Source organism: Gastrolobium bilobum, unplaced genomic scaffold (assembly GCF_033153095.1).
Source record: "Gastrolobium bilobum isolate Gb01-03AN ecotype WA unplaced genomic scaffold, APGP_CSIRO_Gbil_v1 utg3862, whole genome shotgun sequence".
NCBI classification, from domain to species: Eukaryota; Viridiplantae; Streptophyta; class Magnoliopsida; order Fabales; family Fabaceae; genus Gastrolobium; species Gastrolobium bilobum.
The window spans coordinates 158,716-300,784 of record NW_026898147.1 but is presented as its reverse complement, the minus strand read 5'-3'; the positions used below and the strand labels follow the sequence as shown (position 1 = coordinate 300,784).

The 142,069-nt window shown below is 34.2% G+C and overlaps 7 protein-coding genes across 10 annotated transcripts; 4 read left to right on the top strand and 3 right to left on the bottom strand.

Moving 5' to 3' along the window:
• The first annotated feature begins 24,676 nt into the window (after positions 1 to 24,676).
• LOC133313226 (translationally-controlled tumor protein homolog) lies at positions 24,677 to 26,949 on the top strand. The gene is made up of 5 exons (XM_061514559.1): positions 24,677 to 24,780; positions 25,891 to 25,964; positions 26,136 to 26,261; positions 26,343 to 26,500; positions 26,707 to 26,949. The coding sequence occupies exons 1-5, from the start codon at positions 24,753 to 24,755 to the stop codon at positions 26,822 to 26,824; spliced, it is 504 nt and encodes a 167-aa protein (XP_061370543.1). The 5' UTR covers positions 24,677 to 24,752; the 3' UTR covers positions 26,825 to 26,949.
• Positions 26,950 to 50,642: 23,693 nt separating this feature from the next.
• LOC133313224 (kinesin-like protein KIN-13A) lies at positions 50,643 to 58,155 on the top strand. Of its 2 annotated transcripts, none has more exons than XM_061514558.1 (13): positions 50,643 to 50,894; positions 51,039 to 51,264; positions 51,768 to 51,986; positions 52,410 to 52,601; positions 53,068 to 53,172; positions 53,313 to 53,390; positions 53,578 to 53,659; positions 54,215 to 54,377; positions 54,822 to 55,151; positions 56,358 to 56,576; positions 56,690 to 57,284; positions 57,379 to 57,444; positions 57,727 to 58,155. In XM_061514558.1, the coding sequence occupies exons 2-13, from the start codon at positions 51,091 to 51,093 to the stop codon at positions 57,907 to 57,909; spliced, it is 2,406 nt and encodes an 801-aa protein (XP_061370542.1). In that variant the 5' UTR covers positions 50,643 to 50,894; positions 51,039 to 51,090; the 3' UTR covers positions 57,910 to 58,155. The 2 variants fall into 2 exon arrangements, with proteins under 2 accessions (XP_061370542.1, XP_061370541.1); XM_061514557.1 differs by having other exon boundaries at positions 50,644 to 50,894; positions 51,026 to 51,264.
• A 905-nt stretch (positions 58,156 to 59,060) lies between these two features.
• Positions 59,061 to 66,538, bottom strand: LOC133313231 (ubiquitin-like-specific protease ESD4). 2 transcript variants are annotated; one of them, XM_061514568.1, is made up of 9 exons: positions 65,552 to 66,538; positions 65,236 to 65,312; positions 65,064 to 65,157; positions 64,831 to 64,929; positions 63,116 to 63,208; positions 62,898 to 63,017; positions 61,256 to 61,359; positions 60,006 to 60,078; positions 59,061 to 59,544 (listed from the first exon to the last, which is right to left on the bottom strand). In XM_061514568.1, exons 1-9 carry the CDS (start codon positions 66,323 to 66,325, stop codon positions 59,482 to 59,484), a joined length of 1,497 nt encoding a protein of 498 aa, XP_061370552.1. In that variant the 5' UTR covers positions 66,326 to 66,538; the 3' UTR covers positions 59,061 to 59,481. The 2 variants fall into 2 exon arrangements, 1 of the variants encoding a protein (XP_061370552.1); XR_009751792.1 differs by lacking the exon at positions 59,061 to 59,544 and adding an exon at positions 61,583 to 61,656 and having other exon boundaries at positions 60,064 to 60,078.
• Positions 66,539 to 79,958: 13,420 nt separating this feature from the next.
• On the bottom strand, positions 79,959 to 89,658 carry LOC133313236 (ABC transporter C family member 14-like). The gene is made up of 11 exons (XM_061514578.1): positions 87,556 to 89,658; positions 84,887 to 85,207; positions 84,636 to 84,722; positions 83,642 to 84,265; positions 83,348 to 83,512; positions 82,634 to 82,928; positions 82,271 to 82,485; positions 81,537 to 81,842; positions 81,347 to 81,410; positions 80,951 to 81,190; positions 79,959 to 80,089 (listed from the first exon to the last, which is right to left on the bottom strand). The coding sequence occupies exons 1-11, from the start codon at positions 89,650 to 89,652 to the stop codon at positions 79,995 to 79,997; spliced, it is 4,509 nt and encodes a 1,502-aa protein (XP_061370562.1). The 5' UTR covers positions 89,653 to 89,658; the 3' UTR covers positions 79,959 to 79,994.
• Positions 89,659 to 104,606: 14,948 nt separating this feature from the next.
• On the top strand, positions 104,607 to 105,980 carry LOC133313255 (uncharacterized). Its single transcript, XM_061514605.1, has 5 exons — positions 104,607 to 104,836; positions 104,948 to 105,054; positions 105,176 to 105,323; positions 105,447 to 105,641; positions 105,746 to 105,980. Exons 1-5 carry the CDS (start codon positions 104,624 to 104,626, stop codon positions 105,974 to 105,976), a joined length of 894 nt encoding a protein of 297 aa, XP_061370589.1. The 5' UTR covers positions 104,607 to 104,623; the 3' UTR covers positions 105,977 to 105,980.
• Positions 105,981 to 108,453: 2,473 nt separating this feature from the next.
• Positions 108,454 to 129,263, top strand: LOC133313230 (isoleucine--tRNA ligase, chloroplastic/mitochondrial-like). Its single transcript, XM_061514567.1, is given in 23 exon segments — positions 108,454 to 108,562; positions 109,307 to 109,502; positions 109,631 to 109,785; positions 109,863 to 109,964; positions 110,116 to 110,185; positions 112,851 to 112,963; positions 113,216 to 113,284; positions 113,579 to 113,686; positions 118,764 to 118,911; positions 119,498 to 119,729; positions 119,980 to 120,266; positions 120,365 to 120,501; positions 120,601 to 120,748; positions 121,044 to 121,175; positions 121,585 to 121,713; positions 124,606 to 124,733; positions 124,849 to 124,976; positions 124,978 to 125,011; positions 125,163 to 125,288; positions 125,674 to 125,747; positions 125,967 to 126,216; positions 127,241 to 127,420; positions 128,801 to 129,263. Coding segments are annotated over 23 exon segments (3,282 nt in total). The 5' UTR covers positions 108,454 to 108,469; the 3' UTR covers positions 129,044 to 129,263.
• Positions 129,264 to 130,587: 1,324 nt separating this feature from the next.
• LOC133313228 (probable histone-arginine methyltransferase 1.4) lies at positions 130,588 to 140,344 on the bottom strand. Of its 2 annotated transcripts, none has more exons than XM_061514566.1 (15): positions 139,848 to 140,344; positions 139,652 to 139,714; positions 139,293 to 139,395; positions 138,458 to 138,601; positions 138,252 to 138,355; positions 137,635 to 137,733; positions 137,471 to 137,540; positions 137,138 to 137,234; positions 136,588 to 136,642; positions 135,894 to 135,977; positions 132,214 to 132,291; positions 131,733 to 131,836; positions 131,453 to 131,625; positions 131,216 to 131,367; positions 130,588 to 130,908 (listed from the first exon to the last, which is right to left on the bottom strand). In XM_061514566.1, exons 1-15 carry the CDS (start codon positions 140,025 to 140,027, stop codon positions 130,804 to 130,806), a joined length of 1,611 nt encoding a protein of 536 aa, XP_061370550.1. In that variant the 5' UTR covers positions 140,028 to 140,344; the 3' UTR covers positions 130,588 to 130,803. The 2 variants fall into 2 exon arrangements, with proteins under 2 accessions (XP_061370550.1, XP_061370549.1); XM_061514565.1 differs by having other exon boundaries at positions 130,589 to 130,908; positions 138,458 to 138,604; positions 139,848 to 140,342.
• Positions 140,345 to 142,069: the final 1,725 nt, after the last annotated feature.

Here is a 142,069-nt window from a genome sequence, read left to right as displayed (position 1 = left end):
AGTGATGTTTTATTCCTTTGTAATACTAATGCAGCGCGAACTACAAAACTAAGAGCTCTTTTGGATTGCATTAAAAAAAATATTTTTTATCCCTTATTTATTTTAGAAGTACTTTTAACAAAAGTTAAAATTATTTAAATTTTAAAATATTTCATTTTTGATAAAAAAATATTTGACTTTTGACTTCTGCTTTTCTTAGCTTCTAAAAAAATAAATTTTTGACTTTTTTTATGACTTCTATTTTTTTTTTTTAAACAAGCATCCAAACAGACTTTCTCTAAGAAGTGCTTTTTTATTCTAAAAAAATTGTTTTTGGAGAAAAAAAAATCCAAATTGACCCTAAATGAAGAACCCAACTTAACCGAGGTAGTCTTTACCCAATATTTATACCACACATAAATTTAGACACATATCACATATTATGAAGACCAAAAAAAAAAGTAAAAAGCTTCACCCACACACACATATATATATATATATAGGTTTTACTTCTCTTATGTCGTAAGAAAAAAATTATCTTATGTTATGAGACAAATAAAGTGGAGTCCATCAATTTTTTTAAATAAAAAGTCACATATTTTTATGTGAGTATAACATGAAAGTATAATTTTCATATATATATATATATATATATATATATATATATATAACCATGTTAATTTATTTATTAGAAGGTTGGTTTCTACTGCCGATTATTTGTTTGTTCATAAAAACAAAGGACATGTTATAGATAGCTATAACAAATCAACCATCCACCTTTAAAGTTCTCACCTTCAATTTTAGAAGGTTGATTTTTACTATCCTGTTATTGGTTTGTTCATAAAAACAAAGGACCCATTACAACTATATCAAGTCCACCATTTACGTTTGATATTCTGACCTATTCAATTTTACTTAGTTAATTGATCTATATGGGGTTAATTCAAGTTGCTTATTCTTAAGTGAGGGTTAAGTAATATTTTCTTTGATTTAAAAATTCACAGGTTCGATAGTTGTATGATAGTGAACTAAAGGAAATTCCAGAGAGACTTCCGAGGAGGAAATTGATCTTCTTAAACAAAGCATTGAGAGAGTTAAGTCTCGGGAGCGTAGCTACAGAAAATTCCACCCGAAATGGAATATCATACAGAGACACACTGTTTTAGCTAAATGGGGGAGGTACGACAACGAGGAATAAGATAGATTATTTTGAGAAGTTGAGAATTGACGAAGAGGAGGAAGATGTGGAAATGGAGTTGAGTGGAGAAGGCGTCCATTCTGATGAGCCTTTCTGCCCAACGTACTAATTTAAAAAGAACCTTCATAAGGAGAGTTGCAAACTGTGGAGGCAAGCAGTGATAGTTAAGCTACTGGGGAAACGGGTTGGGGTGAAATTTCTTCTGAATAAGCTCCTCAAGATGTGGAACCTATCTGGTACCCATAAGTTTATCGATCAAGAGAATGACTATTTCTTGTTTAGGTTCTCAGAGGTCAAAGATTACAACTTTGTCCTTCAAGAATGCCCATGGATAGTGGCTGACCACTACGTTGTGGTGCAGCGCTGGAGGCCACTATGTAATCCTCTAGATGATAACATGGAGAAGTTGTCGATAAGGATACGTATTCCAGGCCTTGCAATAGAATTTTATACGACACACCATCTATGGAATATAGGGAACCTGTTTAGACGAACATTGAAAATTGACAGGAACTCTATTCGCAAAGGTGATTTGGGTGAGGGAGAAGTCATTGATCGGGCTAAATTTGCTCATATATGTATTGAAGTTGATTTGAGCAAAGCTTTCCTTTGAAAGTTCAGAATAGGTAGCCAAATTTTCCTAGTTGGCTACGAGGGGTGTCATCTCATTAGGGGAATAGAGATGAAGCCAGAAGTATAGCATGATAATAAACAAGTGGAACATGTACAAATGCAAATACCACTTGTAGAAGAACAAAATCAAGAATTGGTTAACTCACCTAATTGGGGTCGTCAAGAAATTATTGATCCACCACACTTGAATCATCCCGTAGATGTATAACAACAAGTGTATCAAAGTCGTAGTGGGAGATTAATTCGTAAACCCGTACGATATCTCTTGTTGGATGAATCATATCAGAATGTTACCATTGAAAAAGATGATGATCCCACTAGTTACAACGAGGTACTAGAAGATGTTGATGCTCAGGAGTAGCTTGGGGCTATGAATCGTGAGATGGAATCTATGTATTCCAACTCAATTTGGTCTCTTGTAGAAGCACCTAAAGGGGTAAAAGCCATTGGGTGTAAATAAATCTACAAGAGAAAGAAAGGATCGGACGGGAAGGTTGAAACCTTCAAAGCTAGATTGGTGGTGAAAGGGTACACCCAAATAGAAGGTGTAGACTATGAAGAAACCTTTTCATCGGCTGCCATGCTCAAGTCCGACCGGATTCTCTTAGCTGTTGCAACAAGTCTCAATTATGAAATTTGGCAAATGGATGTCAAAACTGCTTTTCTAAATGGAAATTTGGAAGAGGATATCTATATGCAGCAACCAAAAAAGTTCATAGCCAAAGGGAAGGAACACGTGGTGTGCAAGTTACAAAGGTCTATCTATGGACTCAATGGACTCAAGCAAGTATTTAGGTCATAGAACATTAGGTTTGATTAAGCCATTAAATCTTATGATTTTAGAAAAGCCCTAATGAGCCATGTGTCTATATAAGGATCCAAGGGAAAGCAGTATCCTTTTTGGCGCTTTATGTAGATGATATACTCCTTATCGAAAATGATACAGATGTATTGTTAGAAAAAAGACTTGGCTAAGTAAGCATTTTGATATGAAGGACTGGGGGAAGCCAATTATATTCTTGGTTTTAAACTCTTACGAGACCGTAAAAATAAGTTATTGGCGCTATCCCAGGCCACTTACATTGACAAGATTTTTGCCAGGTTCAGCATGGAGAATTCCAAGAGGGGAAATTTACCCTTCAGGCATGAGATTCATCTATCCAAGGAGCATTCCCCTAAGACTCTTGAGCAAAAAAAATGCATGAAAAGGATACCTTAAGCTTCAGTAGTAGCTAGTCTCGTGTATGTCATGCTATGTCCCAGACCAGATAACTGCTATGCAGTGGGAGTAGTAAGCTTGTACCAATTTGATCTTGGAGAGGAACACTAGATAATAGTTAAGTATATACTCAATTATCTTTGGAGAACGACAAATTATATATTGGTCTATTATAGTTTGAGTCTTGAAAACATTGGTTACATAGACTTAGATTTCCAAGGAGACATTGACTCAAGAAAATCAACTTCAGGCTATGTGTTCAATCTTAATGGCGGGCCATTTGTTGGAGGAGTGTCAAATAATCGTATGTGGCTGACTCTACCACAGAGGCTGAGTATGTGGCTGCATCTGAAGCTGCATGGTTAAAGAAGTTTCTTATGGATCTTCAGGTGACACCAAGTGCTAGTCATCCCATCACACTTTACCGTGACTACAGTGAGGCAAGAGCACAATCCAAGGATATGAGGTGTCACAAAAGACAGAAACACATAGAGAGGAAGTACCACTTGATCCGAGACATCATTGAAAAATGAGACACAATGGTAACCAAGATAGCATTGGAGGAAAACCTTGTTGACCCTTTTACTAGAGGTGGCAATATGGGTTGAACCCGATGGGTCAACCCGCCAATCAGCCAAAACGGGGCGGGTTGGGTTACACCTTTCAACCCACCAACCCGCCCCGTTTAGTTGTGGGTCAAAATGGGTTAGTGGCGGGTTGGCCCGCGGGTCATTCTTTTTTTACTATTTGGTAGTATTTTATTTGTCACTAAACTTTTGTGATATGCATTTTTTTATTTTAGTACTCCCAAAAAAATAAAGAAGAAAATTTTTATTTATGACAAAGATTATCCATATATAGAGGTAAAAATAAGTTCCTAAAAAATATATGATTGAATATTAGCTTATAATTCGGTTTGAGATTGAAAAAAAATTAAGGGCAGTATGAAATAAAAATAATATTATAAAATTAATAAAATATAATTTATTATTATTTTTTAGTTTTTAGGCGAGTTAACCCGTCGACCTACCTCAAAATGGGGTTGGTTGATGTTTCCAACCCACAATCAAACGGCGGGTCAACCCGCCCCGCCTCGCTTTTGGTGGGTTGAAAGCGGGTCGGGGCGAGTTGGCCCATTTTGCCACCTCTACCGTTTACTAAGAGTTTGTCTGAACATGTGTTTGAGAGGCATGTTACATCTATGGATCTTAGGAGGATTCCGATCTTGCTGTAGCTATAGGAGATTGGATTTTTAATTTGTTGATTTTGTGCTCTTTGAGCAAGACATTATGACATTGTAATTTTTTCTGAAAGTTATAAATGAGGTATTATTCATTTATTTTGCACACTATTTATAAACATCACGATTCGGATCAATTGTGTAGTATATGATCATATGGATATGTTAATTGAGGACATGATCATAGGTTTTCATCATTGATGAATAAATTCACAGTTGTTAAATAAAGTTGGGCACTTGATTTAGGCTGTAATATTTTATGAAATAATTTTTTGGAATCATTGTAAAATATTGGTGTGAATTAATATTCACATTGAAAGGATCAATGAGAGATTTGATTAAGGTTGTTTTTCTATCATAATTTATCAAATCTCTGGATAATTATAGTTATATAATTGCTCTTAATCTAGAGTTTATTTTAATTAGGTAATCAAATAATTTTCATTCTTTGTTTTACCAACGGGTGAGGCTCGTTCTATTAACGACCAATAACTCGATATTTTGGGAGTGAGATTAATTAATTATTGGTATTTATGAGATAAACAACAGGGAATTTGTAGGATATGCCCCTTTGATATGTTTTGGTACTTGGACATTGAAGACACTGGCCAGTGCATGTAATCTATTAGAGAAACTATCATAGTCAAGTGAATAAATAATTGATTGAGTAATAAAAAAAACTCATTAATAAATTATTGACATTCTACAGAGGGGCGATGAATATTCATATTATAAATGTGTTATTAATCTTGGAGTTCAAGTTCGAGCTTTTAGTGGAGTAGAATTGAATTAGATAATCATTCGTTGATTATCAGGAGCCTTGATTACTAATAGATGGTAGATCCCCAGACTAGTTTGAGATAAGGGATGAGGTGGTTTTCAGTTAATGATGACTTATGAGTTACATGATCTTAGGTTTTGACTCGAGTTTGTACCTAAAAGAGCAAGTGAGAGATTGTTGTGTTTGTACTATTTTACTAAAGCTCAATTGAGCTAAGAGTATGAGAATAGCCCAAGAAGCCTAGAGCCCATAGAGAGCTTAGGGCTAGGGTTTCTTGGCATTCATATTTATACTACCACTTAAGTCATTAGCCTTCAGGTTATTGAACAGAAGATGTAAGCTCAGATCTGAAAAGTGTCCACACATTTTACCAGAACGCAGAAGAGATCGGCTCGTGAGTTCGTGCTGTGACGCAGAAGAGATCGGCTCGTGAGTTCGTGCTGTGACGCATAAGACATCGATTCGTGGAGCACCATCTACGATTTGCGCTACAAGAGGTAATCAGAAAAACAATAATGATTCATTACATCCCAAACCTCAATGGTCTAAAACGCTTTCGCAGATCCTATTGCACCTACATCATTATACTATAATATACCAAGGGTTCTTCCCTGTACCACTTTGATATTCTACATGCAAACTACTTAAATTTTTAGTTTGACATATGTTTTCTCAACTCACTAAATGATCTTTCTTTTCGTTCCCAACCTACCACAAATAAATTTTTGTTGGACCTTTTCTATTTCAAAATATATTCTTCTAGGAATTTTTTTAATTTTGTATATTGTGTGTAAGAATCGAATCTAACATAAAGTGGACAAGGATTCTTCTTCCTTCTAATATAAGCCATTTCTACTTCTATTCATTCAACTTATTATTAATTTTGTTCATTAAAAATGGTCTCCTCACACCAAAATATAATTAGTTCCATTTGACATTTACCGTGAGCATATTGTAAAATTAATTAGTTCCACCGAAGTGAAGCATCATAATTTACCAACATAAAAGGTATTTCTCTTATATTGAATCTACTTCTTTTTTTTATATGGCTGCGGATGAGTCCTCTCATAAGTAGCGACTACAGATAATCAAATTTTCTAAACTATGACTCAAGTGGGAAGAGATATATATGATCATTATATCTTACTTCAAAGAACATAAACATTTTTGTGACTAAAAGAATATATATAGAGATCAAATCTTATATTCTAAGAGAAACCCATTCTTTGGCAAGTCCGCTGACGTGTCGCTTCCTCCTTCACTTTCACCTTTGTGTTCACACTACAAAATTTTAAAAACCTTTCCTTCTTTGGTAAATCAGTGAATAAAATAAATATAAAACAAAATCAATTTTTCAAGAGCAAATCGATGGACAAGATTTCTTCGTTTACATCAATGGTCAAGATTTGTTATAAATGGTTGGTGGCAGACAGAACATTTAATGTACCTCTACTTTCTACAAATTATGTTAATGTGAATTTCGAAATTTGAGTTTGAATTTTAAATTGAAATTTTAAATTTGATTTTTGAATTCTGAATTGAGCTACTTTCTGCATTGGATTGGTTAAAAAATTTAAAAAATACATCTGCTTCTCTGTATTCTATGCGAACGCGGGACGACATTGTTGCTTCTGATTTTTTTCTTTTTTTGCTGCTGCCAAATATCAGCTGTTTGCGCGTTGCTTCCTCAACCAAATAGCTTCTTCCTTCTCTCTTTTTTCGTCTTACCAAAAAATATGTTTTCCAAATATGATTTTTTGAAGGATGTCAATCCTGCCAAAGAGGATTGGAGGATTAAGGTGAAGGTGGTTCGTGCTTGGAAAGTTCCTAACTTTCAGCGTAGAGATTTTGACGACAATGTTGAAATGGTTTTATTGGATGAACAGGTAGTTGTCTGCATTTTTTAAATCTTCCATCTTTGCGTTTTTTAAATCTTCCATCTTTTGTGAGTTGGCTGCGTTCTTTTGTAGGGTGGTAGGATCCACGCCATTGTCAAAGGTTCTTTGCCGGTGCGGAAGAAAATCCATGAAGGAGAGTGCTATTTTATAAAAAATTTAGAGTTGGATTCAATAACGATGTGTTCAGTCCAACCAAGCATCAGTATCGTTTGTCTTTCAATATGAGGACTAATCTTAAATCAATTGTTGATTCTAATATTTTTTAGAGAGAATTTGATTTTGTTGATTACGACATCATTGAGAAAGAAACGTCTGACTCTCCTTATTTAGTGGGTAATATATTTTTCCTAACTATTTTTTCATTTTTTAATTCTTGCATTTTTTTTACAAACTCTTTGTTGCCCTCTTTTTTTTTGTAGACGTCATTGGTTTAATCTCAGGAATTGGTGAAGTTTGTGAACGTGTGGTGTCTGGTAGGAAGACGAAAATGGTTGTGTTGGAGCTTGACAACCTGAGGTATTTAAAATTGTAGATTTAAAAAAATTAATTTTGTCAAGCTCTGTTAGCTTATATTTTTCGTGTATTACCGTTGTTCTTGCTGCAACTCATATGAAGGGTTCACAAGCTGGAGTGCACTTTGTGGAAGCATTATGTGGATGAGGTCCAATCTTTTTTGGCAAACCGCGGCACTCCTCATAACGTCATGATAGTCCAGCTAGGCAGGATAAATTGTTTTAGGGGTATGATTTTTCCAAACAAAACATTATCAGTATGATGCTTCTGTATTCTGTTTTATTCACGTTATTTTTTTTTTGGCTTTTCGATTTTCATTTGATATACTCAACTTGATAGGTAAGGTTGGGTTAACAAATACAAAATATACAACAAGGATTCTCATGGATTCGAAGATGCCAGAGATCGTTGAGTTCAAAAAACGGCGTGTTTGTTATTCTTGAACTCATTTGACAATTTATTCGGTTAATCATTTATGGTGTTATGAATTTTTTCTTTATAGTCTTTCGGCTGATGGTGTGGAAAGTAGTCTGATGGTATGACGAGAGAAATAAGAAGGATCGTAAACCAAGTACACCACAATTTACTTTGTGCTGCGGCAATGGAAAAGTTAAGCTTCCTTTGTTAAAGGCTGCTCCGGATACGTTGCTTCAATTGCATGTTAATTCAAATGCAAGGAGTCGCCATTTTTTGCGAAATACCAGAGTGTACAACACGATTTTTTCCTTCACATCCTTCGGAGTAAAAGTTGATGGATCAGTAAATCAAGGTTCTGGCCCATACTGTTTTAGAGTTGGGGGCGAGTTCATCATTTAATGGGCAGTCTTCTACCGGCTGATAGTCAGACTCCAAAATTTGCTCAGCTATATATATATATGATACTGAGCACAAAGTGGACAATAGACTGGGTTGTCTAAGGCATATTCCTTTTCTGACCAATTCTCATTGTTCATTTATAGTGTATATTTTGATGTTTATTTCATATTAGTGAATGATTTATTTTGTAATTATATTTGTCGTTCCACCACTACTGAAGATATGCTTGATCCCGAAATTATCCTATCATTGAAGCAGAAGTTGGATAAGCACAATAGTATAGCTCAGTCTTTCCGGTGCGCTAGAGACTATTATAAAGAAGATGACTTTAATGGTGTGAAGTTGAGGCTTATTCGAAAGCGTGATAGTGATGGAAGAGTTTATAATCTTTCGACAGCATCCGAAGTGGCTGCTTTGATTGTTGGAGATATAGACAGTGCTATGTGTGATAGGGATATCATTATTGAGACCCAAGATAGAGTCTTACAGCGCATCGATGTGAAGCATCCATTATATCTTGACTTGCAGTATCCATTGCTATTTTCTTACGGTGAAGACGGTTATCGCGATGATGTCCAGCGTACTGTGGTGTCCAGTGGTATGACAAATGCAAGAGCCGTTATCAGCATGAAGGAATTCTTTTCGTTTCGACTTCAAATGCGGTCAGGAGAGTAAGAAATTCTTCATCGATTGAGGAAACTTTTCCAACAATTCCTGGTTGATGCGTACACTATGATTGAGTTTGAACGGCTTAATTTCATTCGATATAACCAGAGTCATCTCAGGGCTGAGTTGTACAAAAATATAAAACACTCATTCGACAGAGGTGAAGATGCAATCGTAACTACTGGAAAACGTATCATTATACCTACTTCATTCACTGGCGGACCTAGATATATGGCTGAAAATTGAAAAGATGCTTTTGCAATTTGCCATTGGGCTGGGTATCCTCATCTTTTTATAACAATTACCTGCAATCCTAAGTGGCCGGAAATCACACGAGTTGTAAGGGCCAGACAACTGAGCACTGAAGATCGGACTGATATTCTATGCAGAGTATTCAAGTTCAAATTGGACGAATTGCTACATGATTTAAGAAAAGAAAATATTCTTTGCAGAGTTATTGCATGTAAGTATATGCTAAACTTATGTTATTTTTTTTTCATAACTTAAATCGAGTTTTAAGGGAATTTATCATGACATGCAAGAAATCTGTATATGACGTTGTTATTTTCTTATAATTACTTCTGTTGTTTTCTTTCAATGTAACAGATGTTTGTACAATCGAAATCCAAAAGCGCGAACTACCTTATGCTCATATTCTGCTATTGTTGCACCCTTTAAGCAAGCCTGAAAGTGCTCTTGATATTGATAAATTGATTTCAGCAGAGATTCTTGACAAGGATTCGAATCCTTCGTTGTTTCTAGTTGTCACGAGTTACATGATACATTGTCCATGTGGTCTTGAAAAATACAAATCTCCTTGCATGAAGGACGGACGGTGTTCAAAAAATTTTCTGAAAAACTTCTGCTCCCGTACTTTTATTGATGATGATGGATTCCCTCATTATAAGAGAAGAAATGATGGGAGAGTTGTGGAAAAAGTGGTGTTGAAATTGATAATCATTATGTTGTGCCCTATAATGCACACCTTCTTTTAAAGTATCAAGCTCATATCAACGTTGAATATACTTGCCAAAGAAGTGCCATTAAATATCTTTTTAAATACATTCACAAAGGGAATGATAGAGTGACAGCTGCCGTACATCATGCAGAAGATGAAATAAAAATGTTTTATGACTGCAGGTACTCAAACTTATCTCCACTGTGTTTTGCTGTACCACAAAATCAGCATAACTTTTTTGAGGATTTTCAACTTTATTGTTTTAATTTTATCTTTATGATAGGTATGTCTTCGCATGTGAAGCTGCTTGGAGAATTTTTGGATTTGACATTTGTAACACCTCGTATATATCCGGTAATGTTATCATACTATCGTATTAAGTTGCGCTTAATTAAAAATGCGAAATATCTTTTTCTTTTCAATTATGAAGTCATTATCATTACCAACTTGCTTATTAATCAATTAATAAAACATCGCCTGTATATAACTGCAAAAAAACAGCTATCTGAAATACCTCGTTAAATAAATAACATAAGATGGGTCTCTAGTCACGGAACTACAACAAAGTAGACTAGATCATCTAACATTTTATACAACTCCAAATAAAGTACTAACAACATAGTGACATGGACAACATCCCACGGTCACCCGAATAAGGCAACAAAGCCCAACATCAGTCTCAACTCAAAACATAAAGAGCAGAAACATAAACAACATCTAATCCAGTCATGCTAGCATAAAGCAGTAATAACATAATCAGCTAACCTCCGGCCTCCTGCCGCCTGAAGCATCAGCCCCCATACTACCTGGTCCTGAAATAAGCATTCTCCAAACGTGGGGTAAGATCTCTAAACTAGAAATCTCAGTAAGACAGTGAGTCCTCAAGGATCTTCCACCCCAAGCCCACTTACATGTGCAATATAAGTTCAAAAGCAGTTTATCATCATCAGTTCTAAACCAGTGCAATGCAGCAGATAATCATGTCATGTGTGTCAAATACTATTCTACTGGCCAGAGAAATGCAGTATTTATATACGCCAAATACCCACACATAGTGCAAGACTCCATTTGCATCCACCCCGGATCACCGTCTTGTATGACGCCACATACTCGGGCTTACCGTCAAGATGGAACAACACATGCATATTAAAAGCCATTACACATAAAGCTCAACAGCATTTCAAATATTCAAAGCATGTAACACAGCATGCATATAACCATACCCCCATGGGACATGGTGGAACCACAACATGGCTAAACCGAGGACATGAAAGCTTACCTCTCAAGATATCCATCCAAACCAAGAGTCCACACTGGCCCAAGGTCACCAAACAGAACAATCACAGTCTGTTTATAACAGGAATATCATCAATAACCATACTTGATTGCTTAATCATTTTCAATACTGCATTTTCATATCTTTATGAAATATTCTAAGATTTTAATATGTTAAACTAGACATCTCCAGCTTTACAACGACATATTATACGCCTCAATCGGAGTTGTATAACTCCGGTTATGCTTTACGCAAAGTGACTGTTGTAATCGGAATTTCCAGCAACCAAAATGCGACTTCAAAATGGCACTGCGATCAAAACACTTATCCAATGGCTACTAAATTTTACAGAGTTGTATCCCTATGTGTTAGCTTTACATAGGTCCAAACCTCACTCAATTTGGAGCTCTGTAGCTCGATATATCGCAATTTTACTAAACTAGATCGTTGCTGTCACATTTGCACTAGGTAATCGATTACCATACAGGGGTAATCAATTACCCTTCATGGTGATCGATTACCACTCAAAGGTAATCGATTACCACCTGTGCAGAAATGCAAAAATGCAGATTTTTCTGCATAATCCGAGCTCCAATGGCCTCCCAAGGTTTTCAAGTCCGATTTTTCCTCAAAACAGATATTCATTTACACTTATTAGCCTTAGATTAACAACCTTTAACATGATTAAACAAAGTTACCTCTTTTCATGGCATAAACAAGCTATTTTCAAGAAATTTCAAAGGGAATGTTCAAGGTATACCTATGGGGTCCTTGAACTCAGAAAAGAAGAGCCTTTAATGCTCAAAGAAGTGCCCCAAGCCTCTGCCTTAGTGGTGCACGAAAATCACCACACAAAGGTAAGTTCTTTCCCTCCAAAGCTTGGTTCTTTAAGCTTCAATGGAGGTGAAATGCACTCACACTCCCACAACCAAGGAGGCAACTCCTAAAACTCAGAAAAACAGCACCTTGAGCTCACAAGAACACTCTCCCCACTTCCCCAAAGCTTGTCACAAGCTCACCCAATGATGGAGAAAGGCTTTCAAGAAGAAAAGGTGGAGTCTTTGGCTTAAAAATGAAGAAAAGCTCCAACTTTGCAATGGAGAAGAAGGTGGAAGCCAAGGGAAATCAGAAACTCACGTAGGAAGGCTTCAAATTCTGACCTAGAAGTGTGTGCCCCTTGTATTTATAGGCGCGCTTAAGTTAATCGCGCAGTATTAGCGTTAATAGCTACGCTTATCATTTTAATCCTAAACTTTGGAATCTGAAACTAATCATTTTTACAAGAATTATCATATTTTTCTTATATTTTTCGGAGCACCTTTTCGGTACGCGCTTTTCATAGCCAGTACCAGTTTCTGGCACCAGTTGTCATTATTTTAACTTGAAACTCGTTTTACAAGTCCTACATGTTATTCTAGTAATTATCATGCACTTATTATAATTTTCCGGAATATTTTTTCGGTACGCATTTATACCGACTAGCAGAATCGGTATCCGCGCTTTTCGTCAGAAAAGCGACTTTCAACATTAATACCCACTTACTATAATTATTAGAGCCTCATAATAATTATTAGGGTCAATTATGGAATCATTTCCTAATTTCACATAATTAATTAATTCACTTCTTTAATTAACGGTGCGAGTTCTTACATTCACCCCACCTTTTTAAGATTTTGTCCTCAAAATCAGAAAACATACGTGTCCCGAAGCGCGGGATACTGCCAGAGAAACTCGCCATCTTGCTTCCAGAATTACCCTTCAAGAATTCTTCTCGTTCAACGTACTCTGACCATCGAAATGATCTTGCTTCTTAGCTGCTTCTCGCCACGATCGAGAATCTTTAGTGGTCCGACGGGAGTTTTCAAGTTCTCCCGAACCTCCACAACATCCGGTTGCACCACATGCGAAGGATCCACTACAAACCTGCGAAGTTGAGACACGTGAAACGCGTCCTGGGTGCTGTCCAAGTTCGAAGGCAAGGCAAACCGGTAGGAAACATATCCTATTCTACCACGTAATTGGTAGGGCCCAAAGAATCGCGGGCTCAGTTTCCTCACTCCAAGTGCCCGAACAACACCGGTGACAAAGAAAGCTTCACAAACACGTGCTCACCCTTACTGAACTCCAGTGAACGATGCTCAACATCAACGTAGTTCTCCTAACGACTCTGCGACTGCATCAGCTTTCCTCTGATCATCTGACCCGACAGATGGTAAACCAGACAAGGTCCAATCCAAACAACTCTTTTTATCTCCAAACTCAGACTAACAGGTAGGAGTTCTACACCTCCTACCAAACAACGCCTCGTAGGGTACCATGCCCAGGCTAGCAAGGAACACACAAACACAAAACTCTACCAACGACAAGTGCCTATCCCATGCAGGGCCCTGCTCCAAGGTGCACACCCTCGACATGACCTCCAAGATCTGAATGCTTCGCTCAGTCTGTTCTACAGTCTGAGGGTGATAGGTTGTACTTAGTCTCAACTGACTTCCAAAAGCTCTCAGCAGCGCCTCTCTAAACCGAGATATGAACTTCGGGTCCCTAACACAGATGATACTCTCGGGCACCCCGTGTAGACTCACGATCTCGCGAACGACAGTTTGGCCAACTGCTTTGACGAGAAACTCACCTTTATCGGAAGAAAGTGGGCAGACTTAGACAATCTGTCCACAATGACCCAAATAGAGTCAAAAACAGCTGGGTCTTAGGCCAACCCATCACGAAGTTCATGGAAATACTTTCTCACTTCCATTACGGTACCTCAAGATGTTGAAGTTCACCAGACGACTTCTGGTGTTCAATCTTCACATTCTGAAAAATCAAACACTTGGACATATACACAGCTATGTCTTTCTTCATTCCTGGCCACCAGAAATTCCTTTTCAAGTCTTGATACATCTTTGCAGCACCAGGGTAAACAGTAAACTGTCCCTTATGGCCCTCTGCCATAACCTCTTCGGTCAACGGACCTCGAGAATTCACAATCCACTTCTGAAACAACAGAAGTCCATCCTCATTCCAAGACACACCGTCTTGGTTCTTTACGAAATCGAGACACTCTCTCCGCATATGCGCCTCGTGGATCTTCTCCATAAGCTCCTTCCTGACTCTCACAGTCTCCATCTCGAGAAGTGAATCCTCAAACAAAGAGGTCACCGTCAGAACTCGAAGTTCCCCATTGACGTCACGACGTCATCCGATTCTCTGGAATCATCAGTCATTCCCTCAATAGAGGTGACCTACCCCACAATTCTTAACTACACAACACTCGAGTGAGTTGGGTCTTATTCCATGACTCTAACCTCAATAGACTAGCACTTATAATCAATATCCTCAGGATAAATTCATATTCAGTTCAAAGTGTTAAATCATCTTCATGTTTAATTCCACCAATACATGTTAGTTGACCAACTCAATTACATAGTAACGTACCTTAGTTCATGTACACCTGCAAAAATTTCAATTTCAATAACATAATAGCGAAAAACTCTATGTAACAGTATACCTCAATCTCCATGGTATCTGCAAAATCGAGAGTTAGTCAAAGGTGAAATAACATTGATTTATTAGCACAGTTCATGGTACTCATTTCATGCTTAACACTACCCCTGGTGTTAACATGCCAACTATTTACGAAGCATAACAAACTCAACATAAAATCCTAGAGTCATGGAGACCACTCAACTCAAGTGCTACTTGTACATGCACTGCCTCGCATCTACAAGATCACACGTGGCCTTGCCACCAATTCTAAGTGTTACACACTCAGTTTCCCTGAAGAGAATTTCACATCCTCAAACAGAGTACCATCATGCTTAAGTAATGGCGTAATGCCTATTTCCTTACAACAAAAATGACTGGTGCTCCCAAGGAGACACGCTCGGTCAAGAAGTCTTTCGCCAAAAGACCCTCAGAACACTACTTCAACTCAGCCAACTCTGGTGGCGTCAATTGGTATGGAGCTAAAGCAATAGGCCCACACCAGGCAACAACTTACTGGAGAACGTTATCTCCCGCTGTGGCGAACACTCAAGAATCTCCTCAGGAACACCTCGAGGAATTCCTTCACCACAGGAATGCCAGTGATATCCTACTGTGTCCCACTCACCAAACCTCCCAACATGACATATCTGAATGCGCCTGCTCGCAAAGCTCTCCTGGCCTGCAGCAATGAAATATATGGTGAGGAACTAGCTGTGGAATCACACTGAGACATCACCACACGCTTTGCACCACAAACAATCAGTGCACAATTTCTAGACAACTAATTCGTGCCCAGAATAATCTCCAAGTTGGCCATCGGCAATCCTATCAGATCTACCCAGAACTCACGGCCATCCCACTGAAACGCTACATCGCGATGAACAGTGGTAGCATCATAAATTTCTCCGGTGGCGAGAGTCACCCGCAACAGTGGAGAAAGCACAGATATGGGCATCTCAAGCCCCAAAGAAATCGGGGTAGCAACAAACGAATGTGTAGCCCCAGAATCAAAAAAAGCATCAAAAACAAAACCACCAATAGACACAGTACCTCTGACAAGGTTCGGAGCGCTGTCCGACTGCTGTTTATCCAAGGTGTAAACACGCCCAACAGAAGGTGGCACTGCAAGTTCCGAAGTAGATGCCATCAGAACTATCTGCAAAGGAACTGTCTGAACAGCTGCAGCTCTCGCCGTCGATGATGGACAGTCTCTAGAAAAGTGGCCCTCCTTGCCACACTGGAAACAGATCAGCTGACCTGAAGCACAACGACCAGCATGCTCATTTCCGCACCCCGCACACCTCGGAGTGGAAGGAGGCCTAGCAAAACTCTCCTGCTGTGAAGCAGTCCTCTTGAACTGACCAGGCGCCTGCCTAGTCGCCAACTGTTTACCTTTGCCCTTCCCAGCAAACTTCCTGTCCTTCCAAGAAGTAGGAGCAGGAGTGGAACTAACAGTCCCCTTGGTCTCGTCGACCTTGGCCCTCTTGGCCTTGCTCGCTATGCAAACATCCTCAATGTCCTTACACTGCTAAACCAGTGTACCAAAATCCCTCGAAGCAGCTCCAGCAATATGCTCAACAATCACCTCACTAAGTCCTTTGCGGAACTTAGCAGCCAGAAACATCGGAGTAGGAGGAATCATCCGAAAGTGCATAAACTTCACAAGCTCATTAAACTTGGCCAGGTACTCGTCAACAGACATCGAGCCCTGAACCAATCTATCAAATTCCCCCTGCTTCTTCTCCTGCGTATCGTAGGGAAAATACTAGCCCAAAAAGCATTCCTCGAAGAATGGCCACGTCACGACATGACCCTGCATCTCATAAGCACGAGAGGTTTTCGTCCACCACTCATGGGCATCGCCCTCCAGCATGTAAGTCGAGAACATCAGCTTCTGCGGGTCTGTACACTGCATGACCCGGAATATCTTGTTCAGCGCCTGAAGCCATCTCGCTGCAGCAATAGGATCCAAAGACCCATCAAACACAGGTGGCTTATGCTTCCTGAAAGCATTCAGTCGACGATCAATCACGTCATGATCTTCAGCATGCCTTACCAAGGTCTCCTTCGTCTCAGCGACATGAGTAGCACTGCCAATGTGACTCAGGCTCTCATCCTGAACACTAGGTGGAGGCGGTGGCGGCGGTGGTGGCGGTGTAAACTGACCTATAACAGGACCAGCCCTCATCTCCTCCAACATGACTCTCATCATCGTCATATTCGCCATCTTGTTCGCCTCAAGGACATCCTCAGTGGTCCTCCGGTTCGCTTCACGAACCTCTTCTGCGGCTATCCGGTTCGCGTCGCGAACAGCGTCCATCATTGCCGCGTTGGCCAATCTAGTGGCCTCCTGATCGGCTAACCTAGCCGCCTGCATCTCAGCCAATGCAGTCAGGATAGGGTCGGGTGACCCTCAGAAGTCTCACGTGTCCTCCCGGATCTTACCATGACTCTGCACAAGTTACACAAATTGTGAGTTGATCAGGCCCACGCAATGTGATCACATATTCATTTTCATAATTAAACTCGACGGAGTAGACACAAAAGACAGACACAACCAAGCAACCTAACTATTGCAATACATACAGGCTTTTCCCTCAAACCATTGCTCTGATACCATAAATGTAACACCCCGTATATATCCGGTAATGTTATCATACTATCGTATTAAGCTGCGCTTAATTAAAAATGCGGAATATCTTTTTCGGTACGCATTTATACCGACTAGCAGAACCGGTATCCGCACTTTTCGTCAGAAAAGCGACTTTCAACATTAAAAGCCACTTACTATAATTATTAGAGCCTCATAATAATTATTAGGGTCAATTATGGAATCATTTTCTAATTTCACATAATTAATTAATTAACTTCTTTAATTAACGGTGCGGGTTCTTACAACATTCATTCAAGATACACCCTATTCAGAGATTGCCATTTCACCTGCCTAATGAAAAGAACATTATTTTCAGTGATAATGCTTCGCTATCTGATGTAAAGACAAGGGAAGAGTCTAGACTATCAATTGCTTTAGTGTTTATTTTGCTTTTTTTTAACCCGAATTCAGCAAATGTTGCTTAATTATTTATTTGGCTTTTGTTCTTTCCTTTATACCTTTCTCTTTTTTAATTTAATTTTTTTTCTCCTTGTATTTTATGGTTTTTCAGATGCACTTCTTACAGAAGAGTCTATAAAGAACATAACACTCGCTGAAATTGATAAGGTCCTGCAGAGAAATGGTAAATGCCTCTCTGATTACCCGTCAATGCATCGCATCACCAGTGAATCGTTGCTTGATATGCATAATTTATTAGTGCTTGATGAATTAATGTATGACATAATTTCTATGGAAGAAGAGCATAAAAGACTAATGAATTCCCTCACTGATGAGCAGAGAGTTGTTTATGACAAAATCACTTCGACAATTATCCGGTAAAGGATGGTTATTTTTCCTATACGGATTCAGTGGTACAGTAAAAACATTTATCTGTAATACTCTTTCAGCATCTATTAGATCAAAAGTCGAAATAGTACTTAGTGTTGCTTCTAGCGAAATTACTTCCCTCCTGCTTCCTCGAGGACGAACAACACATTCTAGATTTCGTATTCCTGTTCAGATCAATGAAGTTTCAACATGTAATATAAAGCCAAATTCTACTATAGCTGAGTTGCTGTCAAAAACAAAGTTAATCATTTGGGATGAAGCACCAATGGTACATTTGGGATAGAACACTTAGAGATGTTCTTAGATTTTTCTGATACAAGCTGTGTTGATATGCCATTTGGTGGAAAAGTTGTTGTTTTAGGAGGTGACTTTCGGCAAATATTACCTGTCATTCCTCATGGCAGCAGACAAGAGATAGTTCATGCAACCATAAAATCTTCTCATCTATGGTCCCGTTGTCATTTATTAACTTTGACCAAGAATATGTGTCTCCTGTAACACCCTGTATATATCCAGTAATGTTATCATACTATCGTATTAAGCGGCGCTTAATTAAAAATGCAGAATATCTTTTTCTTTTCAATTATGAAGTCATTAACATTACCAACTTGCTTATTAATCAATTAATAAAACATAGCCTGTATGCAATTGCAATAAAACAGCTAACTGAAAAACCTCATTAATTAAAATATCATAATGTATGTCTCTAGTCACGAAACTACAACACGTAGACCAGACCACTAGCAGTTTATACAACTTGACTCAAAAGTACTAACAACATAGTGGCATGGACAACTCCCATGCTCACCCAAATAAGGCAACAAAGCCCAACATAAGTCTCAACTCAAAACATAAAGAGCAGAAAACATAAACAGCATCCAATCCAGTCATGACAGCAATACAACATAAATATCACAATCAGCTAAGCTCTAGCCTCCTGCCGCCAGAGGCATCAATCACCATACTGTCTGAACTTGAAATAAGCATTCCCCAAACGTGGGGTGAGATCTCTAAACAAGAAATCTCAGTAAGGCAAGGGGTCCTCAAGGATCTTCCACCCCAAGCTCACTTACATGTGCAATATAAGTTCAAAAGCAGTTTATCATCATCAGTTCTAAAATAGTGCAATGCAGCAGATAATCATGTCATGTGTGTCAATACTATTCTACTGATCAGAGAAATACAGGAATACGTCTATTACCCACACAATATGCAAGACGCTACTTGCACCCATCCACGGACTCACCATCTTGTATGACACCACATACTCAGGCTTACCGACTAAGTGGAAACAACACATACATATTATAAGCCATTGCACATATCAGCTCAAAAGCATTTCAAAATATCCAAAGCATGTAACACAACATGCATATTACCATACCCCCATGGGACATGGTGGAACCACAACATGGCTAAACCGAGGACACGAAAGCTTACCTTGCAAGCTAACACCCAAAGCCAAGAGTCCACAGCTCAAAGTCCAAACACAGCAGATTCACAATCTGTTATGGACCAATAGTATATTAATAAGCATACTCTACAAGCATACAACATAAAGACAACGCCTTTTCATTACGTTTTACGTCTTAAGGCTTCTCACCAAGCCATAAGCCCTTAATCATATGATTCTGACTCACACTAATTAATTACAGAAGTTCAACTTCCTCAAACTAGGGTGCACAAACCCATAGATCAGTTCTGGATGAACAGTACACTATTGTTCCTCACAAACCCAGAATATCCGGATATTCCTCGGGGGCATATCCGGATATGCAATATCCGGATATCTCTCTGGAAATATCCGAATATCAATATCCGGATATCCAGATCCCCATATCCGGATATCCAATATCCGGATATTTTACGAGCAGATATCCAGATATTTCGCGACAGAAAGCAGTTTCTGCATTTCGCGAAGATATCCTTCCAAGGTTCCATTTTTAACACTTCCAAAAGCTTAAACATGCGTTTTTGTTTGGGGCTTCGCCCCTTAATGTTATCAAAAAAAAAAAAAAAGCTTAAACATGCATCTTAAGGTCCATTTACGTTCATATGACAATTGGTTACTTGTTTAATCCATTAAACATACCAAGACATCACCTTTAACCCATAAAAACCCATGATCAAGGTTGTACAACTCACCAAGGTTCAAAACAAAGGCAAAGGGCTGCTCTTGGAGCTCACAACCAGCTCCCAAGGTTCTGACTTGAACACCAAACGAAAATGCCTTCACAAAGGTTGGTTCTTTCACACCAAAGGTCACCACTTGGACCTCAAAATGCCATGACCATGGCTCAACTACACCAAATCCCAAAGTCAGCACCCAAAGGCCCTCAAGACAGCCCACCAACTCAGAAATGGAGCTCACAACACACCACCCAAGTATTTCCCACTCACCCAAGGTGTTTTGGAGAAGAAACCAAGGAGAAAGGAAGCTCTTTGGCTCACAACAATGGAGGAGAAGGTGGCAAGATGGTGGCTGACTCAAGACTCAGCAAAACTCACGTAGGAGGCAACAATTTATGACCTAGGATCATGTGCACTAAGCTTATATAGTCGCTTAACCAATTAACACATAGTATTAACTTTAATTGCTACGCTTAGCATTTTAATCCCAAACTTTGGATTCTTAACCTACTCAATTTTACAAGAATTATCATATTTTTCTTATAATTTTCGGAGCACCTTTCTGGTACGCGCTTTTCATAGCCAGTACCAGTTTCTAGCACCAGTTCTTATTATTTTGACTTGAAACTCGTTTTACAAGTCCTACATATCATTCTAGTAATTATCATGCACTTATCATAATTTTTTGGGATACTTTTTCGGTACGCATTTATACCGACTAGCAGAATCGGTATCTGCACTTTTCTTCCGAAAAATGACTTTTAGCATTCTTAATCACTTACTATAATTATTAAAGCCTCATAATAATTATTAGGGTCAATTATGGAATTATTTCCTAATTTCACATAATTAATTAATTAACTTCCTTAATTAACGGTGCGAGTTCTTACATCTCCATTCTGGAAGTAGCACTCACAATTTGAAGGAAATAAAAGAATTTTCTCAGTGGCCACTTAAAGTTGGGGATGGTGATCTTGGAGATGATGATGACAGAGAACCTATTATAATAATTTCAGATGAATTGTTGATTAGAGAATCAGAAGATCCGCTTTCGGATATAGTTGATTTTGTTTATCCGAATCTCTTAGATAATATTTTAGATCCTACGTTCTTCAAAGAACGTGCTATTCTAACTCCTAAATTGTCCAATGTTGCTATGTTGAACGAGCACCTAATGTCTATGATTCCTGGTGAAGAAAGGACATTTTTGAGTTCAGATAAAATTCTGAAGCAAGATGTGACTTCCTCCGTTGATGATGAGGAATTCACACCTGAGATCTTAAATACATTATCATGCTCGGGGATTCCGGATCATAAATTAACCTTGAAGATTAAAGTTCCAGTAATGCTATTAAGAAATATTGATCAGTCCAGAGGTTTATGTAATGGCACAAGATTGCTTATTACAAAATTGGGGAATCATGTTGTTGAGGCAATTGTTCTTACAGGAAGCAATATAGGTGAAACTGTGTTAATCGCTAGAATGACAATGAGCCCCTCAAGTCATACATTTCCTATCAATTTTCAAAGAAGACAATCCCCCCTAATTGTTTCGTTTTCCATGACTATCAATAAGAGTCAAGGACAATCTCTTTCTCATCTTGCAATTTATCTCCCTATGCCTGTCTTTACTCATGGGCAATTATATGTGGCACTGTCTAGAGCAAAGAGCAAACATGGATTGAAGATATTGATATTTGATGAAAATGGTTGTGTTACAAATAGTACCCTTAATATAGTTTACAAGTAAGTATTTCAAAGATTACTGTAGTATATTTGGTTCTATCTACAAGGAGATAACATCGCTGTTTCGAACAGGTAAAGACAAAAAAAAAATTGCAAGGGAGTCCTTTTTTACTTATCTTCGTTGCCATTTGGTTTGACGTTCAATTTTTTTAACTGCTAATTTTTTTTTGTCATGTAAGATTCGTATTTCATGCACAATAGGTATACTGTTAACTGCTATTTTTGAACAAATTGTATTTCATGGTCATCAAAACACTGATGTATTATTATAAACCTTTTGATTTGTACTCACATATTCATGTTTTTTTCCTCATACTTTTGTTCACATATTATTAATCATTGATTTCTAAGAGGAGGAAGGATCACAAAGGAAGGTTCAGCATCTTTCTTATTACCTTCATGTCAAGCACAACATTTAAATATATTTTGTTCACATCTTGCGTGATTATGTTTATTATGCTTGACCTTATTGCAAACATGTAATATAGAAACACTGTTATATGTTCTGATCATCTCTGGGAAATATTGAAAGAAGCTGAATGAAACTTTATAATTTTGAATGACCACGTGACAAATATAAAATGCAGCAGTATACTTTTATATGTTGCATTAGTTTTTACAAGACAAACAAACTGATTTTTATTTTTTCTCTGTGCAACGCACGGGTAATACACTAGTATAATAAAAAAAACATAACCCGTATATATTTTAACTTATATGATATGATAGATTAATTTAAAGTTAAGGAGTATATATATATATATATAATTAATTAATATATATATATAATTAATTAGTTAATTAATAAGAGTAATCCAATAAATTGTAACTTTAATTTTATTGAAATCAACAGTTAAGATTTGATGTCAAATTATTTAGCTTGATATCGGTGTCAAAGAATAATGCCCCTATATCGCTTCATATTCTCAATAAATTATAACCGTCAAATTAATGGAAATCAACTATTAAGGTTTGATGTCAAATTAATAAGAATAACCCAATAAATTGTCACTTTAGATTCACGAAAATCAATAGTTAAGATTTGATATCAACAATTTTAGCTTGATATCAGTGTGAAAGTATAATGCCCTTATATCGCTCCATATTCTCAATAAATTATAACTGTCACATTGACGAAAATCAACTATTAAGATTTGATGTCAAATTAACCCCTGTAACTTTAAATTCACAAAAATCAACAGTTAATATTTGATGTCAAATTTTTTAGCTTGATATCGGTGTCAAAGAATAATGCCCCTATATTGCTTCATATTCTCAATATTATAATCGTAAAATTGACAAAAATCAACTATTAAGATTTGATGTCAAATTTTATGATTTGTCACTAATATCAAATAATAACGTCCTTTGGGAGGAGTTTAAAGCCTTAAACCTGGACGCGTCCCGAATCGGATTAGTCGTGAAGCGATGAACCGATTGGAATATTTCTAAAAAAAAATGAAAATAATAATGTCCACACACACATATAGATATATATATATATAAAGTGATGTGAGCAAGGTGTGAGTTTAATTTTTTCTTGAAATTTTTGAATTTTTCTTTTCTAAATATGTTTGACTAACCCCTTGATAGGGGTGTTCATCAACCGATTCAAACCGCGATGACCGAACCGAAAAATCGGTAACCGAATATCGAAAAACTTGGATTGGATCGGTTTTCGAATGGGTTGATGAAAACCGATCTAATCCAAACCGATTCAATATATTAATTATCCTCTACCTACTTGGTCATTCCCTCAATCATAACTAAAAAATTTCTAAACTCAAGATCCATTAACCCATCAACTAAACCAAAAAAAAAAAATGTAGCTACATCTTATCAACAAAATTCCATCTGTGTAGAGCTTCATGTCTCATTGCCCAAAAAAAACTATATTATCGTTTACTGATATTTTTGTATTTAATTTTTTTTACAAAGCCAATATATACAAAAGATGTTATTTGCACAATAATCATGAAACTAATTTTCAAATTTTTAAAAAATCGAAAATCGATCCAATCTAAATAAAAAAATGAATTAGATCGGATCGGATTTGAAAAAAAATCCAAACCGAATGAATAATCACATAATCAAACCGAAGGAATTAGATCAAATGATTTTTACTTTCAAAATCGATCCAATCCAGACCGCAAACATCTCTACCCCTTGAGGCGAATGTATACAAGTTTAATATTATTAAAAAAAAAAAAAATATCTATCCCGACCTAGCTGCTACAGTGAGAAGGGAGAAGATTCTCTGCAAGATTCTACTTGGTCACGTTCACTCGAATTACTCTAATATATAATAACTAAAATACGTTATTCAAATTACGGAATTCCATAATTAACATATTCCATCAAATCTATTAAGATAGTATAATTCGAATTCAAAAATTGATATTATCTTTAAATAAGTAAATAACTACTGATAAGATAATATTGTTAATTTTAAACAACTAAATTAAAGATAAAACACAGCATATGACTATTTATTATGTGAAACGGAACTTGTACATAGACGAAAAAGGATTTATTATGATTGTTATCTTTTTTATTTTATGTTTTTTTTTTTAAAAAAAGATTAGGACAGATTGGGTAGTTTAGTAAAAGAGAAGGGTAGTGCAGGTAATTTGAACTGGGCAGAAACCCTGGCCTATAAATAAGAGTTGCACGCTGCTTTTCAAACCCTCTTCACTCTCTTGTCGCTCCGTAGCTGTGTTCCACCGCACGAACCGTCTTGTAAGGAGCGATCAGAGAGAAACTCTGCAAACATGTTGGTTTACCAGGATATGCTTACAGGTAACTAATCGCGCACCTTCTTCTTCCAATTTCCAAATCCTCTTTTCTTTCATCGTCGCTTCTCCTTATTGATCTACAAACGCTGAATTATTCGTTGTCTTATCGTATTTTAATTCACTCATGTTGTTAGATCTGTTTGAATTGCGCATCCAATTATGATTTTCAACTATTCAATTTTTGTTACCTTTTGGATCTGGCACTTTTCTTTTTGGTTCAGTTGATGACCGCATATCTATGTTGCTTGGATCTGGCGTTATTTTTTACTTGCTCTTTAATTACGATTTTTTTATTGCTCTTATTAATGTAAGAATTCACTTCTCTATTGTGTCGTTTATTGTTTTATCTGTTTTTATTTGATTTGATTCTCTCCGAAGTTAATATATACGTATAAGTACTTCAGTAAATACCATTTTCGGTCCGGCAAATTATTTCACGATTTTCGCTCTAGTCCTTGACAAATAAAAAATAGACTCATTTTAGTCCTTTTGAAGGGAAATTTGTGAAGATCACGAATAACCTTTTTATTTATTAGGATTAAAGCGGGCATAGTAAAATCTGCTGAGGATCAAAAAGAGTATTTACACTGAATACTTTAATTTGTGTGAGATCGGGGAAACCTTTCTAATTATGGGGACGCGTGTCAGTCAAGGATGGTGAATTCAGGGGGCGTTTGGTACAGGAGAAATTTTTATTTGTCCGAGAATCTCAATTTTTAAAAATATGATTTTTACATTCAGTTTACGATAATATCCGGAAATTTAAAATTTAGAAAAATTCAATTTCCCGGGAATCCGGCTAAATGGCGTATACCAAACGTCCCCTCAAAGTTTATATTTGAAAGGTGGTTTTCAAAGATTCGTGATCTAGCTTACAATTTTATATTTGGTATAGCTGCGTTGCTGCAGCTTGGTTATTTTCGTCTGTTTTTTGTTTTTATGTATGATTAATAAAATATAATTTATGAAGGGGTTTTGTATTCTTTGATCCTTTTGTTATATATCTGCTTTTTTTGTGTTTTTATTCTTTATCTTTTTGATATGTTGACATACTTTTTTGTTAGAAGTATGTAATAGTTGAATAGATGGAGTAACATTAACCATGTTTTTGTAGGTGATGAGCTTCTCTCGGACTCCTTTCCGTACAAGGAAGTTGAGAATGGAATGTTATGGGAAGTTGAGGGGAAGGTTAGTTGAATGCTGCCCATTTGTCTGGATTTTCTTGTTTATGTGTTAGATGTTGATTTTGCAATTTGCAAGCAATGTTACTTCATTTTATATTTAGTTGTTTGAACAATTTTTGAAGTAGTTTTGTTACTCTGGCTAACATGCTAAAAACTATATCCTTTTTGTTTGCAGTGGGTTGTTAAAGGAGCACTTGATGTAGACATTGGTGCAAACCCTTCTGCTGAAGGTGGAGAAGACGAGGGTGTTGATGACCAAGCTGTTAAGGTTGTTGACATTGTTGATACATTCAGACTTCAGGTTAGGGCAACTATACACCCCTATTTTTTTAGGCTCAACTTAAGTTCAGATGATAATTATTTTCTTATTTAATTCTTGCAGGAGCAACCTGCTTTTGACAAGAAGCAGTTTCTTGTTTTCATTAAGAGGTATATTAAGTTGTTGACACCCAAACTTGACGAAGAGAAACAAGAGCTGTTTAAAAAGAACATTGAGGGAGCAACCAAATTCCTGCTCTCTAAGCTCAAGGATCTTCAGTTGTAAGTTATTGCGCACACACATGGAGATGGATCCGTTGTTTTCTGGGTTTTTTACATGCTATCCGTTATTATCATTTAATTTTAGTGCCTAGTGAAATCAATGCAAACTATTTTGTTTTCTGGGTTTTTTTATGCTATCTGTTATTATCATTTGATTTTAGTGCTGAGTAAAATCAATGGACACTAATTTGAAGTCTTCTGTACAGTTTTGTTGGGGAGAGCATGCATGATGACGCTAGCTTGGTCTTTGCCTACTACAAGGATGGTGCTGCTGATCCAACATTTCTGTACTTTGCTTATGCTTTGAAGGAGATCAAGTGCTAAGTGACGTACTTAGTACAATGTACTCGGTTATCTACTCCCAATTTATCTAGTTTTCCTTTTGCATTCTGTACTAAGTTATTTGAGACTCGGTATTTTGATTTAATAGAGAGACCGTTTATGCTTCATTATCATTCCCAACAAATTTTATTATCGTTGGATTGGAATTCATAAATGTATGATTCTTTTTGTGCTAGATGGGTTTGTCAGTTGTTTCTTTTGCAGACTTGTGGGGTTTGAATGCTGGAAACATTTTAGTTTGTCCTCATGGCTTTATAGCGAGAACAATTTACCAGGCCTTAAGAATTTAAGACGTGTTAAAAAAAAATTAATTGAGCTGGGATAAATTTTAAATTTTGGAGAAACTTACATTGAGAATTCTAGTTACTCGTGTTTGGTATAATAATTTCTGGGAAAATGAGATTTTTGGAAATTAAAATTATGAATGAGAATTTCATGAAATAATATTACTAGAGGGTGGTATTATTGAATTTTTACATGGTGAATTTTTGTAACATAATTTAAGATATAAATAAAATTCTGTTTTAATATTTTTATAATTAAAATACCTTGTTTTGTTAAAGTCCTTACTCTGCGTCACAAAATTGTGGGTCCTCTCTTCTTTTCCAGATGTCTTTACTCTCTTCTTTTCATGATGTCTTTACTCGTTTCTTTCTATTGACAATTAATCAAATATAAAATCAGAAAACTTGAATCAATATTTCTGTGAATATTTTGACTTATCAAATAAGTTTTTGGTAGTATTTTTGAAAAATTCATTTACTAGAATATTTTCGAGAATTGTGATTTCTAGAAACAATTTTTTTTTCTTTTACCAGATATCTTTTTAGATCATTCCAATTCGATTCAGACTTTCAATTTAGGAAACCCTTTTTTCAAATTTAAAGTGGTTTGACTAGAGCACAGTCATATGGATAGGTTTAAAAAGAAAGCAAAAGTACCTAAGTGCTAATGAATTGAGAAGTGAATCTTAGTTAATATAATTATATCATAGGGGAGAATTATAATTATTTATGAATAAATCAATGGTAATGATTTTGTTATTTTGTTATTTTAATATTTTTTTCTTTTATTTTCATTAATGCTAATTTGTTCATGAATGATTAAGATTTTTTCATATAATATGATAATGTTAATTAATATATGAGATGATTGAAATAGTTCTTCTATGTTATACGGTTGCTAATGTTGTCAGATTTTGGTTATAAAACTTTCAACGCGCTACTGATCCGTAAAGGGCAGTATTACTGTCTTGGTTGAATAAAATTTGAAACATATAGACAGAATATCTAGTGTTGTCCCAAAAATTAAATTAAAAAAATTGACACTCTAATTGACCTGGCGAATATGTAGCGCGTGTGGTATCATGTCTCTTGCTAGAAGAGGGGACTAGGTGGTCTAAAAGAGGATGTAACTTTTATTATCATAATTACTTTTCTATACTTAAATGTGACATAATTATTATTTTAATTATTGTATACATGTATCCGGTAGTAGATCCAGAAAAAAAAAATTATGTTCGCACATTTAGTGGGGGGTTCGGGGGCCGCGTTTCCGAATTTTTTTTTTTGTAAAGAAAGTTTAAATCAACACCTAAACCCGCTCATAATCTAGTTGCTTCCATAACAAACTGCAGACAATAGTTTGACCAATTATTTTCTCTCTTAACAAAAAATTTGAACCCCACTTAGTCCATTATAAAACAAATTAGTCATCTGGTCCCTATGAAATTCAAAGTGGACCCATTTTGATCTTTTTGAGGGACTAATGTAGGTTTTTTTTGACTTTGTGAGGGACTACGATTTTAATTAAATTGATCCACTTTAAATTTTTTAGGGACCTCGAGACTATTTTTTTTTTTTGTAAGAGACTAAAATGAAGACTATATTTTTTGCTAGGGACTTACAAGGATATTTACTCCTAATATATATATATATATATATATATATATATATATATATATATATATATATTGAATCAAGAGACAAATAAGGATCTCCAACCAATAAAAAAAAATTGGAATCCAGAATTTTATGTCCGCAAGCCCGCAAGTGGGTCCGCCACTGTATTTCAAAAGACGGTATTTAGAATAGTTTAAGTAAAAAACAGTGCAGGAGTATATAATGTTCCGGACAAGTATATTCTAGCATCAATTACATTTTCCGGACTTACCTTCCACGATAGTTGAGCCCAAGGAATATCAAACATAATTTTAGGGGGCGTTTGGTTGAGGAGAAATTTTTTGAATACTAGAGAAATGTAATTGATAGGGAAATGGTTGGAAAGTGAGTTTGGTAGGAAAATGTAAAAAAAGTTGTTTGATTGGAAAAAATTTAACTGGGCAAATTAGGTAAGATTTATAAAATCTATGTTTGGTTTGAGGTAAAATATTGATGGGAAAATTGATGTAAATTACAAAAGTGGGCATTTAAATTTTTTAACAAGAAAAAAAATCGGCAAATAGCAATGAATCATATTAAAAAATCATTTTCATTCACAATGAATTTGTGCCTTTCAATACCTGAACTACCATCTACCCCAAAGCCAAAATCAACATTTTGATTCCCCTTTTTCTTGGCCTCTTCTTTTGAAGCATATTTCCCCGTCATGCACACATCTTCGCCGTGTATAAATCATCGTCCCAACAAAGTCTGGAACCTTTTCATCATTATCATGGTCTCCATCTCTGGGAGCACTCCACTGGAATATATGTCTGTGCAATATCTTTCAGGTTACCAACAATGGGTTTGTACGTTAGCCATTAATCAAGCCACTGACAGTAAGATCATCCAGCTCTGCAACCACATCAAGGGTTATTTTCGTCCACAGTTTTGCCTCATTATTTCGTTCCCCAGCTAAACACAAAATACCACCATGTGTGTGGTTTTCTGGAATAGTGATAAACATCAAATTTCACAAAGAAATCAGAAAGGTTGGGGAAACAGTTTGCCTACCTAAATTTTTTTCACTCGAGTACCAAACATGGTCAAACACAAAACCCAGATGAAGTTACCTAGGTATTTATACCAAAACCCTCTACCAAACACCCCCTTAAGAGAAATTCGTAGAATGGTATTTGCTATTGTAAGCAATCAAATTAACATGTCTAAAATGTACTTCCTTATTTAAAATAGGTGTATTTGTACAATTATTTATAACTTTACATGTCTTATTGACCAGTAAGTACTTCCTTCTAAGACATTTTTTATGTGAGCATACATATCATACACCTAATTTGACCAAGAAACGAAGCGAAAATAAATTTCCCAAAAAATGCCAGAGACAGCCCCATGTGCAGGGGCGTTTTGAGCAATCCGTTCTCTCTGGCTTCTATAGGGCAGCATGATGCTCCTTTAGTTCTCAAATTTTGACACAAGGTAGTTGACATCTCAAGCTTTACAATGGCGTATGGAACGTCCCTATTGGACCTTTGTGGAGGGAGACATGCTCTCCCAAAGTTCACCCAAATTCTGCCAATTTCTAGAAATTTCGCCAGAGTCTCCTTTGTTTTTTCAATAAATACCACCTTTAAAGGTGTGTTATCTAACCTCAAATGGTACCTAATAAACATGGGTGGCACTCAAGGACTAGCAATGCTTTGGTGCTCTTACAACCCTTTACAATTTATATCAATGAGTTCAGTTTTCAACTTAACAATTTCAATATCAATTCTTAAACCATTTCAATCACATCAATTCCTTTGCATGCATTTCTTTGACATAAAACATAAATTAAATCCTAGAATAGGCCTATTGCCCTTTCAGCACATAGCATGCTTCAATATTACATAAAGTCTCCATAATACAATTTGCACCATCTCCAATGGACATATTACAATTTACATCATCTGCAATGGACATATTACAATTTACAACTTTAATTACAACACCATAAATCTCAAATGAAACATGATAATTAACAACTAAACTTAGCCAAAAAGTGACATGAACAAAATGACAATATGAATGATCCTAGTTCAACATAATGTTCATGTCCTAAGTCTAGCCTAGGTCATGTGACCCCAAAATGTAAAATCCACAATACGCCCATGAGCATCATCCTACGGGCCTCTTGCCCGTCGCTCCAACAGTACTGGCACTACCTGAAATAAAGTCCCCAAAACGGGGTGAGATATACGAATATATCTCAGTAACCCAGAGGTTCTGGAGAATACTCTGCCCAATGGTTCACTTCAATGCATATCAATAACATAATACAACATTTAAAACGGGATAAAGCAAGGGATTTAGTGAAGTAGGGAAGCATAGGGAAACAAAATACGACGAAGCTAGAATGGTCAATGCCAAAGCCACGCAACGTCCGGCCTACTGGCCTCGGCATATAGCCTACGGGTTCCAATCCAAGGAAGTGTTCCCAGAACATCGACCAAGGAACCCTCCATCCATATACACCCGAGACTTCCTAGTGTGCTCCCCTACGGATGACACACAACGACCCTAGGTCAACTGGAACTCCGTCATGGAGACCTATCCAGTGGAAGTCCGTAACGCCCGAAGGCAATTGTCTATTGGCCAAAAACTAGGTACATCTTATGTACCACTAAACATACAACAATGCATGAACATGTTATACTACATTACTAACATACACCTCCAACCACTACCCTCAATGGGCATGGGGGAGCACACACGAGGATCAAACTCTAGTACCAAGGGATTACCTGAATAATCTCCTTCGCTTGATAGCTCCCAATTACAGTATCACCAAGCTAGGTTCACCAGAAATGCCTACACATAGGCCATTTCCATTTCAATATCAACCAACCAAGATATATACAAGTTCATCAATCATACATGGATAGGTTTAAGACCACTTACCACAATCCCGGACCAAAGGCAACCAACCAAGCTCACGGTTCCGAGTTCAATTCCGCGGGAGGCAACCTACAATGATCACACAAGGATCATCAATACAAGGTGCAATCAACCAAGATTTCAAAGCACCAAAATTCTCCCCTCCCACTAGCTAGGTTCGGCCATTATAGGAAATTTTTACAAATTATTTTTCTTTAGCATCCTAAGGCTATCACAACACCATTTCAAGTCCCATTTTTCATCCTACACCATCATAACACCATTTTTCCAATTATTACGTTCTAGGTTCCAATACACATCACCCACACTCCAAGCATTTTTCCTTTAACTTCCAATGCATCCACTCAACACACAACTCATCCAAATACCATGTAACACTACAACATATCAATTGCATAATTTTTGCATCATCACACCCACACCACCTTACTTGGCCGAATTGTTAGTGCCCTCACACCAAGGGTTATCCAATTCAATTCAACAACTCCACCCATCATACAATCCTACTATTAACTCATACAACCACTCAACAACTTAATTTCACAATCCTACAACCAATCTAATTCACGTGATTTCAAACTTATTCAAATTTCTCGCCTATTCCGCTAAACGTCCATAATTTCATAAACTATTTAGAAACTCTAATTTTTAACATTAACCATTGTCTCTTAATTTCCCTTGATCAGATGAATCCGGAGTTTTCTGATCGTTCGGAGAAATTACAGTTTTAAGTTGTTATGCGCGCCGTGGGCATGCTTCCCCAAACACACTAATTTCCATCAATTTTCACCAGAAATCATATTTCCTAGTCCTATGTACCATTTATAATTTATATCCCAACCTAGAGCTCAAAATTCATTCGGCACGCTTTACGGTGCAACTATGTCGTATTATTTTTACCCGATAAAAACATTATTCACCAAATTTTCAGAAACTTGCCTAACCACTCAATTTTTCGTTCTGAATCAATTTTCAGGGTTAGTTTTCTCATTTGAGACCTCATACTCAATTTTACTTTCCTAGGGTTACGTGTTTGGGTAATTACTGTTTTACCCTTCCTTTGTATTTTGACTATAATTTCAGAATTTTCACTAATCCTACCCTTTAATCCACATTTAATATATTAATATACGTTTTAAAATTGCGAGGTGTTAGAAAAACCGATCCAATCCAGACTGCGAACACCCCTACCATAGAGGCCTGACACTGTTGTAAGTCTCTAATTTATTGTAATTTTTTTTCTTAGTAGTTTGGTTTTGGGCTCATAAATAATTGTTGTTAGGGTATTCTAAATACTATTTATATTCTCTAGTAAATCGAGAGATTTGTAATGAGTGGCAGTAAAGTGAATATAGTACAGACAAGTTGGACATATCTTACATTAGGTGAATCAAGATAAATTAATGTGTCAAATCTTTGCCTACCTATTTTAATACCTTAGATTACAATCTTATCCAATGGTAGAGATTTATGATATAAAATAAACTCTTTTACTCATTTCTCTCTCCTACTGCCCCTCACTCTTTCTCTCTCCTCCCTTTTCTCTCTCTTCAATGGCGCTTCAACATCAAAAAAAGGTGCAAACTTTTTTATCAATTCATCCGACACAGGCATTATTATGAGCGTTTATATAAAAAATTGAAATGAGGTGTCAAAAAGAAACAAACCCAGATGCCCTATGTTATGGAACCAGGTAGGCCTGTTGTTGGGCGTAACATAGAAAGAACAGATCCTTTCTTCACTCGATTTCAAATTTCAATAGAAAAGTAGAAACGTTGCGGTAATCATGTATTTTGAAATATATCAGATTCAAGGATTTAGATTCAAATTTTTGTGGTTTTTGTCGTGTTCAATTATATTAGATTCAAGGAATTTTTGAAAATTATACTCATCCACCAAAACTATCATGCCATTAATCATTGCATGAATTTAGATTCAAATATAAATTAAGGTTGTAAATTACGCAAATCGATAAAGAGAAAGAGTGTGGGACGCAGTGAGGAGAAAGAAAGAGGAAAATGATTTATTTTATTCCGTAAATATCCACCATTGGATGATATTATAATCTAACAGTGTTGAGAGAGGTAGGTAAAGGTATACAAAATAAAAGTAGGAAGAATAACCTATCTATCTATATATATATATATATGGATTTAGTGTGTGTCTTTTTAAAGGATATAAAGCTTATGTCCTTTTACCCCTTATAACTATGTATTCCGTGGAGTACATAATTATAATATGAAAGTTATTTTTTATTTCTCTCTACGTCAGCTGAAAAGTTTCTAAAGAGAGCGAAAAAAACAAATTTAATATTATAATTATATATTTTTCGAAATAGATAGTTATAAGGGGGTGAAAGGAGAAGCTTATATCCTTTAAAAGGACAAATAGTTTTCCCTATATATAATGGGATAGGATATACTTACCACTAAAAATGTTTATCACTTTTGCAACCAACCTAATCACCGTTGATTTCCGTCAATTTAACGGTTATAGTTTAATGGATTTATTGAAAGGGAAATCATCGTCTCATTTTACATGAGATAACTATCTCATGTTGTTCTCACATCAAAAGTTGTGCCACCATTTTTTTTCTTTTTTTAATAGGTGGTGGGCTCCACCATATCATGTGTCTATAGTAGGAGATAACTATCTCCTACAACATGAGAAAATAGAACCCCTTATTGAAAATTAATAATTAATTAAGAAAGGCTACCCAATAATTTCCAATAAATTATAACCGTTAGATTGATGGAAATTAACGGTGATTAGGTTGGTTGTAAAGATGATAAACTTTTATGGTGGTAAGTATATCTTTCCCCATATATAATATGAGTTTAACTTTTCTTTAGGTTTTGTAGAAAAGTTTATTTGTCATTCACAAAAAAATGGGTCCCACAACAAAGGAGTGAGTCCCTTGCAATAGAGTTCGTAACAAAAAATTACACTATGTACTTTGGGAAGTACATAGTATGTGGCAGATAAAAATTTACGCAAAAATATTAGGAATTAACGGTAATCAACGGATATCATTCAGTAGAGCACCTACTTGTTGGATGGAGATTGGAGAAAGACAGTTAATGGGGCCATACTTGGTCCAAGAGACTAAGAGCAGATTGAGATGATCAAAGATAGGTTGTAGGAAGCCTAAAGCTGTCAGAAGAGGGGATACTGACCAAAATGCCATTGTTCACCAACTTTTTTACCTAAATGCCACGCGAACAGTGTTATTTCCCAATCTGCCACGGGGGCAAGTTCGCTTCTGACACAAGCGACCTCGGTTTGCTGACGTGTCACATTTTCAGTGGATAACAAGTATTAAATTTAAAAAAAAATTCAAAAAAAACGAAGTTCGCCTACTATGTAGGCGAACTTGATTAAAATATTGTTCAAACCGAGGTCGCCTGTGTTAGAAGCGAACTCTGACACCACCAGGAAGCTGACACATCAGCAAAACGAGGTCGCTTGTGTCAGAAGCGAACTTGCCCCGTGGCAGATTGGAAAATAACATTGTTCGCGTGGCATTTAGGTAAAAAAGTTGGTGAACAGTGGCACAATGGTCACTGTTCCTCAGAAGAGTTACTATGATGCCAAGCATAGACCCCTTGAGTTCTCTGAAGGGTATGTATTCATCCGAATATCACCCACTACAGGTGTTGGGCGTGCCTTGGGAGTGAGGAAGTTGAGTTCACGGTTCATTAGGCCCTACCAGATAACAAAGAGGGTCGGATCTATGGCGTATCAACTTGCTCTACCTCCCAACTTGGCGAATCTACATGACGCCTTCCATGTGAGTCAGCTTCGCAGATATATATCTGATGATTCACATATTGGACATCTGGATGACATAGAGGTTAAAAAGGATTTAAAGTTCGTTGTTGGACCTTCTAAGGTTCTTGCTTGAGATGAGAAACAATTTCGAAATAAAGTTATTCCCATGATCAAGATTCAATGAGAAGGATTGACACCCGAGGACGCCACATGAGAGCGGGAGGATGATATTCTCCGGCAATATCACAATTTTGATATCAGGTATGATCTAATTTTGAGGACAAAATCTTTTTAAAAGGTGTGTTGAATATAATAACCCTAATTATATGACTTTTAAATTAGAGGGTTATGATGAGGACCTTATGATCATAAATGGAATGAAGATGAAATTCTAAGAATTTTGATACTCATATTGAGGGTATTTTGCACAGGTGAATTTTCATATGTTAATTTTGACTGCCGACGCAGTAACAGTCAGTAGAATAGCTCCAAGTTAGAAAATTATAGTTAGAGAGCTAATCTAATGATATAAACATCATCAATGAGGTTAGCATATGATTTGATGAAGTTTGATACCCATATTGGGATATTTTGGAAAAGTCACTTCTGCCGGGTATTTTGTACTGCTGTAGAAGCAGCCGGTAGAATCCAGGAACGGGAAAAAGATGAGAAAATAGAAATAAAGACCAATATATACCTAACAAATCATAATTAGACCAATAATGTTAAAGTTAAGAAGATTATGAAATTTGGGTACAGTTAAGAACACCAGTAAAAACTAGAGTGCAATCAAACAACTGTTAATGGATCTGTGATCTACTAATCAAATTTTTAAGTTTTGAACATGATAATTAGATAAAATTAATATTAAGTACTTAAAGTTAGAGTCTTGGGGGTTTCCAGATAAAAATTTGACGACGGTTCAGATAAAAATTACACGGGTCTCACTAAAGGGCAAATGCCACTAAAGTGACATGGCACCCCTAATTAGGGCACCCTTCCCCTCATTCTGAATCAGCCCCCCTTCTCACTTCTCTCTGTAAAATTCAAACTTCAAACTTTACTCTCACTTCTCTCTAAGATTCCACCTCCAAAACCTCTCCAAATCACCAAATGTCCTTCACCAAATTTGCTCCCCTCACTCTCCTCTTCACAACCATACCATTTTCATGGTGTGGATCAAATTTTCGAGTTCCTCACACCACCATACAGCCACGGTTTTTGAGAGTTCAAGGACCATGGAGTTGTGTTCTTAAGTTCTCTTGAAGAACAACACTTGTTTGCTTGGTTCCTTTGATTTCTAGTGTAAGTTTTCTTAAACTTTTCTTAAAAAATCTCATCTTTTTCTCTTGTGTTCTTGAGCTCTAACTCTTGAGCATATTTTTCAAGGTGTGTTCTTGTTTAAAAGAGCCTTCTTAGTGGAAAAAGGTGAAGCTTGGAGCTAAAGGTGTGAGCTTGAAGATGTAAGCCTCACTTTGGGAAAATATGACCCAAAAGCCTTCCTTTCTCCTTTTGATGCCACGATTTTTGTCTTGTGGGTGGAAAAATATTGTTGAAATTTGTAAAGTAATGGTTTTGATGATTGTTCTTGAGGGTGTGTGAGTTTTGAACCATGAAATGGGTGGTTTGATGAGTAAAGATGCAACCTTTGGATCCTTGAGTGGATTTCATGGAAAAGAATGAACTTGAACCCTAAAGGAGGCACATGATGGTTCAGCCATCTCATGATGAACAAGGGTTTGATGACTAAAAAATATTAACAAGTGGTTAACTGTGAAAATATTCCAAGAGAAACTATGAAAAACTAATTAAGTTGATTAGCTTTAAGTGAAACCTATTAATTTTGATTAAGGATGGCTAAAAACTCTAATGAACATTACTAATCAAGTCTGCCCTCTTTGATATAATGTGGATTAGTTGTGTTAAAAATAAGAAAAACATGGATTAGTGGATTAATTAAGTGTAGGTACTAATTAACTAAAGAAAGGACTAAGAAATAAGCCTAAAAATCCTAATTTAAACACCTAAGCAATTCGGCCATGTAGGTTTAAATTATGGTCATTATGTTAAAATTAATATTAAGATCTAATTATGGCATTAATCTAGTGGTTAAGTAAGGTGGACTATGCATAATACACTAATTAAATCTTAAACCCTAAAATTGGACTTAATTAGGGTTTAGGAGAACTAATCAAGCAATTAGTGACTAAGTGGGATTTCATAATGTGACATAATAATAGAAAAATCCAAGAATTAAAGTTATTTAGAGTTGCTAACCAAAGGTAATTAAGGTTTGTTAGTTAAACACACTTAAGGTTAAATGACCAGTTTTTAGGCTAACTTGGGGCGAGCATATCTCCCTCCACAGAGGTCTTATAGGGATGTGCCTTATATCATTTTGAAGCTTGAGATGATAGCTATATGATGTCAAAATTTGGTACCATTTTAAGATGTATAGAATTCTGTAGATTCGATTGAATGAAGACTACCCTGGGAGGCCATGTGCAGGGGCGTTACATGGCTGCATCTTCCACGAATTGTTTCTCCCTCATTTCTTACTCAAATTAGGCTCATAATATGTCTAATTAAATCTGAAGATGTCTAGTTTCCCTTATAAAATTTTTAGAGCAATTGGTTTAGTATATTTTACAGAATCGCAAAAATGGTAACGAATGTTTAGGGCTCTGTTCGGAGTTGGAAGACAGTTTTGCTTGTCCAACTTTAAACGGTGATAACCAGAGCTAGAAAACTTCAAATGAGGCATATGATACCTTGTTGGAAATTTAATTGAGTCTAAATTAACATAATAAAAGATAAGAATTTTATAACAACTGGGTTGCGCACAGTGACTATAAAACAGAAGCATGTACAGTTACGGGAAAACCGTAAAAGCGATATTTAGGCTAAGTGAGCTTATGAGAACCCTTAGTAACTTATAACAATTAAATATATGGCTTGGATGAGTTAAAAATAATCTAAGTTATCTTTGTGATCCTAGAGTGTGATTCTAAGATTATGTAAAGTGTTAAAACTACATGGTTGATTGTGTAATAAGTGAACACTTCATAATGCAAAAAATACTAATTATGTAATAATTGGTCTAGACTTGTAATGGACATATTATTGACATGTAAGAATGAAATGTGGAATCATTAAGTAATTGAGTATTAATGATATAAATGATTCCTGCTCTAGGTTTGCTAGAAGATTTGGCACTTGAGGGATTATTGGAGCTTATGTATTTTACTGTTGGAGTTGGGCTTGTGATAAGCTCAGTGAGGTAAGCTCCTGGTTTTGGTTGCTCCTCTCTCTTGTGGCCCCACCATGATGGTGGCCATTATGGTTATATTGTATGAAAGTATGTGGTGTAATGTATATGTGCATTCATTCACATTCATATAGATGTTATATGATTCTTGATGTTATGATGATGCACTATTGACATATGTTATGAGAATCCTGGCCAGTGATTATGGTGTGTAGGCTGTCTATGACTTGACTTTGGGAGCTATTTCATACAGAGGTTGTGTTGACTGTCTATGGCCTGACCCTGGAGTCACACATGTGTAACCGTCTATGGCTTTGACCCTGGGGTTACACAAGGATGATATGATGATGCTATGTTGTATGCCTGTATTATATGCTATATATCTGACATGTCATGCAAGAAGTGGGCTCAGGGGATTAGAGGATCCTCTATGAACCTTGAGCTTACTGAGATGTGTTATCTCATCCTGTTTGGGGACATCATTTCAGGTACCCAGAGTAGTGGTGACGCTTCTAGGGGCAAGGCCCCCGCCTTGGAGTAGTGGACAATGATGCAGATTTATTTATTATGATTAGACTTTATGATGACATGTATAATTATTAACATGCTTAATTATCTTATGTTGAGATTATATGATGTATTTATTTAGGCTCATGACTGAATGATTGGGGCCATGGATTATTTACTGATGCTTAGACGTTTGGAAATTAATATAGACTTGATGTATGTATTCAATTATTTGGGCATGAAGCCATATTGTTTGTATTGACCCATTGAGGGGATTACAGTTCGTGTGGAAAATGCAAGCTATCTGTTTAATTATTGTATCTATCATGTTGTGTATGTGTGGGACCATGTTCCCAGTTATCTGAAATACAGCTGTTATACTGTCTGTGAGACTCCGTCAGGAATGACACTTGATGTCATATCCTGATGGTCAACGGTCACTAGTGAAGACCAATGATTTTATTTAGTATACTTAGATGTTAATTTTACGTAAATGCAATATATCATATGAACACTGTGAAAATGTTTTAGAAAATATTTTGGAAAAAGTTTACTCGTATTTTTATAAGACGCTTTAATATTCTTTTAAAATAAAGTGTTCCGCTATGTATGCTAAATATCGTGTATGTTAACAATCGGAGTACTACGGGATGTTACAATCTCCATCACTCCACTATCGCCACCTCCACTTTCTCCACCACCACATTTTGTCATCACCACTATCATCCTGTCATCTCCACCATCGTCACTATCACCTTGTCATCATGTGTATTATTGCTGCCGCTGTAACTATTGTCATTTCTTATTTGCTTTTGCCTTCGCCGCCACCATTATTTTCATATGTTATATTTAGTAATTTTACATATAATTTTTTTTTAATTTTAAAATCCAAATAATATTTTTAATTAAAAGTGCTTTTTAATACTATATCTAAATATGAAAAAAATCTATCTTTAAAAAAGTCCTTTTAAAATAAATAATGTTATAAACAATTTATTGGCTGTCCAATCCGTTATATAACCGTTAGAGATGTTATGGCTGTTGAAGACGTTATGGCTGTTGGAGACGTTATGACCGTTGGAGAATAATTTCAGTTATTGTAACTTTCAAGTTTCCCGAGCCTATAAATAAGGCATAATTGTAGTATGATAATACAACCAGAATACGTTCTCGTATCTCTATCTATTCCTCTTCTAATTCTTAGTAATTTTACAACAAATAATACATAAAAAATCTTTTCTTCAAAAATCCATCCAAAACTCTCGCTACAAAACATAATAAAATCTTCAAGTTCGACCTAAAACTTTATAAGGAAGACTGGTGGAAAATATTGTTAGCTGGTTAGTGTGTTTGCTTTAGGTCTCTTTACAGTCCAGCACATGGCCTACATATCAATCACTCACATTATCAATAATCACCCCGCAAGATATGGGATAATAATGTCATGTTTGGACACAAGTCCAAAGCAAATTTATAGGACAGATATTAGCTTAGCTTAAATAGTTTAGTATATTCTATAGTTCACTTAGAACATTAGATGATGATCTTAAACTCGAATTATAATAACGACTTTTAATGTATGAAAAAAAGTAGTGAAGCAGTGAACCCATTTTCCAAAAATAATGCATACAAAAATAAGTAACTCGTACAATTGATAAACACGGCCCTTTTATTATTGTCAGATAATAATATAAATAATTAATTTTTTTTTATCCAATACTTTAAAATTTTGAGTTGAATTGATTCTTAACTAGTATCATAACTTCAATGACTATAAGGTTACGAGTTCGATCCTCATCACTCCTCACTCGTGAAATTAAATAAATATAAGGTAAACTAAAAAATAAAATAAAATTGCTCCTATGCAATAGCCACTCTTCAAGCCGAAAAGACTCTTGCGTGAAGGAGTATATTAGATGATAATATAAATCATTAAAAAAGTTTTCACCCAATATATTGAAATTTTGGGTCAAATTAATTCTTAACAATTATCACAAAAATCTTAAATTCACCTTCTGAACAACTCCATATATCATGGCGGATTTACATTCTAGGGTCGTTGAGAACTTGAGATATAATTGCAAAGTTTGGAAATTTAATGATTAGTTATATTTTAGGACAAAATAACATACTTATAATGGATGAAATAATTCTGTGAAGTGTTATTAAACCGGTCCGGGCATCGACCCAGTCGGGGTATTGGGTCATCGGGTCACTGGTTGAATCGGTGGGTCACTGGTCGGACCGATTGATCCGGATATATATAAATATATAAAAATATATATAATTATGAACATATAAATTCAATTATATTCTTCATATCTAAAATGAATTAAACAAGATTCATTAAATAAGCTAAAAGACATGAAGCATAAATAAATAAAAATGCATGCTATTACTATGTCAATTTAAATTGGAACTCAAAATCCTCCTAAACATACCTCTCAATGACATTGAACTCATATTTTTCAAATTCAACTACATTAAAAATGACATATGTCACAATATCTTAATTTATTATTCCACAAATTGCTTCAGTATTGGAAGCTGAAATTTGAGGTCATTGTAGAAGAGTATAATAGCAAATAAGATTACAAAAAAAATAAAATGAGTTCTACATTTTTTTTTGACAAAAACAACTTTGGTTTTTTTTTTTTTTAAAAATGGGTGACCCGACTGGGTTACTGGGTCACCGGGTTTGGCCGATTTTGTCCGAGTTTGACCGGGTCGATGCATGACCGGTCCGATGCTTGACTCGAACCGGTCTGATGACCGCGTCACCGGGTTCCGGGTCGACCCGGCCGGGTCGGGCCGGGTATTACAACACTGATTCTGTGCACTTGATTCCTAACTGCAGAGAATCTAAAAGGGTGTGTTTTATATAGGTTTTTATTTGGGTTTGACGGGGAATTGTGGGTGGCAATTGAATTTGACCACGTTTGGTTTTAGTTTTGGAAAAAAAAAAACCATGCAAATAGGAAGTCTAGGTAACGACTTCATAGTTGTTTTTTTGGATGAAATTAACTATTCTAAAATGTCACTTCAGATGTGGTATTTTAGGATAGGTGGGAAGTGAAAAAAGGGGCGCCAACTTCATGACCGAAATGACCCTGCATGCATGTAAAGTGAGCGACTTAAGTTGTTTTTTACAACGGGGGTGTTTTGGTCAATTCAACTTATTTTTTATCACTATTTTACCTTCAACCGAACATAGACTTTGCAAATTTATATAAATTTTTTCGGTAATATTTTGGTGAGCCAGACATCTTTTTTAAAACTTTTTCATCAAACTCACTTTCCTACCATTTCCTCATTAATTATGTTTTTTCAGTAAAAAAAATATCTCCTCTATCAAACGCCCTTATACAGAGGCGGATTTAGGGGGGCTAGGGTGGGCCACCGCTCCCCCAAAATTTAAATAAACTTTTTTTAATATATATATAAAATAAAATTTTAGTAATATTATTAAATTATTTGTTTTAAAAATTGTATAATATAAAATTATTCTTCATGACACCATAAGATATATCACACTACACTCAATTATGGCCCCATTTGCATCCCCATGGAAAAAAAAAAACCCCTCTCTCTCTCTCTCAATTTTAACAAATCTTCTCACCTCAGTCTCTCACTATCTCTATTTTTTTTATGAAATTAACAATGATGCTATTATTCGATTGTTTTGTTTTGAAATCCATTCATATCATCCCCATGTTTTGTTTCGACTCATTATCTTTCATTGATTAACATTTTTTTATACCAACGTTCGGTGCGTTAATGTTTTTTAATGCTTTAATGTTTCATTAAGGATTACTTTATGACGGAAAGAATAAATTGTGTTGGACAAATAAATTAAAAAAAAATTCAAAACATGGATGAACCAATAAATTAAAAAAAAATCAAAACTCAAGGTGAAATACAATAGAGCATAACAACTAGGGGTGTTAACGGACCGAGCCGAGCCGAGCTTTGATCTTAACGGGTCAAGCATGTATTTAAATGTGTCCGACTGGCTTAACCTGTTACCTGTTACGAATATAATATTGGCCTATGGCCTGGTTTATTTACAAAAAATAAAAGCCTGTGTGAAGCCTGTCTTAGCCTGTTAGTATGTTAAAGAATAAAAATAAGAGAACAGAATTCCACAAAAAATTAATTTCCAGATAGAAACCTTAGCTTCCAATTTGCAGCAATAATTTACAAAGTCTACAATAAATAAATAAAATTGAAGTGAGAGAGGGTAGATAACAGGTTATATTATCTTAGCCCATTATAAAAAAAGTGGCAACAAAAATAAAAATAAAAAAATAAAATAAAAAATAAATTGACACAAACGAGCAGTGCACAGTGGAACGAATGAGTTTTTGTGGGTTTGTTTGTGAGAAGGAGGATAAAGGATAATATAGAACAGCACTAGTAATTCCATAAATATACATAAATTCAATATATATCCAAATAGCATAATATAGAACAAAATCATTCAAAAAGTCTGTTAAACCAATAAAATGGGGTGAAATAAATTGATGAGAGAGAGTTATTACAAGTAATATAAAAAGTATAAATAAATATTTATATACTAGGCTAGCCTGGGAGGCTCTAAGGTCGAGCTTCTGAATTAGAGCCTGATGCCTTTTTATTAAACGAGCTTTTATACAAGTCCAAGCTTGGTTCCAACACGAGCTTTTATTAAACGAGCTCAGGCCTTTACGAGCTGAGTCAAAGGCCCCTGGCTCGTTTACCACCCCTAATAACAACATATTTATTGGGGACTTGTAATATTTCAAATTTTCAAATGCTCCATTTGCTGAAGTGTTAGTGTATTTTTTTAGTCTGTATTTTCTTATTTTGTGGACTATGAGATCTAGAAGTGTTTACTTTTCAATATTGGTTAGTTTGCTGGAGTGTTGTTCTACAATATATCTTGATGATTATATTTAAATAATTTTACTGGATTCAACAGCTTATCCAAGCATCATTTAGGTACAATGCATTTTCACATACATTTTTTTAATTTATTTATTTATCTATAATTTATTAAAACATTTTCTGGATCTGTTTTTATTGTAGATAGGTTTAACAATACGAAAACACGTAGAGTAAGAGTGAAGTGAAGTGATCTTGATTTCTGTAATAGATTTCTTTTAATTTTTTGCATATTAAATTTATATTGTATTTGATGTACTTTTATTTATGAAGAGATATTTTTATTTTTTGCCCTTTTTTAATAAAATTTTTGCGTCCGCCACTGTCCCGTATATACCATGAACTCCTACTTTCCTAGTACCTGCCCCATGTATTTCTCTCCAGCTTCACTTACTGTAGTTCTAGGATCACCTTATATTTCTGTCTTGACGTCCCCTACGTGGGAGAGAAAAGGATTTTACGGATATCGCTCCAAATCTCAATGCCTTTTACGCATAGTTCTTGTCCTTTCAAACATATTCCAAATCACAAAAATTCTCTCGATAAAAATATTATAATATTGTAATTTAAATAAAAAAATACGAAATTATAACATTTTAAAATCAATTTACAAATATATAATAACCAGCAACTGGTCGCGCCACATTTTAAGCACGACAAGAGATCAAATGAGCTCAAATTTCGGCACAACTCACATGAAGATTACACATGACACAAATTGCGTCCAAATTACCACATGTCATCATCATGTGAATTGCGCCCAAATTTGGGCCCAATTGCCTTGCTGTCATGCCTAAAATGGCTGCGCCCAAATTTGGAGCAACTTATACTGTAATGACACGTGACACAAAATTTTGAAAGTTTTACTTAAAATTTTGAAAGGCCATAACTTTTTGCTCGGGTGTCCGAATTGAGTATTTTTTTTACGTCACGTACATAACTTTTCGAGATCTACGCATTGACAAATTCACATAATTGTGTAATCACACAAATTTTTAAAGAAATTACATAAACTATCCCTAATCCATAAATCTTACATATAATGCAGAGATCTTGACAATATACAAAATTTTGGGATACAGATACATAATTTCTGACAAGTTGAATAAGTTTTACATAATCTCTCTTGTCCATTGAAATAATGAGTGAGGATTATTTGTTATTGTTGGATAGTGAGAAATAAGAATAAGAATTAAATACCATCATGCACATAGATAAAATGTGCCAAACATGCACAAAGAAGCATTTTTTTGGAATTTTTTTTACCAATTCCCCTCCGTGAATTTGCTAATGCGTAGATATCGAAAAATTATGTCGATTAAAAAAAAATTACCAGATTCGGACACTCAAACCAAAAGTTATAACCTTCCAAAGTTTTAGGATAAAACTTTCAAAATTTTATACCACGTGTCACCCTCGTGTGATTTGGGCCCAAGTGTCCTCCTATCACTTCTAAAATTATAATATTTTTTGTTTACCAATTTATCTCTTCTAATTATGTTGTAGCTATAAAATCATTTCCCTTCCTCTTAACAGGTATACTACATTTGTCTTGATTGATTAATAAAAAGTTATAACATTTTTTTACAAAAGTTCACCATACCTAATAACATTGCTCAAAAGAATATAAGTCTACTTTTTCATCATAATTAAATATTAGAAGTCCCATCATCTTTACGGTATGCCCCTATGAAAAATTACAAGATTTGCAATTTAAAATATATGATTATAAGCCAGTAGGGTGGACTAATGACAAGTTACATAAAACGATGGAGTTTGTATTTGTCATTTAACATGATACAAATTTTTTTTTTACACACACAACATTTTGTGGAGCCCACACTTTTAGAAGAAAAAAAAACAAAAAAAATTATGGCACGCAAAACGAATCTCTATAACATTACACAATCACTTTTTCTACCACATAACTCTTATAAAATGCCGAGATTATACGTCCCTTTATATTAAAAAAAAGAAGAAGAAGTAGATAACTATTTAAAAGGAGATATTAAGTTCAAATATTAACTTTTGACTGTACCATAAAGATAGCGAAACGTACCTTCAATAGTATTTGTAAATTAGATTAGCAGGAGCAGGAGCTTAAACTTGAGAAGAATGTATCGGTAGAGCATGACAGAGAGAACACATTCATGTGGATGCAGTGTCAAAGGAGGGAAGAAATGGCTCAATACCCACTCCAACTCCCATTAACAAATTCAATACCCTCTCATAAATGCGGAGAAGCTATGCTGCAGCCTTTTATCAATTCCCATTATCAACATTACCAACTTGAACTTCCCTGGTTTCGTCATTCATTACGAAACCAACAATGCTATTTAAGCAACCACTACTTCAGCAACCACTACCTATATATGTTTCTTTATTTCTTTCTGTTGATTAAATGAAGCAAAGTGTTAGGTTCGTCATATGTGGTACACTTTTGGTCCATGGAGGAGTGTTACTTAAGATTTATCTTGTATTTTATTTATTTCTGTTTAGTTTAGTTTTTTTTTTTGCTAGCTAGGCCCTCTTCATGTAAAAAAAATTGATATTAACTATTTTTGACTTAAGCCACTATTTTCTGTTCAAACTCAACCAATCATTAGAGTCCAAATTCATAATCGGTAGCGCATCCAAACATAGAGCAATTATTTCACGGTCCGGGAGCAAGGTGAACCCGGCAAAAAAATAAAAATAAAATAAAGGACGAAATATAGAAAAAAAGGATCTAAGAGTATTTTTTTTTACCCAAAAAAGTAAAGGAGCATGAAAAATTTGATGGACCCGGTGTATAATAAAAATTTCCCTAAACATAGATGCATACAGAGGAAAGAAGGTAAAGATATTTTGTATGTGGTGTCTTGGGTTTGGTATATCTCAATATCATTCACCGAGTATTTTTTTGGTAGATTCATTAACGTGTCACCTAGATGAGGGTAGTCAAAACAATGTGAAACAAGAGTGGATGCGGATCGCCAACATGTTACCAATTTCGATTGGTGTTGGTATCAATGATAGTTGACATATCTAGTTCAACCCTTCTGCCAAATCAAATTGATGGTTCTCTATTTTTGTATTAGAGTGTATCTTCCTTAATTTAAAATTTTCTAAATAAAAAAATTTATTTCTCCTTTTATTGCAAATAAAATTTTTCTGACATATTCACGTAAAGTAAAAGTAAAAGTGATATTATATTTATTATTCAAAAAATTTACAACTTTTATTACTAAATTAATATCATTGATTTCCGTTAATATGACAGTTATAATTTATTGAATATATTTATTAATTAATTATTAATTTTTAATAAATTATAACTGTCAATTTGATAGAAATTAACAATAATTAATTAAATAATAAGAATTATAAAATTTTTATAACCGCCCGCTAAAAGCAAATGTATCACATTATAAAAAAGAAAAAAATATAGTGTGGCAGACTTTTTCTGTAGAAAAAAAAATAGAAACATTGAACTATGGTGTTGGGATGTACAATTAGAAAGGATGGAACAGCTAATTTGCTTTAGAAAATCAAAATTTTGATAGATCTTTAATTCAAATTTGCTTTCCTACTTAATCGTTGGATCTGGAACCTCTCATCTCATGCTTTAAGCAAAAGCAAAGAATTATGTTATTAAAGAAGTGAACTGTAAGGTATGACACCAAGTTAGACATAATTGAAGGCTGAAGAGGATTTTTTTTTATATAAAAAAAGGAAAAAAGTAAAAAAAGAAACGGTTGGCGCCCATTGGAATTCATCTGCGTCATTCCCCTTCATATGGGCCCCAATGTGACCAAAACAAGATACCCTTTTTTTTGTGTTTATTTCTTTCTTTCTTTCTTTTGAGTTAAAATTTGAAAAACCCCACATTTCATGCTAAAAGTGAAGAAACACATGCGTCATTCAAGAAAGCTTTCATGGGTATTTTATATCAATTTCTTAGCTTTCTCATGGACCACCAAATTAACTAAAAAAGAGTATCAAACTAAGGATCTTAATACCACACGAGGACCACCCAACAAAAAAAAAAACCAACATCAATTAAATTTTATTAACAATGTACTGTAGTCATCGTCATTTATGGTATATCTTATTGCTTTGGAAATTATGGTATTTGAAATGCTATATGGGTCCCTTCTCCATCGTACAATTAGTTAAAATGTTTGATTGGGTATTTGTGGCAACACCTACTTCTACTTGTACCATTTGTTCATAAATGCTTGCAATTTGAGATAAAGATGTTAGTTTTGACATTAGGATTACGCAGCCTTGACCTTTATAGCATAATGGCATTCATTGTGTTTAGGACACCTCTCAGTGCATCTAGCACCTAAGTGTTGGATACAGTGACGGACGCAGGTGAGCGCATATGTTAGGAAGTGTGGACATAAAATTTTAAATTTTTTTTGTAGCCATGTAGTTCTTTATTTATCTCTTTGTTCAATATTTATATTAGGAGTAAATATCTTTTTAAGTTCTTAAAAAAAAATGGTCCCAATTTTAGTCCCTTACCAAAAATTAGTCTGGAGGAGGTCTCTAAGAAATTCAAAGTGGATCAATTTAGTTAAAATAATGGTTCCTCACAAATTCAAAAAAGACCTACATTAGTCCCTCAAAAAGACTAAAATGGGTCTCCACTTTAAATTTCATACAGATTAGGTGACTATTTTTTTTATAATGAATTAAAATGGGGATCGAATTTTTTGTTAAGGATAAAAAAGATATTTATTCTTATATTAGTTAGCAACGTAGCAACATACGCAGATGATTAAAATAACATAGCAACGCAAATTGATTAGAGAGAAAATTTATTCTTCTTCCTCTGTCACGTACACATTCCCATGATTTCTTCATCCTTTGTTATGGAAGCAACTAGATTATGAGTGTGTTCATGCGATAATTTAAACTTTTTTTATAAAAAAAATTCGAGAGTACTAGCCCCGAACCTCCACCGCTAAATGTGCGGATATAAAACAATTTTTCTGGATCCATGACTGTTGCATAGTGATGGTGACAGAATTAAAGGGTATGAAGCCTATGAAACACACGAAACTAATTAATAGCTACTAAATGAATTCAATACCCTTTCCACTGAATTCTTGCTCCACATATTTTTGGAACAAAAAAGACCAAATAAAAATTGATCATTTAGTAATATACATCTTTCCATTACAATCAAGTGCATGTATTTTTGACTATATTCCCTCGAATCCAAAAAAGATAAAAATCAATAAAAAGAAAAAACACGAATAAATAATTCAACTAAAATAGGATTGTGTATTTTGTCTTGAGTTTTATTCCTCGCATATAAATCATATGACACATGAGTACTTTTACAGGAGTAACATTTCATAACATATTTGTTGTTTCCGAAAATTGTCAAACGATTCAAATTCTAATAAGACAATTGTCATGACAAGACGAACGACTTTTGTCCAATCAGAGTATGAAATCCCTAAAAAAACCAACAACTTGCATAATCTTGCCTCAATTAAGAGAACTAATTTTAGATTACTACTTAATTATCTATCAGAAAAATAAAAATGAACCAAAGCTTTAATTAAAGGGGTTTGCATCCATCATGCAATAGGAAAAAAAAGAGTTTCCTACACACACAATATTTTATAGGTTTCACATTTTTTGAAGCAAAATAAAAAATCTAAGACACTGAATACGAATTTCTATAACATGACCACTTCACTTTTCACTTTTCCTATAACATAAGTCTTATAAAATCCTTAATTAAAATCAATATTGTGAAAATCAGACGATGTGATTGCCAATAGATCGTATATGCATATCAATTAGTAATCGGCCTCTAACTCAAGATTAATCGGTGGAAACCCAAACCGGTTTAATGTATGAAGTAAAAGACAAAAGTCACTATGCTAATGCTCGGTTAAGATATTTCATTACTATTATTATATACTTTCATATAAATCAAATTAAGCGGTGCAACTAATGATTTATTGATTGAACCATTAATCTAATACCCGAATCGAGTCAATCTCATTTCCAATTTTTATAACATTGGTTAATACACATAGAAACTCAACCGGTTCAACCGGTTTATTCTAAACTCGTTTTATAACCACACACTGAATAACATAAGATAGATTGATCCACCCAAGAATTGTTGGTTTTATGAAGATCCAATTAGATTCCAAAATTTTGACCTATTCAAAGAATAATAGGTTCGATATATGAGAATCACAATTTTCTAAAAAAAAAAAAAAAAAAGGAGTTACAAGTTACAACCCCGAATTCTAAAAAATTATTGATCCATTACGTTGTGATTAAAATATATTCACAAGTCTTGTACCAAAATATATATATATATATATATTCACAAGTGCAGGGGCGTATCCGTCTTTTGGAAGAAGGCCCCCCCGGTTCGTTCGTAGGACATAGCCGTTTGATAGTTTTGAAGACAGTAATGATTATTATTATTATTATTATTATTAATTAAGCACGACGATTTTTATATTTAATCTTTAATTAATGTTCAAAATTTTTCATTCCTCTGTTTCGCAATCGATTCGAATTGAAGGCTTTCAGAGGGTTCCTCTCTCCTATTGTGTTCTCATTCTGCCATAAACGACCAAAGCCACTCTCATTCGAAGAACTCAGCTACGCAATCGTTTTCAGATCTGAATCGCAATTGTTATTTGCAGATCTGGATTGACTGCATTTTCCGTTCAATTGCAGGTTCCGCCTATTTGGATTCCCTCACTTTCATGTTCTTCTCGTGAGTCTCGCTGTTTATTTTCTCATCATCTCATTTCATTTCCTTCGTTGTTTTTTATTTATTTTGTGATTCTTTTTTTTTTTTTGAACAAATTTATTTTGTGATTCTAATTTCGAAGATTTTGTGCGAAGCGTGTGTAAGCAGATCTTGAAAATTGGCGCCACAGAAACGTTCGCATCGCCACGTGGGTGGCCAGATGCAGCAGGGCAATGCCGCCGCCGCCGCGGCAGCTCTCTACGACAATACCGCCACCGATGCCGGCGACGCCGTCATGGCGCGGTGGTTGCAGTCCGCCGGCTTGCAGCATCTGGCATCTCCCCTGGCTTCAACTGGCATCGACCATCGCCTCCTCCCGAACCTTCTCATGCAGGTATTGTCGTTCCTCTTACGATGATAACAACCTCTTTTATGTTGCACTGCTTGAATTTTTCTGTTAGTTGAGGTCAACCCCAATGGACAACACTGCGTTTTTTCATTTCCTTCTCTTATGTAGAAGGTGTTGATTAGCATATCATCTGCTTCTCCGAATTTCCCTTCTGTATGCTTGAGTGATTTATAAACTATATATTATTATGTGAATATTTTATTTGATCTTTGCTAGACAAAGGAAGTTTGGTCGATTATGCGTATCGTAATGTCTTTCATGTTTTGGATGACGTTTAAGTTAAAGATTTTGTAGCACTTGCTTATTTGTTGTATTACTCTCTGAATTTTGAGGGATAAATATATGTACGGTTTTCTTTTGGTTAGAAGCTACCATTGAGGGTAGTATGGGTCAAATTTGCTAAATATATATACATATATATATATATATATATTTTCTTTGTGATGGTACTCTATGAGGAGACTTAGATGATTATGATATTGCCGTAGGGTTATGGAGCACAGTCTGCTGAAGAGAAGCAAAGGCTTTTAAAGTTAATGAGAAACCTCAATTTTAATGGGGAATCTTGTTCAGAGCCATATACACCCACTACCCAAACTTTAGGAGTGACTGCATCCGACGGGTTTTATTCTCCTGAGTTCAGGGGGGATTTTGGAGCCGGGCTTTTGGACCTTCATGCTATGGATGATACAGAGCTGTTGTCTGAGGTATGAATATGATTCGTTATATCATAGTGGCCTGTTCATTCAAGTAAGCCAATAGACTTAGTTTGGCTCATTTACTACAGTTTATCGAGAAAATATGTTCTTAATGTTGTTATCTGTGTCACAGAAGATTAACCCAGTATTACTAGCAGTTTTTCATGAAAAGTTTTGCAACTATTTATACCATCTTATGCAACAACTTGTGTTGGTATTGGTGAAAATCCTAGGTTGTATAGCCAGCAATTTTGACAGTAATATTGGATCTGAATGTCTGAACCTTCAATTATTATTATTATTCTCTTAATTGCACATGTTTATTCTCTATAATCCCTTATATTCCTGCATTTAGCTTAACTTTCTTGCAGCAGTAGTTTATTATCTGTGCTTGCATGTGTTTGTTGGGTCTAATTTTTTTCCTCTTATCAGCATGTTATTTCAGAACCTTTTGAACCATCACCCTTCATGCCTGGAGATGCTATAGTATTTGAAGATGATTTTGATCCAATTAACAGCAGGCTGGAAGGAGGAGAAGCAGATGCTGATGCATCAATTTCTTTACCTTTGAATGAAAAAGAGAATAGTACGAGGGAAAATAATGTTGCTAAGATTAAAGTTGTGGTATGTCAAAATTTTATAGATATAAGTAACCCATATATACATGCATAGCTTCATACTTTATGCATTAAAACATGTAGAAAGATATGATTTTTCATATGCTGCATCAGGAACTTCATATCCATTGAAAGTAGTACTAGGTACATATTGGGAGTTTAATTTCTGTCCTTATGTTTTAGTACTAGAACAATGAACAAAAACCTCAACTACTACTATCACTCTTATAATTGTTTCCCTGACTAGCAGAAGAAATTCACCAAAATCATCATCAGTTGGTATAGAAACTGATGAGGAAAATGCATTTTTTATTAAAATTTCCTGCATTTTAATTCACAGCATTTTGAAATTTGAACCTTTTCATCTTCAATTAAATGTAAGTTTGATTCATTAACATCTGAGGGGAATTTGTTAATTGTTTTTATTTAAATAATTTTCTTTATAAACTTCCTTTTTTTAATGCATGTATTAGGTACGCAAAAGACCTTTAAACAAGAAGGAACTTACTAAGAAGGAGGATGATATTGTAACTGTATCTGACAATGCTTATTTGACAGTCCACGAAACTAAACTAAAGGTTTGTTTAGATATTGGATTGAAGCAACTATATTCAGTTCAAAGGTTGAATGAATGCTGTCTCTATATTGAGTTATCTTTATATTGATGTTCTTTTTATTTACCACTCAAATATCTGACTGTTTGTTCTATCATGAAAAGGTTGATTTGACGGCTTATGTGGAGAAGCATGATTTTTGTTTTGATGCTGTTCTTGATGAGCATGTTACCAATGATGAAGTAAGGCATCTCTTAAAGATTCAATTTTATTTGTTTACCAACATAAATAACTTTCTTCAATTGTTTTGATATCATCTATTGGCTTCTTTGTAATTGCTGGTTTTTGGGGTTTATGGAAGTGAATGCATGTCTCTGTCTTGGTCTTTTGATTTGTTTGATCTAAGGCATGGTTGCTTTATAATAACAGGTATACCGGGCTACAGTAGAACCAATTATTCCTACAATTTTTGAGCAAACCAAAGCTACCTGTTTTGCTTATGGTCAGACAGGTGAGAATTTTTTTGTTTGCTATTGATATCATACTTGTACCAAATTATCAGTATCGTCCAATTTTACATTTCAAACCTTATAGTTTTTCAATATTATCTGCTTGTGTGCTATTTTTGGTTTAACTTACTAATTTGTTTATACTTTAGCATTTGTTGCTGGTTCTTGATAGTGTTAGTGTTTGAACATATTGAACAAGGATAGGGATTCTTTTGTCTTTTTCTGTTTTCTTTTTGGGTGTGTGATGTTGTTCCTTGTTGGCATGTGAGATATAGGCCAATATAGTTAACATCTCAAAACATCAACATCAATAACACCTTTATCCCAAACTAGTTGGGGTCGGTGGTAGATGAACCCAAATGGAAGGTACAGAGAGATTGGAGAAAAGATAAAAATACAATTTAAGTGTGTATATATATATAGAAAGCAGCAAACAATTAAAAGGGAAAGTATATTAAAATAAACTAAAGATATATAGATATATAAGTTTGTTCATTCATGCTGACTTTATATCACTTTCATTCATTACTGTGATGCTAATAATACTTTACTTTCAGGAAGTGGCAAAACATACACAATGCAACCATTACCACTCAGAGCTGCAGAAGACCTTGTTCGACAGTTGCATCAGCCAGTTTACCAGAATCAAAGATTTAAATTGTGGCTTAGCTACTTTGAGATATACGGTGGAAAACTTTTTGATCTTCTTGGTGATAGAAAGTGGGTATTTCTTTCGGATTATATATTTTTTAAATTTTGATCCTTCATATTAACACACTGGGTGTATTGTATAAATGCATTTGATGATGGTGTTGCAGTACAGTTTGTCCTTAAATAATTAGGTTTGCCTCTGGTATAAGTGCTTTGTATGTGGATCTGGGCCTTAATTAGGAGATGGCATTTTTAATGTTTGTGTGGAGGAATCAACTGCTTTATTAATATTCTAATATCAAGCATCACTCCTTAACTTGATCTGACATCAATGATTCATTTTTATTTATTTTTGGCTGTATAGGAATGTAAGTATCTATCTTTCTCAGTTAATATGCATCTACAGATGTCATCTTGCTTACTCAGGGCATCAACCTACACGTTTTATTTGCTCTTTGGTGCAAGCTGTGTTAATCGATTTTTGGATGACTGTGTTTGTTACTCTATGAATAGGAAACTTTGCATGAGGGAAGATGGACGGCAGCAAGTTTGCATTGTAGGACTGCAAGAATTTGAAGTTTCTGATGTACAGATTGTCAAAGAATTCATTGAAAAGGGAAGTTCTGCAAGAAGTACAGGATCCACTGGTGCTAATGAGGAGTCCTCCAGGTCACATGCTATATTACAACTGGCTGTAAAGAAGCACAGTGAGGTGAAAGAGAGCAAGCGGAACAAGGATGGAAATGAGGCAAGAAGTGGGAAGGTTGTGGGAAAGATTTCTTTTATTGATCTTGCTGGAAGTGAAAGAGGTGCTGACACTACTGACAATGATCGTCAGACACGGTACTTCTACATTTTAATTATTTGCATATGTTCCAGACTCCTCCAAAATCAACTGCTTGACAGTGCTTTCTAGAATGTTCTATGCATGAAGATTTAGGGATGAAACCAAACTTCTTAAGGGGGCGTTTGGTACAGGTGAAATTTTTTTTTACTAGGAAAATGTAATTACCCGGGATTTGGGAAAGTGAATTAGGTAGGAAAGTTAAAAAAAAGTTGTTTGGTTGGGTAAAATATTACCAGGTAAATTGATTAAAGTTTTTGAAGTCTGTTTGGTTGAGGATAGAATATTGATGGGTAAATGGTATAAAATTACAAAAGTAACCCTTTATTATTTTTTTAATATCAATACAAATATTTTTGGAAAACCAATGAACTGCACTATGGTATAACTGAATTTTTACACAAAATCCAGAGACTAAGCTTTTGATTCTGCAGTTAGAAATTTAGAATTTCTAATATCCAAAAAAAAATATAAAAAAATTAGAATTTCTAACGCCCATAATTGAAGTTGCAGAGAGTTTCTAAATAGCACGCCCATAATAGAAGGGTAGTTCAGTCAAATCCTTCATTCTATGTATTCCATTTGCCTAGTTATCATACAATACCATTTTCAAAGTGGCATTGTTGGTCTGTGTTTATTGTTACTTTTTGCAAAGAATTGTGGAAGCATAGCCAAATCAGTTGGCTGGGGATTTTTAAAAAACGTTGAACCAAACGTTGTATTCATAAAATGCCAATATGTATTATGTAATGCCTGGGGTTTTTATAAGAAAACCCAAACCATCCCTAAAAGCTTTTCTTAGTAGCTGCTGAATTTATATATACTGAAGATATAATAAAAATGAAAACTTCAAAGTAAATTAAATTTGTATTTTGCAGTTATCAGTCTTCGTAGAATTAAGTTATTGCTTTGATGTTTTTCAAACTACAAACTAGATTCAGTATAACAAACTGAGGACTACCTCGTTGCACAAATTATTATAAAATGTGGGATTACTGTGTAAAATAGAAGTCAAATGTACAAATGTCTTGCCTGTTTATTTATCTTCTACATTTTAGTATGTTGTTTTCCAGTAACTACTGAAAACAAGATTTGGGGGCTTTCTCCATCCCTGCCTTACGGAAATTTTACTTGTTCAGATCAAGCACTTTTTCTCATATTAACAAATTACTTCACTTTGCAATTTTTATGTATCTTTGCCCTAGGATTGAAGGAGCAGAGATCAATAAGAGCCTTTTGGCTTTGAAGGAGTGCATTCGTGCTCTAGACAATGACCAGATTCATATTCCATTTCGTGGAAGCAAACTTACAGAAGTGCTTCGTGACTCCTTTGTTGGCAATTCAAAGACTGTTATGATCTCTTGTATATCTCCAGGTGCCGGGTCTTGTGAACACACACTTAACACCTTGAGATATGCAGATCGGTACGTGTTTCCCTATTATGTGCTCTAACATTATGTTTCATAACAGGGAGCCTCCTTTCTTTCCTGGACATTTATGTTTGCATATGTTAACTGCTTCATCATAATGTTAACAGGGTCAAAAGTCTATCCAAAAGTGGAAATCCTAGAAAAGACCAGGCCCCAAATCCAGTACCACAAATTAATAAGGAGGTTTCATCCACATCATCCCTTCCATCTAGTGCTGGTGCAGAGGATTTTAATGATCAATGTCAAGAGAAAACTATGGAGATAGGCAGGAAATTTGTTGAAAAGGAAAATTCTTTGTACAGCTCTGCTGCTGCTGATGTTGACAAACAGCCATCAAATTTTTCTTTAAGTTACCCATTAAATGGACGAGAGGAAAAAGGGTTGGCTTCTACTTCAATGGACAGGAACAGGTTTGAAGCGAAGAACTCATACAGTGATTCAACCAGTCAAAAGATGAACTCTTATTCACAAAACGATACAGAAGAGAAAGTGCAAAAGGTGTCTCCCCCACGCAGAAAGGTGTCTAAGGATGAAAAGTCCGAAAGGCCTGCAAACTGGATGAAAAGGGATGCCAATGGTTCTGATCTCTTCACCGCAAGCTCCAAGCAGCAGAGCACAGGGAATAATAGCACTGTTGCCACTGGATCCAAGCTTTATGAAGCAGAATCCTCTCCTGACGGGAATATCAGTGCAGTACTTGAGGTTTGTCAACTATGTGGACTTGTTCTTTATCAGTTTTTAGTTGAATACATACTTGTTTATGATATCTGTTTAATTTTTTATTGTATTTTTGCAGGAGGAAGAAGCACTAATTGCTGCTCATAGGAAAGAAATTGAGGACACAATGGAGATTGTTCGTGAAGTGAGTTATTACATATTTTTCTTTAGGTTACATTTAATTTTGATTTTCAATTTCTAGTTGCTTTCGTCGGGTCACTTGAGAGTACTTTAGTTTTGGTGTTGCGGCTTATGTTACTCGTGTATGTTTTTTTCTTGTGCTATAGTAGAAACTAGCGTTCTTTTCAAATTGTTTTATTTTAAAAATTTATGAATAGAAAAAGAAATTAGTGGAGTAATTGAATTTCAGATAACCTGTAGACGATTTATTTTTTTGTGCTCATCATGTATTGCTTTTGGTTTTCAGGAAATGAAACTCTTGGCAGAAGTGGACCAACCAGGGAGCCATATTGACAACTATGTAAACCAATTGAGCTTTGTCCTTTCTCGCAAGGCAGCTAGTCTCGTGGGTCTTCAAGCTCGCCTTGCTAGATTCCAACATCGACTAAAAGAAGAGGAGATTCTAAATAGAAAGAGAGTTCCCCGTTAATAAGAGACTCAGTTTCTCTTATTCAATGTCATTTATGATCTGTTAGCAATATAGTTGAAAGGTTTTGTTTGATATAAACGGTTCTTTTGTTGGATGTATTCTAATCAAATTTACTTACATGTACATGTCCTTATGTGATATTTTGGCCACCTCGTGCCTTGCATATTTGGTGTAATTGTGTAGGTTGAGTTATCTGCCCCAAAATTTTGAGAGGGCAAAGTGAAAAAATAAAATAGAATTTGATTCGGCAACAAAAATAAAAATCCACTGTTTCAACTTATGCTTTATTTTTTTTTTCTTTTCTACCATCCTCTATTGAAAATTCCAAATATATTTATCTTGATTGCAAGACATAAAATGCAGTTAAAATATGGACTTTTATGTTGCTCGAGAAAGTGCACTACAGCATAATGTATCCGATATAAGAATGTATTTCTTATTGTACATTACAGCATTTGCGGATTTGATAAAATGTATTAGATTAAAAAGCGACAGATGGAGAACTTAATAAAATATTGCATTATTTCTCTTACCTTTAATTAAAATGTTAATTTATTATCAATTTTGTATTGTTATTTTAAAAGAATAATTTGCATACAAGAGTTCGAATCCAGGAAAGTCATGAGTTCGAATTGAGGAAACAACCTCTTTGTAATTATGCAACGGTAAGACTCCGTATAAAGATTACCTCCACTCCACACTCTCTAGTCGGATTTAACGGGAAGTTGAAAATTTGCACACAAGAGAATACATAGAATTAAGCAAGATATTTCACCTAGACTCCAGGGTCCAAAAATCCCAATAATGCCATGTAAAGCTTCTTTGAAATTCTTTATTTGTGAATCTATCATTTTTTTCTCATTGTTTCTACCAAGTCAATTCTTGTTATATATAACTAACAATTTATGTATTTAACAGACCAACGCTACTACCCCCTCCAAAAATAATAATAATAATAATAATAAATAGAAATTGAGAAACAACTATGATATTTTCTTAGATAAGATACTGGAAAAATATCCCATTATATTGGGTTATATTTTTAGATGTACAAGTGGAAAAATACGGGTAAGTCTAGAATGCTATGCTGCAGAGTCATATCATATAAACGCAGTTCCTGTCATAATCAAAACCAATAAAATTATCACTCTTTTCATTCTTCTTAATTCCCTAGACATCAGGAACAAGCAATATCGTTGAGCAAACCAGAGTGCAAACTGAAAAGAAAGAGAATGGGGGAGGAACTAATATTACCATTAGTCCATTACATAATCAAACACCTCAACCTCAAAACAATGCCTCATCTAATCTGCACTCTTGTATAGCTCTTTTACAGCATATACAACCTATTGCATTCCACTCTACTGCCTGGACCATATGTATAGCCCAGTTCACTATCCAAGCTAACAAATCCTCTAACTCTAAATGGCTATCCTTAAGACATTGTCCAAGGGGAAGGATCCTTATCAACAGGTGCAGTCAATTAGACATCAATGAACTTTTGAATCTCTTGTCCAAAATCGAAGGTCAAAGGCAAAGAACTGGAATACTGATGAATGCTCACTCCTTTGCTTAGTCAGCTTTCAATCTTAATATCTCCTTAGCTGTCCTAAGCCGGAAGTAAGGCATGTGTTCCTACAAATGGAAAGAGAAATTCTATTCTGAAACGATATAAAAAAATAGTATTCTAACAGAAAAAAGGTTTCCTCTGCCAATCTTAAGAGACTCAAAATATGCATCCATTGGATCTTTTTAAAAGGTTCCGGCAAGGAAACATTTGTATTAGATTAATTTTTGTCATGCCATGCATAATGTACAAAGACCAATTGAAAGAATTTGAGAGATTTAATGCAATTAATGACACTTGAATCATTTTGCCTAGAAATATTCTTTGCAGTAACGCTACAGAACATGGGGAAATGGCAACTCAGTTATTGATTTTTTGGGAGATTTCAAGCAATTAAATTTCATTCCTTATTGAACACGGGAATGACTATTGGGTTATGGACATGAGAAAAGGGAAAATATTCAACATAAAATATATAGAAAACAAAAGCATAATTTTCCTGCTACAAATGGAACACTCCAATGCCTACCTGGTTAAAACACAGCCCCAGGCCTCTGCTATAAAAATCAGCGTATTTGATCATAAACACCCCACAATCAAACCTGTTGAGATATAAAATTTATGTTCAGAAAACAATTCACTAAAAACTGCTGCTAACTTAATCTGTTAAGGGTAGCAACAAATCCTGAAAACTTCGGGCATGCATGAGCAGATAGAAAATGTAACAAATGAAAATTGAGAAGGTATTTGAAAATTATTGACGTCAAAATATTTCATTTTCATTCTTTCCATTTTCAATCCCCCACCAAGCTCAAATTAGAGAAGCTCTTCCAAGAAAGTGCAGATAAAAAGAGTTAAAATATCTTTCTTAGACTAATTAAATGCAGAAAGCTTTAATCCAATGAAACCATTCTATGATCAAGTTTCAGTTTCCTTAATTAATCAATTACTCCATAAAACTCCTTAGAGCATTGCCATACTATCAAGTGTTGGTGACCAAGAACTGCATTAATACCAGTAACTATTGCCAATGACTAACTTAGTATTAACCTGGAGGAACAGCAATATTCAAACTTCCATGAACTAAGGTTTCACAAATAATGTTACTCCAAAAAATATCCCAATGACAAATAATCAAGAATTTAATTGACAGAGTCAAGCAGAGCTTGATGTAAGTTCAAAATAAGGTCAATGCATAAAAAATATATTTATCTTAACAATTTTCTTATAGGCATTGAATAAAACAACTTTTCTACCTCTTATTAATCTAATTATTCCTATTTTTTAATTATATATCTACACAACAGAATTTTAGTTCCAATCCAATTTTAAAATTGTAAGAAAGGTGTAACTTTCTTCAGAAAAATCTATTAGCTTCTTTTCTCTATGAAACAAGACATGCTTATGGGTTTTTTGGTTTTAAAAAAGGGTTCGTTTTTTCTAAAGTTACTTTAGACAACTTTATCTAATGTTCGCCGAAACGACGTCGTTTTGGGGCGAAAATCATGGTGTATTTGTAATTTTAATATATTTCAGGGTTATAATAGTCTTTATCATTCTAATTTTTTAATTTTTAAACTTTAAAACGACGTCGTTTCGGTGAACATTAGATAAAATTATCTAAAGTAACATTAGATACTTTTTTCCCTTTAAAAAATGTTGGAAACCTACAGCTCATTTTTCATTGCAGATATCTCTTATTTTTAAAAAGTGGGACAAACAAACACTTAACTAAATGATGATCTAATAAAGTGATATGCAGAAGATCAGAATACAAACCCATTTTCCTGCTCAGGAAGGTCTTCAACAAATTCTTTTTCCCACGTACTTACATCAATATCTTTTCCAGTCTTGTCCTTGACTTCATCCACAAAATATCTAGCCTGGGAGACATCAATGATAAACATTAGATAAACCTTACAATAGCCAAATGTAAATACATGTATATCTTTCCTCAGTTTCTTATTTAATAAATTCCTGCAAAAAATGTGTTAATACTCAGGTGGTCAGGCCCTTAGTGAAACATTGAGTAACTAGAAATATAAAATTTAAAACATTCAAAACTTTTTGTTACTATAAGTTAATCAAAGAAGAGATGACACTTGCCAGAGTGGCTACCCCTGGTATTTTAAGAAAAGCAATGCACACTTTGGCACCAAAGGCAAGACAAAGGCCTGCACCTGACCAAAGCAAATTTTGCTTATTTGGTTTGCTAAAGATTTAAAAACCAACAAGATCAATTGAACAACCGGTAAAGCAACGCACAACTTTCATGTAACATATAATTAAACTGTTACTTAAAAATGTAGTTAGAATTGAAGGTGATTCTAATTTAAAATCAGCAGGAAAAATATTCTTAGGAAACAGATTTATATTAACAATATATAAAATTATAAATCAATTATCAAAAAATTAAATGTTTAAATTCATATACCACAGACAAACTTCCAACACACAGAAGTTTAAGCAATTATCATAGTTTATTTGCCAATTACGTAGTTTTATTATTTTATTTATTTCTGGATTTATCTTTTAATTTAATTTTGATTTCTATTAAGTTTACTTCATGCAAAACCACTACCGCAATGGGCTTTCTGATTCACAAATTTTCTATTTCTTTACATTTCTTGGTTGTTCACTTAAATATACTTAGAATGTTCTACCATTTTTCATCTGTTTAAGTGTTTACCAAATGCAATTGTTTACTCTCCTTCCTAATCCACTTGATTTTATTGTTAATTATTGGACCAAGGCATTGCAGACACATGTTTCATCTTTGTCTATATAAGCTGTCAACAGCTGGCACATCAAATGGACAAACAAGATTTTAAATCCACCAAACTGATGAATCTTCTGCATAATACTTATTTTGATTCAACAACCACCTTGACAATGCAGCTAAGTTTGACTTGTTTCGAAATTCTATAGTTCTTTAACCCATGAGATAAAAATCATTTGCCCTTAGCTTAATCTTAGGCGACCTGTTGGCTACATTTACTAAAGTAAAATGGCACAAGATTCCCAATGATTGAAAAGAAAATTAGAAGGCAGGGTCCAAATTAAAGCAAGACTGGAATTTCAGTTTTCATGTAATTTAAACATTTCTTCATTCTGGAATCTTGATTGAAAAATATACCACCAGTTTATCACACACTGTATTTGATATACTACATGTGACATTACAAAAAAGGAGCCAATCAAATCACTCTGACCTAAAAGCACCCCACATTGCATAAAATAATAATAAAAAGACAAATAAAAGAAACAAAATAAACTACAAGTTCATGTTGACACCAAAACTATTAAAGTATAAAACTAAAGGGAATGTTCTGAATTTGATTGCTTACAATATTCTTTTATTAGCAATATGCAGCTTGGATTATGAAATTTACAGTTAAATTACATAGACCAAAAACTTTACCAGAACTTTTAACGCATGGTTATCCTTTCCTTTCAATGAGTCAAGATACTGGAATTTCTCATCTTTCTTATTGATAACAGCCAAGCACCAATGGATCTCCTTATGAATCGGAACAAATATCTGGTAACGACAATAAATCGGGTAAAATATCAGCACGAAAACCAACTTAATTGACTATAAGAAAAATAAAAATGAAAAATTGGTTCCAACATAATTACTTTGTCACATTCAAGTAAACCATATCCCAACTTCCTTTGGCTGGTCCATCTTCTCACAGATTTGAAATCATAACCATTTCTGCCACTGATTAACTGGCAATTAACATTCAAAATAAAAAGCATCAATATCTGCCCAATATGATTAAATTGAAAATTACAAATTTAGATAAAAAACATATCACATGTATGACATTTCTGTTTTTCACATTAAAGACCAGGATGGGCTGTCTCCATAACATTAATGAGTGCCAAACATCAATCAGAAGCACTAGGATAACCAATAAATATTGGACAATTATAGATTAGAGTTGTGAAGCACTAGCCCAATGCACACCTCTGCTTCCATACCTCACTAATGAAAATATAATTGTTACAAAAAAGGGGAAAAGATTAAGCTAACAATAATAAATAGAAATGATCATCCAAGCAATTAAGAGTCCATGATATTGAGGTTCCATTTATTTCGAGGAATATATAAAAGTTAGGATTCGTTGACACCAACATAAGAACGGCACTTACATTCGGTGGACGAACTAAGAAATAAAGTTTGAGTGGACAAAATAAAAACTTTAAAGGGTTAGCTCTATAATTTTTATAAAAAAATTGGGATCTGGGATTGCCAACTCAGAGTGGATATGACATTGTTACACCGCTGGTTAAAACCATCTAATAACTACTTATAGAACAGGATTTAATAAATTCAATTATTTAATTATGCATAATTTCCATATCAATCATGCACGCTAAGGTTAATAAAATTTAAATTACAAGTACATGATCAAACGGTGTGTAGTGTCAATTTTGATAAAAGTACATTATAACTCAATTTCAGGATATGCTTATGATGTACAAAACAGTTTGAATTAAAGTGAAGTCTTATAAGCATGATATATCTAAAATATGATACATTGAATTTAAAAATCCAAAAAAGAATTAAGTGTACCATCTTGGGATAAGCTGGGATAAAAATATTAATTCAGAACTTTTGAAAAAAAATTTACTAAGTTATTATGACTCAATGATGTTGAAGAATACTTAATAAGGCAATTTCCAGAATTTTTATTAATGACAGGTCTGCTCTAGTGCTATTGAATGGGAAGCCCTCTGTTAAGCTCAGTCTTAGGTGCAAAGTGTCAAAGAAAAATACCCTAACATCAGAAAAATTAAAAATAAATTGCATGAATGAAGAAACCATTTGTTATTCTGCGGGGAAAGGTTGACATTGAATATGCATGTTTAGATCATAGAAAAAAGAAGTCAAAGATGAAGTCTATTTTCAGGGATTTGATAATGAAAAAGTTTAAGTTTTTCATTAAAGAGGAGTTTACAAGAGAGAGAGAAAATTATTGGAAAACAAATACAAGTTAACTGAAAATTGACTAAAATAATTATCATTATTGGGTCAGAAACCATACGAAAGCGTTACACAAAGATTTATGGGTTAGTATTCCCCACATCTATGTGCGCGCCAGCACGCGCACGGAACACACACACACGCATATATATATATATGGTTTTGGAGCAGCAATCAATTAACATATGAACACAACAATTTCCTGTTTGAAACGAGTCAAATGACAATAAATTCTTGGTCTACGAAAACAAAAGCTTCAAGAGTAGAAAAACGGTTCCTTCTTCTTAACAATGGTAGTTGTCTGAATGCAGAGTAGTTTATTTAAGCCAACATTAAATAAGCCTGTGAAGAGGTATTCTACCTTTTTGAAGAAAAATGTATTGAAAAAATGACATTTCAGAAATTTCTGCGGTTCTCTTTGCTCCCTCTCTTTCAGCAACTCAAGGTACAAATTTATCACCTGCACAATTGATGTAAAATCCATCACTGAATTTCAGGGTGCAAAATGTTAAATCAGATATAATTAGGTACCAAAATTTTCACTTCTTTAGTAAATCAATAAAGGATAAACAAATAACAAGTAAGCAAGATCACCTCATCATTTAACCATGCACCCGGCATCAGGCACTGAAACTTTTCCCCAGTGATCTCAATGTTAGAATTCTCATGGGTAACCAAAGTCCTATTCCTGCAGAGTCAATCCCTCAATGAGCTACAACACAGAATAAACTCTTCAATAACATCCAGCCTAATCATCAAAGCATACCGGTTGGCAGAAAAGGCACGTGCGACCTCATTTTTTTCCTCGCTTGTAAGAGAGACAAAAGGTTCGCGTGGAACTTCCTGAAAACCATAATAGCACTTGGGTAAATTGCACTATCACTTAGCCTGTTTTTCATTCCTTAATCAACTAGGCAGTCATAACTATTGATCCGGGCAGAATCCAGCCAGCCCTTGTAGCTAAGCATTAATAATAAAAACTGGATATAACTAATTAAACAACAAAGCACTACTCAGTAAGACTATGAAATAAGGCCTAAAAAACTAAACACACGAAGATGGATAAGCTAATAAGTAATCACCTCTACTAATTCCTTCTTTGGACGCAACAAATTAAATGTATCTAAGCGCTTCTCATTCAGCTTAATTTCAAAGTTCAGCCTCTGAATAGTGTCGTCTCGCCTGCCAACAGCCTCAATCAACTTTTTATACACATGAACACTTGAAAGATCATGCATCTCAGAATCCCACATCTTCCCAACATCATTCACCACCTTCAAGTTACCATTGGTCAACTCAGAATCCAAATATGACGTTGACTGCTGCTGAATGCCACCGTGCACCACCTTTGCATAAGAAGAATCACCACGTGTCTCAACCACCACAACACGACCTTCTTCAAACCTCGAATCTTCCGAAACCTCGTAAACTCCGTCACTCTCAGCGTCCACGTCTATCACCTCCTTCCCCTTTTGCTGCTGCAACGAGTATCTGCATTTCTCCAACGCTGAAAGTTTGGCCCTCTGGTATTTCGCAAAAAGAGAATTAAGAGCATTGCCCATGTCGTCACTAGCACTAGCACTAGCCCTAGCCCTGAACCTCGATTCTACTCTCGAAAGATCGAACTTCCTGGGTCTGCACGGCGCGTGAACCTCCCTAACCAACGGTGTCTTCGCTTCCGGGTACCGGAAAATTCTTGAAACCGTGCTGCTCGATGATGATACGGGTCGGGTTAGCGTGGATGAGAATCTGGGTCTTTTTCTGTGGGAATCTGAAGATGAAGAACAATTGGTGTGAGTGTAATTCACGTTCATGCATTCTTCGGTTCGCTTGCGGTTGCTAGTCATCCCACCCATTTATCGAAACACATGAGCATTCAAGAACAAGCATGTCCAGCACGCGGATTTGGGAAATTAGGGTTTTTCTTTTCTTTTCTTTTTTGGGAAATTAGGGTCGAAGAGCTGGAAAAAGAAAACCCTAGACAAAACGCAAATTTGATTTGATTCTGTTGCTTTGAAATTTGAATGCACAGAAATTGGTGGTGTATGTGTGCACTGCACGGTGCTGATCTGTTCATTAACCTCAAAATTTTGAAGCGATGAGAATGTTGTGTTTTTTTTTTGGCTTCTGCTTTCGCGGCACATAGGAAAAATTTTATTTTATTAAAAATAAAATAAAATGTTATTCTAAAAAACAATTAAGGATATGTAATGTAACGATCAAAATTCAAATTTTGGTTTTTTGTTGTTACAAACACGAGGTAAGTCACACCCAAAAATGGATTTAAGTTTTTCCCAAAGTCGTAAATTTTTTATAGGTTATACTTATGTCATTTTATATGAGATAAACTAAATTTTTATATATACATAATAAATATGGGTTTTACTTTTATTTTATTTTTTTCTCTAATTATACGTAGATCTCATTTATAATTTTATTTCAATAATATAAAATAACTCATTTTTAGTAAGAGAATCACTTGAGATAATTTTATTTCTGGTCATTCCAAAATTACATTATTTTATGTGTTAGCAAAATTAATGAAGATGTTTCGGTATTTTTGTTGTTGTTTATTTATTATATGAATTTCATCAAAATATCTTTCATTAATTCTCCAAACACCTAAAATTACGATCGAAAATAAAATTATATTAAGTGATTTGAGATAAGATAAACCCAAAAAAAACTTCCATTTTTTACTTTGGAATTCAAAATATTAATATTGAGATGCCTTTATGATTACTGACTGGTCGCAGACTCGCAGTAATGATTAAAAATAAGAATTATGGGAGTAGATCCTCTCATGTGCTAATTAACATGATCATGTTATGTGGGGCAATCATAACCATACATAGGTGAGTCAATGGTGATAAGAGAGGAGAGAGAAAATAATATAAGAATAAGTAGTTATACAATCATCACCGTTGATTTAATTATTAATGGTTAAGATCCTTTCACATGATCATGTTATGTCATGTGAGATAAGATAAACCCAAAAAAAACTTCCATTTTTTACTTTGGAATTCAAAATATTAATATTGAGATGCCTTTATGATTACTGACTGGTCGCAGACTCGCAGTAATGATTAAAAATAATAATTATGGGAGTAGATCCTCTCATGTGCTAATTAACATGATCATGTTATGTGGGACAATCATAACCATACATAGGTGAGTCAATGGTGATAAGAGAGGAGAGAGAAAATAATATAAGGATAAGTAGTTATACAATCATCACCGTTGATTTAATTATTAATGGTTAAGATCATTTCACATGACATGATCATGTTAAATTACACATGAGAAGATCCATTTCCAAGAATTATTCTTTAACGTGCCTTAGTTATGTTCGCTTCACAAAAACTTCAAAAAATAATAATTGTTAAAGCAATTAATCATTCACGTGGTTTGATTGTAGTGAAATTATTTTTTCTAAAAAAATTTATATTCAAAAAGAATTGATTTATTAAAGAGATAGGTTATTATTATTATTATTTTCATTCATATTTTGTCTATTAATCTCTAATATCATTATATTATAATTTCAAGAGTATAGAGAAATGATAAAGATTAATTGAGATTGTGATCTAATAACATTATAAAATGATAGACAAATAAACATGTAAACAAATAAGTTGAATAACATATTTCAATTTTAAAATAATAATTGACATCTTACTTTGTTTTAAAATGTGGCTCAGAGCAGATGGTGCATTGGCCTATTGCGAGTGGAAAGGATCTCGCGGCGAAGGTGAGTTTGGGAAAGAGAAAGTGACAAGTCCTCCTCAGACACTGTTTTTTAAATTCTCATTTGACTTTTCAGAAACACAAATGAGGGACAAGTGCAGGAAATATTGGATTCGGCCGAAGCTCGTAGCATCTAAGTACCTTAGAAAAGCTAATGAATCATTATTATTGTTGCATAATCAAAGGACATACCTTTTTGAAAGCGTAGGTACACACGATAGGTCTCCTTGTTCTGTGTAACTTCGTTTGGAAGAGTAAATGCATACGAAACTTCATGTCTCTTTTTTTTATAAGCTGCGGCAATGTTACTTTCAAAATGTGTATTGGGAAAGAATTTGGTAACTCGGATTTCTATCTTCTTCGGACAATGTCTTGTGAATAGAAAAATATACGAGAAGCTATGTAAAAACCCTAATCTATATTTAGATTTATCTTACCCATTTAAGCCCAGAAAGGGCTATCTTAAGCGGCCCTTTGCTACGAGGTTTTTTTTAGGATTTCCGGAAAATTAATTTTTTTTAAATTTTAAATTTTTGGATATTATCGTAAACTGAATATAAAAATCATATTTTTGAAAATTACGATTCTCGGACAAAAAAAAAATTTCTCCTCTACCAAACGCTCCTTTAAAGAGTATAAGTCTAACAATCTCTCGTTTGTTCTTGAACATATACTTAAGCCCAAATCCTAAGATCTTGTAACTCGAAGTCATGTCATCATATGCATAAGCTAGTCACATTTTTATAATGATTGTGGGCTTCAATCAATTGTAGCTTTTTTTGTTTTAATAAAAAAATGGACTAAATCATGATCCATATAGTGATGCAGTATAAAGCTCAGTTAATTAGTGATCTTTTTGATTTGGGCTTGAATATCTGTAAACTGATTAGTGTGGGTAACAGTATAGGCCTAATTCATAGACCCATGATGGGAAGGGGACTAGGATTAACAAGTTTGGCTAGGTCCCCTCTGCATTCACAGTGTGTTGAAAAACTGTCACTTCACAACTCGCCCCATCGACGGTTGTGGTCAAGGAGTGGTGTGAATTGCAGAGGAAGATCCTGATCTTTCCATTGCAGGAGCATCAAATTAAACAAGAAGCCTTCAAGAAATCAAGAATCGTGTCTTCAACAAGTAAGCCTGAATCTTTTGGTGTTCTAAATTCATAGAATCCTATTTTAAAATTTCTTACATTTGGTATCAGAGCCTAGTTTATATGATTTAAAACCCAAACATTTTATTATTGGACATGATTGAATGTTTTAGAAATTGAAATTGTCGTCTTCTTTAATTCTTAGACAAGTAAATTATAAATCGATGATTGGCACATAAAGTTATGTACTACAAATAAAGAATTTCAAAAAACACGATTTGTAAGGTAATTACTATTTGCATAAATTTAAAGAATATATTTATTGGCATCACAGATCTTGGATTTGTATAAATACCTGCACATTGGGTGATGGCAAAATGACAACCACGTCTTGATTTTGCAATCGTTTATCTTGGTGTTTTAGAACGGATGACTAATATTTATTTGGTTAAGCTATTGATTTTTCAAATGTTAACGATGTGAAGCTTTTATATTTTTCTTAATCGATTGAATTATGAATTTAATATAAAATATCCAAGATATTGTATATTCTGTTGAGTGACCCAATTTATTATTGTGTTTATCGTTTATATATATATATATTCAAATAATTTCTGATTTTATTATTATTATTTGATTTGAGATCCTATTTGGATTTGATTGAAAGCTTTCAAGATATATCTTTATGTTAGTGATTGTGGGTCAATGAAAATATTTAGATAGAAGTAAATACATTATCATTATTGTTTTTGTATTTAATTTGAAAATATTTGGAATGAATAGTTCAAAATAAAAGTTATTTGGTAATCTCGTGGGTTACATCATATTTAACATGAATAAAAAAAAACATGAATCCCTGGTTTTCGGAAAAAAAAAAATATAGAGTAGGTGTGGCTGCAATTCTAGAGCCAAGAGTTAGTGGAAAGAAAGCCATCAGCATAATTCGTAGTTTAGGATTCTCCAACTACATAATTGTTGATGTAAAAGGATTTACTAGGGGAATATGGATTGTGTGGAACTCCATTGATGTTCAGATTTCTCTTCATTTTCTTCATGATCAATTCATTCACTGTTGGGTGGAATTTCCTGAAAAGAAAGGTTTCTTTTGGACTGCTGTTTATGCCAATCCTAAGGAGGAGAACCGAAGGGTGTTATGGGAAGAGCTGAAGCAAATTGGAAGAACCATGAATGATCCCTGGTTACTTTCTGGTAATTTTAATGAAATTGTTTCAGCTTCAGAAAAAAGATGAGGGGGGCCAGTTGACTACAACAGATGCAACCGTTTTAGCACTATGCTGGATGCTTGTGGTGTTATGGATCTGGGGGGTGGGGGAAATAGGTTCACTTGGAAAGGACCTAAATTTCTCCATCTTGATAGAGTATATAAAAGATTATATAGAGCAGTATCTAATGAGGCTTGGAGAGCAAACTTTGAAGAAGCTGATGTTTTGGTGCTGCCCAGGCTTTTTTCAGATCACAGCCCTATCCTAATCAGAATGGAGTATGAGGAGTCCAGATGGAGAGAGAGGCCCTTTCGTTTTTTGGCTGCTTGGCAAAAAGACCATAGATTTAGTTCTTTCCTCAAAGAAAACTGGAATCATTCTGCTTGTTTATTGGAGAGTGTGAATTCCTTTATTCCTTTGCTTAAGGAGTGGAATATGAATGTGTTTGGCTTCACTTATCACAGAAAGAATATAGTGATAGCTCGTATGGAGGGTATCCAAAGGCAACTCACTTCCTTGAACAGTGTTCAGTTAGAAGAATTGGAGGCTAAGTTAAAGAGAGAGCTTTCTAAAATCCTGGACCAGGAGGAGTTAATTTGGTATCAGAAATCCAGGGGAGATTGGATTAGAGATGAGGATAGAAATACAAGGTATTATCACACTAGCACTCTTATTCGCAGAAAAAAGAATAAAATCCTAAAACTCCAGGATGACAAAGGTTGTTTGGTGACTGGAGATGAGGGATTAATTTCCTTGGCAAGGAATTTTTTCTTGAATCTGTTCCTGGAAAACTGTATTGACCCTGTTTGGAGTATTACAAAAAACAGCTGGCTTATTCTGAGTGATGATCATCTTGCTAGGCTGTCTGTAAATATCACTCTTGAGGATGTCCAGCTTGCTTTCTTTCAAATGCCCCCTCTTAAGGCTCCTGGACCTGATGGACTTCCAGCAATGTTCTATCAAAAGAATTGGGATTTTCTAAAAGGCCAGATTTTCAAGAGTATTCAGCACTATCTCCTTCATATGGACCAAATTAGAGAAATTAATCACACCCTTATAGCTCTTATTCCCAAAGTTGAAAGGCCATCCTTGATGAGGCAATTTAGGCCTATTGCTTTGTGCAATTCGGTATACAAGGGGCTTAGCAAGATTCTGGTAAACAAAATCAAGCCTTTCTTGGGGAATATTATATCTCCAAACCAGACTAGTTTTGTCCCTAAGAGACACATACAGGACAACATTATTATTGCCCAGGAACTTATACACACAATGCACAGGATGCAAGGAAAGAAAAGTTTTTTCTCTATTAAAATTGATTTAGAGAAAGCCTATGATAAACTCAATTGGAGTTTCATAAGAGCTGTGTTAGAAGACTTGAAGTTCCCATAAGTTATGATAGGAGCTATCATGGGGTGTGTTACTAGCCCATATATGGAGGTCCTTTGGGATGGGTCTAGAACTCATGGTTTTCAACCACAAAGGGGAATAAGACAAGGGGATCCTTTATCCCCTTATCTTTTTGTCCTATGTATGGAAAAACTCACTCACTTGATCTTGGATGAAGTGGAAAAGAAGAAGTGGAGTCCAATTAAGGCTGGCAAATCTGGACCGGTCATATCTCACCTTCTGTTTGCAGATGATATCATCTTATTTGTTGAAGCCTCCATGAGTCAAATGAACAGCATCTTAAGTTGTTTAAAGACTTTCTCTAGCATGTCAGGACAATGTGTGAGTATAGTGAAATCCTGTATTTTTTTCTCTAAGAACACTCCCCAGGAGGCTGTGTTTGATATCTCCAATGCTTGTGGCTTCAAAAAGGTGAACAACATTGGTAGGTACTTAGGAGTTTTGATGAAAATGGAAGAACAAGGAAGGACCATTATGCTGATGTGGTGTTTAGAGTTCAAAACAGACTTCAAGGTTGGAAAAGCAAATGCTTAGCTTTGGCTGGCAAATAACCTTAGCCAAAAGTGTAATTTCTGCCATCCCTTGCTATCAAATGCAGAATAATACCTTGCCTGCTCATGTATGCCAGGACATTGAAAAATTGCAATGCAACTTCATTTGGGGTGATACAGAATCCAAGAGGAAAGCCCAACTATGTTGCTTGGGAGCAACTATCCAATCCTATAGAAGCTCAACTGTGGGTATGTTGCAAGGCCTTAAGCTGGCAGCTGACAGAAAGTATTCAAAAGTTTGGCTTGGAAGTGATAGCCAAGTAGCTTTTTCCTGTGTAGAGGATCATTCTGCTGAAGGTGGCTTTGGTTCTCTCAGCAACAGAATAAGGAGTGCAGCAAGCAGTTTTGATAAAGTCCTTTGGAAGTTTATTCCTAGGGAATTTAATGATTGTGCTGATAGTTTAGCCAAGTTAGGTTTTAACCACAAGGGTGAAGAACTAGTGTATTATTTTTCTCCCCTTGTCGGCATCCTTTCTTTTTGGAATTCCTTTTGTACAAACTTACTGTTTGAGCATGCTTCTTTGAACATGCAACAACTTTCAATATAGTTTCTCTGGGCTAGGCCCTCCATTTTTATCAAAAAAAAAAAAAACATGAATCTATGATAGATTTGATGAATACTATTTTAGAGTTAGGGGTTATTTATGAATAAAACTTATTTCCCTAATGGTTGATTTTTTTGGTGGGGAAGAAGACCCATTTGTATTTTTTTTAGTGAAGCTCATCCATAGGCTATGGTGCATAAAGCACTTATGAGCCCAATAGTGACTTAATTTTCACCAAATATTACTTGTGTAGTGTTATAATTAAATATGTTTTTATGATATATTTAAAATAAATAAATAAATTGTTGTAATAAATATCCTTTTTTGGGAAAGTGATAAACCTTATATGTTTGCTCTAATATTTTTCTGTTTATTAAGATGTATGCTTCCGCTTGAATTATTTGAGTGTAAAATTTTGTTAGAAATGTTATTATCTTTGATTCATTATCAGTAGAGATATTGCACTTTCTTGTGGACCGAGTTGTGATTTTGGGCAAGAGAAGATTAATTTCGGTGCAAGATTTGTGAAAATTTCTTTGCAAAATTTGAGAAGTAATTTTGGTTATTTCATGCAATTTATTGCTCAAAGGGGGTAATTGTATGTTATAACTGTGAACTTGTTTACGACAAAGTTAATGAAGGTGCATTGATCTAAGTGATCTGTCTGCCCAAAGGGGACAAATCTCTGAAGTCATTGTATGCTCACCGAGTAACTTTTCGTTGAAGTTGTAGATGAAGTTATTTGAGACTCATTGGTCTAGGGATCTGTCTGCCCAAAGGAGATGGATTTTCGAACCCAATGTTGGGCTCATTGATTAACTCATTTGAGATTTTGACATTAGTTTAGACCTTGGTTTGTGCATTCTGTCCAAAAGGAGATGTACTATTATGTTGGCCTTGTTATGACAATCTGTTGTACTAAATGATTAACTCATCCTGATCTAGGAATCTATCTGCCCAAAGGGGATAGATTTTCAAATCCAGTGTTGTACTCATTGATTAACTCATCTGAGGTTTTGGCCTTGGTTTAGACCTTGGTTTGTGCATTCTGCCCAAAGGAGAATGTACTATTATGTTGGCCTCATTATAATATCTTGATTTAATTAAAGATGTATATTTTCCTATAATTTATTCTGATGCATTCTTATTTTGCCTTAAGATTATACCTTTCTATTAATTTTTCCTTGAATCAATTTGTAAGTGTGTTTAGATAATTTCTTGTTCAATATTCTTGAAATACTTATTTTAGTTTTTGATGCATATCATATTTATGTTCCTCTTTTTATTAAAAAAAATTGTAATCAATAAAAAATATATATTATATATTATGGTGATTATAATGTCAATACTACTAATTTAGCATATATTTTATGTACTATCTCAATTAAGTTTCATTATTAAGCCAAGGTGTCTAATTGTTCATGTTGGACATGAGAATTTGTGGTATAATTTTCAATGTTATTAAACCCGACCCGGTTATTGACCCGGTCGAGGTACTGGGTTACTGGGTCACTGGTTCAACCGCATGACACGGTAAGTATATGTAAATTTATAATTTATATTAAAAAACTATAAATATACTTAAATACTTGTAAAAAAATATACGAATTTCAAATATTTTAATATGAAAATAATAAATTACACATCATTGTCCAATAAAAGATCAATCAAACATATAATATTTGTGATACTAGTGTTTCAGGTTCTGTAAACGACATCTCTAACTATAAATCAAATCAAAATTCTCTGCATATTGCATAATCAAGATAATATTAGTATTGTAGGTACATAATTTATGTAAGTTAATAAACCACAAGTCACTCAAATATTTCAAAAGAAAAAAAATTATTTGTGTTTGAGAGTAAAAAAAAAAAGACATTAATTTATGAAAATAAATCAGTTTTTTTTTATAGACCAGGCCAGGTCACCGGTTAAACCGACCGGGTCACTGATTTTTACGAAAACCGGTCGGGTCGCGCCAGGTCACGCCGCTTCTGTAACATGACTGGTCCAATATGAAAATCGGACCGGTTCACCGGTTTCCGCGTCGACCCGGCCGGGTCGGTTCGGTTTTTATAACATTGTAATTTGTAGTTTAGAGAATGCATTATAAATTTTGAAAATGATGTTATAAATTTATTCATATTATTTCAGAATGTTATTTGTAATGTTATTTAAAATTTTTGAGAGTTTTTAATAATAAAATTATTATATGCAATTACTTGCACAAAAGGGTTGTTGTATGAATTTTTTTTGAAACTTATATGAAGATTAAATAATGCGAAATAATTGTGTATTGTATACTCCGCCCAAAAATGAGTTTATACTATACTAATTACTTTGTTGAAATTATTTAATTGTCAATAATTAATATAATTGCATCGATGTAATAAATATACTTTTGATATGAACGATAACAATGCCATAATAGAATTATTGATTGGATTGAATTATGATTAGTGGAGAAGAGATCTAGATATTTTTTTTATTTTATGAATTTTGATCTTGATAGGGCATTGCGTGTTAGCCTATAATTAATGTAGAGAACATACTTGACGTGTTTTTTAGTGGAAGAAATATGATTGATTTTATGTGATCTTGAAGTTATTGTGGAGTCAGTGATAGATAATTGCTTAGTTTTTAATGTCATGATATGAGTGTATTTTGAAATGAATTTTCTATAAGGCCTCTTTGAAAAGGATTTTGAATTCTATATCCTTTTTTTTAATATACATGGATTTTATTTTACATTAATGGTGATTTGATGAGGTAGTGACTTTCTTGAGCTATGACGAAAATAATTTATGTTAGTATACTATATTTACCACAAGGTCAATGGGAGAAAATTTCATTTTCTTGTATTGTATGTGAATAACTTAGTTGTTGAGAATATTGACTGACTCTCTAACCAAAGGATTTAGGCCCATGATAAATAGATGTGAAGAATATGGGCATTGTAAATTCCTTTGATTTAGTTGATTAGTGTAACGCCTGGCAACCTGCAAGAATCAACGACTATCCCCACACACTAACACGAGACTTTTCAGCATGCTTTGTCCTCACTCGCACACTTCCTGGGGAAACTTCCCAGGAGGTCACCCATCCCTGAATTGCTCCAAGTCAAGCACGCTTAACTGTGGAGTTCTTCCGATCCGGGCTACCGAAAAGTAGATGCATCTTGTTAGTATAGGTAGTACCAATTAATTCTTATAAGCCATTCCCAACTGTACCGTCCCATACCAGCACAGTCTCTGGAATCCTTCTCTTTCGGGTGTTGATTCGATTCATTCATGTACCCCCGTCCCTAGAAGCCTGCCAGGAGCCGCTCCTTGTCCGTGCCCTTACGCACCGGCGATCACTCCCCGCCCTCGTCAGCGCCCGGGATGTTACATGCCCACCAGCTTCCGCCTGGTTCGTCCTCGAACCACACCGTACTGGATGAGAGGCCCTGCTCTGATACCACTTGTAACGCCTGGCAACCTGCAAGAATCAATGACTATCCCCACACACTAACACGAGACTTTTCAGCATGCTTTGTCCTCACTCGCACACTTCCCGGGAAAACTTCCCAGGAGGTCACCCATCCCTGAATTGCTCCAAGTCAAGCACGCTTAACTGTGGAGTTCTTCCGATCCGGGCTACCGAAAAGTAGATGCATCTTGTTAGTATAGGTAGTACCAATTAATTCTTATAAGTCATTCTCAACTGTACCGTCCTATACCAGCACAGTCTCTGGAATCCTTCTCTTTCGGGTGTTGATTCGATTCATTCATGTACCCCCGTCCCTAGAAGCCTGCCAGGAGCCGCTCCTTGTTCGTGCCCTTACGCACCGGCGATCACTCCCCGCCCTCGTCAGCGCCCGGGATGTTACAATTAGTGGAAGTTTGAATCATTTATTATTTTCTTGTCGTTGAACCATTTATTTTGGATATAATTGATGTTTATTTAGCAGAGAAATTTTATTTTGAACAACTGATAAGGATTTGAGTTTTATTATTGTATATATTGAGTACGTGTATTTATGTTTATCAATTATGAGATATTTTGGAACTCAGTTTCGTTGGGACCACCATGCCTGTGGTTGACACCATATTGGAGTTTGAGGCATGATTTTGGAACTCAGTGTCGTTGAGATCACTATGCATGTGGTTGACACTATATTGGAGTTTGAGGCATGCTTTTGAAACTCAGTGTCGTTGGGACCACCATGCCTGTGGTTGACACTATATTGGAGTTTGAGGCATGATTTTGGTACTCAGTGTCGTTGGAATCATCATGTCTGTGGTTGACACTATATGGGAGTTTGAGACATAATGATATTGTTAGGACTACATGGCTCGTAGTTGACACCATATTTAATTATATGATGGTTTTTTTATAAACCATGGAATTTCTTTGGCTTTAAGGCATTTGAGAGAAATTTGAGAACTGACAGAGAAAATAATAGTTTGGCTGTTGTTGGATCACATTGGCATACTATTTTCTTGCTACACTCCACACTAATGTCTAGTCGACGGAGTCAAGTAACATTTGTGACCATGGAATGTCTTATATCAGTAAGGGTATAATCACCGCCTGATTCAATGTTATTTGATTTTAGTTGGATGGAGTCATATTCAGATATCACACCTTGAATCATGTGTTTTCTTAAAATGTGGTCACATTATATGAATTAGTCCTTAGACCGAGAGTTGTTTTCAAATAACTTGTTTTCCTTTTCTCTTTTAAATTAAATTTTACAATTGATTTTGTCCAAGTGGGAGAATGTTAGAAATTTTTATAATAATTGTGGGCTTCAATCAATTGTAGCTTTTCTTGTTTTAATAAAAAACGGGCTAAGTCATGATCCATATAGGGGTGCAATATAAAGCCCAGTTAATTAGTGATCCTTTTGATTTGGGCTTGGATATCTGTAAACTGAATAGTGTGGGTAATAGTGTAGGCCTAACTCATAGGCCCATGATGGGAAGGGGATTAGGATTAATAAGTTTGGCTAGGTCCCCTCTGCATTCACAGTGTGTTGGAAAACCGTCACTCTACAACTCGCCCCATCAATGGTTGTGATCAGGGAGTGATGTGAATTGCAGAGGAAGATCCTAGTCTTTCCATTGCATGAGCATTAGAGTAAACAAGAAGCCTTCAAGAAATCAAGAATCATATATTTAACAAGTAAGCCTGAATCTTTTGGTGTTCTAATTTCATAGAATCCTATTTTAAAATTTCTTACATAAGATATATTTCATCATTTATCTCAGGTTGGCATGGGGTCCACCGACTATTATTAATCAGGCTCTTAATAATCAATCAAATAATTTTTTAATTCGGTGCTATTCCATTTATAATCTGAAATTAAACTCTAAGATTAATAATACTTATAATATGAATATGCATTACTCCTCTATAAAATATCAATAACAGATTGATAAGTTTTTTTTCACTCAATCAATCATTTATTCTGTTGACTATAATAGTTTTTCAATAGATCATATGCACTGGCTAGTAACATTAATATCAAAGTATCAAAACATTTCATGAGGATATTTCATAAAAATTTCATTTTGTTTATTGCATAAACACTATTAATCAAATAATCTCAATCTCAAAATTTGTAAATTGATCGAATCTCACTTGTAAGTGAACTAAGAAATGAAAACTATTTAATTACTTATTTTATAATAAACTCAGGGTTGAGAACAATAACATAATTATTGTTAATTGGAGAATTTGATATCTTATGACAGAAATTTAACCTTATTCAAATCTCATTGATCTTTTCAATGTGAATATTAATTTATACCAATATTTTATAATGATCTAGATAAAGACTTGTCATGCGTCCTCACACACTGCCCCTTTGAATTACAGGGATAGTTTGTGCTTGGATGTTTTTAAAAATTTTATAAGTGTGTAATATTTTTTTTTTAGTATATGCAATATTAATTATTTAATTTACAATATTTAACACAAAATCTATAATTTTATATAAAAACTGCGATACTTTTTGATAAAATGCCAAAATAGATTTAACTATGTAATTAAACGCACGAATGGAAAATTGAAGTAGAGTTTGATAATTAAAGTATTAAATATATATTTGATTTTGGGAAAAGTTCACCAATGCCCCTGTGGTTTACTTCAGAATCTCTTATGTCCCCGTGATTTTTTCTTATCACATATGCCCCTGTGGTTTGTAAAAGGGTATGTTTTTTATCACATATACCCATGTGGTTTCTTTTTTTTTACAAAGCACAGGGGCATATGTGATAGGAAAAAATCACGGGTATAAATGATTCTGAAACAAACCAAGAGGCATTGATGAACTTTTTCCTTTAATTTTTATGTAATATTACTGTAGCTTATTTGTATGTACTTTTTATTTTTATCTGATTTTAATTTTTTTTTTAAATTAATCCAAAAACGTATCATGACAAACTTCGTGCATAATAAACATTTTCACTAATTTCGAAAAGAACTTATCGAAGGACAATATTATCGTTCTTGGAATGTTCCAAGTAGTTTCTCGTAGCAATAACAAGCTAGCCAGGAAACTACAAACATTAAAACAGAATCAATAAATTCAGCCTAACTTCGATTTCTAGAACTAAAAAACTAAAAAAATTTCTCCTACATATTATCCTTGTCAAATTATTGAACTACAAAAATTAATAGATAAATGCTACTAATCCATTCTTTTAAACATCCTTGCTAACATATTTTTTTATCATTGGATCACGTTTTACATTTATTCAATAATTATAAAAAAAAGTTTCTAATGTAAGACGCGATTCAATAATAATGAATATGTTAGAAAAACTGTTCAAAAGAGTGTGTGTCGTAACATTTCTCAAATGCTAGAACATCAAAATCTTCATAAAGTTTGTCTTAGGGACCGCATGTTGGAAATTAACTACGTCAATGGCGTTCTCGGTTAGAATCAAAGCCAGTAGCAATGAGCCAAGTTAAGCAGATCTATTGGAATACTCCTTAACCAATGCACCAAATAGCGAATGCCTTTCAAGCAAACGTGATGGCTTGTCAAATTCCTTTGCAAAACCTGTCAAAAAATATCAAAAACCCCACAACTTGTTATTCTAGCAATATTATTCTATATATTTCTTTCATGCAATAATTGAAGAAGTAAAATATTTAGGGCCCGTTTGGTAAGCAGTATTCTTCAGAATTCTTGGGAAATTAAATTTTTTTAAATTTTAAATTTTCAAATATTATAAAAAACTTAATGTAAAAATCATACTTTTGAAGATTGAGATTCCGGATAATTTTTTTTTTTTTTCCTCTACTAAACGCCCAATGCTGAGATGACTGAAGGGTATGTAGAGCGAGCCTTCAGCAGTGGTAAAATCGCTTCTTCTTATCGGAAGGTAACGGGTTTGAGCATGAGAAATAACTTCTTTACAAAAATACAAAGGGAAGATTTCGTACCATCGATTCTCATCTCTATCCTTGCAAATCAGTGAGCTTTCTGCACCGGGATTTTATTTCTTTGGTTTTTGGGAAAATATTGGTAATGGTAGAAGGCTAGAAGCTGCACATTATATGGCTTTTGCTTTTTTTTTTTTCAAAAGCTGTTTTTTTAAGAAAAAAAAGCACTTTTCACTCACTCTAAGTTTGTTTGGATGTCTATTTTTTTTTTTAAAAAAAAAGAAGTCACAAAAAAAGTCAAAAGTCTAATTTCTTTTAAAAGCTAAAAATTTTAACTTCTAAAAAAAGCAAAAGTCAAAAGCCAAAAGCCAAATAATTTTTTTCAAAAACTAAATAATTTTATAAAAATATAAATAGCTTTAACTTTTATAAAAAACACTTTTAAAATAAAGAAGAAATAAAAGTTAATTTTTTTTGTACTGCGAAACAAACAGGCTAAAACTCATGAACATAAATAACATGCTTATCATCATACCTGCATCTATGACCAAAACTTTGTCACAATCCATGACTGTTGGTATTCTGTGAGCAATACTGATAATTGTGCGATCTGCAAAGTCCTCTCTGATGATCTTTTGTATCACAGCATCAGTTTGCGAATCAACAGATGCTGTTGCCTCATCCATGAATAGTATTTTGGTGCTTTTTAGCATGATCCTTCCCAAGCAGAGTAGCTGCCTTTGTCCCACACTCCAATTGTCTCCACCATCAACCACTAAGAAATTGTATAGTAAACTGATGTCAGCTCACATTGTCACCAACAAAAGAATGTAAAAACATTTTATAGCAATATCAATATCTTAGGCAATTAATGCTTTTTAACCACATTGGATTAAACTACTAAAAGCAGGTTTATAAGAGGAGTTGAGACCTGAAGCCTCAAGTTTCTCAGGCTTTGCAGCCACCACTTCTTTCAGTTGGCAGCGTTCAAGGCTCTGCAGCAACAAAATTTAATAGTAAGTTATTAGTTGTGGCCTATGGGAAGCTCAAATTTAGAATCCAAGGATGCAATGCAGTATAAAAACATAGAACAAAAAACAAGCATGTAATGCAGTATATACCTTCCAGATTTCATCTTCTGAATACAATCCAAGGGGGTCAATGTTGCTTCTTACTGTTCCTTGAAAGAGGACAGGTTCTTGTGGAATAATTCCAAATCGAGACCTCAAATCATGAAGGCCCACAGTGCAAATGTTGATCCCATCAATGATTATTTTCCCAGCTGAAGGCTCAATCAACCTAAATAGAACCTGGATGAGGGTTGATTTCCCACTCCCTGTACGGCCAACAACACCAATCTTTTCTCCTCCTTTAATGTTGAGAGATATTCCCTTAAGAACTAGAGGAGTATTTGGCCTATACCGAACCTGCTCACCACCATTTCATAACAACAGATTATATATATATGTAGAAGTTACTGAATGCATGTTACCCATGATGCATTCATCAGTATTACCATCACTTATGTATGAAGTATTGATAAAAGTTCCCTTCAATTCAAATGTTTTTCTTTTGTATGCAAACTCCATGTACCATCTGTACGTCATATCTTACTTTCAACCTTTCATGCAGTCTAGTATCCTCAGATTTGAAATAACTATATTGCCCAAAAAAGTAGTTAAAAAAAGAGAGCAGATAGTGACCATCTACTTGGTGTTTGTTTAACTTGTTGAAAATTCTATCAAGTGAAGTCTCCTTTTTGAATGGTATACTATAATTTTGGTTAAATTATGCAGGTTCTCACCCCAGATTATTAATTTGTCTTGCAACTTAGCAGTTTGTGACTACTATATACCTGCAAATTATTTAACTCGATATTGCCTTGGTTGGGCCAATTCTGAGGAGGAGACTTATCAGCAATTTTCCATGGAGCTTCTGATGGAAGGTTGGTAAACTGCTTTATTCTCTCAACTGAAACCATTTTGTTCTCAACAGAACAAGTCATGGTTATGGTAAATGACAAGAGACCACTGAGAGCCAGACCATAGGACAGAGACAAACCAACATATTCTGCAACAGCAAAATTATATCAAGTGGAATAATTCTTGGTCAGTAAGATAACTTTTCTATTGAACTGGTCTTGCACCTATATTTATCTAAGTATTATACATGAATGACCATGATGTTTGGTAGAGAAGTTTCATGAAGGAAGTTATACCTGGCCTAACAATAGCACTTGGCAAAAAGATCATAAAAACAGTGGCAACGCAAAGGAAAACCACTCCGATAAAGTCCAGGCGAAAACCAAGCCATTCATTGGCTCCATTATTGTGGAAATCCATTCTAAGACTTGCATTGACCCTGTCAATATTCTCCTGACAAAATGCACCCTGCTTTCTGAAGCCACGGATTGTCATAACACCAGAAATAGTCTCTGAAAAGTGATGAATCACAGGAGCTTTTGTGATAGAATCAAGGCGAGTCAATTCCCTAGAAGATGCAAGGTAATATTTCTGCAAACCACAACAAAGAAAGTGAGTGTTCCAAAGGCCTCTGCAATAAGTGTGCACAAATATCATATGATTCACATTTACGAAAATGCAAATGCAAATCATTAGTTGAATTAATTGAATATTCTTCAATATCTGAGATTACTTGAAAAAAAATAAAAAAATCCCCATTGTGAGGGTAGTCTTTATTCCTTGTACAAAACCTTATTTTTGCATATTTACAAGGAGGCCGTTTCTTAAATTCGAACCGTGACTTTTCAATCACAAAAGAACAGCTTTAGCACTGTTCGAGGCTCGCCCTCTTTTTTGGATAATAACATTGTAAAGAGACCCCAAAAAAAAAATTCAGCAAAAGCCACCAAGAGTTTTTGGATAATAACATTGTAGAGACTAAAATTTAAGGAAGAGTAGACATATCATACCCGATACCAATTATTCAGCCAAAACAGTGGAATTAATAGGAAGACCGTTTCCCAAGCATTTTGGCATGTGACAATAAGGATGCTGGCTAGTGAGAAGTATGCAACCATGACGAAACTTACTAACATTGGAATTGATATATCAACCCAAAGTAAATCAGTAGATACCTAAACAATTCATAAGAAGAAGAAGAAGAAAAAAGATAGTAAGTCCCAAGCACTAATATTTAAAGAATATGCTATAGTTTATGTTGTTTCCTAGCAGAAATCAACATTAAAAGGAATGTTAAAACTCACACGACTCAATATTCTGCCAGAAGGAGTGGTGTCAAAGAATGACATTGGTGCACGCAAGATGCTATGAAGCATTCCAGTGAAGAAGCTTTGGGATGTCTTTAGACCCCAATATGTAAATAAGATTGCTCGGACCATCACCACAACACATGCAATAGCTGCTATGATAGCATAGACAATAATGAACGTGAAAGAAGGAATTGCAGAATCTTCTGAAGTTGCAATTGCTAGCCAGTAGTCACCAGCCAAAAAAGATATAATCCATGCTAGAGACATTGCCAGCATGAGTGCTATTCCCCACCACCCAAATGCTTCAGTGAAATAATGTTTATATACTTTGAGGTTCACACGGCCAGTTTCTCTTTCCTCATCTTCAATGAGCTTTGATGAAGCCTTATCAGATTTAGATTGATCTTGAGGCTGCTTTTCGCCTATGTTTTCCTTTTCCTTTGAAGGGAAACGAGCCAATTTTGGAGACTGGCCAGAATCATCACCAACACCTTTGTCACTCGTTTCTGCAATCTCCATAGATGATTCATGAGCAGCCACAAGTGCACCAAAATCAAGGCCAGCATTGAGAAGTTCATCATACTTTCCACTTTGCACGATTCTCCCATCTCGCATCACCTTAACGTTGGTATCAAAACAAGCAAAGGTGCTCAGTTGAAATAACTTGACTTTTTAAGGTTATTTATTGCAGAACATGTAATACGAGTTTTGAGATGGCAAATTATGCTTAATCCAAGAAAAGAAATCTTATACTAACAGGGTATGAGAAGGAAGTCAAGAATGTATAATGCATTTTCTTGAATAAATCTTATAAATTATGATAGAATACATATAAATTATGATAGAATACATATAATAACTCTTTTGAATAAGACCTACAACATCATGAGTACTATCACTATCAATAAGATAACTTAGGTGAAACTGAAATGAACCATCATTAGCAGAAAAACACATACGTTTAAGATACTTGTGAGCATACACGTACCATTATAGAGTCAACATTATGCAAGAAGTCAACTTGGTGAGTTACAAGTAAAATGGTCTTATCTTTGAGAGCTCCCATGATACATTCCTGCAACAAAATAGAGAAATTAGGAACTTCACTGTTTGTGACTACCGGTACAAATTGCGAAAGCAATGTATATATCTAAAAAGATCTAACAATTCAGCAATGTTTGTATTAGAAATGTTTTAGGAACTAGAGCTATTCAGCAATGTTTGTAACTCTGTATCTACCTTAAATATAAATGATCCTGTTTGGGCATCAACAGCACTGAATACATCATCAAGGAGATAGATGTCACAGTCTTGGTATACAGCTCTAGCTAGTTGTACACGTTGCTTCTGGCCACCACTGAGGTTAATACCCCGTTCCCCAATCTCAGTTTGGTCTCCATATTCCATCATTTCAAGATCCTTTTCCAGGCAGCATACTCTTATTACTTCCCTGTACTTCTCCCTGTTCATTGGTAAACCAAACAATATGTTTTCTTGAATGGTTGCATTTTGAATCCATGATGTCTGTGCTACATAGGCGATTGTCCCACAAACTCTGACCTATAGGATGTTTGGAAAAAAAGAAGAAAAGAATGGGAAATAATGATGACAACTGCGAACAATACAAGTAAAATCACACATAGTTGAACATTTACAAATCAATAAAACTCCTTTGAGACATCTGAAAAACACAATCACAAAGTTCTTGTACATATTGTTGAGATATATAAAACCATTAATGTAGCCTCACCCAATAGCTTAAGCTGTTGGGTTGAATTGGTTCTTTACACATATATTGAAGAGCCTCTACATCCAATTTCACCATTTAAAAGAGAAATTCAGGTATGTATTGACAGCCAATAAAGCTTCTGCTAGTTCTCATGAATACTTAAAATACCAAATTACGGTCATATAAAATGTATGAAATGTAACTTGCTAATTGATTTAGAGTCCTTATAGGCTTGGAATATTCAGGTTTAATTGGAAGAGTTTAAGAGAAGACCTATAGCTGTTTTTTTTTTTTTTTTCTTCTTCTAAATTTCTCCACCTACATACCTAAATCCATTAAAAATCCTTTGAAATCTCAATCCAATGCACTCCCCTAAGACTCGAACTAAAGACTATTAATTAACCTATAAAAACTCCATTTGAATAATGTGTTTTTTTAATTTTTTCATCTGCATAGGTAGGACTCGAACTCAAGATTATTAATTAACCTAGAACAACTCTTATGTCAGTTGTTACACGTGCTTGGTGATGAAAAAACCAATAGCTAAGAGCCTAAGACATACCCGTGTCTTGGTGACAAATCACATTTATCTTGGAGAGACGGGCATGTGTCCGAATGATACGAGGATGTGTATTAATATTAGAAAGCAACATAAAGTCTCTTTTATCCATGTTTGCATTATAAATGGTTGGGCCTTTTTAGGGCTAAAGGGAGATGATAAAGGCAGCAAATTTTGATAACAAAGAAAGGTTAAAAGGCTCTCTAGGATTAAGCGGGTTTCACCTACTTGAAAAAGGGGTTTCAATTCTGTCTATCTCTCTATTCATTGTTCTCTATGGATGTAACTACTGATGTTTACTTTAGATTTTGGTTTGTTTTTCTTATGGATGGCTATATACTAGGGTTATGGTGGATCTTGTATTTAATTTAATTCCTAATTTAAATATAGGATGTGATTTTTTTGAGATGAATGCATGGTACGATTTAATCACCCTTGACCTGAATTAGTTAATTGATTGACTAGTGACCATCTATAATTGAGCAATGAAACAATCTTGGATAGAACATATGCATGATTAAACTTTGGTTCTTATCCATCAATTGAATTAATCAATGAGGTTAATTCGTCCATTTTTGAAGTTCATGCTCCTTAAAGTATCAAATAAAGAATTTGATTGAGGAATACACAATTAATAGCACATGACCACTGATTGTGACCTATAAATTTAACCATAAACTGTAAAGAAATAGGAACTAAGTAATTGAATGCAATACCAAATGATGGTAGTTCAGTTGGTGCATGAGTGCTGAATAAATGGTGAAAGGACCTCAGTTCAATCCCCACCAATACCATCTTTGAGAGGGACATAAAATCTTAATCTCGGACTCGTCTCGCACTTGGGATTAGTCCCATAACAGGTTCAAAGAACCAAAACTTGTGGGGATACCAAGGGAGTCTACTCGGCTCAAAGAGGTAATTATGGTTGATATCCAAAAAAATAATTGAATGCAATTGAAGCTAAGCCCTAGATACTTTCGCTAGCGAATTCCCCTTGATTTGTTTAGATTCTTTCTTTAATTCGTTTCTCCATTTTTAATTTTATTTTCAATTATTGTCACTGAGCCTCTCAATTTCGGTTATCAAAATAGCATTAGAGTTTTGAGGATTTGGTACTTGCTAGTAAGTCTTCGTGGAATAATATTTGGGACTCAATTCCTGTATTACTTTTGAGTGAAAGGGTGCACTTGTCCTAGGTGTAGTTTATATGTATCAAGTCTAAACCTTCAATTAATATTGTGCATAAGCATTAGTCTATTCCCACTGAGAGCTTAGGAACATATAGGGTGCAGTGCACTATCGGTTCCTAGTAAATCCCGGTACACAAGGTTTCTCAACTTGTTGGGGTAGGGATGAGGGTCAATTGAATATAATCTTCCACTTACATTTTTGCTAAAAGACTGTTTTCCAAACTCGATTCCATGACCTTCTGATCACAAGTAATAACCTTACAGCTGCTCCAAGGCTCACCCTCCCTCCCTATTACGAGCATTTGGTGATGGATGATTTAACAATGCACAATTATGTTAACATGGAGCAAAAACAGTAATCTTCTATGCAACAAGAAGCAAGTAACATGAAGTGCACAAAGCAATGAAAATGAGTCCAAAGCAAGCATACCTTTCCTGAGATCTTGAACATTTCCCCTAACACAGAAGCCAATAAAGAAGACTTGCCTGACCCAACAGTGCCTACAACTGCAGCATGGTCCCCTTTCTTAATTTCCAACTCTTCAACTTTCAGAGCCTCATTCCCATCCTCATCATCCCAAGAGAATTTCCCATCTTTTATCTCCACAGCTATGGCACTGTCACGGTTGTCCTCTCTAGTCACTGCATTCTCATCCATTTCCTTACTAGTCATGAACTCATCCAACCTCCCCAGGGAGATCATTGCTTGAGAAATCAATATAAGAGCTTGTGGGAAGGTCCTCACTGGCTCTTGCAATATCTTGATCACTGAAGTTATTGTGAACACAGTGCCAGCATTCAGAGGAATGCCAAGAAAAGTTGCAGTTCCAAAGGTGAGAACAGTTACCATGAGTGGAGCAGTGGACAGAACTCCCATGTTAATAGCAAAATAGTACAAGAATTTCCCAATCCAACCATGCTCAGCTTCTCTAAACTGTCGAATTTTGTTACCAAAATACTCCTCCCATGCTTGGAACTTAATGACACGCATGTTGTTAAGCAACTCATTGGTTGCTTTCATCCTCAAATCACGGTTCATCATTATCCTGAACTGGAAACTGTTGCTACTCTTGGTGCGAAACAAAGTGAAGATAAACACTATGGTAGTTCCAAGCAGTGCTGCAAGCACAGACCAACCAACATAGTAATAGATGAGTGCCAATGCAGCAGCAACTTGTAATGGCATCAACCATATAGGGTGAAGCTGCAACATCAAATCTGAGAGTTGTTGAGCATCAACAGCCATGTGATTCACAACCTGGCCTGTCCCATGAGCTTGTCTAGAAGAACTTGACAATTTCAAGCCCTTCTTGTACACAGAAGTGATGATGCTGGAACGAATCAGCATGCCTAGTTTCTGAGAGTGGAAATTGAATTGGTGAACACTGAGGACTTCAACTGATTTTGCTGCAAGCAGGATCAGTATCAAAACAAGACCTTCAGAGGGAGTGCTATCCTTTCTTGAGGTGAAGTCAACAAAACTCTGGATGAGCATTGGACCAATATACATAACCGCAAGTCGAATAACTGCAAGGAAGCCAGTGAAAGCTATGTGTTTCCAGAAGCACCTAAACAAGGTAACTCCAACTGGGTGCTTGCTGTTTTCCTCTGGCTTTGGCCAATTGCTCTGGAAGAGCTCTGACATCTTTTCTGCTCGGAATTCAAGAGGAAGTGATGGAACATCTTCAAGTTTGAGGGGTGTTTTGTACCCTTTATTGAGAAGAGGATTCATCCAAAGCCACACTGTTTTGGATAACAAGGAAGCATAAGCATAAGGACTCAAAGTCCTATCCATGGAAAGCCTTTGATATGTTCTTGAGCTCTCAACTGTATCACATATTCTGATTACACGAATCCCTGATGACCCTTTGATGGCTATTATGAAAAGGAACATAGATAATGGAAGATTAACCAACGAGAATATGTCATCAATTCTCAAATTAAGATCCAACCTATGTTCATCAACAGTTACCAATCGAACAATGGCTGAAGTAGCAAACAAGCAAGCAATCACCAAGTTTGCTATCCAGTATATTCTAAGCGACAAAGGGTGCTTAGAAGCTTTGAACTTCTTCTCATGCAGCATTAGTATCACAATCACTACGTTGACTATTGCATGAGAAAAGCGAAACAGTGCCTCTATCCGTTTCCATGATGCAAGGTTACTTTGAGTGAAAGCCAAGACACTTAGAACCGTGTAAGCTATAGCCAACAGAATCGTTACCGACAAGGGTAGTTTGAACCACAAGGTAACTTTGTAGTCAGAGTCCTTCTCTTGCAAAAGGGGTTTAGAGATGGAGGAACCAGAGTTAGCATTGGAACTGAATCGAGAATATAGATTGTAAGCTGCAAAGGCTAGAAGGGAGAGCAAGAAGAAGATATCAACAGCAGAAAGAAGAACTCTCTGAGGACATGGAGATAGGAAGATAAACCTTAACCACTGAACTAAGAGTTGTGAAGAAGGTGAAGATGAATCTATAATCAAAGGGGAACATGATGGGGTAGTTAGCCACGAAGGAAAAGACATGTTGTTCAAAAGATGAAAATCATGAAATGTTATGGTGTAACCTCCTAATAAGATTTCATCCATGAAGATGGTGATGATGGAGGAAGATAATAGATGATACTCCCATGATTGAACAAAAGAGTGTTATTGGTATCTATGTTTGAAGGAGAAGCGGTGTGAACAAAGATGGAATGTGTAAATGGGAGTGTAAGGTCTGAATACATAGTGCGTGTGAAAAGAATTGTTTTTCAATTCGGCTTGCTTGTAGAGTGGTAACTTAATCTCAATAAAATAAGATCCATGTGCACCACGCTTCAAGGAACAAGAAATAGTGTGTGTGTGTGTGACTGTGACATATTGGACACGGTTAAAATAAATTATGGGCGGCACGTAACTGTGGTTGGCTGCAAAAGTTGTTTTTAACGTAGTATTTGTAACATTTAGAATCAAATCTTTGCTTTTTCAATGAGTGCTTGAAAAAAGAAAAGGGTTTACCTTTTAATTGAGTAACCCATGTTAATTTTTCAAAAGTATATAACAATAATTGGCATTTACACAGCCGCAAAAGAAATTATCTTTATATAGGAATAGATGCTCCCTGTTTGTTATTTAAAATAGGGAAATATAAGAATCATTCCTCCAACAAGGATCCGGCGTCGTATCCTGATTTTGGTTTGATTTTTTTTTAAGCGTGGGACCCACGCTTAATTTGTGTATGCAGAAAAATAGTCTTGTCATGTAACATGACAAAAAGCAAACTCTTTAAAATAAGGGTTCAATGAGTATAATATTGTATGATGTAAGAAAATTTTACTACACTCACAATAAAGAGGAGAGAGAAAGTGAAATAAGGAAAGAGAAAAAAAAACATGTGGACCCCACCTCTTAATTGTGTGTGTAGAAAAGTTTTCTTGGGTCAAGTAATATTATACTCATAAAACCCTTAAAATAAATATGGGTATTAGTGGGGTCCACACTAACTTTGTTTATGGAGACAAAATATCTTCCATTGTAGGACCAGGGTGTATTAAAAAAATAAAATAAATAAATATAGATATTAATTTTCTCATGCAAGGAGAGATATTTTGTCTCCAAAGACAAAGTTATTATGAATCTCACTACAATTAAAAAATGAGAAAAATATTTCTGCAGTTATTGTAGATAAATTATCTGCATTTAATTTCAAAATGACATCGTTTTGGAATTGAAAGATTAAAAAATTATAATTATAAACACTATAGTAACTCTGAAATAAATTAAAATTATAGAATACTATAATTTTCGTCCCAAAATGACGTCGTATTGGGCTTACTAGTACAAATAACTTATCTGCAGGAACTACAAAAAAACAAACCCTTAAAAAATATACAAGGCACATATTTTTATTAATTCGCAGGAGAAAAAATGTCTCTCTATTCTCTAACGACAGAAGAGACATTTTCCCTCGATAAATACATTTTGTGAGTGATTTTTTTTTTTTGGTACATATTTGTGAGTGAATTTTACTATGGGAAAAACATTTTTCATGTTGCATGAGAATTATTTTTTCATGTTGTGACTCTTCGATTTGTGTGTAAAATTTTCTTTTTCTTTTGCTTTTTTTAATAAGTGTGTGACCCACAACAAGTTGAGTCACAATATGATAATTCAATTCTCATGTAACATGAGAAAATCAAAGCCTTTTTACTATTTATAGATAGATCAATTGTTATTTTTTCTTCTTATTCTTTTTATTAATATTTTTTTCTCTCTCATCTCTCATCGTTATTATTGTCTATAAATGGTTAAAATTGTCTCGTATAATATGATTATGTTAAGTTATATATAAAAAGATGGGAAAAGTTATATTTATAAATTTTTTATTTATAAACTTGTACTATGAGAGTAGACTTGATTAGGAATATACTCTCGGGAGTATATAATATAATTTGTAATGGTTATAAATAAAAAATTTATAAATATAATTTATGCCTAAAAAGATTCGTTCGCACAAGACTGAAAAAAATTATGAGTTATTAACTATTTGAATTTATTGTCTAACGATCAAATGCATAAATGTCACATTTATAAAGTTCTTCAAATTATGAGTTTGCCCTTAAATTACATATATTTGCAGCTATGGATCTAGTCCTGTAAAACTGAAAGTGTTAGCATATTTGTTTATGGGTTTGAAGTTTTTTAAAGATCTCTATTTAGTAAAAAGCTGAACTGTTTTTGTTAATAAATATCATTATATAATGGAAAATTTGTTTATGCTTTTGTTACGGGAAATTTTTTTCAGCTACACATATAAAACTGGATGAGTTCTATTGTAAAGGAAAAAGAGAAAAGATTAGTGGGACCTTTTACTTTTATATGAGTGTGACAGATAAAATTTTTTTTACAGTAAAAACCAAAACATTAAACCCTTATATAATTTATGGGATTTATGCTTCTTATGTCACATAAGATGAGAATTTCTGCAACACACACATACTTAGGTGGACCCCATTGGAAAAAAGTAAATAAAAAAATTGGCACGTAAAACGATGTGAGTGTGGCATTCTTATGTTACATAAGAAGTATAAATCCCATAATTTATATATAGTGTAAAGCTTTGTTGACAGTTTAGATTAAAATTAACTTTTTTTTATATTACTTATTTATATTGAATAAAAGGTAAATCCATGTAAATTGTTACGTCGACAAAATTATTGTCACGAGAATGGTTTTTATGTTAATATTCAAACAAATCAAATTAAAATTTCGAATTAAACGAGTAATTTGGTTGAATTGAACTAATTAATTACCACGGTTTAGTTTAAACCGTGTATTACATTGGTTGGTTTGATTATGTTGTTTCTTTTTTATTTTATTAAATAAGGATATCTCCCAAAGGATTGTCATAAAAATATAACTTCAAATACTATTATAACTAAGAGATTCAATATAGAATTATTTGAATTTGGAATTCTATTAATTGGTATAATTTATTTTATAAAATAAATTAAATGATAATATGACCAATTTTTACTTGTAAGCTCATGTAGTAATTAAGTTATTTATTTTTAGGTTGTGGGACCACTGATTCTGTATTGAATTTGGACCTAATTAACAAGTGTATTGAGTAATATTATAGCGTCGTTTGACAAGTTTAAAGTCCATGATAAATGGATGACACTTTTTTTTACTTGACTTATATGCTCAGAGTCTTCATTTCTCCATGAAATAACTTTATAACCTTTGGCACCATAGGTCATCGTATATTTAAAAATATAGCAGAGATGTTTGCCGCAGGTACCCATGCATGCGGCCATGCGTAATTATATAAAATAATATTGTAATTGTAAATTAAATGCATGTTTAATGTTATAAATAAGTGCAACGATGGACACATTTACAAAGCGTGCAAGCACTGGAGCTTCTTATAATATCATTGTTTATGGTTGTAAGTGTATCTTAATATTATAATATCATTGTGTTATAATTTTAGAATGAATTGCTTATGGTGCGTGGCGTGGCTACTTTCTAATTATTTTCCCTCGTCAATGTGTACTATTCATATGTATAGAAAAATAAATTTGAATGAGAATTTTTTTGGACAATTGCTTATTTTTGTTTTAGATTCTTTTACTTGAATAATTAAGTACTACCGCGTTGAGTTATTTACATAATTAACAGAGTTAGGTGTTAAAATTAAAATTATTAAGATGTTGTTGCGAGACTTAGTAAAATTTATATAAAATCAAAACTTTTCTAGATAAATAGTAATGGTCTAAGAGATGTAAAATAATAAGGGACTCCAATTATATATTTATTGAGCTATTTCTCAAATAGGATGAACAGTTGTAAAAGAATTTGTAAAGAAGATATTCGAAATATGAAAATTAAGCTCCAAAATTTATCCAAAAAAATTAAGCTCCAAAATAATGGTTTATTCAAGAAGTCAATTGGTGGCTTTTTGAAGAACTCAACTTTTTGGTTATAAGAGAAGTCAAGAAATTAACATGACATTATCTTAGTTTTACGATGATACGGGAATATCTTTTTCAGATTAAATTTTTTTTGTTATGTTAGTGATCCGAATAAAATATAGGCCCAACCAGGGTCCAAAAACACATAAGGAAGCTCAGGCCCATTGAAGACCAGAGCAAAGCGCAAAGAACAAATATAGACGCGATGCCCTCATCGCGACACACAAACAAGACGCGATGCCTTCATCACGTCACACAAGACGCGATACCCACATCGCGTATGAAACCTTCTATAGGAAGTGTTGTAAATATTTGTTAGTTATAAATGAGATTAAACATATTGAGGTCGACCGCCATTTCATCAAAGAGAAACATGATAGCGGGTTGATTACCACTCCATACATTCTCATTGGGCGTCAATTAGCTGATCTATTGACAAAGGGACTTCCTTTAGACAGATTTCAAGAACTTACTAGCAAGCTGAGAATGATAAATATCTATTCCTCAACTTGAGGGGGAGTGTTGTAAATATTTTTATTTTATTATTATTAGTATTTGTTGTATTGGGCCAAGCCCATTAGGTCAAGTATTAGGGTTTTCATTCTCTATAAATAGAGACCTATTTGTACATATTATTTACTCAATTCAATAATATTTCAAATACCATTTTCTTTCAAGTGGAAGTAAACTTAAGGCCCAAGGCAACTCCACCGCGCCTTAACTCCAGTAAACAACGGACAACTCCAACTTGCCACAACTCTACTACTAGACACTATGGAAGATAAGGCTACTCAGGTCCCCTGACTGACCTGCAGCCCAAGGCTGGCCACTCAGAAGCCAAGCCGCCTTAACTAAGGCGGCATCTTAACTACTATATAAGCAAACGATATACCACCAAGGTACGATCATCTTTACTTAATCAACACAAAAACACCTGCCTGTATACTGACTTAAGCATCAGAGTGTCTTCGCAGGTACCCCTCATTTGGTGCAACACGCCAACGAGAAGGACAAAGCTCAAGCACGCTCCAACAGCAATATCAGGCCCAGGCCACTAACAACATAAGACCATTCAACCGTGTGTGATTGGGCTCGATACATATAGGTCAGTCCATACTGTATTTGGTCTGATCAGTTAGCATATAAAAAAAAATCTAGGAATAATAATAATAATAATAATAAGGGAAAGCTTCGAAAAATCTCTATAGGTTTCTTCAGAATCACTTATCTCTTCAACCAAATTCTGAATCATTTACACCTCTAACTTAAAAAATTATCACTTACCCTCCTAAGTTAGGGGAGTAATGATAAAGAAATTTTAAATTAGAGGGGTAACTGATAAAAAAACTTTAAGTAAGGGTGTAAATGATTCAAAATTTTGGGAAAAGGTAAGTGATTCTAGAAAAAAATTTACAGGAGAGTTTTTAAAGATGATGATGATGATGATGATGATGATGATGATGATGATGATGGTGATGGTGATGGTGATGGTGATGATGGTGATGATGATGATGGTGATGGTGATGATGATGATGGTGATGATGATGGTGATGGTGATGATGATGATGATGATGATTTCCAAAAATGGCAGCAACATACAATTTTTTCTTTCTCTCAAAGAATTAGATAAATAGAAGGTTGATTCCCTCGTATATGATGATGATGATTTCCAAAAATGGCAGCAACATACAATTTTTTCTTTCTCTCAAAGAATTAGATAAATAGAAGGTTGATTCCCTCGTATACACTTTGGATCGAAATAGTTTTACCAATTCCTCCGAAAAGTAAATTGATTTTTTCTATAAAATTCGTGATACAATCTCGTATTTTTTTATCTTCTTGTAGATTCTCCGAATAATTGATTGGTTGGGCAAACCAAATAGAATCATGATTTGGGGGTGATAGTGGAAAAGTTGACAGATAAGTCACCCTTACTGCCACTCTATAGAACCGTACATGAGATTTTCATCTCATACGGCTCCTCGTTCTAGGCATTGATATATCTATATGTTAACTTTGATATAAAGTGGTGTTATAGAAATAGGCATTGATATATCTATATGTTAATAGTGATTTCCACTAATTGTTACTAGCATGTCATTAATTGATATATTATTGTAACTTTAACTTGTAATTGGTGATAATGTTAATTTGTAATATTCAAAATAATTAGGCAATAATTTTTTTTATTTTTTATTTTGGTAAATAGGCAATAATTATTTTAATTGCCCTTAATGTTAGGAATTTATGGGTTATATTAGCATTTATTTTTGTTATCATTTAATTTATGTAATCGTTAGGATATGAATTAATGATAATTAAAACAATCATGATTATCATCAATAGTTATTTAACCATTTTAATATTACCAGCAATTAATACCTACAAAAAATTTGACTATAAAAGGAAACTTAACCTAACAAATCAAATCATTCTCACATTCTCTCCAATTACCTACATCTCTCCATTTTTTCTTATCCTTTTTCTTTCTTTCTCTCACTTCAGCCACCAATTACGCTTTCCCTCGTGAATCTATCTTCTATTGGGGAAGCCTTCCAATATGGAGTGCAAGTAATCCTAATTCGTAATTTAGTTTTATATGAATACTGACAATGTAATCATAATCTGTAGGTTAGTTTTATATGAATTTTGAAAGTGCAATCATAATTCGTAGGCTAATTTTACATAAATTTTGATAGTGTAATCATAATCTATAAGTTTGTTTTATATGAATTTTGATAGTTTAATAATAATCCATAGGTTAGTTTTTATATAAAATTTGATAATGTAATCTTAATCCGTAGGTTAGTTTTATACGAATTATGATAGTGTAATCTTAATCATTAGAGAATCATAGGTTGGTTATGTGTGAATTTTGTTGGGAATTTGTTGAGTATAATCCTAATCCCTAGAGAAGCATATGTTGGTTATATATGAATTTTGTCGGACATTTTGTTGGGTGTAATATTAATCTCTAGGATCTCATTGGTTAATTATATATGATTTTTCATGAGTATAATCCTAATTCCTTAATGATAGTAGATTAGTATGATAATTTGTTATGTATGTGATATGAATATTACATTTCATAGATGTTGGATGACTTATGTGAAAATTATAAAGATCTTTGAAAAAAATTTCAAGTATGTGATTTTTGACAAGATTGGATCTTCCTAAATTGCGTGTGATAAGATAATAATGAAAAGATAACTTTTGGGATAGTACCTCTTGAAAGTGACGAACATAACCTTATAGTTATATGCCTACGATATTATATGATGTGAAAATGATGTTTATTCATTCTTCCCAATGTGGTACCTGACAACAAGATTTCTTGGGATACTAGTAGAAACTTTGGTGGAGAGGTGTGCACACTAAGGATTGATGTGGTTATGAAGGCCAAATTTTTTTGTTTATATGCGATTGGCAACAGGGTTTCTTAGGTCTACTATGATTATCTTCCCTCTAAATGAAACTAAATAAAATTAATATTGAAAATAAAATATCTTAATTGATGCTTGAGTTGATTATGATAATCGATTAAGTTATGACTATCCTTATTGTGTTTTGGATTGAAATTATCCATTTTTTGTTGACTGTTTGTGTTTGTGTGTTTGTGTACTATAATGATTCTTCAGGGGAGCAGAGACTCTCAGTGAAGTAAGTTTCAAAGGTTGAGGCTAGCAGTGAGTAGTGAGAAAAACATCTTGGTCATTTCAAGCTAGGCCCAAATATTTTAGACATATCTTAAGTTAAAAATTTGAATATGGTTTTACGTGTTTAAATTTTAATAATTATGTTAAATATATTTTTGGTATGAGAGATGGTAATTGTAGCTTTGCACTTGTCCGTGATGGTAACATTTCCCCAAATTGGCTTTAGTATAGCTTCCGAAATATTTATATGATCCTAATAAATAATTAAGTGTAATTTTTGGCAATTCTGCTATTGTAGAAATATTTTAAAAAAAATTATTAGAAAGTTGGCTTTAGTTTAGGTTTCGCATAAACATATGGAGTTTAAATGAAATTGTCTGTTGTCTTGAGAAAGATAGGGGTTCACACAAGTGTGACAACCACCATATCTAGTAATGATCCACTTGTTTCCATTCCTCAAAAAAATGTTGTCACCTTCCATTGATGGCCTTTTGACCATTTTGCCCTTAATTAAAATAAAAATTATCGGGGTGCCCTCGTACCAAAACATAACACCAATCTTTCCCTATTTGACCGTTGGCCGAGCTATGTACACATATGACATACTTGAGTATTGTTTGTGATCTGCGTTTTTATGAACATTTACTCGAGTACATGGATGGTGTACTCGAGTAAATGTTCCTAAAAACCCAGATCACGAACAATACTCGAGTATTCAACCCAAGTTACTTGCAAGAGCTGGGTTTTTTTATAAAATTCTCATACCAGGCATTCTTAATCGTTGACTGGACCAAGTATTCAATTACACCAGCATACGGTAATCCATTATATCAGTGAACTGAGCCATATAATTTTTTTTCTATGAGATTTTTTGGATCAAAAACAAGTTTCTATGGTCATATACTCATAATATTGGACTTGACTCGGGCGACCTGAGAAGGGGCTTGTAGGTATCACAAGACTTAATTGCATTACAAAATGTGGGAAATTTTACTATAAAGTTTTGGAAGAACATAACTTTTGACTCGGTGTCCGAATCAGGTGCTTTTTTTTATTCCACACAACTCTTCAAGTGCTACGTGCTGGCAAATATCTAAAGGGGATTTGGTCCAAGAAATTTCTCAAAAAATGCTTCTTTGTGCCCCATTTGGTATATTTTATCATTGCGAATTATGTTATTTAAATTTTTACTTGATGTTATTTAAAGTTTTACTTTCCAACACTAACAAATAATCCTCCGGGAATTTTCTAGTGCATAGATCTCAAAAAGTCATGTGAAATAAAAAAAATCACCTGATTCAGACCCTTGAGCCAAAAGTTATGGCCTTATGAAGTTTTATGATAAAAATTTATCATGCTCGAGTACGAGGCCTTGATATTCTAGTATATGGTTCCATACTCGAGTATCAAGGTCCTGTACTCGAGTAGAAACTCATGACACCTGATTTGCTCGAGTATGTTGGTTACATACTCGAGTATGAGCGCCAATCAACAATCAAATTGGGGCATATTGGTGATATGTTTAGGGAAAATGTCATATTTTTTAAATAATTTAAAAATGGGGCACAATGGTATTTTTTAATTTAATTAGGGGCACAATGGTCACAAAGGTCTCCATGGGTAGCCCACGTCATGATTAACACATTTCATGAATAATTTATTTATTATAATAACCATAACATGTAAATTATGAAATTAATAATCGATTAATGATTTAATCATGATTTAGAAGGATTAATTAGGTGAGATGTCTAATTAAGGAAATTAAAATCACTTTTGGGTAAATTTGCAAATAGTAAAAATTTTGAGATAAAAATGCAATTGTGATTTGATAATGTGTTGTTCAATAGTTTTACATTGATTTGTAATGTTGATTGATGGTATTTTCACCTTGTAATTAGGTGTTACTTGTGACAAGTTATTTTGGTGTGTATTTCAAGTATATAATCAAGTGTTAGAAGGTAACTTGAGCTTGAAGCAAGTCCTAATTGGAAACTTCAAGAGATAAGCTTTTGGACCTTGAAATTTATCCCTTGTTTGTTCCACATGCCTCGAGGGGGTAGTGATTTTTATATGGTGTATGTAATTGCATTGAATTGTGAAATGATGCATTATATGTGTATTGTTTTGTGTGCCACACAAGACGATGATTCCTTGTGTGAGGCATAAGACGGTGATTCCTTATGCTTAGTATAAAATGAATAATTTCTTATACTTAGGTATGTTGCAAGACGGTAATTTCTTGCGTAATTCATACATTGTAGGTTCTCTGGCCAGTAGAATTGATTGTTATACACATTGCATGAATTTAAATATTGAATGTTTTGTCTTGAGTTTACTATTTTTGCACTAAAGTGAACTTACGGGTGGAGGAATCTTTCAAGGACCTCTAGTTTACTGAGATATTTATCTCACCCCGTGTGGGGACATATTTCAGGTGCAGATACTAATGGGGATGGATCTTCCCTGGGTAAGAAGCCTAAGTAGGGGATGATGCCTATTGCATGCTGTTGTGTTATTTTGGAGAGCATAGATGTGAATGCATATTTTGGTGTAAACTTACGTACATTTGTTAGTGAACATGTATAGGATTTACACAATATATGTATTTGTGATGCTTTTGATGTAATCTTATAAATAACTATGTTGATATGTTATTTTAAGACATGATTTGTATAAAATAGCCAAGCAATGGATTGCTAGGCAAATGTTAGATTATGTTATGTATGTTTCTAGTTGATAACATGAATTTAAAGAATACATGTGTTAAGGTAAATTACCTATGATGCATACCAATGGATTGTATAAGTAATGGAGTTATCCCTTGGTACATGAGTTGGTTCATGGGGAAATAATTGAAATAGATGTTGTATTAAATTATCTATCAACTGCTTGAAAGTAATGGAAAAAACCTTGGTTGCTAAATATAGCAAGATGCTGCCAATTTTGCAACACAGGGCCTACTTGCTTAATGCATAATCCATCTCCTATTTGTCAAGAATCGTCCACGCCCTTATCAGGGATATCCTTTTCTTGATTAAGGTGATCCCAAGTAATATATGTTTAGTGTGGATTATCATTCCAAAATGGAGAATGAGATTGGCCTATTCATATAAATTTCCTATAAGATGAAAACATTAAATGAACATCACATGTCAAGCAAATCATGCAATTGATAAACTAACCTTCCCCTTGCTATTAGGGGTGTGCAAAATAACCAAAAAATTGAACCGAATCAAGAACCGAACTAAACTGCACTTAAAATAATCGATTTTTAAAAACCAATTTATGAACCGAACCGGTTTTTAAAGAACCGAACTGAATCATTTTCGAACCAACCCGATTTTTATTACTTTATTTCTTTGATTTTTTAATTTTTTTCTTTTCAGAATAGGGTCGACCCGAACCGGTTCCAAGTCGAACAGAACCGTTTCCAACCAAACCGAACAAAATCGGTTTTAAACCGAACCAAATTATTTTTGCACCGAATCATTTAAACTAATTTGGTTCGATTTTTCGAAAAATTTGATTCAATTTGACCCATGCACACCCCTACTTGTTGTGGAATTTCACTAGCAAATCCAAAAGATAGAACTACAGAATTGAAATGAACACCAATCAGGATGGCATGCGAAACAATATTAACACCAAAAGTGCCCTTTTTACAATCAGATGAACTATGGTTACAGGTTTTATCTCTGTGTTCGTCTTCATTTTCACTGCTCTAATCACTATCAATGTTCCATACGTCACCTCCATCTTCATCTTCAACTGATGTATTCGGCCAACGAAATGGTCTAGCATCAGACAATGACTCATATTTCTCATTATTACAAGAAAATGGCTGTGAAATACTAATATTGAGTGATGACCTCAGTAACAGATAACTATCAACAAAGTCAATTTCAGCATACAACTTAAGCACCTTCATTTAATATTTTTGCTGCTTGAACACACAGAATTTCAGCTCAAGATCATCATCGTTGGAAACTTCTCAACTAGTGAATTTTTCTTACAAAAGAAATATGCTTGTCAAACAAGAAATAGTCTGGTTTGCTTGAAGCTTAAATTTCCTAACAAATTTTCTCTTTAGACTCTCCAAGCTCATATCGCATTGTGCCTTTATTCTTTTTTTTTTTACATTCAAACATAATTCTTATTACACTTTCATACTTTCTGTCATTGTAATAAATGATAACAATCATTTCATTTTCAATTAAGATAAATAGGTAAGGTCGGGTTGTGCAAAATAATTGAATCAAATCGAATTATGTTTTTTTAAACCAATTTTAAGAACTGAATTGGTTTTGTAAACCAGTTCAAAAAATTGAATTGAATCAAAAGAACTAATTCAGAATCAGTTTTCATACACGAACTAGTTTTGAAATATGAATCGATTTCGAACTAATTTTGAACCAATTATAATCTAGTTCTGAATTGGTTCGAGAAAATACAAGCAATTCAGAATAAAAAAAAATAGTTTAATTCTCTGAACTAAACTAATTTGACCAATTCGGTTCAATTTAGAGAATAAAAACCAATTTAGATCAACATGAACACCCTTAGGTAGGGAATTTAAGAGAGTGGAGTGATTATGGAAAAATTTTAGAAAGGTTGAGTGAGAGAAATGATATTGATTATGTGAGTGTAGTGGGTTGGGATATTTTTAAGGAGGTGAGCGGAAAAAGAGATTAATATTGTGCACGTGGTGAAATATGAAAAATGCAACACGAAGTGCATCCTATATTTTTTTTAAAAAAGAGCTAAATTGTAACTTTTTTTAACAAAAAAATAAACGGAATGCAAATGATACGTATGAAAGATGTATATTGAAAAATATTTTCCACATTTGCACATTTAAAAAAAAAAGACCGAAATCAGGTAATGAAACATTTCTCCCTTTAAAAGTAGGCATTATCTCACATCCATGATATCAAAACCTCCTACTAGCTTTCAATATGCCTTTGGCCTATGCACATTGCTAAGAAACCAATATTCTTTCTTGGGAGTTTCACCACCAATGCATTATGCTATGCTTCAGAGGCTTTACTAAATACCATATCATGAATATAACACTTTGGGAGTAGGCAATTCCCCCTTTGCGTTCGGTTTTGAATAACTTATTGCCCATTAAATCTACCTTTTTCCTTGTGAATGAATGAGTCTCTTGCCGATTTTCTTTGTCCTTGAATAAAACCTTGGTTCCCTCCCCCTTCACCCCATTGAATGGGTTTGTTTGAGTGATTTCTTCATTGAAAAAATCATGGGCACAACCACTAAACATAAATCTCTCTTGATATTTATGCTTTAATTTGCATTTGGTAGTAATCATTGATATTTTCTTTAGAAAAACCTAAGTTAATTTTAATTTATTATTATTAGTGTTTAGTGTTTCTCCTATCACAAGAAATAAAATTATCTTCTACAATCCCAAAATGATGTAGCTTTGGGGTTGAGCAAATATGCAAGCATTTTGAAAAAATTCATGTTACAAGAGAGAAGCAAAATTTTCAAAATATCCTATCTTTTTTATTCTAAACTTCAAAATAATATTGTTTTAAAGTTATAAGAATTTTTTTTTATCTCTTAACAAATATTTTTCCTTATTATTATTATTATTACATTTTTTATTTCAAATACTATTTTTCAGTTTTTGAATATTATAACTAACCTCAATGCTTGCAAAGTTTTCAATTTATAATTTGTACATAAAATTATTCTTGAATGATATATAGAAAATTATATTCTGACTTACTTCATATTTCTACTCAAACCCTCAACTATCTCACCATGTAAATAAAATTAAGATAAATACAAATATAATTTTTCTGTGAATGTATTTTCTTTAGTACATTACATTTATTGATGATATGATTAGATTATAATTCGCAAACCATGACTTTACCTAATGAAAAAATAACTTTTTCCCCCTTCTAATCAAACTAGAATTTAATACCTAAAGTTATATATATTTAAACATAACCTAATTGTAATGGAGGGAAGATATTCATATTACCACTTTTTTCTACTAGTAATACACTACCACTCTAATATAATTATATACTCTGAAGAGTATATTAAAAATTATTTTTCTTTTCTCTCTCTTTAGAAATTTTTTAAAGATTATCGGCTAAAAAGTGGGATCTAACCGTAATTAGAGCAGTAATAAAAATAATTGATAGTAAGAATATCTTATCTCATTGTGATGTTGACAAGTTTGCAATTAAAACTCAATTTGTGTGTAGAAACTGTAATCCAAACACAGTATAAGTTTTCATTAAAAAAAAAAACTACTATAGTTGTCAAATTAAACACTATAAAAAAATCGAAAATCTCAATAATATTATATTTTTCGAAAAACTTCAATTTCACCCATTTCGGTTACAACAGTTATCACTTTGCCCTCCGTGATTTCAAACTTATCACTCAAATTCATTGTGGTTTTAGAAAGTATTATTTAGCTCCTTAAATGTCTAAAATATTTTTATTATATAAAATATCAATAATACCCTGAATAAATGAAATTCTAAATTATATTTAAAATGTCAAAAATATTCCTAACTAAAAAAGAAATTCTGATTAAAAATCCTTAGAAATCCTAATCCAAAAATAATCCATTAAAATCCTTTGAAATCTCAATTCAATACATCCCTTAACCATTTTACTTAATTCGATATCTTTCTTAACTTTTTCTTTACGTGAAGGAGTTGATGTATGTTCTTTGATGTTGGAGTCCCGTTAAATCGAATAAAGTAAAAGAGTTAAGATTAAAAGTAGGTATTTTTAATCAAAATTTCCTTTTAAATTAGAGATATTTTTGACATTTCAAATATAATTTAGAATTTTATTGATTAAAGGACATTAATTGATAACAAGGACATTTTAAACATTCAAATAATACAATTTATTCACCACGGGTCCGAGTGACAAATTTGAAATTACACGAGGCTAAGTGATTCACAATGAATGAAATTAAAGTTTTTTCTATATTTTATGGGATTAGTGTTAGTCTTTTTAAAGAAAATAAAATTGTGTGTAAAATAAATAAATAAATAATGGAAATTATTGGGAAAGAGAGTGAGATATTTTTTTTAATTTAATTTTAAATAAAAAATATTACTACTAAATAAAAGCACCGCATTTTGTACGTTGTGGCGATTCCAAGAAAATTCAAAGCTTTGAACACCTTCCTTCCGAATGTTACCGTTACACCAACGTCTCTTTCCATTTTTTTTTCTGTTTCATTCAAGATTTATAAACTTGAAGGTGAAAAAGTTGTGAATTTTATACGAGAAATCAATCAATTCTTCTCAAAGAATCAGAATCTCCATTACTCAACAATTTTCAGGTTCTTCAATCTTCTCTTGCTCTGCAAAAATCACCATGGCACTCAGACCCATTGATAACGCTCTTCCAACAACAACCCCAGATAGACCCAAAAAACAACCTAAGATCACTGTTTCAACCCAAAAACAACAAGATCGTGCTCAGAATGACGAAAACCAACTTCCATTGCCCTTATCTGTGGATGCCACCGTTGATTATATCTCCTCTGAAAACCTTAAACCCATATCAGACCCTGAAGCCAAGATCCAAGTAAGTTTTTCTTTTTCACATCCACTGCATAAAAATTCGATCTTTTTTCCCACCCTTCAATTCTTCTCTTCAGATTTTGGCATTGACTTCTTAAAATCTTTGAAATTGCAGAGTTTGATTCAAGATTTAGATTCAAAAAACTGGACCAAGGTCTGTGAGTCACTAAATGATGTTAGGCGCTTCGCATTGTACCACTCCTCTCTCCTATTCCCCATCTTGTAAGGGATATTTTCTGTTCTTTCTTTTTTTAATTTATTGATATTTTTGAAAAAAGCTTTTGAATTTTAGTTATGTGTGCAATTGGGTTTCGAGGAATTTATGATGTGAAGTTGTGACCAGGGGAAAACTTGTGTTGGTGGTGGCAAAGGCAATGAAGAATCCTCGCAGTGCTCTATGCAAAACCTCTATTATGGCTGCTTCTGATATTTTCAATGCCTTTGGTGACAAATTGTTGGATCCCTCTACCTCTGATGCATTTGATGGCTTGGTACTGTGGACTCAATTTCCTCTTTCTGTGATCTTTTTTTTCTTGGTGCATGGTTTTTGGTATAATATATATGATTCTATTGAGTAATGGGTTGGATTATGTTGTTTGGTTAAATTTCAATAGCTGTTCCAGCTGCTACTGAAATCATCACAGGATAAAAAGTTTGTGTGTGAAGAAGCTGATAGGGCACTTGGATCAATGGTGGGATCCATGACCCCTCTTCCCTTACTTCATAAACTAAGGGCATATGTTAGTCACAACAACCTCAGGATTAGGGCTAAAGCTGCTGTGTCTCTTTCCAACTGTGTCTCCAAGATGGTAAAAATTGGAACACTATTGAACTTTGATGTCTTTCTTTTGATGGGGTTTATGTTTATGTATGGATTGTTCTAAGGTATGTGTGTACACATGCATGGTGGCAGGGACTTGAAGAAATGGAAGAGTCTGGGTTGGGAGAGTTGATTGAAGTGGCAGTTGATTTGTTGAATGATAGACTTCAAGAGGCAAGAGATGCAGCACGAAGCATTGCAACTTCACTGTATGAGGCACTCACAAAGGATGTGGAACAGAAGATGGAGGTGTGGCAGAGCTTTTGCCAATCCAAGTTACCACCAATTCATGCTCTTTCAATTTTGAAGATAGTTAAAGCTTAGAAATTGGAGGAGAATTTCTGTTGTAATCTCAAGTTATGTCTGAGAGTTTAGAAATTTAGCTGTGTTTAAATGCTCATGATTCTTCATGAGTAGCAGTGTTGAAATAACATTTCATATAATGATTTCATCCTTGTTATGCAAATATTTAATCCTACAATTTTAATATGATATAAAGTTGTCTTTTCCGTACGATTCAGATAATGTTTTTATGTAACAAAATTTATCTACGTATGATCTAAATATATTTTTCCCAATAATTAAAAAATAAGAGAGGTTATAGTTACTATCTTTTTTTCTTACTACCTCTTATTACTAAATCTTAACCGTGAATTTTCGTCAATCTTATTGAAAATTAATAATTAGAGTAAAGACCCTTTTTGATCCCTAACAAAAAACTCGGCCCCACTTTAGTCCCTTACAAAAATAAAGTAGTCAGTTAGTCCTTAACAAATTCAAAATAGACCCATTTTAGTCCTTTTAGAAACTAATATGGGTCTTTTTTGAATTTGTAAGGGACCACGATTTCAACTAAATGGATCACTTTGAATTTGTTAGAGACTAAAATGGGAACCGTGTTTTTTGTTAGGGACTAATTTACTTTAGTCCCTTACAAAAATAAATTAGTCAGTTAGTCCTTAACAAATTCAAAATGGACCCATTTTAGTCCTTTTAGGAACTAATATGGGTCTTTTTTGAATTTGTGAGAGACCACGATTTCAACTAAATGGATCCACTTTGAATTTGTTAGGGACTAACTGACTAATTTATTTTTGTAAAGGACTAAAATGGGGACCGTGTTTTTTGTTAGGGACTAAAAAGGATATTTACTCTAATAATTAACTAATAAGTATGACCTAATAAATTATAACCGTTAGATTAACGGAAATCAACGATTAAGATTTAGTAGTAAGAGATAATAAGAAAAAGAGGTAGTAACTATAACCTATCCCTTTAAAAATTAATATACTTTTCATTTGGTGGACTTATCGGATAAGGATAGGATATGATATGGAGCTGATAAAGGTAGGATATGATATGGGGCTGATAAGTCTATATCATGTCCTGTGTTTGATGAGCACCTGATTAGCAACCTGCTAAGATTATGTAGAAAGAGAAAGGAGAAAGAAAAAATAAAATATAATGCAATAAATACAAATATATTGGATAGCGTGAGGATATATTGGGAATCCAATATTGGTATCCTATCTTGTTGAATCCTAACCCAGCTCCCCCCATAGGATAAGAAATCATGTATTGGATAGGATAAAATGAGACAATAGGATAAACTAATCATATTCTATTGACCCACCAAATAAAAGATAAAAGTATGATATGATAAGTTATCTTATCCTATCTTCTTTATCTGGTGCTCCAAACAAGCCCTTAGTGTAAAGTTGTACCTCTTATATGCTTTAAATTAATATCATTTCATGTAAAGTTTTAAAATTAATACTACTGTGTAATACAAATAGTTATTATTATGATTTAAAAATTAATACGTTTCCATGTAAAAGTTTTACCTACGTATGATATAAATATTTATCCATATGATTTAAAAATTAATATGCTATAAAGAAATTTTCATCCACTTAATATAAATATTTAAGATTTAAATATTAATATGATTTCGTATAAAGTTTGGACTCCTGTGTAATGAAATATTTAGTCTTATAAATATTTAATTAAAGAATGTACAACTTCATTAAATTTAAAAGTGCAACCTTTTCAATTTCTTTAAGTTAAAGAAGTATTAAGTAAATTTAATTTCTATTTTTTATATTTTTAATATAAAACTTGGTTCGGGCAGAAAATAATTTATAATCCACATCCCTCCTGATGATTGAAATGAAAGTTCGCAAGCTAATCTGCACAATCAGTATTTAGTATTTATTCATTTAACAAAAGATAAATTTTTATATTTAAATGTTTAGTAAAGAATATTTAGATTTTTTTCATAAATTATTGCACCCAAAACATGGATTTGTTTGAAGATTGAAGAATATATAACAATAATACCTTGTAATTTATTATAATTAAAAAATTAAAAAAATTAAAAAACCCTATACAAAATATTTAAGCATTAAGAGGATTTGCCTATTTTAATAAGAAAATAAACATTTGAATTAAAATATGCATACATATACATATACATATTTTAATTTCATTTTATTTCTTATATTAAACGTTGGAAACTTTTATTGTGAACTTTCTGTTCCTATATTATTATCCACTACCCCACTCTTCACCGTACATTCGCAAATCCCTTGAGTGCAAATTATGATTTTCTGCGTCAAAATCAGTTTTCTGTGTGTTAATTTTTGCATATCATAAATTTGTATAAAACTAATTTGTCAACGAAAAAAATAAAAAATAAAAAATGGAGGGATGCATGCAGGTTCGATTTATCCGAATGATGTTTTTTGTTTTCCCTCACTGCACAAAGAAGATGGTGTAGCTTTGCTTGTATTGTGCTTGTTTTCCCAAGTCCCAACCATGTCCCTTTTCAAATCCTTCACTTCAAATTCCTCTGCTCTCAAACCAATGGAAACTACCATGGCTCTCTTCATTCAAACCTCTTCTTACAGGGTATCTACTTAACATTACTTAAATGCCTCAAGCATTGTGTTTTTAACCCACCCTGATGAACTCAATCAATACTACAATTCAAAATTGACTAGCACTTTTCTCATAATGGGTTGCCTTGCTTTTTGTAAAAAGTTTTGTTATTTTGGGTCTTGTTATTGAAATCGAATCGGTTCTGTTGTTGAGTCATGCATTGGGAGTGCTTGACTGGGCTTTGTCTTGTGTTGGTCATGTGCTTGATAAATTGTCAAAGAGAAAGTTGAAATGTTTGTTTGCTTTTACCGAACGTGCTTTTTTTGTGTTCTGTTTATAAAACTCTCTCTTGGATCTTTTAGTTTCGCCACAAAATGTAAAAAGGGAACTTTGGTCGTGTTTTATTGCTCTACTCTTGTTTCCAACGTGCTTTTATTTCACATTTTCAATAATACTTACAACTGTGATGAAAAGGACTTGAGATTCTCGAGAATGTTTTTAAAAATAAGTTGTAAAAATATTGGAGTATGGAGTTGGCCAACAGATTCTTCGTTTTATACTCTGTTGCACTTTCTTCCTTCATCTTTGTTTCTTGACAGTTGAAGACAAGTATGTAGTATATGAACCAAATAAATGTGGAAAACCTCTAGTTTCACATGGACTGAATTTTTTTTATCTGATGGTTTGGCGGATTAGTCTCTCTCCCTTCTATTTTAACCTGGAATACGACACGATTGTTCTGCTTGTGATAGATATGCTTTTTAATGTATTCAGGTGCTCTCGCGAACTGCTTGTTCAGCCTCCAGAAGAACTAGTTCTATTGGCTTGTTTTATTACCGGGGAATCTCATCAGCTAAAGTAGTATCTCTCTCAAACATGTCAAACTACTGTACTCATTCAAGGGATGATATTTTTTCTTCAAAACGAAGATCACGAGGGCCTGTTATGGCAGGAAAAAAGGCTGCAGAAGGTAGTGTATATGCTATCTGACATGTATTTTTCTTAATACTTTCTTCAAACCTATTATTGCTTGTCATCATAATCAAAGAGAGCAAGCATGTATCTCCATTGTTAGTTACATCACTTGCCTTAACTTAGGAATCAAGCAAGAAGATGGTAAATACAAGCACACAGTTGATCTTCCCAAGACAGAATTTGGTATGAGAGCAAATTCTTCTGTAAGGGAGCCCGAAATTCAGAAAATATGGGAGGAGAATCAAGTATTCAAAAAAGTTGTTGACAAAAATAGTGGAGTAAGTTTTGGACTTCCCTTCAGCTTCACCCTGGCAGTTATTTGAACTTACTAATGTACTTCAAACAAAATGATCAGGGAAGTTTCATTCTTCATGATGGTCCTCCATATGCCAACGGTGATCTTCACATTGGCCATGCCTTAAATAAAATTTTGAAGGATATTATAAATCGTTATAAGGTATATTTTCCTTCGTCTGAACAGAGACTTCAAGTTTATTGCTATCACATGCATGCTCTAACGATTTATGTTGTAATGCTAATGCACCTGCATTTAAGAACTTATATTTTGCTGAGATTTTTATTTTTATTTTTATTTTTTTGGTGGGCAGCTCTTTCAAAACTATAAAGTTCATTTTGTGCCTGGATGGGATTGTCATGGCCTACCCATTGAATTAAAAGGCAAGTGTTATTTTTCCATGATGATGGCTGGTTCTAATTTGTGGTTGAGTTGAAGAACAGTATTGCACTAAAACTTCCTTTACATGCTTCCTGCATGTCAAACTTGAAGTGTATAGATAATTCTTGGTGTAATATTTATTAATAAATATGTTTTAAGGAGACACAAATGTTGATATATATTTGTAGATGATTTTGAAGTGAACCTATTTTCACCTTTTTGTTTTTTAATTTTTTGGCTGAATCAATTAGTGTGTATGAGTACATATAAGTATGAGTACATATAAATGAAATATATTAGTTCATAAGTTTTTATTTGCAATTCAAAACTTTTGGTTGACATTCTTTTTTCCAATATCTTTGAGAATTCTTATGTGCCTTTTATCTCTTAGGGAGGGGTTGGTGTTGGTACGATAGTTATGTATCAAGGTTAAATTGGTGTGTCCCGAGCTTTTTGGGCTGGTGTTAGAGAAGGAATAGAGATAGAGTTGTACAATTTTTGCTAGTGTGCGTTTTTTTTAAAAGGAGTAATAAATTACATAGACCCCTTGAGGTGTGAAGAAATGACAAACACATCTCTTTTTAAAAAAATAACATATACTTCCCTTATTTTATATTTTTACATACCCCCTTCTATTAAGTTGTTGATTGCAGACAACATACTAAAAAATATGATTTGACATTTAATTTTAATCTATATAAATAATATAATTCTAAAACAACCTTTTCTTTTACAATCAATGACTATAATATTCAAGACTCCACTTTTTCTTGGACTTTCCACTTTTTTTGGTCTCTTAGATGATAGTGAATTCTCTGAATTGGAGAGTCCCTTGGGTCTCCTTGATTATGTCCTCTTGTCCTCCAGCCTGGCTAAAAGGTTTTTCTCTCTTGACCATTTTGGGGTCTTTTCGTGCAATTGTTACTTTCAATTCCTAACTAATACGTTGAATACAGTAGGAAGTCCAACTCTCCTCATAAGGTTATTGTTAGTGTTGAGATATATAAAATCATTAATGTAACCTCACCCAATAGCTTAAATTTTTGGGTTGAATTGGTTCTTTACATGGTATCAGAGTCTCGTGTCCCGGGTTCGATCCTCGCCGCTCCCTACTTTCTTTCAAGTGGAATTTCTTTGTTCGCACAGGTAGGTGGGCCTGTGCATTGTCCACACTTCAAGCCCAGTGGGCTCTCGTGTGAGGGGGCGTGTTGAGATATATAAAATCATTAATGTAACCTCACCCAATAGCTTAAGCTTTTGGGTTGAATTGGTTCTTTACAGTTAGAATATATGAAAAATATCTCACAATATCTTAATTTTATCTTAGAATAGTTTAGAGTATTTATGTGATCTCTCAGGAATAATTTTGTTATTCTTTGATATTCATTGATTTATTTTCTTATTTAATTAGGATTTTGAGCCCAATATTGATATGAGTAGGGATTAGTGCTTTGTAGCTTGTATCACATCATAGCACATCAAATCAATATAAATTTCATATTATCCAATCTTTATTCTCTCTTTTCTTTCTCCCTTACCTAAATCCTTATAATTTCAACAGTTACGTCCTTTATTTGGACAACAATGCTTAATGGAATTAATACCAATGACATGTTACAAGTCGTAGGCTACATAAGGCTATTTCTCTTGATGTGTGTTATGTGTGGTGAGAGCTCAGAATCAGTTTCCCATCTGTTCTTACGTTGTTCTGTAGCTATTTTCTTATAGAATTCTTTTTTTTTTTTTGTAATAAATCTTATAGAATTCTTTGTTGGGCATTTCCTTATAGGTCCTTGGAACAGTTTGTGTTGACTAACTTTTGGCAATGTGCTATTTATGCTACTCGTAGTTGCATTTGGTTGGACTGTAATTCTCACATCTCTAAGGAGATTTCTTTGAATGAGAAGCTTCTTATGGGATAAAATTGGATGAGTGGCTTCCACTTGGTATAAAGCAAATGGTCTTCTAGAAGGGGTTTCTCTTACAGATATGTTGAGGGATTGTGTAACTCTGATTCATTGATGTCTTATTTGTTCTCTTACGCTTGTTCTCTTTCTCTAGGAGGATTTTTTATCCTCCAAAGTCTTTGTAATCATCTTCTCTTTGTCTTAAAGAATTTATTCTTTTATAAAATAAATAAATAAATGACTATAGAATAAATCCTATTCTAAACTTGGTAAACACTGGGATGAAATGAAAAACGACTGAGAGAAAGGAAATGCATTTGAACTCAGGCCTATTTCATAGACAGCTGATATATAAGAATTTTAAAGCAAAAAATTAATATTAAGTTTAATGCCACCTATCGTTCAGTTAATATAAGGGAGGCCTGTATTATTTTTTAAGCATTAACGGAGGCTTATGTAGTCTACCATACCTTGGGAGGTCAATAAAATTAAGAGGCATATGTTCTCCCCTTACTGTTGTCACTGTGTTAGCAATATGATTGAAATGATTATTTTCATCCTTCTGTATAGAGAGTGATTTATTCCATGATGAATAGACACAATTGATGCAATGATGAAACTCGGAAGTTCCCGATTTTCCTTGTGCTTTGCCCCCATTTTTATTCATTTGCTTTAACTATAAGTTCATATAGCTATTGTATTTCAGTTTGTATTTTTTATTAGATACTTTGAGCAGTATGATTGTTTTGAATTATTTCAGTTTTGCAGTCACTGGATCAGGAGGCTAGAAATAATCTTACACCATTGAAGTTGAGAGCAAAGGCTGCTAAATTTGCCAAAGAAACTGTTAAAAATCAGATGTCATCTTTTAAGGTCCTTCTTTGTTTGCACTTTGCTTTGTGATTTCTATGTCCTCGTATGGCATTAGTTTGTCTATTGTAGACATCTTACGATTAATATCACAGCTGTCTTTCCATTTTGATTGGTGGGAAAATGTTTGTATCTATTAGAAATATAATATACAAACCAATCCTTTTGGGAGAGTTGGTTCTTGACAGTATCTTAAACATGTTTTTTTTATTTTTTGGTAAAATGTGCCTTAAACATGTTACTACATGTTTGTAGCGCTTTGGAGTCTGGGCAGACTGGAATGATCCCTATCTTACTCTAGATCCGAACTATGAAGCTGTCCAGGTAGCTAGTACAGCCTTTCTCATTTACCCGTTCAGATTCAGCACTCTGGATGTCCTATGCATGATGTATTATAGATGTGAAAATTTACGGCTTTACTTTCACAGTCTGGATTATTGTGCTATGAAAACTCTAATACAATGATGGTCAACTGTAAAGCAAGACCTAGTTTGATTGCTATTATATAATGAAAACTCGTAAACTGCATTAGTAATGAAAATTTTCATTTGCACCTGACTTCATGCCATGCTGGTTGTTATTATATAGCCTTTATTATTGTATCTTATAATTTTCTAGATAGAAGTATTTGGTCAGATGGCCTTGAAAGGCTATATCTACAGAGGCAGAAAACCTGTCCACTGGAGTCCCTCATCGCAGACAGCACTTGCTGAGGCCGAGTTGGAGGTAAATTGATTAATCATTATGTTGAACCTCTTGTCTAATGTCTAGCATTAATGCATTAACTTGAATGAAGAAATACGTAAATGCTGAATATTATTTTTCTGAATTATATTGTACACGGGTTCAGTCTATTATATAGACCTAACTAAATAATTTCTTGCCTAAAATAATGACTAGTCTATGGAAACATAATATTTACAATAATTACAATGATAAACAGTGAATATTATGTGGTAAGCAACCGTAAAAGATGCGGGACTATTACAATACTTCCCCTCAAGCTCTTGCATGGATATCTATCATTCCTAACTTGCCAGTAAGATCTTGAAACCTCTCCATATGAAGTCCTTTAGTTAACACATCTTCTAGTTGCACCCCTGAAGAAACATATGTTGTGGTGATTAGGCCACTCTCATGTTTCTCCTTTATGAAGTGTCAGTCTATCTCAATGTTTAGTTTTGTCATGCTGGACTAGATCATGAGTAATGCTAATAGTGGATTTGTTGTCATAAAGCAATTTCATGGAGTTTCATACTTTATCTTAAAATCATCTAATATGATCTTCATTCATTGTAGCTCGCAAACTCCTTGTGTCATAGCTTGAAACTAAGTTTCTGTGTTTGAACAGGCGATAACATTTTGCTTCTTATTCCTCCATGTAACCATATTTTCATCCAAGAACATAAAGTAACCAGAATTTGACCTATTGTCAATAACTAATCCTGCACAGTCATTGTAACATCCCCAGCCTCGAGCCGGTTCAATTAACATACATATGATACTTAACAGAAACAGCGGAAGATTTAAACTTATGAAAATACGAGCTAACTTTTTCTTTTTCTCATTAGGCGTAAACAAAAATCGGACAGAGTAACCTCTGTAAGTCGGGCAACTAGGGATTTTCCAATCCCACTCTCAAGAGTTCCTGATAGGCAGTTTAAACTATATATGTATCCAGAAGTACCAGTCATGCAAATATACACAGATATCCATCTATGGGCGCATGCAGATTTTGGCTCTGTGCCACTAATCTAATAGCATGCAATCCAATACATAACATAACTGAATACTACATAGTCATATCAACATGCCTGAATACATAAATGTACATGCATCGAATATGAACACTATACAACAATACATCTTTTCCAAAAATACGTCTAAAATAAATAGTAGCCTCCAGCCACCCAGAACTCCACATCCTCATACTAGTACCTCTAGCCACGGTTTGTGTCCTTGTCCCATGAGGCTCTTCAATTAACTGTGTTCCTGAAATCATATCCCCAAACGGGGTTAGAGACGAATCTCTAGTAAACTTTAGGTTTATGGAAAACTCTCCATACCCTGGGCTCACTTCCTGCATGACAGTCAGATACATAATATACAAAACATCATATAAGCAATTATCATAACTGTACAAAGCATATATACATATCTTATCAAAGACATACGCAGTAATTCCCAAGGGATGACCCCAAGCGGAAATCAACATACGTAACAAATATCATTTACAAAAATCATCACAATACTCACATTAGAACAAAACGTGTTATATCAGAGACGTACGCAATCGTTCCCAAGGGATGACCCCAAGCGGAAATCAACGTACGTAACAAATATCATTTACAAAATCATCATACATATCACATAAAACGTGTCATATAATCAATTATCATAACTAGACAAAACATATACACATATCTTATCAGAGACGTACGCAGTTATTCCCAAGCGAAAATCAACGTACGTGTTCCCAAGGGAGGACCCCAAGCAGAACCAGAACATATCAGAGGCGTACGCAGTCATTCCCAAGGGAGGACCCCAAGCGGAAATCGACGCATGTGTTCCCAAGGGAGGACCCCAAGCGGAACCAGAACATATCAGAGGCGTACGCAGTCATTCCCAAGGGAGGGCCCCAAGCGGAAATCAACGCACGTGTTCCTAAGGGAGGACCCCAAGCGGAACCAGAACATATTAGAGGCGTACGCAGTCATTCCCAAGGGAGGGCCCCAAGCGGAAATCAACGCACGTGTTCCCAAGGGAGGACCCCAAGCGGAACCAGAACATATCAGAGGCGTACACCGTCAATCTCAGGGGAACCCAAGAAGACATCAGTGTACCATACAAGTCAATTCCAGCCAAAGATCAATACAGAAATCATATCAGAACAAGTTATATAACAAATGTGTACACAGTCAATCCCAGGGGAGGATCCCAAGTGGGAATCAGTGTACGTGTTCCCAAGGGTGGACCCCAAGCGGAACTCAACAAAACATATCATATTAACACATCAAAGTAAACACATCAAAACAAAACATATCATATTATCATATAGCTCTATATGAATGCATCTATATCATATATCTCATACATATCATACAACTCGACCACAGTCCGTACACTATGGCGGAACACAAGGTAGGAGCGAAACCCATAAACATAGAGCTTACCTTTTGAAGCTTTACCAATTTGCTCACTTGTAACACAAGTTACCTATTTAGCTCCAAAGGAATCCAAACACGCTCAGTCCCTAGGCACACCTAGAGAAAGAATTCAAAACAATATCAATAAAATGTTACAATGCCATAAAATTTATACAAGGCATACATCTTATTGCTCACTTTCGTTTCCTCACATTATGCCAATCCTATGCCAATTCACAAGTCAAAAACATGCCTTAATCATTTCCTTTAATTTAACATTCTATAATTTTTACAATTCCTAGCCTCCCTAAAGCCTGCCTATATGACCGAACCCAATACAAGAGGAGCTAGGGATTTCCAACTTCCTTTCATAACACAAGGTTCCTAAGTTGATTATGTATTCCCTTAACCAATTTAAGCACAACTTAGGTATATTTTCTTTCAAAAGGCCGTGGGGTTCACTTTAAGGCAATAAAAATACCTTTTACAATTTCTCAAATCATTTCACTAAATATTTTTACCAATTTCTTGCATTGGAAACTCAACACACCATCCAATTAGTTTTTAACATAATTATCCGTAAATAGACTCAAAAGGCCGAAATGCATAGGGTAGGTTTTCAAGGCATTTTCCACCATGTAATCTCACTTCCACATATAATCTCAACATACACCAACATACTAACCTCCACGTTACATGCAATTAAATTTTTGCACAACAAACCCTAATTAACCCATTATGGCCGAAATCTAAGTAGTGGCCTAGGGAATTTTTTTTCAATTTTCCAACTCATCATCATGCTTGCTTGACACTATATCATCATAAGATACACTAATACTTCATATATTTCAAGTTTTCATTTCATAAATTCTACACAAAATATGCTCATAATATTCAAAACTTAAACCATGGAAATACAGATTTCTCACCTCTAATCCCTTATACAAAGCCTAAAGGACAACCTCCAAACAAAACTTCATCAAAACTCCAATTTCTTCTCTTTGATGAATAGTGATTCGCAAAGGGGGAAGGGGAGAACTTTTTACTCAGGCATTTTTAGCCTAAAATAAGTGGTGGGATGGATTCATTGGATGATTTACTATAAATTTCATGTAATGGACTTAAGGATTTGGTTGAGTGTGGAGGGAGAAATCAAAGAAAAAAAAGAAAAGGAACCTAGCATTCTTGGAGACGGACGCGTACGTAGGACGAAGAAGAAATGAACGAGGTTACTGTGTTTTAGAGTCAAATAGGTTAAGTTACTTTAACCGGGTAATAGCTTATCTATCTACACACCTCCGTTCAATACCAAACTTTATCCAATGAACTAGAATATTTTTCCAGTCATATTTCTAATTTTACTTTCACTTTTCGGGTAACTTTGCTTACCTGCATTTTTACCCCTTAACTATTATTTTAACTCCTTTTTCACCAAAGGTGACTTTATTTCTTTTACTTCTAATTATTCTTCAATATTAAATCCACAACTACTAGTGAGGGTTATTATAGTCATCATTTGTATTCAACATTTGTATATACTTCCATGGACAGATTTCCAACCCTCTTGAATAAAATTCTCTGCCAAGTCTAGCTTTAAGATACTTTATGATCCTTTCCCCTAATTGTTGGTGTCTTACTCTCAGGTCATGCATGAACTAGCTAGTGACACTAACATCATATGCTACATTTGGTCTCATATGTGTTGGGTATATCAACATACCTACTAACCTCTGATGTTGAGCTTTATAACCTTTAGGATTGTCTTTATTATTTCCCTTTCTGTGGTTTTGCTCAATAGGTACACCGCTAGTCTTGCAATTTAGCTTCCAGGTTTTCCTAAGGGGGGCATTTGGTAGAGGAGAAAAAAAAATTTATTTGAGAATCACGATTTCCAGGAATATGATGGGAAGATGAGTTTTCTAAGAATGTTACCAAAAAGGTGTTTGGTAGACTAAAATATTCTCGGGAATATTGGCTTAATTTTCTTAATGCTATGTTTAGTTGTATTAAATTTTTTCTTACCATAGAAATTCTAAAATACCACCCCCTGGATGGTATTTTCAAAAAGATTTATACACAAAATAAAATCCCGGGAAAATTAGATTCCTGGGAAAATTTTAAAAAACTTGTACCAAACATGGATAAATATAATTACCACTCTCAATTTCCCGGGAATCCTAAAAAATATCTAGTACCAAAGGGCCCCAAAATGATAGATCAAGGAGACACTTCCTTTGAGAAATAAAGGTACCTTGTTTAGAGTAAGCAATTTCAATCCCAAGGAAGTATTTGAGCCTTCCAAGACCATTCATCTCACATTTAGCTGCTAATTCTTCCTTTGGACATTGTTTCTCTACGAAATCATCACGATGTCATCAACATACACAAGTAAAACAGTGTGTTTACCTTCCTCCTTTCCAGAAAAGAGTGTGATCATCTTGACACTACTGTATTCCAAGAATACCATTACCTTGTGAATCTTCCAAACCATGCATGGAGAGATTGTTTCAGTCTATATAAGGCCTTTTTTGAACTTACATACCTTATTATCTGCATTTCTGTGTACATACTATGTCAATGCTTGCAATTTTCTCTCTAAAACCTGATTTGGTGGAGGTTATAATATTTAAGTTACCACCTATTTGGTTTCTATGTAGTACCCTGAAGGGCATGTGTCAAGGAGCATATATGCCATTTTTAGAGTTGTGAGTGCTCCTCTAATGCCAAGTGGCCTGCTACAAGAATTTCCAAATTTGTGCTTGGCCATATGGACTACAACTCCCTGGACTATTCCTGCCAATGCAGGTAGGCTTCTCATTTTGTTGCATTTGCCACATTGGCTTATGACTTTTGGATATCTTTCATATTGCTTTTCCTAGTCATAATTGTCTCAATTTCTAATAATCTTGAATTCTGTATTTATGGTTCTTTAATCATGTAAAACGGAGCATTTGATATGGTGGTTCAGCTTTCTACTGTATCTGCTAGACCTAGCAGAGATTGTTTTGTGGCAATATATTTGTTTGTATCCTTCGAATGTATTTGGTACACAAAGATATAATTCATTATTCGTTAGTTATGAGTTTGCTGAAGTAGACTTCAGGCAAGGTGGTAGCTCCTTTTATGCTGGAAGTATTATTATTTATTTTATTCCTGAGTAAATACGGAAAAGAAGTGAAAAAAATGAAGAGAGAATGATACTATTTGAGTGCACATTTTTCTCTTCAGAAACATCATATCTGCATTTTGTGGATGATAATGTTATTGCTGGAGGACAAAACTAGTGAACTTTGTAGCAAAGTTAATTTTTTGTAGTCATTTAAATGTTTTGATTTATATATGTTACTCTTTCTCTTCTTTATTTTTTATTTTTTTACTGTTCTGTACTCAGCTGTTGCAGTAAACCCCAAGCTTGAATATGCTGTTGTTGAAGTAAAGCCATTAAATGAAAATGCCTCTTCATCTGGTGAAACTAGAAAGAAAAGGCTTGGAATTGTTTTAAAGGATGAAAAGAAGAAGTTTCTTATTGTAGCTTCAGAACTTGTGCCAAAGTTAGAGGCAAAATGGGGTGTGAAGCTTGTTGTCAAGAGAAGACAGTTGGGTTCCAACTTGGAAAACTACAGGTTGTTGGCAGTATGAAAATGAACAATTACTTTCTTCTTCTTTGCCGCCTTCTTTTTAATTCTGCTGCTGCTACTTGTTTCACTAAAATTGTGTTTTAAAAAAATCTTATTGTTAGAGAAATATAAAACCATTAATGTAGCTTCACCCAACAGCTTAAGTTTTTGGGTTGAATTGGTTCTTTACACTTATTATCTATGATAAATGGGGAAAATTTTGCACTAAGGGTATAATTTATTATTGTGGTCTCAGATACATCCATCCAGTAGATAATAGGGAATGTCCAGTCGTAATTGGGGGAGATTATATTACAACTGAAACAGGAACAGGACTGGTCCATACAGCTCCTGGACATGGTCAAGAAGATTATGTGACTGGTCAGAAGTATGGGCTACCCATACATTCTCCTGTAGATGAGAATGGAAAGTTCACTGAAGAAGCTGGTCAGTTTAGTGGGCTTGATGTTCTTGGTGAAGGTAACACTGCTGTTGTGAAATATTTGGATGAAAATCTGTCACTCATCATGGAAGAATCATATGGTAAGTTCTTTCTGTCTTGCATCATAAACTTCTGTTACTGTTCTTCCTATAATTTTAGACTCCATCAGCATATTTCTCTTCTCTGTTTTTTGATTTAGAACACAAGTACCCATACGATTGGCGAACTAAAAAACCAACAATATTTAGAGCAACAGAGCAATGGTTTGCATCGGTAGAGGGATTTCGCCAAGCTGCTATGGACGCTATTGGCCATGTAAAATGGGTTCCACCTCAGGTATTCTATTTAAAGTTTCTGTTGCTATGTAATTATGTTTATTTGTAAATTTTTGTTCACTTAAGAGATATGCCACTCTGCTGTACGTGAATTGCTTAGGGAGAAAATAGAATCTCAGCAATGACCTCTAGCCGCTCTGATTGGTGTATATCACGACAAAGGACATGGGGTGTCCCCATTCCAGTTTTTTATCATCTGCAGTCTAGAGAACCTCTTATGAATGAAGAGACAATAGGTCATATAAAATGTAAGTAAAAAAAAAAAAGCAGCAAAATTCCTTTTAACTTATTTCTCAACACTCAAGTTATGATCATGTACTATCTCAATTTTATTTTTTTATTTTTATTTTTGCTTTGATAGAAGTACTATCTTGATTATTAATAGATATATACAAGTATTATTTTCCTTATTTGAGTACATGTAGTGGTAAATATTACGAAGTCGCTTAATGCTTATGCTCTTTTAAGTTTTAACGCATGTTGTTCCTAGGAAATTTATACATCCTAATATTGATCTTTTGCTTTTCTTTCTGAGGCCTTCAGCTATAATAGCTGAAAAGGGTAGTGATGCATGGTGGTACATGAAAGTAGAGGAACTTCTTCCAACTAAATACCATGATAAAGCAGCAGAATATGAAAAGGGAACTGACACAATGGATGTATGGTTTGATTCAGGTACAACAGTGCTCTGGTGCCAAATAATATTTAACTTTCACTGATATATTGTTTCACAAGTTCATCAACCACCCTTTTTACGACTTTCCTACAAAGCGATAGTTCTATAGATATAGTATTACTATTACCTATTTCACGTTTTTGTCAGTGATAACTACTAGACATGTTTATTACAATTGAGATCTTATTTAGGTCCATGCCCATAATTAGGTAATGTATTTGTTTGGTAATATCCCTTTCTCTCGTTACTCTTTGGACTGCAGTGGTTTGAACCTAGGACCTTAACCCTACTCCCAACCCTCAGCTACCTAAGCTAATCCTGCTGGCTTGTATTTGTCCATTATTTTATTTCATCGGTTGCTTTCTTTGAGTTTGGTGTTTCTTGGCTGTTTGTTTATTTTTACTTCAGGATCCTCCTGGGCTGCTGTCTTAGGAGAAAGAGATTCCCTTAGCTTTCCTGCAGACTTGTATCTTGAAGGAACAGATCAGCATCGAGGGTGGTTTCAGAGTTCGTTGCTAACGAGTATAGCTACAAGAGGTAATAATTTTCTTGTCATCTTCACTATCACGGTTATCTTTAATACTCTTCATTTATCCCCTTTGTTTAATACTTTTCCCTAAAAAGAAACATTCTTTGTGTCACAAAATAGCAAGGCAAATATTTTTTACTAGATTTATATATTGTTCTTTAAAACATATTTATCTCATCTCAATGTTTAAAATCCTGACAACAAAAGGACAATAAGAAGAGGCTGTATTGTCATCTATATATGCTTAGTTTGCATGTGTCTCTATAATTACATGCAGATTACTTTAGCACTCGGTCTAAATATTCTGGATTTATTTTGAAAATGTTTGACTTCTATGATCGTACTGAAGCACTCTGAATTTATTAGCTGGTTACTCAAGTAGGTCCAGGTATTGGTCCAACTAACAGCCTTTAACTAGAATTGGCCAAACCTGGTGAAAATAATAAGGTGAATTGGCCCGGTTTCTGTGAACCAACCGGGACCTGAACCCTGATTCCTTGATAATGGCCCACAACTTACCACTAGGCTAAGAGTCATATCACGTAGTTTAGAATTATAGGAAATATAACCTGTGCCGTCTATTAACTCAATTGTCTTTTCCCCATGATCAAAATTTTAGCACTTTTTAACTGATATATTTTATTAACTAATCTATTAACTGATCTATCTTGTGTCATCTTCTTCCCTAAACTTTGCAAGGGTTTTTTATCATATAGAATTTCTCCAGTTTCAAGACAATTTGCGAAGTTCCTGTATTAAAGGAATAAATTTTCTTTTGATGTTTCTAAGAAGCAAGTAAAATAAAATATTATTCAAATTTCAAAAACAATTATAAAAAGTTAACAAGATAAATTACATTAATATAAGACCGGGTGTATGTGATGCACCGACACTTCAAAGTACCTGACGTGTCGTGTTTAACACTTCTCGACACTCCATGACACTCCAATACTCTCTGACACTCCAATATTCATTGCGTTGTATTTTTAGTTCCAACTATTAGATTCGCTGGATTACGATTACCATTTTATTGAGTTTAATATAAATATTTGTGATATTTTATGTTTCTTTACAAAATTGATTGGTATTATAAGTTTAGCTTCATTTTTTTGTTAAATTATTGAATATTAAATATAATATACACTACATAAATTAAAAATATTATTTAATATCAAAACGTGTCCTAACGTGTAGAAATCTAACATTTTTTAGAATTAACGTATTGGGGTGTTGCATCGTTTCCCGTATCCTGTGTCGGTGCAACATAGCCGAGTGTCACAATAGGTATTATAGCTGTACAGATAAATTTTCAGGAGTAATTATTAGAATAGTTTTTGCTGGTATATCTTTTGGAGGGAGGTTATATACTTACCACCATTTTTTCTTACCACTTCTTATCACCAAATCTGAACCGTTGATTTCCGTCAATCTAATGGTTATAATTTATTGGGTTACACTTATTTATTAATTATTAATTCCCAATATTTTATAATCCTTAGATTGATGGAAATCAACGGTTAAAATTTGGTGGTAAGAAAAAATGGTGGTAAGTATAACCTATCCCTATCTTTTATTCGTGAATAATTTTTGCTAAGTATACATCATGTGAATCCAAATGTCAATGGTGGTAAGTATAACCTATCCCTACCCTTAAAATTGGCATGATGCCCTATTTATCGAAATATCGCGGCTGAATCTACTTTTTATAAATAAATAAAAAGGAAAAAGAAAACACCTGCATGTGATATTGGGATATATCACAAATTTTGTAATATTACCTTATTACAGGAACTTCACAAATTTTGTCAGAAACTAGAGAAATTTTATATTGTAAAATACCCTTACAAAGTTTGGGGAAGAAAATGACACAAGGTAGTTGAAGTGTATTTTTGTAAAAAGAGTAAAATAGTCATATTAATTAGAAACTTTAACACTGTTAAAGAGGGACTTGGATGGAAAAAAGCACAGGGGAGGTAAATGATTAAAAAAAAAGCATAGAGGGGTAAGTGATTCAAAGGCAAACCATATGGGGGTATTTGAACTTTTCCCTTTTAACTAATAACCCCGAAGGCCCAACCATTCAAAAGCTAGGTGAATTTTAACGGGGAACAAATATGTGATCTCGTCTGGCATTTTGAATGGACAAACATTGCCGCTTATCATTGAGATCTTGAATTGATAACATGATATAGATCTTGGTTTTTTAAGCTCCAAAGAATAAGACTCAATTCAGTAATTCAAGCACATTTTCCAGCTCAAAATGTCATATGAGATCATGTTGATTTATGTTCCAGTTAACATATACCAAATTTTTTTATGTTTGGGGGGATATCGTTGAAAATTGAATAGATTAGAATGAACTTGCTAAACTTTTGAATTTGGGGGTAAAATGCAAATAGGGTGGGTAAGTTCAATTACCCTTTTAAACATTGATTAAAATATTTGTTTAGTGTTGTAAAATATAATGTAGTTTTGTAACTTATTTTTTAATTTGATAAATATATTATAAATATCAATTAACAAAAATATCAGCAAAGTAAAGGTTTAGGAATTATTAGAAATCAATTAAACATCAATTGTTTTCTTTGACCAGGTTTAACCCAGGTTGAAAGTTTGGCCCTTAAGCCTCATCCTTTTTCCATTCAATTATAGGTTCAGTTTTCAACTCAATCACGCAGTCCTTGCTATATTAGGAAACAGAGTGGATCCAATGGGCAAGATCTTAGAATGTCATTCTTTGCAGGATTACATTTTCCTTCATATTATAATCCAACGAGATGATACATGTGGATATAAAATTATAGATGCATTGTTACTTGTGTAAAAGGCTGTTTGGGTGTGAATGCCTTTAGATGTTTTACCAGTCAGACACTATAATTTGTCATTTTTGTCTTATACAGGAAAGGCTCCATATTCTTGTGTTATAACTCATGGATTTGTACTGGATGAGAAAGGCTCAAAGATGAGCAAGTCTTTGGGTAATGTTGTGGATCCACGTAGTGTGATTGAAGGAGGTAAAAATCAAAAGGTAAGTTGCGTAGATGTATTATATAAAATATTAGTTCTGGAACTGTATTAAACTCTATTATTTCCCTTTATCAAAGTTTTGGTTCAAAGATATTTTTTTCCTTGCCTGTTCTCAGGAAGCACCTGCATACGGAGCTGATGTCCTCCGACTCTGGGTTTCTAGTGTAGATTATACAGGTGATGTGATGATTGGCCCTCAGGTTCTCCGTCAAATGTCTGAGATTTACAGGAAGTTGCGAGGAACTGAGATACCTCTTGGCAAATCTTCATGATTGGAGAGTAAGTTCAAATTCTATGGCTGTAAGTTAAATCCTTTTTCCCTTGCCTGGAATCACAGCCTATTTTAAAATATTGGCAAATTTATCTATGCCTATCGATGCATATCTTTTTTCACTTCATACTTCTGAGTAAGTAATTGTTTTGCTGACAGACAGATTATACTGTTCCATACCATGAACTTCCCAGGATCGATCAGCATGCGCTGTTTCAGCTTGAAAATGTTGTAAAAAGCATTCAAGGGCATTATGAAAGTTACCAGTTTTTCAAAATATTTCAGGTAGTTTATTTTATATCCTAGAGAAACATTCCATACATACAAAATGTGTTCATGCTTATTATGCTTAATGCATGTGTGGGTATGGATGTGCATGGCAGATTTTCATTGATCTATCTGGCTGGCTTTGTGAGGTGACACTGGAATTTTTTTATGAGGCACAAATGTGCATCTCTTTGATTGTATTTTGATTTAGTAAAATTGAAAATGATCTTTGGGGCTGAAAAGGGGTCGTCTGAGGCATAGGATTCATCCTTTAAGTTTTTGTCTTTGTATAAAGACTTGAATCTGTTTTCTTAGCATGACAATTCAAGTAACTTGGCTGAATTATTCTCATCTAATTGTTTGATTTGCCAAAAACTACAGTGCATTTTTTCCCCATTCTCAGATTTTACAGAGGTTTGTCATTGTTGACCTTTCAAATTTCTATTTTGATGTTGCCAAAGATCGACTTTATGTTGGGTACGTTTCTCTGTAGTTTTCTCACTAGTTATATCTCTTATACCTCCATTGTGCATGTGTAAATACAATTATAGACAAATATTTCGATTTTGATGTACACAACAGCACAACTTCGCACTTGTATGGCAGCACAAGATATAGATGTTGCCTGTTTTGCATTTCATTCTCTATGTTTCTGTTTGATCCCATAAAACATCTCTTATGCTGATTTTTCTGCAGTGGATCAACAAGTTATACAAGGAGAAGTTGCCAAACAGTTCTTGCAGCTCATCTTCTTTCCATTGTGAGAGTAATAGCACCAATATTGCCCCATCTAGCTGAGGATGTGTGGCAGAATCTTCCTTTTCAGTACACAACTGAATCTGGTTCCTTTGTTGAATATGTATTTGAATCAAGTTGGCCCACTTTGAATGAAGGATGGCTTGCTCTCCCTGTTGAAGAAATTGAATTCTGGGAAAAAATTCTTGAGGTACACTCAAGTTTTAAGGGATAAGTTGATGCAATTTAATTCATTCATGAGAGAATTATAAGCAGCATTCTTCTAACCAAGGATATTAGGCTACAAATTTTCTTGGTTTCTCTCAGTGGATATTTTATTTTAGTAACCACAATTTAGCATCAATTTTTCGTTTGAACATTATATTATGATAAATTAGAGAATGGCTACGTAATCACTTAAAAATGATCAAAAAGTGCAATGATCTGTTTCAAAATCATCTTTGATTTACTTGATAAGACATGTCAAGAATTAACTCTCTTAAAAGCTTAAATTATTTGGTGGAGGCTCATGTATAATTTTATATGTCTAATATGCCCTTTGGACTTTGAAGTGCGGATAACAGACATACCTACTTTATATTGTACTGAAATTAATTTTCTTATTGAAATGTGCCAGCAAGGGTTGAAAATTCATGATCACTTGGTCATATAGGCTTTAATATAATATTAAGAACCAATTCTAAAAGCTTAAGCAATTAGTCTTTAGGTGAAGGCCTGGTTTTATGGAACATGTTCATGATTTGTAAATAAATTGCATTAGTAATTTGCTTTTTGTGAATGTAGAAATGATTAATTCTTAAGTCAGTAGCCTTTCTTAATTTGGAATTTTAAGATTTTCAAATGTACACGTAATGTAGAATGAATAAGGATGTGAAGATGTTGTACAGAAAATGAAAGAAACATTATTATTTTGTCATAAATGAGAAATTTAAATGCATTAAATGATTTCTTCTTCTTTAATCTTCATTTTTTAATTCTAATCAGATATCTCAAGTGTTATTTTTTCTCACTTTTTTTCCCCCCTTAATTTTCTCAATGCCTTTTTTATTGATTGGCTTGCAGATACTGCTAATATATATGGAGAAAAACTGAAGAGTGTAGCTTATAATTGATTATTTCTCAAATTCTCTAAAATGATTAAGTTAATAAATCACATATCAGATTTTTTGTGTTTTTTGGTGTATCTGTTACTCAATGAAAACATATTTTGTCAGCTGAGAACAGAGGTGAATAGAGTCTTGGAGGTTGCCCGAACTTGCAAACTAATTGGTGCCAGTTTAGATGCAAAGGTTCACATTTATACATCTGATGCCATCCTGGCTTCCCAACTATCCGAACTATGTGCAACCAAAATTGATGCTGATACGTTGCATCGGTTATTCATAACGTCTCAGGTATGTGTACAGCTACAAGTCCTTTTAGTTGACCTAAAAAATAATAATGAAAATTGAAGATACATTCTTTTAAGGGTTGCTGTGGGCAGCCAAAACTATTCCAAAGTATAGGATTTTGGGAGGATTAGAAGACTATTTAGGATACATCAGATTAGGATTCATGATTTGACTGAGCAATGCTTGCATATTAAGGCTTTAGTATGCAACAATGAATGACCAAGGTTTTGATAGTAATACTAATGACTTCCTTAAACCAAAAATGTGTTCTGTCAAAGTTAAGCAACAATAGTAAAGAAGAAAAACTTAAGGTCCTAAGCTTCAGGCCTTAGTTTGAGCTCTGGGATTTCAGAAAAAAAGCCACAACTAGAACTGAACCACAATGTAATATTTTTTTCCCAACCTAAAGTTCCTTATGGCTAGAAAAAGAAGAGGGAAGAGGAAAGAGTTAAAGATCAAATAAAAAATGCCAATAATGTGCTATTGCTTTGCTTCCTTCATTACTTTATCGTTTATGGTAAAAATAAATTTTACAAGACAAAAAAGGAGGAAAACTTCGACTGTCTTCACAATGTATGTATGACCTGAGTGATTTAATATTTTAGTTAACATTTTGCTATCTCTAATTCAACAATTTAGTATTTTTTTTTTTTTTTTATAACAACAATTTAGTATTTAGTTTAAATCTTTCATTCATTTAATTTGTAATTCATGTTTGCTACCTGTTTGTCAACATGGCTAGTTTAGATTCCAGAATTGGTTACTACTTTAAATTTTCCAAACAAAGACCATCAAAATGCTTGATTGAGGCTTCTAGATTAAGGCCAATCTGAGAAATGAGACATGGAATCTCTAGGTATCTAAGATTTGTAGTGCGATGCAACATTCAGGATATACTATAAATCAAGGGGAAGGATCCTTTCACAAACTTTTTTTACAATTTTTTTGCAAATTACATTATGTATTCCCGGAAGTACATAGTGTAACCTAGGTGACCATAGTACAGTGAAGTACACTAGGTTACACTATGTACTTCCGGGAGTACAGAGTGTAGTTTGTAAACAAAAAGTTTGTAAATATAACCTTCTTCATAAATCAATATTGTATTTTATCATCATGGTACATTCAATCTTCCCGACACTAAATTTTAAGCTTTTATTTTAGCCTTTTATAGTTGTATCCTGTGGATAACGTTGAGCCCAGGAGAACATATCACCATTTGTATTTCAGAATCCATCCAAAGGAAAAAAAAAGTTTTTCATCTTCTATGAGCTGAAACTTTTTTTGAGGCCATATAATAATTTTTTTTTTTTTTGTAAGTATATAATAAACTTTTCATCCCATTATTTAAATTGTTCTTACGTGTTTAATTGGAATATGCAGGCTGAGATTCTTCCTTCATTGGAGGATGAACATATTGTAAATATACCATATAGTGGCGAATGCATAATTAAGGGGAGCAGCAAAGTATGGATTGGCATATCTCGTTCTGGGGGTTCCAAGTGTGAAAGATGTTGGAATTATTCACACCAGGTTGGTTCATTTTCAGACCACCCAACCCTTTGCGGCCGCTGCTATGATGTTGTTGCTATTCATATGCCCCCTGAAGTAGCTGCAGTCAGTTAAGATTTCAGGACAGGCAACATTTTTTGAATTCCAATGTTTTCTAATTAAAAATAGTTTCTTTTTTAGATTGAATTTTGATCAACTGCCAATGTAGAACTTGTTTATACTATCATCAAATTGTATGTTGCCCACTAAGGCTTTGGCCTAGTGTGGGGTGGTGTCATATCATTAAAAAAGTTTAATTATGATAACAATTAATTGAGATGTTAAACTTTTTCAATGATGCGATGTTGGATCATAATTTAAGAATGGATCAGAATTAATTTTTATCTAATCCGATTCGAGTCCTATCGGAGCCATATTGAGGGAGTTTCTTCCAATATCATTTTCTCGGATCAAGTTCCTTACCACTTAATCAATAGTTATTGGTTAAAGACTTGAAAAGCTAGACGAATAAAGTTACCCTTAAATCCAAATCACATTAAATGAGCTCAACAAGTTTCAAAACTCAAAATCATTAAGGCCACAATAGAGTTGATTTGTAAATTCGCTAATAGCAGTTCTAGTGTTGTCCCTCTTGGCCTCCAGATCAAGAGGGAGTCTGATATCAACCCACAATGGAGTCTGTCTGTTTGATGCAAGCTATGCTATATTTGTTTGGCATTACCTTCTAGTCCATTGAAACAAAATGGTAAATAGGAAAAGGAGAAATGCAACAATGCAACAAAATGGTTACACTGTTCTTTCTATGGTACGCAGTAGGAACTCCATCCAACCGAGACATGCTGCTTATGCTTCAAAAATAAGCCCAGCGCAGCTAGGGGGAATTCACGAATTTGTAAAATTCAATGCATGGATCTGAATATCTAGGAATAATTCATTTTAAGAAAGACAATCATCTTCAAAACAAAGTGATTCTTATCCAATCACAACTAGCCAAAAGGCTAGCTTCCAGTCCATCCCTTCATTTCTAATTTCATTATTAAGCTCATCCAATCTATCAGCCATACATAAAATAAAGTCCTGCTGATAACACTGCTTCTCTAAACCAGCAACTTCGAAGGGTTTAATCAGAGTCTTCAATATAGTAGTTTAAACAACATTGTCTTTCTGGTCTATTTGCCTGCGTGTCTGAGGTTCTTATAAAATGTAAATATAGCATCATTGATTGGACAAGCTTTTTGGACATTGAAAAATACATTTTTGGGCCTTTCAGAAGCCATTTTTTACCAGTAACATGAAATATAAAACTTTCAACAAAACATTCCCTCAATGAATTTCCATTTTGAAACCACTTCAAATAAATACCTTCGACATAAAGCATGTTCACCTTTTAACTTTTATAAGATGAGAACAAAAATAAGATGAGAACAAATCTACGATTGGTTGATCATAGTATCATGACCCGGCATTGGATAGTAAAACATGGTCAAGTGGGAAGCTCCTATTGTAGATTCATAAAAAGCTACTTTTTTTTCCCTTCATTAAATATTTTTTTTAGACAACTTTTATAAAAATAAAATAAAATTGGTTTGACTTATTTTAAAGAGAAAAGCTAAGAAAATACTAAGCCCTTTTCTATGTGTGCGCGCTTAATAATGTCCTTAGAAAGGCAGATTAAAGATATAATGAAGTAATTAAGTAATGGATGCAAGCGAAAGTAATAGAATAGTGGATCTGCAGCACAATCACACACAATAGGATAGGGAAAGCAATATGGATGAATTTACAGGCAAGGGGGATGTCCAAATAAAGACATACACATTCCCCCAACTAGCTGATTCATGTTACAAACAGAAGCTCAGCTTAGTTAGTATTCATCAACTTGCATTCTGCATCAGTGAGTCAATCTGAGCACATGAATTAGGCGAAGGCTGTTGCATTATCTCAGCTTCATCCAAATCCTGGGATTGGATGTGTATATCCTATCAAACAAAGTGACTGTCACTGACAACACTAATGCAATCCAAGAAAGCAAAAATAAAATAGAAATATGCTAATTACACCATTGTTTTCAGGAAATTGGATTGCATTTGCTATTAAATACTAATGCAAATTATCCCACAGACCTGATGTCCAAGAGGGCCCACCTTGGGATCTAGAACCTTTTTTATGGGTGAATTCCAATATAGGAAATTCTCCCAAACAAATTTCTAGTTTCAAGTTTTCCACAGAATTTAAACTCAACAAAGTAAACATGGAAGGAGAAACAGATGATTATAAATCCAATACCTGTGTCTGTAAAAATGGTTGAGGTTGCTGATCTTGGGTTAATGGATAAGCTTGCGGTTGAGACATTCTATAGTAAGGTTCTTTTAGATCAAGTTTACAGGATGATGTTTGAAGAATCCCTCCTTGTTCAGCACCAGGCCCCCACATTTTAGCTAAATGAAAATTGAAATTTTTTCATCCACATGCATGGTGCAATATAGTACAGAAAAAGAAGGAAAAGAAAAAAGAATTACCAACCTGACAATGTTAAATAGATAGTATAACTCTGTGCATTGTGGGCAATCAAGTGCAGCCTGCCAGTAATTTCTTGTCCTGCCATGACATAAATTGGCTGGGAGAGAACACAGCGTAATTGATACCAATGAGTTGTTGGTGAACCAGGGGCAGTGGTAAGCCACCTTTGCACAGTACTGTGGATTTGAAATAATTGTGTAACAAATTAACCAATAGGGACAACCACAAAACCTTGATGAATGTGAAAGCAGACACACCGTACTAATAGAAGAGGAATGGTTACCTTCCATTGAACAGTACATCAAACCAACATGCCAACCCATGTACTCTGGCACCCACAGTGGCGGTGAATCTGAGAGGAATATCAATTTCATACAGCTCTTCTTCCTACAGAATAAAAATGGATTTGATTACACATTCCTAGGCAATTTTATTTCAAGCATTGTAAGAATATAACCCCCAAAATGAATTTTATTTCAAATTCATAACCAGCAAAACACAATGATACATAATTACATATCCCCAAAAATACAAGGATTTGCAAATAAAAGTCCCATAGGAAGAGGACATTTGAAGAATGCAAACTACCAGATGACAGACTTCTATTAAATGTATTAGGTGGAATACTAGGATGAAAATGATATCAAGATACATTATCTTGTTTTCACGAACTAGTAGAATTTGTCAGCGCCAATAGGACCTCAAGAAAATAAAACAACCTCAGCAAATAAAATAGGCATTTCCAATAAATAGTTAATGCTTACTTTTATTTTGGTGAAGTCAATCACGTGGAACATAGGAGGAGCTATTAACAACCTTGGGTCAAAAGCATCCACCACAGGCTGCATGGAGAAGAGAAAAAGTAAAGTGGAAAGAATATATAATAAATTTTATTAACCACATCATCAATTTCAGTAACCGCAACTGTCCAATTTTACTCCAGCAACAAAAAACTATACCAAGTTCACACACTCAAGAAATCCCTAGAGGCAGGAAGTAATTAATAATGGTTAACCAACATTTTCATATTTCTCCCAATTTCTGTTTTGTCCATGGGATTATTTGAAAGAGTTTAAAAAACAAAATAGATCAAATTAAAGGAATTCTAAGACTAAACTCGGGAAGAAAGATGTCATGTAAGTGATAAGGCACCATCAATTATGATAATTCTAAGTTTCTTTCATAAGCCAATTTTGCTATCACCCTATTAGGGGGTGTTAGAGCCAGATTTAATTTGGCCTACATCAGGTCAGATTTAGCCTAGCATACTTGATAAAAGTGTTGAATAAGGCCTAACAGGCCACAAGTTTGTCTTTAAAAGGCTCAGCCTATAAGCCGGCTTGTATCATGCTATTTTATTTTGAATAATAAAATAATATTTTCTCATTTATTTTTTCTAATTATTGATAGGCCTAAAAGGCCTAGGAATAAATAGGCAAATATATCAGTCCAGGCCTTTTTTTATTTAAATGTCAAAGGATCCAAGAGAAAAGTGGCAATGAAAAAAATTGAGCATCTCCCTATTTTTATTTATCTTCCTTTAAAAAAACCCTACATCGTACCTTTAAAAAAAAGAAAAAAAAAGGTATTTTCTCCTATTGAAAATGACAAATTTACAAATCTATTAGGAACTACTGTGGTACACAGAACTTGTGCAACAGGACCACAAACAACATAAAATGAGGAAAAGAAAGAGAACAGAGCAAGAGTACTATACCATAACACTAGAGAAACAAGGACTTCAGAATTTTATTTATGGATAGCCCTAAATGCAACTGGCTTGAAGACCAGTTGAAAAGTGTATAATGTATAATCCTCCAGCTTGCTATGTGAACTATAAATCCAATGTTTCCAACCTTTGGTCAGACAAACTCCAATCATGTTATAACTGGTGAAGATGCCAATTCATCTAAACCATTGTTACTTAACACTATAACCTCCAGAAGTATGTAAGTAATAAAAAATTAGTTATAGGTGCTAAATCTATTAGGAACCGTTGAGTACACAAACACATGGAATGCTTGCAGCAGGACCACCAAAAACAGAAAGGGGAGAAAATGAGAAAGGAATATATCATAACTTCAAAGTCCATTCCTTATTTTCATATGCAATATGGGAAGCTATGGATTGATATTTGCCAGAAGATTGAAAAATTATCTAGATCCTTCATTTGGGGTGACTCTCCTTTGCATCACAAAACACATACCATTGGTTGGGATATTCTTCGTCATTTAAAAGAAAAAGGTGATCTGGGATTAAAGAAATTGACCTTGATGAATGATCCATTTCTAGGGAAGTTGGTTTGGCGTCTCTGCTCTAGGGAACAATCACTTTGGGGTTGGGTACTATGTGCACTATATTGTAATAATAATGTTATTTCCTTCACGCCTATTTCCGGGTGCTCGCACCTTCGGAGTAATCTTTGTCGTCTTTGGGATCAACTTAATTTCAATATGACATCGAAAATTGGAGATGGGAGAACTATTCATTTTTGGACTGATCATTGGTTGTTCAAGGATTTTCTCTTGGTGATCTCGCCTCGTCTGTTCCTGTAAGTGAACTGTCCAAGTTGGTTATTGATTACGTTTCTAAGTCTGGGGATTGGCAGATTGATATTCTGAAAAATTGGTTACCCCAAAATGTGATTCCTCACCTTCAAAGTGTTCTTCCTCCCACTGCACTGAACCCTCCTAATCAAAAACATCAGTCCTTACCTACGGGGTAGTTGATATCTGTTAAAGCTTTGTATTTGTTGCTAAGTGGGGCTCATGACTTAGATTACCTTGGTTGGGATGATTGGTTTTGGTCTAAGATCTGGAAATGGCGTAGCCCTCACCGTATGAAACTCCTGTTGTGGAAGTTAGTCCATGGTAAAATTCCAGTTAATAATTGGATAGCTTCCTGGTCCCATAGTAATAGCCTATGTCCTGTCTGTAATCATGAGGATGAATCGATTCTGCATGCTTTATAGGACTGTGCAGTGATTCGTGAGATTTGGTGCAAATTTGTTCCATTGGACAAACTAGATGATTTTTTTCGGGAGACTTGTTTTCTTGGTTGCGTGACTTCTGGTTTTTGGAAAAGTTGCAGGTTCAAAATTGGAATACATTATTTGTTGTTGTTATCTATCGGGTTTGGCTTTGGAGAAATGCCATTGCTCATTCTCAGGTGTTTGCACCTTCTTTACCATATTCCTCAACTAGCATTAGTAGTCAGTGTGCGGTTATTTTGAGCAGTTTTGACTCTAAAATACTTTGTCCTATGGATGTGCTTATTCGTTGGGAGTTTCCTTCCTTTGGTTTTATCAAATTAAACACGGATGGGGCTGCAGCATGTGGTGGTTTATTTAGGAATTTTCAGGGTGCTTGGCTTGGTGATTTTTCTTTCCGTATTGGCATCTATAATGCCTTTTCAGCAGAGCTTTGGGGAGTTTGGCATGTAGTCGATTGATTCTTGAAAGCGACTCCACTTCGGTGGTTGCCTTGCTCACCAGACGGGGTGCAGGAGCTCGTGAGTCTATTTACTGACTCAGATATGAGCACTTGTAGAGTAGGACTGGCAGATTTTGGTTGTTCATGCCTACCGCGAGGCCAACTTTTGTGCTGATTTTCTTGCTAATCTTCCCCTTAATGATGCTTCAATGCCGGATGAATCTATTTTTGCAGATCCTTCTCGTCCTTTAAAGTTTCTTCTCCAAGCGAACACTGCTGGCGTTTGTCATCCCAGGCGGGGAATGGGCTAGCTTTTATCCTTTTTTACTTTGTGCTTTTTCTTCTGTTTTTCTTTCTTTCGATTCATGTATCAAAAAAAAAAAAAAAGAGAGGTGACAAGGACTCTAATAAGCCTAGCACCAAATATAAAGCTGTGAATAGACCAATTGAATAACGAATATAATCCTCTTCAGCTTGCTCTGTAAATGTCAATTCCTATGTTACAATCTTTAATTTGACAAAGACCAATAATGGTAAGAAAAACAGGTGAAGTTGCCAATTTGAACCTGAACAATGCATTTCTATATCTACACAAATGTCATCTCTAAAAAATTATTAGGGTGTGCTAGGTAAAACTTTAACGAAAAACACTTCTACGATGTAACTTTTTTTTTACGAGCTTTTTTCAGAAGCTACTTTTTCTAGCTTGAGAAAAGCACCAAGACTTTTTGGGGTTTTTTTTCCTTCTAAAGAAAACTTAATAATTATCGTTAAATAATTTTTTTCTTAGAAAAATAATCTTGTAATCTCTGATAGCATATAAGCATTAAGAAGAAAGTAAAAACAGAAGCCAAGTTTTAATTTGATATACTCACAATAGTGCCAAAAAGAGATATCACATATAAGTATACAACCTTTTCCCTGCGTAAGGGGATATCCCCAAACAAACATTTTATACAGCAAGTTCCAAATAACTCCTTCAGTTAACTTTTTGAAACAAGATAGCAAGATACCTGAGAAAAGTATCCTTGGAAAGCAGTCCCGTGTAAGGGCGTCAAATCAACACCAAAATAGTTTGGTTGTTGCCAAAACAGGGCCTGAACAGATAAAACAATATTGATCAACGAAATAAAGAAAAGGGGAAAAAAAGTATATCTAGAGAAAGATGGAGGCTAAAGAACAATCAGAAAACAAAGGATAAGTTCTCCTATCAACTATCACTAAAAGAATGGTAGATCATGATACAATTCTAAAACATAAAACTCTGAAAACTCTGAAACCAACAGCTAACACCCTGGATTCTACAAAGCATACTTTTGTTTTGTTTTGCGGAAGGGGGGTGGGGGTTTCTTTTTTAGTGTTGGATTCCAGTTAACTGCACAGCTGAAGCAAAGCTCATTAAGAGATACTTCTGACTTGATGTGCTGTTCAATGGAGGCATGTTTATAATCTTGAAGAAGTTTTTTACAAAGTTAAGCCTCTTTCATGTTATCTTGATCCCAACTCTGGGTATCAAAACAATTCTTTAAGGATATCTAAGAAGAGTGAAATACTGAACAAAATGTGTGTGTATACACACGCAGACACAGATACCTCCCCCGACACATTGCTTTATGTGTGTAGTGTTTACTGAAATATATCAAAGTACAAGATGTAGAAATAAATATGTATGGGCATGTGAGTGTATAACCACATATATTTGCTCACCTTATTAGCAATTTCAACAAACAAATATTCATCACTGAAAGGAGCCATGTGAATCCTGCAGCAGTAATAAACTCAAGATCAGGAGAAGGCAAATAATTCTTGGATATTATAAGCAGTTGGGAAAATGCAAATTTTAAAATCCTAACCATTTGGGACCTAAATAATGTAGCATTCTTAACACACAAAAACACAAACAAAATGTAGCACTCTGAACAAGCATCTAAATATTGAAAATTTATATTGAGCTAATAAATTATAAATAAATTTTGTGTACACTGTACACATAAATGACTCATTTTTAAACATAATTTGCTTGCATATTATTCTGAACTGACACTGAAATTGCAACAATTGCTACCATTAGAAATATAAATATAAGAACCATTCTTGGGCCTTCACTTAAACTTTTGAAATAGTTGGTTCATGACATGATATCAGAGTCTCTATATGACTAAGAGGTCTAGAATTCAATTCATGATATCGCAGCAGTATCACAGATAACCAAAAATAAAAAAGAAGGCAGAAAGGGTGCTTCAAAGTTCAAATATACCTTCCTACTGTAGGAAACATTTTCCCTTTAGGGGTGAGAAACCTATCTCTGGCAATGACATAAGACTCTAGCATTCTTTCATTAACTAACAAGGTGCCTGCAACACAACAGAAAAATTTCGCTGATTTATAAATAACCAACAAAATGGTTGAAAAAAGACTCATGCTAATTCCCATAAAACACTTTGCATTTTCAAATTTTTATGACACAACTTATCTCAAAACTACAAAGCAGCAACAGAAAAATCTACTGACAAAAATGTGGCATAAGTTATGCATGAAATATCAGCATCCTTCTCCAGATTGACTGACAGCAAGTAAAATATGAGCTTACCCATGGGCTCAGAGATCAGAATATCTGCTTTCTCTGGCAATTCAACATCCTCAACTTTGCCTTTAATCACCTATGTATATATAAATATTACATGATACAGTGGCTCTCTGACCATATAATTAATGAACGATGACTATAGCAGGAAACAAAGAAAACCATCTCACTGTAATTCGCTGACCCAGTATTGGGTTCCCAGCTATAAGTTTTCGTGCATATTCTGCCATTTCAGATGCTTCCACAGCATAAACATGTTTTGCACCAGCCTGCAAAAGAATGAGAGAATGACAAAGACTTAGTACAAAGTTTTCGAAGAAGGGGGAAGGGGAGACACCTGAGGTTTTCATTTAATTGGCCTTTTGACCATAATGATGTGAAAAGGCAAATATTTTCCCCCCATTGATTCAAAAACCAAATATCTTGCAAAAACAATGCCGTGAGAAGCGCACGGGGGAGATGCACGACTTGTGCAAAAGCGAATGCATGCCTGCCACATGGCAGGTGGGGCAAGTCGCTCATGGGTTGATGCACGATTTGCAATGTACATCACATGGCAGGCGCACACTTGCTTTTGCACAAGTTGCGCACCCCCCATGCACGATTTGAATTCGGATGCCCCATGCGTATGTCACTGCATTATTTTGGCAAAATGTATGAATTTGGAATCAATGCGGGAAAATATTTCTCTTTTCACATTAAATGGGTCAAAAGGCCCATATTATTAGAAGCAATCATGCTTAACATATGCTACAAATAGACTTAACCAACTAAGATGTTGAGCTACCTGAGCAGCAAATAATGACAAAATACCACTACCAGCACCAACATCAACTACTACACGACCCGTGAAATCAGCACGATTCTCAATAACAGCAGCATAGTAGGTTCCTAAAACAAGATCACAAAGAATTCTGTCAAGTAAATATATAGGTAAAGTTTAAAAAATAAATAAATAAAATAGAAGAACAGTAGAACACAATTAGGTATAACCTGTCCTCACATAGTCCTGCAACATATTTTGCTGATGCAGAAGTTGTCCATAATAATGAAAGTACATTTTTGCCGAAGATGGTTCTATCTTTTCATCAAATTTGCTTTTAGAAGTTATTGCATTAGTTCCATTTGGTAAGTTTCCTCCTGGATCAAAAACAATTAAATACATAAGTAAACAAATACCCTATATTACCAATAAATAATGAAATGTAATCATGCATGCAGTGAAAAAAAAAAACTTGTGAGAGCAAGCAAAATAAACACTGAAAAGTATAATTATCACATAAGTGTTTATATGATCATAAACCATGTCCAAAATGAAAGACTTTTAAGCAAAAGAAATTATTTAATTGGAAAGTCTGTCTCCAAAGACCAATTTAGATGCTAGCTGCATAAAGAAAAAACATATAAACAGTTAATATGACAAAACCAATTCTACCTAGAGAATAATATTTGCAATGAGATCCAATGCACATCAAAAATACTATGATAAGAAATTACTTTTTTGAATAATTATAAAATATCCCAAGTTCCTCTATTACCCATTGATACCTGTCAAGCAACGTTTCACCAGTATCAACTAGAATTACAGATTTTTTAAATATCCATTTAACCATACAGATAATCTAAAAATATGTTGAATGCTAAAAAAATTTAAATAATAATAATTTATTAAAGAACGATAATATTCAGTTGTCACAGCCCAAAAAAAAAAAAATATTCAGTTGTTTTTTCATTCTGCAAACCAAAGATGACCTAAAGTAACCAAAATCAACACAGTTTGCCAAAGGGCATTCTACAACAAGGTTTACACAAATTTCCAAAGCAGCACCTTGAACATTGAATTCCTTCTTCCATTGTTGGAATACACAATGGAAGGCCTCACTCTCTTCCTCATTTCTAAACTGTATAGCGACTCCCCTGGAATACGATGTCTGGTTCAAAAATAGCACAGTTAAAAGGCATAACTATTTGGCAGTACATCAACGAATTAAGCAAGTAAACAATGTATCACTCACACCTCACAAGAGCAATACAGCATAATAAAGATCAGTATAGAGGACAGGGCTCACAAACAAAAGACACAAAACAACATAGAATGCAGCGGTATCATAATATCAATTATTTCTCATAACACCCCACACACACACAGATATATATATATATATATATATATTGATGGATTTGTACCTGTTTGCCAGCATCAGACCCTTCCACCGTGCAAACCGATTGAACAGGACCTAACCTGAATAGCTGCAAACCATAAATGCACAATTTTTTTTTAAAATATCCTAATCGAGACAGACATATCAATATAACATTTAATGCATACTTCATTTTGAAACGAATTTAAATAACGAGATTCAAAGAAAAATAACAAAAAGACCTGAATAGCTGGAAGATCAACATTGAGAGCAATCTGATGAGATTCATGCTGAATTTGAAGACCGTCGCCGGTGAAGCGAGCAAACCCAGGCGAAGCAGAGGAAGAAAGAGAAGACAAGTCGCTCACCGATGCCAAAGCAAACTCTCGCTGCTTCCGCTTTTGCTCCCCAAAATCCTCCATTGCCGTTCCTTCCTCCAAGCTTAACCCCCAACAACGTTTTTCTCACTTTATTTTCTTCTCTTTCTTTTTTTTCGAAAATTTATTAAATAAAATAAAATAAAAGGCGTGTTTCTATATTTATGAAATGAAACTATGATGTGTCTGCTGTGTAAATAAATTAACGAGAAGAGAAAAAGAGAAAAAAAAAAAAATAGAACTAGGGTTTGGATCTGTGAGAATAGGGAGCCGCCAAAGACACACACATAGAAAGGGGGAGAGAGAGAGAGAGGGTTCTCGAATGCGTTGATTAGTTTCACTTTCTTGCAGGTTTGGGGTTTTTATAGTGTGTTGGTTTTGTTTGTGTGTGGTGCTTTCATGGTTTGGTTTGGTTGTGTTGGAGGAGGTGACTAGCGTGGGTAGTGTAGTGTCTGTCCTACTCAATGAATGAAGGGGATCTTATCTGGTGTTTCGCAAGCAATTAGATTTTCGTTACATACGCTACTTTTGGATTCTTGTGGTCCCTTTTACTTACAGGCTTACAGCATGCTATCTTTGCTACTATGTACTTATTTATTAAAAAAAAAGGTGAGATTTGTATATTATAAAATAATGAGTAAAATGGAAAAAAGTATATATATATACATATACGTTACTTTATTAAAAATAAAATAAATGGGATTTAGGTGATAATAATTATAAATAAAATAAGAAAAGTTAATTATATTATTTTTTTCAAATTTAATAAAAAATACATTTGAGTCTTCCGTACCAAAAAAGTAATGGATTTAAAAGAAGAAAAATATTTTTCTTATTTTGTAGAAAAAAAGTTACCTCATGTCGTAGAAATAAAATTATAAATGAGACCCACAAATAAGGGAAGAGAGAAAAAAAAAGTGATGGAACCCAATACCTTTTTGTGTGTGTAGGAAAGTTGTTTATCTCATGTAAAATGAGATAAACATAATCCTTAAAAGAATCGATAACTTACCATGGAATTTATCAAATAATGGTAGCTAAGTTGATATTAGGGAACTGAATAGGTAAGGATAAAACCATGTGTTCGATCCTCTTCAATACCGTTTTTGGGAGGAGTTTAAATTAAAGTCTTAATCTTGGGACTCGTCCCGAATCGGATTAGTCGCGAAGCGATGAATCGATTGGAATATCTAAAAAAAAAAATTATCACAAAATTTTTTACTTTTTAATACAACTGGAAATTAAACATATAATCTACCCAAATCCCTCACCACTATGTCAAACCTAATGGTTTAATAACAAAAAAATTCTTATACCGGATAAGAGCTTGAAGATAAATTACTTTAATTAAGAATTAATTTTCTATATACATATTAAGAATTAATCTTTGTTATTATTAATTTGCTATCATAATTTACTCAAGTACATTAAATTTATGTAATAAAATTTCACACTTTCAAAAAATTAATTTTATTTTTAAAAAAATTATACAAAAATATATATAGTTGTTTATTTAAATAAAGGGAAAAATATTTCTGCAGATAAGTTATCTGTATTTATCCCAAAACGACGTCGTTTTGGGATTAAAATCTTAAAAAATTATAAATATAAAGACTATTATAATCCTGAAATAAATTAAAATTACAAAAATAACATGATTTCCGCCCCAAAACGACGTCGTATTGGGTTTACTGCAGATAATTTATCTGCATTAACTGCAGAAAAAGCGAACCCATGAATGAATCATTCAAACACATCAAAGTGAGATATAACTTTGTAACCAAAAAAAAAAAAAGTGAGATACAACTTCTAACTTTTACTTTCAACTCTCTATTTTTTTGCCGTAGCTTTTTTTAGATCCATCAGATTTTTGTTTTATTTTTATCGTTACCTGGTGTAGGGTAATCATATATGTTATTAAATAATTACTAATTATCTATTTACACATAATAATAGTATTTATTTATTTAACTAAATCAATAATATTTTATGTCACGTTATTAAAGAAATCAAAATCCTTTTAGGAGTTTTATTTTTGTGTCTATCATATTCATTAAATTGTTCTGTTGAATGATAAAAAGATAAAA

Coding starts and splice junctions, on each gene's coding strand:
- LOC133313255 (XM_061514605.1), top strand. CDS start 104,624: ATGGCACTCAGACCCATTGATAACGCTCTTCCAACAACAACCCCAGAT. Junction 105,324..105,446: donor CTGATGCATTTGATGGCTTG/GTACTGTGGACT, acceptor AAATTTCAATAG/CTGTTCCAGCTGCTACTGAA. Junction 105,642..105,745: donor CCAACTGTGTCTCCAAGATG/GTAAAAATTGGA, acceptor GCATGGTGGCAG/GGACTTGAAGAAATGGAAGA.
- LOC133313236 (XM_061514578.1), bottom strand. CDS start 89,652: ATGTCTTTTCCTTCGTGGCTAACTACCCCATCATGTTCCCCTTTGATT. Junction 83,513..83,641: donor CTGGCAGAATATTGAGTCGT/GTGAGTTTTAAC, acceptor TGAATTGTTTAG/GTATCTACTGATTTACTTTG. Junction 82,486..82,633: donor AAGTGCTATTGTTAGGCCAG/GTATAACTTCCT, acceptor TTGCTGTTGCAG/AATATGTTGGTTTGTCTCTG.
- LOC133313231 (XM_061514568.1), bottom strand. CDS start 66,325: ATGGGTGGGATGACTAGCAACCGCAAGCGAACCGAAGAATGCATGAAC. Junction 63,018..63,115: donor GTTTACTTGAATGTGACAAA/GTAATTATGTTG, acceptor TGTCGTTACCAG/ATATTTGTTCCGATTCATAA. Junction 61,360..62,897: donor ACCATGCGTTAAAAGTTCTG/GTAAAGTTTTTG, acceptor GATGTCTCCCAG/GCTAGATATTTTGTGGATGA.
- LOC133313228 (XM_061514565.1), bottom strand. CDS start 140,027: ATGGAGGATTTTGGGGAGCAAAAGCGGAAGCAGCGAGAGTTTGCTTTG. Junction 131,837..132,213: donor TTGACTTCACCAAAATAAAA/GTAAGCATTAAC, acceptor TTTATTCTGTAG/GAAGAAGAGCTGTATGAAAT. Junction 130,909..131,215: donor AACCATTTTTACAGACACAG/GTATTGGATTTA, acceptor TTTGTTTGATAG/GATATACACATCCAATCCCA.
- LOC133313224 (XM_061514558.1), top strand. CDS start 51,091: ATGCAGCAGGGCAATGCCGCCGCCGCCGCGGCAGCTCTCTACGACAAT. Junction 56,577..56,689: donor ACCTTGAGATATGCAGATCG/GTACGTGTTTCC, acceptor TAATGTTAACAG/GGTCAAAAGTCTATCCAAAA. Junction 57,445..57,726: donor CAATGGAGATTGTTCGTGAA/GTGAGTTATTAC, acceptor TTTGGTTTTCAG/GAAATGAAACTCTTGGCAGA.
- LOC133313226 (XM_061514559.1), top strand. CDS start 24,753: ATGTTGGTTTACCAGGATATGCTTACAG. Junction 24,781..25,890: donor TTACCAGGATATGCTTACAG/GTAACTAATCGC, acceptor ATGTTTTTGTAG/GTGATGAGCTTCTCTCGGAC. Junction 26,262..26,342: donor TTGATACATTCAGACTTCAG/GTTAGGGCAACT, acceptor TAATTCTTGCAG/GAGCAACCTGCTTTTGACAA.